This window comes from Macaca mulatta, chromosome 4 (assembly GCF_049350105.2).
Source record: "Macaca mulatta isolate MMU2019108-1 chromosome 4, T2T-MMU8v2.0, whole genome shotgun sequence".
Taxonomy (NCBI): Eukaryota; Metazoa; Chordata; class Mammalia; order Primates; family Cercopithecidae; genus Macaca; species Macaca mulatta.
In genome coordinates this window covers 151,731,792-151,875,609 of record NC_133409.1, presented here as the reverse complement: position 1 = coordinate 151,875,609, position 143,818 = coordinate 151,731,792, and the positions used below count along the sequence as shown (strand labels likewise).

Here is a 143,818-nt window from a genome sequence, read left to right as displayed (position 1 = left end):
TGATTCTCCTGCCTCAGCCTCCTGAGTAGCTGGGATTACAAGCCCCCACTACCACCCTTGGCTAATTTTGTGTTTTTAGCAGAGACAGGGTTTCTCCATGTGGGCCAGGCTGGTCTCAAACTCCTGACCTCAGGTAATCTGCCTGTCTCGGTCTCCCAAAGTGCTGGGATTACAGGTGTGAGCAACCACACCCGGCTACTTTTTATGATTAATATTAAAATATTTTTATTTAATTATTTATTTTCTTTATTATTGTCATTTTTACTTTAAGTCTCAGGATACATGTGCAGAATGTGCAGGTTTGTTACATAGGTATACATGTGCCATGGTGATTTGCTACACCTATCAACCTGCCATCTAGGTTTTAAGCCCCACGTGCATTAGTTATTTGTCCTAATGCTTTCCCTCCCTTTTTCCCCAACCCTATTTTATTTTTTTGAGACAGAGTCTCTCTCTATTGCCCAGGCTGGAGCGCAATGGTGCGATCTCAGCTCACTGCAACTTCCACCTTCCAGGGTCAAGCGATTCTCCTCCCTCAGCCTCTGGTGTAGCTGGGATTATAGGTGCCTGCCACCATGCCTGGCTAATTTTTGTATTCGTTGGCCAGGCTGGTCTCGAACTCCTGACCTTGTAATCCACATGCCTCGGCCTCCCAAAGTGCTGGGATTACAGGCCTAAGCCACCACACCTGACCAAGACAGAGACTTTTAACCTTTTGAACCTTTGAATTTTGAACCAAGTGAAAACATAAAATAAAAGGTAATTCCAAGGAGAAAAAAACAAAACAAAAAAAACTCATAGTGAAAACTTAAGGAAGAAAAACTCACCCTCATAGAATTCTCTTACCTTCATTAAGAGAAAACAAAAGTTGTCTAAAAATTATATCAATCTTTTTTTTTTTTTGAGATGCAGTCTTGCTCTGTTGCCCAGGCTGGAGTGCAGTGGTGCGATTTCAGCTCACCTGCAACCTCTGCCTTAAGGGCTTAAGCGATTATCCTGCCCCAGCTTCCTGAGTAGCTGGGACTACAGTTGCGTGCCATGATGCCCAGCTAATTTTTGTATTTCTAGTAGATATGGGGTTGCACCATGTTGACCAGGCTGGTCTTGAACTGACCTCAAGTGATCCACCTTGGTCCACCCTGGACCTCCCAAATTTCTGGCATTACAGGCGTGAGCCACTGCTCCCAGCCAAAGCCCAACGTTTACAAGGGATTCTTTTTTTTTTTTTTTTTCCAGATGGAGTTTTGCTCTTGTTGCCCAGGCTGGAGTGCAATGACGCAATCTCTGCTCACTGCAGCCTCCGCCTCCCAGGTTCAAGCGATCCTCCTGCCTCAGCCTCCCAGGTTCAAGCGATTCTCCTGCCTCAGCCTCCCCAGTAGCTGAGATTATTGGTGCATGCCACCACACCCAGCTAATTTTTAGTAGAGATGGGGTTTCACCATGTTGGCCAGGCTGGTCTCAAACTCCTGACCTCAGATGATCCACCCTCCTCGGCCTCCCAAAGTGCTGTGATTGCAGGTGTCAGCCACCACGCCTGGCCTTTACACGGGATTCAAATGGTCTAATGCGACAGTTGTGGCTTTAGTGAGCTCAGGATGCCCTCTGGTGTCCATGTGGGCTCAAGGATGTGATATTTTGAAAAACACTTGCAATTCGGGGGGACACGTAATTGAAGCCATTTGCCAACTTTTCAAGATTCTCATTCGTTTTTATTTTGTTTTGTTTTGTTTTTGGAGACAGAGTCTCACTGTGTTGCCCTGGCTGGAGTGCAGTGGTGCGATCTTGACTCAACTCCGCCTCCCTGATTCAAGCAATTCTCTGCCTCAGCCTCTAGAGTAGCTGGGACTACAGGTGCATGCCACCATGCCCGACCAGTTTTTGTATTTTTTGTAGAGGCGGGGTTTTACCATGTTGGCCAAGGTGGTCTGGAACTCCTGGCTTCAAGTGATTCATCAGCCTTCGTCTCCCAAAGTGCGGGGATTACAGGCATGAGCCACCACGCCTGGCCTTTTTATTTTATTTTATTTTTTTTGAAACAGAGTGTCACTCTTTTGCCCAGGCTGGAGTGTTGGTGGCCTGATTTCTGCTCACTGTAACCTCCACCTCCCTGGCTCAAGCGATTCTCCGACCTCAGCCTCCCAAGTGGCTGGGATTACAGGCGTGAGCCACCAAAGATTCTCTTTCTTAGCCCATTCTGTTATCCCTGTGAGTTTGCTAATAGTTGTCATACTAGGTCACCTTGTATTTGGATCAGAAGGTACACAAGGAGATCCGAGGGTCTCCTCTGCCTCATAGTGCTCTCCCAGTCCTCTTCTGATGTTAGAGATCAAACCAGGTTGCCTCAGGTCAGTGGTTCTCAAAATGTAGTTCTGGGACAAACAGCACTGGCATCACCTGGAAACTTGTTAGAAATGCAGTTCTCAGCCAGGCGCAGTGGCTCATGCCTGTAATCCCAGCACTTTGGGAGGCCAAGGTGGGTGTATCACCTGAGGTCAGGAATTTGAGACCAGCCTGGCCAACATGGTGAAACACCCCGTCTCTACTAAAAATACAAAAAGTTAGCTGGGCGTGGTTGCAAGCACCTGTAATCCCAGCTACTTGGGAGGCTGAGGCAGGAGCATCGCTTGAACCCAGGAGGTGGAGGTTGCAGGGAGCCGAGATTGCGTTATTGCACTCCAGCCTGGGGGACAACAGCGAGACTTAACCTCAAAAACAAAACCAAAAACAAACAAAAAAAGAAATGCAATTCTCTGGCCTTGCCCACACATACTATATCAGAAACTGCAGTTTGACCTCCCCCTACCCCTGGAGAATTCTGCTTTTCAAATCAGGCCTTTCTCTTTTTCTGTGTCTCTGTCTTAAGTCTCAATATTGAGTAGCTGTGATTTTGGAATAGTCAGATGTGGGACACCCTTTCTTGCCAGAAAGCACCGGCTCCTCAGTCAGCTGAGTCTGATTCTTGGCCTGGCCCAGGGAAAGAAATTCACATCCTGGATTCTCAGCAATGCTCTCTTGTCCCAGCTGCCTGTTGGGCTCCTACTTATACCTCAAAACATAGCTTGAACATTGTCTCTCTTGTGAACGTTCTGTGACTCCTAGGTCACAGATGATGGTCTACTTGTGAGTTTGCAAAGTATGTGTACACATCCTGCCAACCATTAGTGTTACAGTTTCCTTACTGATCTCTGCCTGAGCAAGACTGGGACAACCCTGAGCGCAAGGGGGGTTTGGTTCCTCTCACCTCAGCCCCAGCTCCTTCAACACAATGCCTGGCACACAGTAGGCATTTGATAAATATTTACTCAATGAAGGAACTGCCTGCAATGGCCTGGTGGACAGGAAAGTGGAATGAAAACAGTCCAAAAGTGGCTGGAAAAAGATTTTCTAAATCCTGGTGCTGGGCACAGGGCCCCCTGAAGTTTGCTTTTGGAACCTTCCTATCTGTCTTGTTCTCCTCTCACCAGGCACATCCCTGCCCTCCAGAGCCCACCTAGTCACACACTACCTTTCAGGACTACCATCCACATCGGCCAGATGCAAACCCACGATGACTTCCCGCCATGGCTCCCAGTGCTCAGCTGCAACGCTGAGGCCCATTTCAGTGGGAGTCAGGAGCTTATCCAATGGAGGTGTCACTAGGAGTGACAATGGCTGGCTTTAAGGTTAGGGAAGTAGTGTTTACATTTCAAAAGATAAGACTGCTCCACAAGGAATGTACAGTTTTGATATGTGCAGGGCTCAGGTCTTCAGAGGATAAATGAGGTTGATAGCTCCAGGAGTACTGGGACCTGCGCTCATTGGCTGACTGTTCCACCCACCTGTCACCCACAGCCTAGGCAGTGAATGGGCTCTCACCTCGGTCTCTTCTCTGCACGCCCTGGATGTGGATGACCTGAGTGTGAACTCGCCTGGGCTCTGACCCTGGGTGCTCTTCCTGATGTTGTAGAGCCTCTGTGGGTGTGACGCATGCATAGGGGAGCTTCACAGGAGACTGTGTGCCCTTTAAGTCTAAAGACCCACATTTTTTGGTAATCTATGTCAGGTGTTCATATCTCAGGGACTCAGATGCTCAAACTGTGAAAATGAGACAATCCATCCCATTTCTCAGGTGTGGTGAGATTAATTTTATGTGACAATCAGTAATCTGTACATTGATCGTATTCTCAGTGTTGCCTTTATCACTCGGCCAATGCCTAAAACCCAAGGATGGGATAGGCCTTGTGGAGGAAGAGCTCCTTTCCTCCTTCTAAAGGCGCCATCAACAGGAATTTCCTTCAGGATAAGTTGGAAAAGAGCATTTGGGCTTTTTAATTAACATTTTAAATGTTTTTAAAATTCACAATAGATATTTTACCCTAAAATAAAGTAAAACTTGCTTAATTACAGAAAATGTGAAAAGTATATAAAAGCAGGGTCTCGCTCTGTTGCCCAAACTGGAGTGCAGTGGTGTGATCATGGCTCACTGCAACATCAAAATGCTGGTCTTACACGATCCTCCTGCCTCGCCTCCGAAAGCGCTAGTTTTACAGGTATGAACCATAGCGCCGGCTCTTTCTGCCTTTCTTCAACACGTCCTCCCAGCCTTCCCTCCTTTCTCCACTCTCTGCATTTGATGCCCAGTGTATTCCAACCTCGAGGCCAACACAGGTGACCGCGTCCGCCTAGGGCAGGTGAGGGAAGGGACGCGAGGCGGCGCTGTCACCGCACTCTGTAAGCCGCAGCGCTCTGGGCCCCGCTGATCTTATATCATTTCAGTGAACGTCACGCCAGATTTTTTTTTTTTTTTTTGAGACGGAATCTCGCTGTTGGCCAGGCTGGAGTGCAGTGGCGCGATCTCAGTTCACTGCAACCTCCGCCTCCCGGGTTCAAGCGATTCTCGTGCCTCAGCTTCCAGAGTAGCTGGGAATACAGTTGCCTACCACCACGCCAGGCTAATTTTTGTATTTTTAGTAGAGAAGGGGCTCCACCATGTTGGCCAAGCTTGTCTCGAACTCCTGACCTCAATCGATCCGCCCGCCATGGCATCCCAAAGTGCTGGGATTACAGGTGTGATCCACCGCGCTCGGCTGTCATTGCAGACTCTGATGGGGACCACACTCGGGTTATAAATTAGGATCCTCACTGAAAGGGTAGGACCATGGGGGGCTTTTTCTTGGCCCCTTGGTTGTGGGTTTTCTTCTGGGCGGCGGAGCCCGTTTCCACCAGAACTGCTCAGAGGCGGCCTCTGCCTTCCTGGGGTGACGCAGCAGCGGGAAGCTTTTGCGGATCCTAGAATCCGTGGGCGGCCTATGGGAGGGGCTGAGGCGCATTTCCCTACTCACCCGGCCCCGAATCCACCGCAGTGCTGTTTCAAGCGAGTCAGATTCCAGATCGCGCTCCAGCCCGGACTCGGAATTCCTGCCCCGCGGGTCTGCATTTTCACAGCGGCAGGTGTGAGTGACCCGCAGCTGGAGACTAGAAGCCTAAAGGCAGCTCCGCCCTCCCCAGCCCACAGCGCCGTTATTCCGTTTCTATATCAGTAAACACTTGTCATTTTTCCTTAGCCCGGGGCGGGGTGACCGGTGATCCCAGTCCTCGCAGTGAACTCCGGGCAGCAGAATTCAAAACGCTTGCGGCCGCCGAGCGCAGCCCCGCCCTGGTTTATGTAAATGACCGCACTGGGCCGTTTCTTTCTTTTCGGGACCCAGCAGTGGCGCCTAAAGTCTGCAAGGAGGAAGTCACCTCTATGCTCGTGAGTCCAGGAATCTAAGGCGAGTGCTGAGGAAGAAAACGTAGTTGATGGGGCAGAGCAGAAAGGGTGGGGTGGAGGGGAGGGCTTTGGGCAGAAGACCTCGGAGGCTTGGAGGGGGAGGGGCACCCAGGCTTGGACCATGGGAAGTGACTCACCCAGAGCCGAAGACCATCTCGGCTTCCCCTAACCCAGAAAGGGTAGGATTGGCTTTATTTGTGTCTGTCACCACCTCAAAGTGCCCTGGAACAAACTTTACGTATTATTATTTTGAGACAGAGTCTTGCTCTGTCACCCAGACTGGAGTGCAGTGGCGCCATCTGGGCTCACTGCAACCTTCGCCTCTCGGGTTCAAGCAGTTCTCCCTGCCTCAGCCTCCTGAGTAGTTGCGATTACAGGCGCCCACCACCACGCCCGGCTAACTTTTGTATTTTTAGCAGAGATGATGTTTCGCCATGTTGTTCAGTCTGGTCTGGAACTTCTGATGTCAGGTCATCCGCCCACCTCAGGCTCCCAAAGTGCTGGGATTACAGGCGTGAGGCACTGGGCTCTGCCAATTTATTTACTTATTTAGAGACGGAGTCTTGCTCTGTCTCCCAGACTGGAGTGCAGTGGCGCAAATCTTGCCTCACTCACTGCAACCTCCACCTCCCAAGTTCAAGCGATTCTCTTGCCTCAGCCTCTTGAGTAGCTGGGACTACAGGCGCGTGCCACCACGCCTGGCTAATTTTTTTGTATTTTTAGTAGCAATGGGGTTTCACCATGTTGGCCAGGCTGGTCTCGAACTCCCGACCTTGTGATCTGCCTGCCTCGGCCTCCCAAAGTGTTGGGATTACAGGTGTGAGCCACCACGCCCGGCCCCAGTTTATTTATTTTTAAATAGAGATGGAGATCTCCTTATGTTGACCAGACTGGTCTTGAACTTCTGACCTCAAGCAATCCTTCCATCTCAGCCTCCTAAAGTGCTGGGATTACAGGTCTGAGCCACTGTGCCTGGCCTGTTATTTGCTATTATTATCGTTATTTTGAAGTATTAAAAGTTTTTTGGGGGTAAGCTGAATGAGAGTTCACTGGAGATGGCACCCAGAGGAAGTCCTGCAGGTGGGGGTAGACACTGTGGAGGGAAGGATTTGGGAACTGGTGTCATGAGAGCTGGGTCCATCTCCTTCTGCCTGTCACTACCTTTGTGACTGGGTCCATCTCCCACTGCCTCTCACTACCTTTGTGACCTTTATTTATTTATTTATTATTATTATTATTTATTATTATTATTATTATTTTGAGACTGAGTCTCGCTCTGCTGCCCAGGCTGGAGTGCAGTGGCGCAATCTCGGCTCACTGCAACCTCCGCCTCCCTGGTTCAAGGGATTCTCCTGCCTCAGCCTCCTGAGTAACTGGGATTACAGGTGCACACCACCATGCTCAGTTAATTTTTGTATTTTTAGTAGGGACGGGGTTTCACCATGTTGGCCAGGCTGGTCTCAAACTCCTGACTTCAGGTGATCCACCCGCCTCGGCCTCCCAAAGTCCTGGGATTACAGGTGTGAGCCACCGTGCCCGGCCAGGAAATATCTCTTACAGAAATAAAGGCAGTTGGCCGGGTGTGGTGACTCACCTGTAATCTTAGAACTTTGGGAGGGTGAGGCAGGCATATCATTTGAGCCCCAGAGTTCAAGACCAGCCTGGGCAAAATGGTGAAGCCCTTTCTCCACCAGAAATACAAAAAATTAGCCAGGTGGGGTGGCTCATGCCTGTAGTCGGAGCTCCTCCGGAGGCTGAGGTGGGAGGATCATCTGAGCCTGGGGATGTCAAGGCTGCAATGAGCCATGATTGATCTACAACTGCCCTCCAGCCTGGGCCACAAAGCAAGACCCTGTGTCAAAAAAAAAAAAAAAAAAAAGAGATTTTTCACCTTGGATTCCTGGGTCAGGGGATGATGGGTATTTTCATTCATAGTCTCAGATTACTTTCACAAACAATGGAAACAGTTTCCAGGCTCCTCCGCTTCTCACCTCCAAAATGCCTTTTTTCCTGTATCATTATCAGTCCTAAATGTTCTGGCTAATCAATTGAGCCACTGTTTATAGATTTGCAGGCCATTGGGATTTACCATTACTCTTTTTAATGAGGCTGAAATGTGAAGTTTATCTCAACCGCAAGTTTATTCAGCAAGGGTCAGTGGTTTCACTTAACAGTCTGGCTCTGAGGCTGGCTGTGGCCCTGTTATCCACGGTGAGCACCGCGGGAATGCAGGCAAGGGCTGTGAGAGGCTTGGAGGAAGGCTCCACCCAGGAGAGATCTGGGTGGGCATTGGTGACCAGTAGAACCTAGGTGTCCTGGGCCAGTGCCCTTGGGGACTAGTCTTCTTCACCCCAGGCATCTTCTTTGTTCTGGAATGAGCCTGCCCATCCCTCAGGAAGACTGAAAGGAATTTGGTCAGAATAATATTACTGACTTTTGTCCAGGCTTGAATTTATCCATAGAGTTCTGAGACCTGTCATATCCTCTGAGTGAGCTCTGTCCAGGTCCCCTTCCCTGAATTACTCCTGTCCTCTCCTCACTAACTGGGATGACACCTAATTTTACAACCTGCTCTAGCATCTTTGCTCCCACCGTGACAGTAAACTCCTTGAGACTGCTGGCATCTTGGGAGGTGATTAGATTCAGAAGAGGTTGAGAGATTGGGGCCCCTATGATGGGATTAGTGTGTCCTTTTAAGAAGAGGAAGAGACTGGAGCTCCCAATCTCTTCACCACCTAAGGATATGGCAAGAAGGCAGCTGACTGCCAGGCGGGAAGAGGGCCCTCACCAGGAACTGAAACTGCTGGTTCCCTAACCTCAGACTTCCAGGGTCCAGAATTGTGAGAAACAAATGTCTGTTGTTTAACCAATCCATCGGTGGTATTTTGTTATGGCACCACAAGCTGACTAAACAAGCACCAAAACCAAACCAGTAACTGCCCCTTTCCGGTCTCGGACCCAGTATTAAGAAATTCTGGTCACAGCGTTTATTCATCCATTTAACAAATATTTAGTAAGTGCTTCTGTGCCAGGCATTTTTCTAGGCCTGGTGATCATTTAATGAAAAGAGACTAACACCTACTCCCTGATGCTTACAATCTGAAAGACAGACAATAAAGAAAAATATAATAACAGTAGTGGATTATATGGATGTGTTTCAGCAATTTATTGCTGGGTAACAAATGATCTTAAGACATAAAAACGCCAGGCATGGTGGCTTATGCCTGTAATCCCAGCACTTGGGGAGGCCGAGGTGGGCAGATCACGAGGTCAGGAGTTCGAGACCAGCCTGGCCAGCATGGTGAAACCCCGTTTCTACTAAAAATACAAAAATTAGCCAGGCGTGGTGGTGGGCGCCTGTAATCCCAGCTCCTTGGGAGGCTGAGGCAGGAGAATCACTTGAAACCAGAATGCAGAGGTTGCAGTGAGCCAAGATCATGCCATTGTACTGCAGCCTGGGTGACAGAATGAGACTCCATCTCAAAAAAAAAAAAAAAATTGTTTGTGTATATATATAAATATATAAACAACCTTTATATTATCTCTCATTCTGTGGGCTGATTGGGCTCAGCTGGGCAGCTCTTCTGCTCCATGTAACAGAGGCTGGGGCTGCCATCATCTGGAACCCAGCTGGTCCAACACATTCAAGAGGCTCCTGCACAGGGCTGCAGTTGGTGCTGGCTATTGACTGGGAACTCACTGAGGCTGTGAACCGGGTGACTTGGATTCTCATCCACCTATTCCTTCATGTGCCCTGGCTGCTTCTGGCTCCACATCTGGGGTCCGGGTATTTCAAGTGGCCAAGTTAGAACCACAAGGCATCTTATGCTGGAACCTCAGAAGTCAGGCAACATCACGTTCCTCATGTTCTAGTCACCAAAGCAAGTCCCAAATCCAAAAAGAAGGGGATTAGGATCAGCTCTTGATAGGGGATGGCAGGGTCACATTGCTAAAGAGCATGTGGGATGGGAGATATTGTTGAGGCCGTCTTTGGAAAAGGACTTTTATAGTTACAAAGTGATATGTGATAAAAAGAAAAAATAGGCCAGGTGCGGTGGCTCACACCTGTAACCCCAGCACTTTGGGAGACCGAGGCAGGTGGATCATGAGGTCAAGAGATCAAGACCATCCTGGCCAACATGGTGAAACTCCGTCTCTACTAAAAATAGAAAAATTAACTGGGCGTCGACCAGGTGCAGTGGCTTACACCTGTAATCCCAGCACTTTGGGAGGCCAAGGTGGGCGGATCATGAGGTCAGCAGATCGAGACCATCCTGACTAACACAGTGAAACCCTGCCTCTACTAAAAATACAAAAAATTAGCTGGGTGTGGTGGCAGGCGCTTGTAGTCCCAGCTACTCGGGAGGCTGAGGCAGGAGAATGGTATGAACCCGGGAGGCAGAGCTTGCAGTGAGCCGAGATCGCGCCACTGCACTCTAGCCTGGGCGACAGAACAAGACTCCGTCTCAAAAAAAAAAAAAAAAAAATTAACTGGGCATGGCGGCGCGCACTTGTAGTCCCAGCTGCTCGGGAGGCTGAGGCAGGAGAATCGTTTGAACCCAGGAAGCAGAGGTTGCAGGGAGCCGAGATAGTGCCACTGCACTCCAGCCTGGCGACCGAGCAAGACTTGGTCTCAAAAAAAAAAAAAAAAGAAAATACAAAGTTGAAAGTTGACAATCAATGCAAGGTAATACAGGTGGCATTTTAAGTAGGGTGGTCACGGTGGGCCTCATGAAGGTGCCATTTGAACAGACTTGAAGAGGAGAGAAACTGAGCCATGCAGATATGTGCAAAGGAAGAACCTTCCAGAATCACCCTCATGTACCCCTATGCTCTGTACATACCCAGCGCTCTGCACTGAGGCAGACCCTAAAGCTGCAGTGGGAATGGAGGTAGATACACTTATGGAAAGAAAGACTTCTTCAAAGAATGGTGGCGACCCAGGTCTCCCCTTCTGCTGTGGCTCTTAGAGGACCTGGAGTTGGAGAGGGGAAGTCACTGGCATGTGGAGGAAGACCAAAGTGTGTCCCACCTTCACTCCACCTCTCTGCTCTCTCTCTCCTATATTGAGTGCCTCCCTCCCAGAGTTGTGGTCACTGATAAGGAGGACCCTGAGGGCAACCACACCTTGCCATGCAGAGCGCCTGGCTTCTCACCTGCCAACCTCACTCTGACCTGGCTGCAGGAAGGGAAGGAGCCAACTCTGGACTCAAGATTCAAGGGGACCAGACCCAGAGAGATGAGACATACCAGGGCTGGGCAGCTGTGGGGGTCCTTCCAGAGAGGAGCTGAGATACACCTACCTGGAGGGGCCCCAGGGCCTGGAGGGGCTCCTCAGTGTGACTGGGTGAGGTGTTTTCAGAGGACCAGGGTTGAGGGTGGGGGCATCTCATCCAGACCCTGCCCCCCTCTCTGCCCCAGGACCCAAGGCCCCCTTCCTCCCTCCTCAATGGAGATGCTGGGGATGTCCTTAGTCACCCTCTGAGTACTCACACATCACCCCTTATTTGGAAGTTTTTCTTGTTCTAACCTCCTTCCTTCCTGCTGCACCTTCTGCCTCAGCCCCAGGCTCTGGCCTCTGTCTCTCCTCTTCTACCCTCTAGCCGGTAATGACTGATTTCCCACTGAGGAGCCAGCTCTAGGTGAGAGTCTGGGCTCTCGGTGAGGTTGGGAGAAGGAAAAGGCTTATGGGCCAGGGGATGGGAGGGAGAATGGGCACAGCCAGAGCAGAAGTGAAAGGGTTGGAGGAGGCGATAAAGACAGATGTTTCCATATCACCATTTTTCTTTCATGGTCCAAGGGAGCTGTCCTTCCTCCAGGCCCAGGGAAGTGAAAAAAGAAGCAGGAACAGTGAAATACGCCACAGGAAAGAAAAATCTTAGTGATCCCTCCTGCTGTCTCTCTCCTTTTGTCTATTCTGGCAAATTTTGTAAGTGAAATTTGTTACCAAGATGTGAAAATCTTATTATAAGAAAGTCTCTAAATATTTGAGAATAAAATGATCAATGTCTCAGCTCTGCAGACTGAAAAAACAGAATCTTTACAAAATAAAATCATGTTTGGAAAACTCCTCCTCTGAGGGATATCAAAGGCTGCACTGAATAAGCTCTAAGGAGGTGCTGAAATGACAGCCATTTATTTGCCTGTGTAAGCTCAGGCAGGTGTTGGAATTGAGGAAGGATAGGTAATGAAAAAAGTAACCATGTGCTTGGGGCACAGTGATGGTGATGACCACAGAATCAACACAATAAGCTGTAGCATTTGCATCGTAGTCCAGTTCATTCAAGCAAAGCTATCTCCAATAGGGAATTTACCCTGTACAGAACATGTGCATTTTGATTTCACCTTTTCTAACTGACCCTTTGCTCATGACAATAGTGAAAAAATACAGCCCTGGGTGGAGATTTAAGATGCTAACGAGTCATGAGATGTATGAACATGCATGTACAGCTACTGCACATGTGCACCCAGAAGACCACCCAGAACATGCTTACTAGTAACCTCTCTTCCCACCCACCTCCTATGAATAATCATGTAAGACTCCCATAAAGGGAGTTTATCCAGCAGTAATCAATGCTGTCTCATCCATAGGAACAGCCTGTCCTGAATCCTCTCTCTCAGGGTATACAGTTTATTTTGCACTTAACTTTCAAAATAGTATTTTTCCTTTGTAATAAATTGCTTTGTACTTCTCCTTTGCTGCATGTTTCTTATTTAAATTCTTTTAAATGAAGAAGTCAAGAACCACAGTATTACAACAGCCGTCAACATTTCTGGTGCCATGACTCAGACAGAGGTTTGTCTGCTTCATTGGTTTCAATTCCCCTTCACTCCTGGTGAGTCCTGTGGCAGCCCCAGACCCCTGATTGACTATCACTGCTTTCCCCAGATCTATTCTATTAAGGTTTTGGGGGAGGACCTTTTAAATCACTCACATTATTTGAGCAACTGATTGTGATTGCTTTCCATTTGGCTGCTGTTTTTGCAATGTTTACAATTACCTTATTTGGATGGAACACCCTGATTATTCAGCCTTTGGACTCTTGCTGCTTCTGTTTCACCTTTTGTTTTACTGTCCCTCCCAGGACTGCACCTGATCAGTACTTATTGGCTACTGTAACTTTTTTTTTTTTTTTTTTGAGACAGAGTCTCACTCTGTCACCCAGGCTGGAGTACAGTGGCTCAATCTCGGCTCACTGCAACCTCCGCCTCACGGGCTCAAGCAATTCTCCTGCCTCAGCCTCCCAAGTAGCTGGGATTACAGGCATGCGCCACCATGCCCAGCTAATTTTTGTATTTTTAGTAGAGACAGGGTTTCACCATGTTGGCCCGGCTGGTCTCGAACTCCTGACCTCGTGATCCGCCTGCCTCGGCCTCCCAAAGTGCTGGGATTACAGGCGTGAGCCACTGCACCCAGCACTTGTTTGTTAATCAACTAATCTCTTCAAAGATTTTTGTTCACCTTGAGGGACACATTAGATCTACTTTTTCCAGCAGTGCCCATCCCTCCAGCTGTGTGTGTTCTGAGACTCCTTCAGGAGACGTTCCAAGAGGCCATCCATGGTGAGTGCAGGATGTGTGGCCACATGGATGTGTCGTCATGGGGACTACAACTAGGCATTCCAAGCATGATGACTGGACATTAAAAATGGCAGATCAGTGAAATAAGGAAGGGCTTGTTGGCGAGACATCCAGGCCCTCCAGCTGGCAGCAAGAACCACTTCAGTTCAGCTTGGAGATGTCCAGCACCAGTGAGACCTAGAATGGTGCATGGCAAATGCCCATGACCTCCTAGGGCCTCAGTTTCATGGGGATTCAAGGGAACACCCTGGATTCCATCGTTGTCCAGCTCAGCTCACGGGGATGCATATGACCTCCTGGATTTTGGTACATGTTTCTGTGGTTGCAGGATTCTCTTGGTACCTAGAGAGCCACCTCCTCTACTCTCACTGAAACACCTCTAGGGTATATACTAAAAATTGTAATATTTTGAAACAGTATAAGTTAAAAGATAACAGGCCGGGTATGGTGGCTAACACCTGTCATCTCAGCACTTTGGGAGGCCGGGGTGGGCAGATCACCTGAGGTTGGGATTTCGAGACCAGCCTGACCAAGATTTCGAGACCAGCCTGACCGCATCTCTATTAAGAATACAAAATTAACCGGGCGTGGTGGCGCAGTCCCGTAATCCCAGCTACTCGGGAGGCTGAGGCAGGAGAATCGCTTGAACCCAGGAGGTGGAGGTTGCAGTAAGCCGAAATTATACCATTGCACTCCAGCCTGGGCAAAAAGAGTGAAACTTCGTCTCAAAAAAAATAAAAGATAATAAACAACGGCCAAAGAATAAAACTCTTGATACGATCGTCACCATTTTAAGGCTTAAGGTTTTCTTTTCCATCACCGAGTCTCTCCCTTTCCTCTCATTCTTCCATTTATAAATCTCCATAACAATTCTCCTCACCCACTGTGACTTTGCTCCCTTCGGCTGATTTATCGGTTCATCCTGATGGCCTAATGGGTGACAAGCAGAGGTGAGGACTTCAAAGTCCACACCAGGTAGATCTAGTTCACTGTGGCTCTCCCTGACAGGAGGTTTGTGAAGTTGGCAGGGCTTCGGTCCAGGCTGTGCAGTATGGGAATCCTCATTTGCAATGTCTGGATATCTTTATTTTTCTAACTAGTAATAACCATCTTGTTATGTTTGCACTTCTTTGCATTTCACCCCCTTTGAATTCTGTCCTCCCATGAAAATTTATTGTCCTTTTTGATCCGTCTGCATTCATAGACTTGCATTTGCTTTCTTTTTGTCTCTAACCCGTAAAACTGATACAAATTATTCTAAAGGTTCTTTCTTTCTGCTGTGTATGTCAGGGCTCCTCTGCCTTTGGTGAGAGCAAAGAGAGTTTTGTCTTTAGCCAGAAAAAAACTTTTTTTTTTTTTTTGAGATGAAATCTTGATCTGTCACCCAGGCTGGAGTGCAGTGGCCCGATCTCGGCTCATTGCAACCTCTACCTCACTGATTCAAGCAATTCCCTGCCTCAGCCTCCCTAGTAGCTTGGATTACAGGTGTGCACCACCACTCCTGGCTAGTTTTTTTGTATTTTTAATAGAGATGGGGTTTCACCACATTGGCCAGACTGGTCTCGAACTCCTGACCTCAGGCAATCTGCCCACCTCAGCCTCCCAAAGTGCTGGATTACAGGTGTGAGCCACTGCTCCTGGTCCTGGAAGAAAACTTTAATTGCTGGGTGAAATATATTTTCTACCAAATTCCCCTTATGAGACCTAGAAAGCCTAATGGACATAGCTACTTACATGTCTTAAGCTGTTATTTTAAGGCCAAAATTAAAACATTAAAGGCACATACAAGGTTGGCCGTTACTAACCTGAAAAAAAAGATAAATGAATGTTCCATGATTAGGTCTTTTCAACAGTGCATAGTCCCAAACAATACTGTTTCACAATTAGAGGTTTGTTTGTTTGTTTTTTAATAGAAAGAAAGGAAGGCTGGGCACGGTAGCTCATGCCTGTAATCCCAGCACTTTGGGAGGCCAAGGCAGGTGGATCACGAGATCAGGAGTTTGAGACCAGCCTGGCCAATATGGTGAAACCCCATCTCTACTACAAATACAAAAATTAGCTGGGCATGGTGGCACGCTCCTATAGTCCCAGCTACTTAGGAGGCCGAGGCAGGAGAATCACTTGAACCTGGGAGGCAGAGGTTGCAGTGAGCCGAGATCGAGCCACTGCACTCTAGGCTGGACAAGAGAGAGACAGAGACTCCATCTCAAAAAAAAAAAAAAAAAAAGGAGGATGATCAGGGATTCCCCAAGGGCCCAGGGGTAACCTGACGTTATTCCCATTACTAACCAGACACCTCTATACTAAGACAAGTCTCTTAAAGACTGATACCGGCTGGGCGCGGTGGCTCAAGCCTGTAATCCCAGCACTTTGGGAGGCCGAGACGGGCGGATCACGAGGTCAGGAGATCGAGACCATCCTGGCTAACATGGTGAAACCCCGTCTCTACTAAAAAAATACAAAAAACTAGCCGGGCGAGGTGGTGGGCGCCTGTAGTCCCAGCTACTCGGGAGACTGAGGCAGGAGAATGGCGTAAACCTGGGAGGCGGAGCTTGCAGTGAGCTGAGATCTGGCCACTGTACTCCAACCTGGGCAGCAGAGCGAGACTCCGTCTCAAAAAAAAAAAAAAAAAAAGACTGATACCAAATATATTATGCTCATGTTATTCAAAATAATTCGGGAAGCCGGGCGCAGTGGCTCACGCCTGTAATCCCAGCACCTTGGGAGGCTGAGGCAGGTGGATCATGAAGTGAGGAGTTTGAGACCATCCTGACCAACACGGTGAAACCCCATCTCTACTAAAAATACAAAAATTGACTGGGCATGGTGGCTTGGACCTGTAATCCCAGCTACTCAGGAGGCTGAGGCAAAAGAATCACTTGAACCCAGGAGGCAGAGGTTATAGTGAGCCAAGATTGCATCACTGCACTCCAGCCTGGGCGACACAGCGAGACTCTGTCTCAAAAAAAAAACTAACATAATTAATGACTCTATAATAAGAAATATACCAGCTGGGTACAGCAGTGGCCCTTTGGGAGGCCAAGGTGGGTGGATCACTTGAGGTCAGGAGTTTGAGACCAGCCTGGCCAACATGGTGAAACCCTGTCTGTACTAAAATTACAAAAATTAGTCGGATGTGGTGGCACGGGCCTGTAATCCCAGCTACTTAGGAGGCTGAGGCAGGAAAATTGCTTGAGTCCAGGAGGCAGAGTTTGCAGTGAGCTGAGATCACACCACTGTACTCCTACCTGGGTGATGAGTGAGACTCTGTCTGAAAAAAAAAAAAAGAAAAGTACCTCCTACCAACAACTTTCCTCCCTTACAATCTAGTCGAGGATCACTCTTCAAACCTCTTAAGCTTGTACTCTTAGTAGTCTTTCCTCACTTGACACACAGTCTTCTGCACCCCACCCATATCAGTTTGTTCACCAAACACTCCCTGAAGAGTCCAGTCCTGCTGGAACAACTCATAGCAGGGTATCCTATTGCCCACCTAAAACAAAAAGCAACCTACGCTCACTGTCTGTATCTCCCTGTCTCAGGTAACATAGAGAAACAACGAAATCCTCTTAGAAACCTACTTCATTAGTCTGTTCTAGATTTCAGGAAAAAGTCACAAAACTAGTCATAAATCCCCAAGTCCCAATAAATTAACTGCTAAACATAACTTTTGGTGTCTTTAGTTACCAAGACAGAGTGGAAAAGGCACATAGAGATCAAAGGGAAGAAAAGAGAGACAAAAGACAGGCCCAATTGTTGGCCTTCACTCACTATGCAAAAACTCCCACCTCCAGGTTAACCTGGGTGGAACCCAAAGGCTATTGCTGCATTTATTTATTTATTTATTTATTTATTTATTTATTTATTTATTTATTTTTTTAGAGATGGAGTCTCGCTCTGTCACCCAGGCTGGAGTGCAGTGGCCAGATCTCAGCTCACTGCAAGCTCCACCTCCCGGGTTCACGCCATTCTCCTGCCTCAGCCTCCCGAGTAGCTGGGACTACAGGTGCCCGCCACCTTGCCCGGCTATTTTTTTGTATTTTTTAGTAGAGACGGGGTTTCACCTTGTAGCCAGGATGGTCTCGATCTCCTGACCTCATGATCTGCCCGTCTCGGCCTCCCAAAGTGCTGAGATTACAGGCTTGAGCCACCGCGCCCGGCCCTATTGCTGCATTTATAAAAAGCATGGACACTGGAGCTAAATAAGTAACAAAGGCCTTCAGGCTTGCAAACGCTCTGGAGCCTGTCATCAATGTGACAAAGAAGGGCAAAGGAAGAAGGACTGTCTCCAACTCTGAAGGGAGGAGGGACTCCTAATTCCTTATTGTCCCTGGCTAAAGACTAAAGAGGCCAAAGGCAAACAACAGCTCCCATGTGGCCATCAGTCCCAGTCACAGCAATGGAGCCTCAGGTGACCCTGGACATGACAGGCAAAAATATCAATATCCTTTTAAAGACAGAGGCTGGCCTGTCAGTTCTCACTTTCTGCCCTGGGCCTCTGTCTACCAAACACGTCACTGTCATTGGTGTTAATAACAAAGTCCAAACTAGGATTTTCACTCTACCACGCAGCTGACCAACTTCTGCTGCAGTAAAACTTAGGGGTGTAGGCCTTTGGTGTGTTTATCAAAAATAAAAAATGATTCCTTTTAAGTCATCAGAGAAACTTGAAACAAAGACTCCAAGCTATTCCTATGAAGCACTGGAGGAGCTAAGGCTCCTGTCCAAAATCAGCCAAGACCCAAAACATTAGGCAATTAATGTCGCCTCAGCATAAGCGTCTGTTCAAGAAAACAACTCACAGTGACATGTGATGTTTTCATTTTTTTCTTATTTGCTTACTGCATTTTAGGCGCTCTTAGTAAAACGACCTTATTTGCTAAAGAAATAATAAACCATACTACTAGCTTATAAAAATTAACTCAGCTTTGCTGGCTTAGCATGACTACCAAAAGTTAAAAATATGCAAAACCTGTGTCTCAGGAAGAATGGGCCAACATTTCCATACACCTCCTGGAACAAACTTTGGACCATAATATGGGAATATCTGGCTAAACAAACAATACAAAGAGAGTTCCTTGGACCTGGCTACTGCCAGTTCAAACTTCCATTTTTATCTGTGAATAGCAGCTTTACTCTGCCATAGGGAAAATTGCTTTCTCAGCTTCCTTTTAACCCAGAGCAATTCCCTTCTGCCTTTACAGCAACCATGCTAGTTTCACTCCTTTTATAGAAAAACTCCACGAGAGAGTCAGTATATCTAAACCTTTCTCACAGAATCATTTATACACCTCATGATAGAACCCTAAAAGGGGAACCTTATTTCAAAAAACTTATTAACACCACACAACTCTACCATCCTCTAATTAGTCCAGTGACTACCAAATTTCCATTACTTTTACCACCTCGATGCAAAATGCTTTTGCAGCACAAATTTCACCATCACATAGAATTTGTTTGTGTTGGCCAGGCGCAGTGGCTCACGCCTGTAATCCCAGCACTTTGAGAGGCTGAGGCGGGTGGATCATGAGGTGAGGAGATTGCGACAATCCTGGCCAACATGGTGAAATCCCGTCTCTACTAAAAATACAAAAATTAGCTGGACATGGTGGCATGTGCCTGTAGTCCCAGCTACTTGGGAGGCTGAGGCAGGAGAATCGCTTGAACCAGGGAGTCGGAAGTTGCAGTGAGCTGAGATCGCACCACTGTGCTCCAGCCTGGCGACAGAGTGAGACTCTGTCTCAAAAAAAAAAAGAATTTGTTTGTATTTGTGGATCTTCAGCACATCTACAACTCCCTCCACAATGAAGGGACAATGTCCCATCGTTTACATTTCCCCTTATCTACCTTTTGCATTGGCTAACGTATCTCTCCCTTTCCCCATGTACCAACATCACAAGAGCCACCTCTGAGCAGGATTCCTTGTTCCCTTGGGGTTAGTGCTATCCTCTCTATTGGGACTAGCAGAGCCAGCCACAGAGACAGAGCCTTGGGAATCCAGCATAAACTGTCTCAGGAGACCACAGTGGCCCTCTGACAAACAGCAGAGAGCCTCACCAGACTTCCGCAACAGCTGGACTTCCTGGCAGTCCTACAAAACCGAAGAGCCTTAGACCTTCTCACAGCCGGACAGTGAGGAACATGTTTGTATCTAAAAGAAGAATGTCATTTTTGCATCAATCAAATTACAAATATATATTTGATAGCATTTTCTTGGAACAAGAAAATCATTACCCAGGCAGACAAAATTGAATATTTAGGAGCGTCTGTGGGAACTTGGAAGCAATGGCTGTTTTCTGCCTTGCTCCCTTTAACAATGCCAGTCATTACCATATGTTTAGCTCTAACTTTTGGTCCAACTTTGTTTAAAGTGCTGATTTCCCAGTCTGGCCAACATGTCGAAACCCTGTCTCTATTTAAAATACAAAAAATTAGCCGGGTGTGGTGGCAGGCATTTGTAATCCCAGCTACTTGGGAGGCTGAGGCAGGAGAATTGCTTGAACCTGGGAGGCGGAAGTTGCAGTGAGCTGAGAGCTGAGATCATGCCATTGCACTCCAGCCTGGGTGTCAGAGCCGGACTGTCTCAAAAAAAAAAAAAAAAAAAAAAAAAAAAAAGTGCTGATTTCTTGCTCTGTCACCTATAGCAAATCCCGGTTCATGTGACGGTTTTGCAAGGCTTCCAACCTTTGGCTGCTAATGAGCTATCTCACATCTTGCCCACCAGTCCCCTGAAAGACATGGCTTACACACTGTTAGATTAGGCAGGAAAAGACTTCAGGGCCCAGGTTAGGCAAGGAACAATGCTGCACTCAGCAGGAAGCAGCTCTGGAAGAAATGACCTAGCCTCTCATCCTCCCATGTGACTGTGGGTCCTAAAATCTTTTAGGGAGGAATTGAGGCAGGATAGGGAGTCAAGGAAGTAACTATGTCCTTGGGATGCAGCAACAGTGATAACCATACAGTCAACACAATAAGCTCCAGCATTCACATTGTAGACCAGCTCATTCAAGCAAAGCTATCTCCAGTAGGGAATTTACCCTGTAAAGAGAGCATGCGCATTTTGATTTTACCTGTCATCAGACTGACCCTTTGCTCATTACAATAGTAAGAAACACACCCCTGGGTAGAGATTTAAGATGCTTATGAGACATGAGATGCATGAACAAGCGTGTATAGCTACTGCACATGTGCATGCGGAGGACCACCCACCCAGAGGACCATGCAGAACGTGCTTACTGATAACACCTCTTCCCACCTCTTTATGAATAATCATGTAAGACCCCCATAAAGGGAGTTTCTGCAGCAATTATCAACGCTGTCTCATCCTTAGGAGCAGCCCACCCTAAATCCTCTCTCTCAGGGTATACTGTCTACTCTGCACTTAACTTTCAAAATATCATTTTTCCTTTGCAACAAATTGCTCTGTACTGCATCTCCTTTGCGTGTGTCTCTTGTTTACATCTTTTAAATGAAGAAGACAAAGACAGAGGTATCACAGGTGGCTTCAACAGAACCTCTCTGTCCTCCTTAGGAAAGTGAAATGAGCACCCAATGCCCAGATTTTGGTTATGATACATCATTCTCCAATAAAAGGAACCAGGACTCCTTAGAAAAATAGCTGGTTCTAGGAGTGAAATAGGAAAAATACAAGATGAGCCCAGAACATCTTGAAATGTTACCAAAGAGCTGGGCAGGGTGGCTCACGCGTATACTCCCAGCAGTTTGGGAAGCTGAGGCAGGCGAATCACAAGGTCAGGAGTTTGAGACCAGCCTGGCCAACATGGTGAAACCCCATCTCTACTAAAAATACAAAAAATTAGCCGGGCATAGTGGTGGGTGCCTGTAATCTCAGCTACTTGGGAGGCTGAGGCAGGAGAATAGCTTGAACCTGGGATGCGGAGGTTGCAGTGAGCCGAAATCACTCCAGTGCACACCAGCCTGGGCAACAGAGCAAGACTCCATCTCAAAAAAAAAAAAAAAAAAAAAAAGAAAAGAAAAGAAAAAAAGAAATGCTGGAAAAGAAGAAGCCTCCACCCACTCCACAACCCACACCACCAAAAAATGAGGGCAGGTCAGAGGGACACAGGAGTCAACCTGCAAGAGCTCCCTATGGACAAAGCTGCAATAATTTGAGCAACAAAGTAACAATAGTATTGGATTATAACCCAAAATATAAAATAAATATCCATTCCATACTAAAATTAATAAATGATTGAGTAAATAAATAAATAGGGAAGAAGGGACAAATCTTCCTTACAGAAGAATTCCAAAAAATATATTAAGAGAAACCCCCTTCCAGGGGGTGGAGCTTTATTTCTCTCAGCTTGATGTGGGTTGGACTTGCCAACTTGCTTCCAAAGACTTGCATATGAAAAGGGAAAAATAGTAACCTTACAGTAGAGAAATGTGGCAGATGCCACCTTAACTAAGCAGTCAACGTCGTGTTAACATCTTGCCCCCCAGAAATGATGTGATGAAGACACTCCCCACTATGGTATTCTTCCCTTAAACCTATAACCCCAATCTAATCATGAGGAAGCATCAGACAAACCCAAAGTGAGGGACATTCTGCAAATTATCTGTCCAGTATTCTTCAAAACTTTCAAGGTCATGAAAATAGATAAAGACTGAGAAACTCACAGATCAGAAGAGACTAAGGAGGCCTAAAAACTAAATGCATTATTGTGCCCTGGATTGGATCCTTGAACAGAAAAAGGACATTAGTGGAAAAACTAGTAAAATTCAAATAAAGTCCATGGTTTAAATAATAGTATTATACCAATGTTAAGTTCTTAGTTTGTTAGTCTTGACATGGTTTTGTTAGATGTTAACATTTTTTTTTTTTTTTGAGGCATAGTTTTTTGCTCTTGTTGCCCAGGCTAGAGTGCAATGGTGCGATCTTGGTTCACCGTAACCTCTGCCTCCCGGGTTCAAGCGATTCTCCTGCCTCAGCCTCCCAAGTAGCTAGGATTACAGGCATGTGAAACCACCCTGACTAATTTTGTATTTTTAGTAGAGACAGGGTTTCTCCATGTTGGTCAGGCTGGTCTTGAACTCCCAACCTCAGGTGATCCGCCCACCTTGGTCTCCCAAAGTGCTGGGATTACAGGCGTGAGCCACTGCTCCTGGCCTAGATGTTAACATTAAGAGAAGCTGGGGTATTTGAAAACTCTATGTTCTAACTTTGTAACTTTTCTCTAAATCTCATATTAATCTGAGATTAATTGATTTAAAAAGTAAGATGAAATAAACATATTTAAGATAAATAGAATCAGTAAATTAATCACATTTCAGCCGGGCGCGGTGGCTCAAGCCTGTAATCCCAGCACTTTGGGAGGCCGAGACGGGCGGATCACGAGGTCAGGAGATCGAGACCATCCTGGCGAACATGGTGAAACCCCGTCTCTACTAAAAAATACAAAAAACTAGCCGGGCGAGGCGGCGGGCGCCTGTAGTCCTAGCTACTCGGGAGGCTGAGGCAGGAGAATGGCGTAAACCCGGGGGGCGGAGCTTGCAGTGAGCTGAGATCCGGCCACTGCACTCTAGCCCGGGCGACAGAGCCAGACTCCGTCTCAAAAAAAAAAAAAAAAAAAAAAAAAAAAATTAATCACATTTCAAAACAGAAAGCATTGGCCTATATGGTTTCACTAATGAATTCTACCAAACATTTAAGGAAAAACATACCAATTTTCCAAAAGATAGGCACAGAGGAAATATTTTCTTTTTTCTTTTTTTTTTTTTGAGACAGAGTCTCGCTCTGTCACCCAGGCTGGAGTGCAGTGGTGTGATCTCAGCTTACTGCAACCTCCGCCTCCTGGGTTCAAGGGATTCTCCTGCCTTAGCCTCCCGAGTAGCTGGGACTACAGGCATGTGCCACCATGCCTGGCTATTTTTTTCTTGTATTTTTAGTAGAGACGGGGTTTCACCATGTTAGCCAGGATGGTCTTGATCTCCTGACCTTGTGATCTGCCTGCCTTGGCTTCCCAAAGTGCTGGAATTACAGCTGCAAGCCACCACGCCCGACCTATATTTTCTAACTCATTTCATGAGGTGAGCATTACCCTAATTCCCAAAGACTTTACATGAAAAGAAAACCACAGACCCATATCTTTCAAGAACATGAAAAATTCTCAACAACATATGAATAAACAAGATTCACAATATATAAAAGCAACTATACATCCTAGGTATACAAAGTTGGGTCAGCATTTGAAACTCAATTGATGTCATCCATTACATCAACAGGCTAGAAAAGAAAAATCACATCATCACATCAATAGATGCAGAGACTAAGGTCAGGACGAGGCAGTGATGACTTTCTCATCACTGCTTTCCAACATTATACTGGAAGTCCTAGCTAATGCAATAAGACAAGAAAATAAAATAAAAGGTATACATAATGGGAAAGAAGAAATAAAACTGTCTCTGTTCACAGATGACATAATTTTCTATGTAGAAAATAAAAAGAAATTCACAAAAAATCTCCTGGAACTAACAAGCAATTATAGTAAGATTGCAGGATAGAAAATTAATATGTAAGCTGGGTGTGGTGGTGCACACCTGTAATCCCAGTGCTTTGGGAGGCTGAGACGGGTGGATCACCCAAGGTCGAGAGTTTGAGACCAGCCTGACCAACATAGAGAAAACCCATCTCTACTAAAAATACAAAAAATTAGCTGGGCATGGTGGCACATGCCTGTAATCCCAGCTACTTGGGAGGCTGAGGTAGGAGAATTGCTTGAACCTGGGAGGCAGAGGTTGCAGTGAGCCAAGATCACACCATTGCACAACAGCCTGGGCAACAAGAGCGAAACTGTCTCAAAAAAAAGAAAGAAAGAGAAACAAAACAAAAGAAAATTAATATGTAAAAGTCAGTCACTGTCCTATGCACCAGCCAGCAGTAAATACATAGAATTTGAAATTTAAAACACAATACAATGTACATTAGCACCCCTCAAAAGTGAAATACTTGGGTACAAATTTAACCAGTTTTGTGCAAGATCTATATGAACAAAATAGTAAAACTTTGATGAAAGAAATCAAAGAAGAACTAAATAAATGGAGAGGTAGGCCAGGTGCGGTGGCTCATGCCTGTAATCCCAGCACTTTGGGAGGCCGAGGTGGGTCGATCACTTGAGGTCAGGAGTTTGAGACCAGCCTGGCCAACATGGCGAAACCCTGTCTCTACTAAAAATACAACACTTATCTAGGCGTCGTGGTACGTGCCTGTAATCCCAGCTACTCAGGAGGCTGAGGCAGGACAATCACTTGAACCCAGGAGACGGGGGTTGCAGTGATCTGAGATCATGCCACTACACTCCAGCCTGGGTGACAGAAGGAGACTCTGTCTCAAAATAAAATAAAATAAAAAAATAAATACATACATACATACATAAATGGAGAGATATGCTAGATTCAAGAGCAGGAAGAGCCAATATTGTTAATATGTCAGTTCTTCCCAACCCTATCTATAGAATCAGTGCAATCCTAGTGAAAACCCCAGAACGTTGTTTTGTGTATAATCACAAGCTGATTTAAAAATTTGTATGGAGAGGCAGGGTGCGGTGGCTCAGGCCTGTAATCCCAGCACTTTGGGAGGCTGAGGTGGGTGGATCACCTGAGGTCAGGAGTTCAACACCAGCCTGGCCAACATGGTGAAACCCCATCTCTACTAAAAATACAAAAATTAGCTGGGTGTGGTGGTGGGCACCTGAAATCCCAGCTACTTGGGAGGCTGAGGCAGGATAATTGCTTGAACCAGGAGGTGGAGGTTGCAGTGAGCTGAGATCATGTCTTTGTACTGCAGCCTGGGCAACAGGAGTGAAACTCTGTCCCCCACAATCCCCCCCAAAAGAAAAGGTTTATATGGAGAGGCAAAAGGCTAGTCAGCACAATATAGAAGGAAAACAAAGTCAAAGTACTGCCACACCTGACTTCAAGACTTTCTATAAAGCTGCAGTAATCCAGACAGATAATTGGTATAGTCATTGTTGGAAACAGTATGAAGGTTCCTCAAAAAATTAAAATATAAAACTACCATATGATCCAGCAATCCTACCACTGAATATATATTCAAAGAGAATAAAATCTGTGTGTCGAAGAGATATCTGCACTTCCACGTTCATTGCAGCATTATTCTTTCTTCTTTCTTTAGAGGTGGGGTGTCATTGCATTGCCCAGCTTGGTCTCAAAATCCTGGCCTTAAGTGATCTTCTTGCCTCAGCTTCCTGAGTAGCTGGATTACATGTGCGACCCACCACACCTGGCTGCAGTTATTCTCAAGAGCCAAGATATGAAATCAACCTAAGTGTCTATCAATGGATTAGTGGATAAAGAAAATGTGGTATATATACACAATGGGATACTAGTCAGTCAACAACATGAATGAATCCAGAAGACATTACGTTAAGTGAAATAAGCCAGGCACAGAAAAACAAACATGATCTCACATATATGTGGAGTGCAAAAAAAGCCAAGCTCATATACATGGAGAGTAAACTGGTAGTTATCAGAGGCTGGGAGGTGGGAACAGTGGGGAGGGGTAAGCAAATGACACAAAATTTCTTTTCTTTTCTTTTTCTTTTTTAAGATAGAGTCTTGACTGGGTGCAGTGGCTCACACTTGTAATCCTAGCACTTTGGGAGGCCGAGGCAGGCAAACTGCCTGAGCTCAGGAGTTCGAGACCAGCCTGGGTAACACAGTGAAACCTCATCTCTACTAAAATACAAAATAAATTAGCCAGGCATGGTGGCATGCGCCTGTAGTCCGAGTTACTTGGAAGGCTGAGGCAGGAGACTTGCTCAAACCCAGGAGGTGGAGGTTGCAGTGAGTTGAGATCATGCCACTGCACTCCAGCCTGGGAAATAGAGTGAGACTCTACAAAAAGATAGTCTCTCTCTGTCACCCAATCTGGAGTGCAGTAGCGTGATCTTGGCTCATTTGCAGTCTCTGCCTCTTGGGTTCAAGTGATTCTGGTGCCTCAACCTCCTGAGTAGTTGGGGCTATAGGCATGTGACACCACACCCAGCTACTTTTTGTATTTTTAGTTTCACCATGTTGACCAGTCTGGTCTTGAACTCCCGACCTCAAGTGATCCACCCGCCTTGGCCTCCCAAAGTGCTGGGATTACAGGCATGAGCCACCACGACTGACCAACACAAAAGTTCAATTAGACAGGAAGAATAAGTTTAAGAGAGCTATTGTATTTTATGGTGACTAAACTTAGTGACCACATATTGTATATATTTAAAATTATAAGAGAAATTATTTGAAGCATTATTACCACAAAAAGTATGTGAGGTAATGTATATATTAATGACTTGCTTTAGCCATTTCACAATGTATACATATATGAAAACAAGATGCTGTACACCCAAATATAACTTTTATCTGTCAACCAAAATAATTTAATTTTGTAAAGACAGTGTGGTATTGGCAAAAGAATAGACAAATAGATCAATGAAACAGAATAGAGAGCCAAGAAATAGACCCACGTAAATACAGACAAAGGAGCAAAGACAATACAATGGAGAAAAGACAGTCTTTTCCATAAATGGCACTGGAAAAACTGGACATCCACATGCAGGAAAAGTGAAATGAAAAGAGCTCTCTCGAAAGGTTGTTGTGAAGGTCATCTGTGACAGGAACAAAAAGTGCCCAGCAGGGTCTCTGACAGTTAGCAAACTCCCATATTACTGTAATGGCTGGACTGCAATATCCCTTAGCCCCATCTCCATAAAACTTTCCTAAGAAGGCTACAATGATTCCTGTCAGTCATGCAGTCCTACTAACCTGCTGGGTAGGATACAATATCGAAGGGGCCAGTGTACTGCCCTCAGGGGGCTCTGTGGCCTCTTGACCTTGTGGATGATGCTGACCATATGTTCTGCTTGTCCCTGGCTGAAGACAGGCCCCTCCTGCAGAGGTCAGGCATGAATGCACATCTGAGTAATGACTCAAGAATAACAAACATAAATAAACAAACATGATAACATAAAACTAGGTTTCATTTTCTGCTGCTATAATGGAATACCACAAATGGGCAATTTATTAAAAAAGGTATTTCTTATAGTTCTGGAGGCTGGGAAGTCCAAGAGCATGGTATCAGCATCTCATGGGGGCCTTCCTGCACCATCATCCCATGGTGAAAGGTAGTAGGGCAAAGGGGCCAAACATACCTTCTATCAGGAGCCCACTCCCACAATAATGACACTAATCTATTCAATCTAATCAACTCTTAAAGGTGTCCCCTCTTAGTACTATCAGAATAGCAATTAAATGTCAACATGAGTTTTGGTGGGTCACTCAAACTGTCAGAGGCATGTGAACCAGAGCAACTCAGTCTTGAATAGGAGCTGGGTAAAATAAGGCTGAACCCTACTGGGCCACATTCCCAGATGGTTAAGGCATTCTAAGTCACAGGATGAGACAGAAGGTCAGCACAAGATACAAGTCATAAAGACCTTGCTGATAAAATGGGTTGTAGTAAAGAAGCTGGTCAAAACCCACCAAAACCAAGATGATGAGAGTGACCTCTGGTCGTCCTCCTGCTACACTCCCACCAGCACCATGACAGTTTACAAATGCCATGGCAGGGGCCGGGTGCGGTGGCTCAAGCCTGTAATCCCAGCACTTTGGGAGGCCGAGACGGGCGGATCACGAGGTCAGGAGATCGAGACCATCCTGGCTAACCCAGTGAAACCCCGTCTCTACTAAAAAATACAAAAAAACTAGCTGGGCGAGGTGGCGGGCGCCTGTAGTCCCAGCTACTCGGGAGGCTGAGGCAGGAGAATGGCGTAAACCTGGGAGGCGGAGCTTGCAGTGAACTGAGATCCGGCCACTGCACTCCAGCCTGGGCGACAGAGCGAGACTCCGTATCAAAAAAAAAAAAAAAACAAATGCCATGGCAATGACAGGAAGTTACCCTACATGGTCTAAAAAGGGGAGGCATAAATAACCCACTCCTTGTTTAGCATTTCATCGAGAAATAACCATAAAGATGGGCAACCAGCAGCCCTCAGGGCTGCTCTGTCGATGGAGTAGCCATTTTTTTGTTCTTTCACTTTCCTAATAAACTTGCTTCACTTTACTCTGTGGACTTGTCCTGAATTCTTTTTTGTGCAAGATCCAAGAGCCCTCTCTTGGGGTCTGAATCGAGACTCCTTTCCTGTAACAAAATCTTAGCATTAGGTAATCTGTGGTTTACGGTTTTTCTTTCTTTGTTTGTTTGTTTTTTGAGACAGAGTTTCTGCTCTTGTTGCCCAGGCTAGAGTACAATGGCATGATCTTGGCTCACTGCAACCTCTGCCTCCTGGGTTCAAGCAATTCTCCAACCTTAGCTTCCTGAGTAACTGGGATTACAGGCACGTGCCACTACACCTGGCTAATTTTGTATTTTTGGTAGAGATGGGGTTTCACCATGTTGGTCAGGCTGGTCTTGAACTCCCTACCTCAGGTGATTCTCCCGCCTTGGCCTCCCATAATGCTGGGATTACAGGTGTCAGCCACTGAACCCAGCCTTGTTTATGTATATTTATCTTTATTCCTACATTTCCATGCTTATGAGATTCACAGCTCATCCAATAGACTTGAACTGACCCAATGCACAGCCAAAATTCACAGATTCTATTCATTTATGGCTTAGGGTTACCTGTTGTAAATTATTGGGGGCCAGTCTATTTTGGAGTTCATAACCTAAAGCAGAAGCTCAGGTAGCTAATATATTACTTTCATGAAGGACTGTTTTAAGTGTATCATTTCAATTGTCTTGCAGAAGCCTCATTTGTTCTGTTAGATACAGTAAGTTCCCCTTCAAAGGTTCAGCTTCTTCAGCTTCCTTGTTCTTTGTTCTCTATTCCTGAAATCCAACTTCCTTGTACTCTCTTGTTCCTAGTTACCCGCTCTGTAAACAACTTCTCCTGCCAGTCCCAATCTGTTACTTGCAGAGGGCCCTTCCTGACTTTGCCACACCCTGACACACCCTGACATGTCTTGCACAGTAAAGGATGGCCTCTCCCTTCTCACTGAAACAGCCCTTCCTGCACTACTTACTCACACCCCTGCTCCATTTGAAATAGCCAGTCGGGATCAGCTTAGATTGTGCGGTCCGACTCTAGTGAATGGGGACCGGACACAGTAGCAGGGGCTGATTGCATTAGGGATAAAACCCCCTTCCCTCCATTGTTCAGTGTGCTCTTGCAGCGGCCAGAAGTGCAAGCAGCACCCTTCTGCAGAAGTAAATTTTCCTTGCTGAGAAATCCTTTTGAGGGCTCATCTTCTTTGTGACTCCCAGCTCTTGTTTCCAACAGTTCTTTTTTTTTTTTTTTTTTTCTAAATAGCTGCTATCTTTATTATTTATTTATTTATTTATTTTTTTGAGATGGAGTCTTCTCCTGTCACCCAGGCTGGAGTGCAGTGGTGTGATCTTGGTTCATTGCAACCTCGGCTTCCTGGGTTCAAGTGATTCTCCTGCCTCAGTCTCCCAAGTAGCTGGGATTACAGGTGTGCACCACCATGCCTGGCTAATTTTTTGTATCTTTAGTAGAGATGGGGTTTCACCATGTTGGTCAGGCTGGTCTCGAACTCTTGACTTTATGATCTGCCTGCCTTGGCCTCCCAAAGTGCTGGGATTACAGGTGTCAGCCACTGAGCCCAGGCTCGTTTATGTATATTTATTTTTATTCCTACATTTCCATGCTTATGAGATTCACAGCTCATCCAATAGACTTGAACTGACCCAATGCACAGCACTTTCTTAAGTTCTTACAGATGAACAAAGCCAAAATTCACAGATTCTATTTATTTATGGCTTAGGGCTACCTGTTGTAAATTATTGGGGGCCAGTCTATTTTGGAGTTCATAACCTAAAGCAGAAGCTCAGGTAGCTAATATGTTACTTTCATGAAGGACTGTTTTAAGTGTATCATTTCAATTGTCTTGCGGAAGCCTCGTTTGTTCTGTTAGACACAGTAAGTTCCCCTTCAAAGGTTCAGCTTCTTCAGCTTCCTTGTTCTTTGTTCTCTATTCCTAAAACCCAACTTCCTTGTACTCTCTTGTTCCTAGTTACCCACTCTATGAATAACTTCTCCTGCCAGTCCCAATCTGTTACTTGTAGAGGGCCCTTCCTGACTTTGCCACACCCTGACACGCCCTGACATGTCTTGCACAGTAAAAGACGGCCTCTCCCTTCTCACTGAAACAGCCCTTCCTGCACTACTTACTCACACCCCTGCTCCATTTGAAATAGCCAGTCGGGATCAGCTTAGATTGTGCGGTCCGACTCTAGTGAATGGGGACAGGACACAGTAGCAGGGGCTGATTGCATTAGGGATAAACCCCCCTTCCCTCCATTGTTCAGTGTGCTCTTGCAGCGGCCAGAAGTGCAAGCAGCATCCTTCTGCAGAAGTAAATTTTCCTTGCTGAGAAATCCTTTTGTTTGAGTGCTCATCTTCTTTGTGACTCCGAGCTCTTCTTTCCAATAGTTCTTTTTTTTTTTTCTAAATAGCTGCTATCTTTATTTTTTATTTTTTATTTTTGAGATGGAGTCTTGTCCTGTCACCCTGGCTGGAGTGCAGTGGTGTGATCTTGGTTCATTGCAGCCTTGGCTTCCTGGGTTCAAGTGATTCTCCTGCCTCAGTCTCCCAAGTAGCTGGGATTACAGGTGTGCACCACCATGCCTGGCTAATTTTTTGTGTCTTTAGTAGAGATGGGGTTTCACCATGTTGGTCAGGCTGCTCTCGAACTCTTGACTTTATGATCTGCCTGCCTTGGCCTCCCAAAGTGCTGGGATTATAGGCATGAGCCAATGCACTCGGCCTTTTTTTTTTTTTTTTTTTTTTTTTGAGACGGAGTTTTACTCTGTTGCGCAGGCTGGAGTGCAGTGGTGTGATCTTGGCTCACTGCAACCACCACCTCTTGGGTTCAAGTGATTCTCCTGCCTCATTCTCTCAAGTAGCTGGGATGACAGGTGCCTGCCACCATGCCTGACTAAATTTTGTATTTTTAGTAGAGACAGGGTTTTGCCATGTTGGCCAGGCTGGTCTCCTGACCTCAGGTGATTCACCTGCTTTGGCCTCCCAAAGTGCTGGGATTACAGGTATAGCAGGATGAGCCACAGATAAAACTCCTCAGACACCTGGTTAAAGAAGGAAAGAGCTTTATTCAGCTGGGAGCTTTGGCAGACTCGCATCTCAAAAGCCGAGCTCCCCAAGAGAGAAATTCCTGCCCCTTTTAAGGGCTTACAACCCTAAGGGGGGTCCACGTGAAAGGGTCATGATTGATTGATTTAGCAAGCATGCGGATATGTAACTGGGGCTGCATGCATCGGTAATCAGGACAGGACAGAACAGTAAGTTTTACAATGCTTTCTTATACAATGTGTGGAATCTATAGATAATATAAGTAGTTAGGTCAGAGGTTGATTTTTAACTACCAGGCCTAGGGTGCGGCGCTGGGCTGTTTGACTGTTGATTTCATTTCTGCCTTTTCTTTAACTTCTACTTCCTCTTTTTTTTTCTTGAGGCAGAAGACAATAAGAGAGGTGGTCTCCTTCCTTATTCCCCCCTTTGAGAATTTCACTTATTAGTAGGAGTTCATCCTCACTACCTAGGTCCTCCTCCAAGACAGATCAAAGTGGTTTGTGTAATACACTTGTGCTGAAGCATTTTGGTGGACCACGATAGCAACAAAGTTTCTTAATATTTGAAGAAGCACAGGTAGCATGCAAGGGAGCAACAAGCAAGTTCTTTTTACTAGCAATATACTTACCATGAGGGTTTTAAATTTTTTTATACCTGGAAACTATTTTTTAAATAAAGGCCTAGGATTAAACCTGTGCTAAACCTGTACAGACACATGGGCTAACTTTGTCATGTCTTTAACTATATTTTCAAACACTTGTTCTTGATCATTTGTTTGCAGACAGCAATTAGTTAAGTTGAATTTTTCAGACTCTTTCTTCAGCTACCAGCAAATAGTTTAAGGCCAGTTTATTTTAATAGATGGCATTTTTTACTTGGATTTCCTGCTGGGCTAAAACAGTTAAAGCTCTGCCATTTTTATTATAATATTGCTGCCCTAAGCAGGTTAGTTCTTTTACCGTGTTTGTTAGAAACCTTTTTCTAGTGAGCAACACAGTATCTCTTAATAATAGAAGTTTTTAAGAGCCAGACACTTGAACTTGTGGGTGTCTGTTTGGGGAAAGAGTCAGTTAAAGTTATTTTGAGGCATTAATTTTTTTGCTTTTTAAGGCCATTGGTCTCCTATGTTACTTATTCCACAAACATAATATGAGGAAATGCCTAGGCTGCTGGCAATGTTGTCAGGCAGCTGAGCAAATAGGTTTTTGGCTAAAGGAGGAGGTTTTGGTAACTTCTGGGATATATGCTTAAAGAATGACTTAAAGACTCGGAATTGCTGCTGGGCTGACTGCTTGGTTCAAGTCCTTTTTAGAATATACAAAGTTATTTTAGCTTTTTGGCCATAGCTTTGTAATGCCATGGAGTAACCTATAGTTTACATAAGTAGATCTGGCTTTAAGATAGTAAGATTTATAGGACTGCAAGTGCTTGTTTTACAATTTGGTTTTGCTGGTACTTTGATAAGCAAGAATGACTTTGGCCTCGGTGATGATCGATCAGTGAACTGTGTTTTGTGCAGTTCCAGCAAGCTATTGCTAGGGCCTTGGAAGGATAAACAGGGGGTGCATACACAATTTTATACTGATAGTTTGTATAGTACTTGTAAGTCAAGAGATTGTGAGATAGGTTGGGTTTATGGATGTTAACTGACAAATATTAAAGCATATGTATATAGCCCCCTCCACTGTGAAGAGAGGCTTGGGTTTGACTTATAAGACTTCTTCCCTTTGACTCAGTATGAATCTTAAACCAAGTCCTAGGTAAAGACTTAGGGTCATAGCATATATAAAGCTGGCCATTTCCTGGGTCACAGATTGAATATGTGGTTTGATTATAAGTACAAGTTCCTAAGTGAGTCCCTGTACACTTATAATAAGTATAGTACAATAGGGTTTTAGTTATACTGTTTTTTGATCAAGTAGTATGTGTACAGTGGGGACACCCTTCTACAGGTGTTTTTTTCTAGCATGGTTAAGGGAGGTAAAAACAACAAAACAATGTACAACATATTTATATCCAGCAAGGACAAAAGAGGTCTTGACCTGGGAAAGGCGGTTGAGCACAGTGACAGAACAATAGGAAAACAGTTAGTATACAGGAAAACCACTGGTCTTAAGATTTGTAACTACATTTACTTGCTTGACGAGTTCTCAAGCTTCATCTGTGCGTAGACTAGTCAGCTTCTGGTGTGTGACTGGAGCAGGGCATGTTGTTTCCTCAAACTTCAGCCGTGCGTAGACTGGTGAGCCTCTAGAGTGACCAGAGTAGGGCTGTTGTCCTCAGCAGCAGCTTGGTCTCGTCTTAGAATCAGTTGGGTTGGATGATCTGGGTCCTGCTGGCTGGTTTACTTGTCCTGAGCTGCCAGTTTTAGCCGACTGTGGTGGATCCAAGACACAACACCTGGAACTTTAACAGCAGTGGGAGTGGACAAGATGACAATATAGGGCCCATCCTATATGGATCTTAGAGAAGTTAGATTCTACTTTTTAACCTAAACAGAGTTACTAGATTTAAAGGGGTGTCAGGCTTACAGGCATTTTTTTCATGTGCCTAATTATGAACACTTTGTATGGCTATTCCTAAAGCCTGCATTTGCTTTCTTTTTTTGTTTTCTTTTTGTTTTTTTTTTTGAGACTGAGTCTTGCTCTTGTTGCCAGGCTGGAGTGCAATGGTGCAATCTCAGCTCCCCACAACCTCCACCTCCCAGGTTCAAGCAATTCTCCTGCCTCAGCCTCCTGAGTAGCTGGGATTACAGGCATACACTACCATGCCCGGCAAATTTTGTATTTTTAGTAAAGACAGGGTTTCTCCATGTTGAGGCTGGTCTCGAACTCCTGACCTCAGGTGACCCGCCCGCCTCAGCCTCCCAAAGTGCTGGAATTATAGGCGTGAGCCACCACACCCAGCCTGCATTTGCTGTCTTAAGGTTAATTCCCTTAGTTCCCGGAGGTCACCTCTAATTTGACCTATGATTTGGGGTGGCCAACAGAACAAAATCTTATAGGGCAGATACCCAGTTTGTTTGGTGGGGGTGCACCTGACTTGGAGGAGGACCATAGGCAAAAACCTGATTTTATCTCAGATGAATTTCTTGGCAATATTTCTTCAGTAACTGCTTGAGTGTCCAGTTCACACATTTTACTTTTTCCTGAACTTTGCAGCTGATAGGCTGTATGTAACTTCCATTTTATTTTTAACAGTCTTGTTAAATCTTGCACTATTTCAGCTATAAACTGCCGGCCCATTATTTGACTTTAAAGTCAGAGGCAGTCCAAACCTGGGGATAATGGATTTTAGCAATACTTTAGTCACTTCTCGTGCTTTTTTGTCCTGGTGGGGAATGCCTTAAGTCACCCTGAAAAGGTGCAAACAAGCACTAGCATGTACTGATAGCCTCTGGAACAGGGCAGTTCTGTAAAGTTTTTAAGAAAGTTTTCACAAGGCATGGCTCCTTCTTCTGTTTACTTTCCTAGAGGAGGGTTTTTCTTTTTCCCCCTTTGTAACTTCAACTAGTGGTTTAGCCATTATAGTGAGAAATTGGACTCCAGATACAGCAGAATTTTGCTGCCTTTAACTTTTAGTGTGACAATGGGTTCCTGGAAGCCTAATGAGAAGGTGCCTGGTCTGTCCTAGTTCTTATAGCTTTCAACTGCTGCCAGCCCAATCAGATTAGTATTTGGTTTTCCCAAGGTTAGGCAGCCCTTGGCTGATGGCCTCTTTGTCTTGCAGCCTTGGCCATTTTCCTCATTGCCTTTTGAACATTTATTCTTTTCCTTTGCTCTTCTCCCAGTGCCGGTCCTTGGCCCCCTTTTTTTCCAGATAGAGCTGGGCTGGGGAGAGGGACTTAACCTTTGGCGTGCCTAGCTGCCACGCTTGTTGCTTTCGTTCTTTCCTGTTTTGTTCCCTGGTTACAGTTTAACATACACCTGGGTGGCCACTTTTATAGACTGGGTAGTATTCATGCCTACAGCTTCCGCTTGATGTTATCCTGGGCTTGCCATACAAATAAGTATTCACCATATGCTGATTTTCAGCAGCCTCAGAGTTAAATGGGGTGTAAAGCCAGAACGCTTCACAGAGTGCCTTGTAAAACTGACTTAAGCTCTCGTCAGCTCCCTGAAGCACTTCTGAAATCTTCCTTATGTTAGTTGCTTTCCTTCTACCAGCGCTTAGCCTCTCAGAAGTGCCTCTCGGTACCTCTGCAAATGCTGAAGCTGGGTTACATCTTCCGGGTCCCACTTGGGATCTTGGTCTGGGAACTGACCCTGAGTGGATGCCTGAGCATTTACTGTTTGGGTGAGGGAGAAAGGACAAGATGGAGGAAGGTGAACAAGAAGGCACAATCCATGTTGCTTCCGGGTTCTTCCTCACCAACTTTCCCGCCGCACGGGAAAATGCAGTCCGTGCCCAGGAAGATGCAGATCAACCGAGCATGAGCCAGGTGACGTCAATCCGAAGAGATCGAAACTTACCCGGCCACGCCTATGGAGACGCCCCTATCACGCCCTTATCCCGCCCACTGCCCTCCCCCTTCCAGTACCAATGCATAAAAGTCCACTGCTGGCAGGAGCCGGTGTGACTTTTTCGGCCCCTCCTACTTGGGGACCACAGAACCTCACCCGAGAGCGCCGGCGCGACTTCCCTGGCCCCATACCTGAGGACTGGAGAACCTCGCCCGAGAGTGTGTGCATATTTGCAATAAAAGACTGCCGCTTTCTTATGTACTTTGGCCTCATGTTTAATTATTTAGCTCTCCTAAATTAAGTATTAAATTAAGTATTAAATTAAGACTATTATTAAATTAAATTAAATTAAGACATTTACTACATCTGCTGGTGCATGGGCTTCTAGCCAGTGGAGAGCTGCCTGTGTTATCCTCTGGCACTCCTCAGTGTTAAACAACATTAGGAAAAGCTGCCTGCAATCTGGCTGGGTTGGATCATGTGTCAGAAAGATGGATGGCATCAGATCTATAAGAGCTTGGGGCTTCTCTGTGTAGGAGGGTGTGTAGTGTTTCCAGTTTAGTAGATCAGGGGTTGAAAAGGGCTGATAGATGAAAGTCCGTAAGCCCACCCTGGATGTGGCCCTGGCCATGATAATAGATAGGTCCTTGCAACTCCCTGAGAGGCATTTGCATAGCCTGAGCACAACCAGATTTGAGACTGCCTGCTTGATTATCTTGGCTTGCTTCCCTGGCCTCTCGAGGCTCCAATCCTCACCTTCGAGGTGAGACCTGGGGCATGTTACCTCTTGAATCTGGTTCCTGGGGGACTGTTTGCCTCAGTAAAGGGGGTAGGCTGGGACATATGAAGGAAGAATTTCTATTACCTCTGGCAGCTCCTGCAAAACTGGCTTCTCTTGCTCTCTTTGGGATTTGTTTTTTTAAACTCTGTACTTGCTGGCGAAGCTGCTCTTACTTTCACTTTTGGATTTTTGCAATAAGCCATTAAACAGGCTGGATTTACGCTGGTCTTGTTTGTGCTATGTTTAACTATGAGTTAATATAAAGGAATTTGATCTGGGTACACTGGCTGTCCTCCAACCTTGTCACCACCTTAAATACATGGTCAATTTTTCCCTGTCTATAGTTCCTTTGGTGGGCCATCCAACACCAAAAGACAGCCATTCTAATTCACAGAGAGTTTTTACCTTCTGGGGCAGGTGGGCAGGGGGAGGGGGGCGGTTAACTTAACTTTATAATCCTTTGCAAAACTTTTCTTAAGTTTCTGTAACATGCACTCCAATACAGTCAGTTGTGTTGTTTTGATGACTTTTCTCCTATTCCTCCCTTTACAACGCAGCACATTTACTCTTGCAGACTTATTTTTCCTCTAGTTTTGGCCAACTACAACACCTCCTATTACGGGAGTTTTCAGACCTGCCTGGCTTTGGAGAGGTCCTTATTCCCCCTACAACTCTGAGCTGTAAGGCAACTCCTATTAGCCATATGCAGATCGCCACTAGTCTTATCCCCACACTTTCTCGGAGCACACAGTCCACGCTAAGAGATCTGTAACTCCCCACTTCCCAGCTGATAAGCTTAATTAGACCCCTCCATTCCCACACTTTCACACTCTTACAGTTTCTGTGTTGGTAATTGGGATGGCAAGGCACTCTCGCCACAAGAAGGGAAAGAAAAAGGCCAAAGGGTAAAAGGTCACTCACTCATCAAGCAATTCATATCACACCAGAATCAAAACCAAAACCAACGTGCCGATAAAGGCACACTCGTTTGTCAAGCAATTTAAACCAAGTCAAAATCAAAACCAAAACCAAAGTGCCAATAAAGGCACGCCATGGGTGATCACGCCACGCTTCCACTCAAATGGAGTGGGAAAGTTCCCAAGACTGGTCTTACCGTGTTCCAGATGTCCGGACTCCAAGTTCCAGTTCCTTCCCGGTGTTCAGCCACTGCGTTGATCCTCCGTGGGGGCCTGCCATGCACTGCTCTGGTGAGGGGTTTCACCCAGGCAATTGCCTACCCTGGAGCACTCTCAGTATCCATGTCGCTAAAGCTGGCCAGAATTCCCCACAGGGATGCTCCACAGGGCAGGCCTAAGCCGCCTAAGGGACTACCTTGACTGCTCGCTAATCACCTTGCTTTCCTAATCACCTGCTTCCTGGTCAGGAAATCAAGAAATGTAGCAGGACGAGCTGCAGACAATACTCCTCAGACACTGGGTTAAAGAAGGAAAGAGCTTTATTCAGCCGGGAGCTTCGGCAGACTTACATCTCAAAAGCTGAGCTTTCCAAGAGAGAAATTCCTGCCCCTTTTAAGGGCTTACAACCCTAAGTGGGGGGGTCCACGTGAAAGGGTCATGATTGATTGATTTAGCAAGCATGTGGATACGTAACTGGGGCTGCATGCATCGGTAATCAGGACAGAACAGAACAGTAAGTTTTACAATGCTTTCTTATACAATGTGTGGAATCTATAGATAATACAAGCAGTTAGGTCAGGGGTTGATTTTTAACTACCAGGCCTGGAGTGTGGCACTGGGCTGTTTGACTATTGATTTCATTTCTGCCTTTTCTTTAACTTCTACTTCCTGTTTCTTTTCTTGAGGCAGAAGACAATAAGAGAGGTGGTCTCCTTCCTTACAGGTATTAGCCACCACACCTGGCCCCTTGTTTTTAATTTACAAATGTAGTTAATTTAGCTTTGTAAACCAAAAAGTAACTGAGGCAGATCTCAATCAATTCAGTGTTCATTTTGTCAAGGTTGAAAATATGCTGGGGGAAAAGAAACATAAGCTGCAATAGGACCTGTGACCTGTGCTTTTTCCAAGGAGGATTTTGGGACCTTCAACACTGAAAGGAGAGAGGGCAAGCAGGAGAGGAAAGGGAAAAAAAGGAAGGACATGTAGGCAATGATACAAATGGTTCCATACTTGTGAGGCTGTGATTGGTCCTCAGCAAATCTACATTTTACATGTGAAAAGAAGGGAGGAGAGGAAGAAGTCAGTTATGTATTCACATCATGTTCAGTAAATCTATATTTTATATAAGCTAAAGTAAGCATGTAAAATTACAGTTACATGTTTGGGAACAAAAGGAAGGCAAATTTTGCATGACTCAGTTTCCAAGCTTAATTTTCTTGCATAGCAGTTTGGGATCCTGAGATTCTATTTTCTTTCACATTTCTCCCTTGTTATTCACAGTCTTTCAGAGAAAGCATGGTAGAAGAAAATGGGTGTCTGCTCATGGGTTTAGTCTAACCTATTCTGCTAGAATGATTTATTCCTAGAAGATGAGATCCCACAGTGCTAGGAAGGCTCGTCCTTAGGGGCTTGTAAAATCTCTTGTCCCATGGAGAAAAATGGAGGCAGGGAGAAAGAAAAAAGGGAAAAAGAGAAACAAAAGGAAGTGACCAAGGCCAGATTATAGAAACAAAAGGAATGCAATCCTGGAAAAGTAATTTAGGATATACTACTGAGAAGTCCATACTTCAGTAGGCAGGCACAAAGCTAGGGTGTGTGAGGCTCTGATTAGTGCTCAGTGAATCTACATTTTATAGGTGAAAAGAAGGAAGTAGAGAAAAAGCCTATTATGCATTTGTCTTGCACTTGGTAAGTCTACATTGTATGTAAGATAAAGTAAGCTTGTGAAAATACAGTTATCTGCAAATGCTACTATTTCTGCTATTAGACTGCACAGTTTAAGTTTTCTAGCTTCAGTTTACAGGGCTGTGAGAAAAGCACAATTTTAATTTTAATTTCTTTCTTTCTTTTTTTTTGAGACGGAGTCTCACTCTGTTGCCCAGGCTAGAGTGCAGTGGTGCAATCTTGGCTCACTGCAAGCTCTGCCTCCCAGGTTCATGCTATTCTCCTGCCTCAGCCTCCCGAGTAGCTGAGACTACAGGCGCCCGCCACCACACACGGGTAATTTTTTGTATTTTTAGTAGAGATGGGGCTTCACCGTGTTAGCCAGGATTGTCTCAATCTCCTGACCTCGTGATCCACCTGCCTTGGTCTCCCAAAGTTTTGGGATTACAGGTGTGAGCCATCGCACCCAACCAGAAAAGCTGTAAATGTTCAAAAGAAAAGTTTTCTTGACTCTGAAAAACAAAGCAAAAAGAATCAGCAATGTTTCCAACAAAAAAAGTTATAAAAGATTATTTCGGCCAGGCGTGGTGGCTCACACCTGTAACTCTAGCACTTTGGGAGGCCAAGGTGGGTGGATCACAAGGTCAGAGGTTTGAGACCAGTTTGGCTAACATGGTTAAACCCCATTTCTACTAAAAATACAAAAAATTAGGTGGATGTGGTGGTGCGTGTCTGTAATCCCAGCTACTCCAGAGGCTGAGGCAGGAGAATCGCTTGAACCTGGGAGGCGGAGGTTGCAGTGAGCCGAGATCGCACCATTGCACTCCAGCCTGAGCAACAGAGCGAGACTCTGCCTCAGAAAAAAAAAAAAAGAAAAAGGTTATTTCAGTTTCTGTTACTTCAGTTCCATGCAATTAACTTGTTTCCTTTGATACTGGGATTAGCAACCCTCATGAACACATCAACTCTCCAATGAGAGTACTGAAAGTTTTCTCTCTAGTCCAATGACACAATCGTCAAAGTTATCAGAAACCCGTATTCTAGAGCACCCATCAGAATCCGTCTCATGAACTTCTCTAGGGAAGCAAGTTTTGGATTGTAACTCATTATATACAGCTTTTTTTTTTTTTTTTTTTTTTTTTTTTTTTTTTTTTGGGACAGAGTCTTGCTCTGTCGCCCAGGCTGGGGTGCAGTGGCCGGATCTCAGCTCACTGCAAGCTCCGCCTCCCGGGTTTAGACCATTCTCCTGCCTCAGCCTCCCGAGTAGCTGGGACTACAGGCGCCCGCCACCTCGCCCGGCTAGTTTTTTGTATTTTTTAGTAGAGACGGGGTTTCACCATGTTAACCAGGATGGTCTCGATCTCCTGACCTCGTGATCCGCCCGTCTCGGCCTCCCAAAGTGCTGGGATTACAGGCTTGAGCCACCGCGCCCGGCCTATATACAGCTTTTTGAGAAGAATAAAAATAAAACAATCATTGTGGATGACAAAAGTCTTATAGTACCATCACTGGTTAAAGACACAATTGACAAGGAAATTTGGTCGTTTCTGTGGCATACAACAATTTAACACAATAATATTAATTATTATTACTGGTTGCATATACTAAGACATGAGAATTATAGGAATCTCATACGATTATGGAATATATACTAGTAATACATTTATATAAATATAACCCAGAGAAAGATAAACATTTTATATTTGGCAATGCTTCCTGTTTGATTTTAACATACCAAGTAAGCTGAATATGTCTCTCTTGGATTTCTAAAAAAGTTATTTTGCGATCCAAAAACTGTATTTAGAACTTGAAATTTTTATTTTAGAAAGTTGGTCAAGTATCAATGGTTTAAAAACTTGATATCACAAAATAAGATCACAGGCACCCATAAAACAAGTCATTCATTTAGTCAAAAGGATAATTCAAAAGCTTCGAAAAGCAAAAATCTTTACTCTGATAGAGGGGAGACTCAGTTTCTCAAACCATAAGACCTAATAAAGATGACATGAGGCCAATGGAATCTTTCTCTCTTTCCTTCCCTTCTTTCTTTTGTAGTTTACTCAAAAGGTAAACAAAAATCTGTTATCATCTCTAATATCATACAAAAATCTTGCTCAAAAGAGAAAATCAAATATTACGTTTGCGTAGTCAATTATTAATGTTAAAGCTAATTTTAATAAAATCTTACAAACAAATCTATCCAATCTCAGTTTGAACATAAAGTAAGATTTCCATAAACCTTTTATAATCTTTTATAATTTTTTTCTACTTTCTTTATCCATTTAGTCCTATGTATCATTCTTTTCATGTTTTTTTTTTTTTTTTTGGAGACAGGGTCTCACTGACTTACCCAGGCTGCAGTGCAGTGGCACAAGCTCAGCTCAAAGCAAACTCCACCTCCCGGGTTCAAGTGAGTCTTCTGCCTCAGCCTCCTAAGTAGCTGTGATTACAGGTGTGGGCCACCACACCTGGCTAATTTTTGTATTTTTTGGTAGAGACAGAGTTTCACCATGTTGACCAGGCTGGTCTTGAACTCTTGACCTCAAGTGATCCACTCACCTCAGCCTCCCAAAGTGCTGGGATTAGAGGCATGAGCCACCATGCCTGGTCTTCCTTAATTAAAAAAAAAAACCCCTCGGCTGGGCGCGGTGGCTTATGCCTGTAATCCCAGCACTTTGGGAGGCCAAGTCAGGCAGATTACAAGGTCAGGAATTTGAGATCAGCCTGGCCAACAGAGTTAAACCCTGTCTGTACTAAAAATACAAAAATCAGCTGGTCATGGTGATGTGAACTTGTAGTTCCAGTTACTTGGGAGGCTGAGGCGGAGAATCGCTTGAACCCGGCAGGTGGAGGTTAATGGTGAGCTGAGATGGCGCCATTGCACTCCAGCCTGGGTAACAGAGCGAGACTCTGTCTCCCACCTCAAAAAATAAAATAAAATAAAATCAACCCCTTTAACTAGGCAGAATTGCTTTTCCTTTAACAAAAGCCCTATTTCCATACCTTCTTACGTTTTTACCAAAAACATATTCTACTTTTCTTTGCATGTTGCATGTAGAATTATTTATCTTATATCTAGTAATTTAAATTACATATATGAATTGTAATGTTAATTCTTAGTAACTCTTATTTTTAGTGAAAAACCTAGAAGGTAAGCAATTTTAGTTATTACCTCCTGCAGAATGCAGGACAAAGAAAAATACCTGAATCTAGGCCTTTTCATGGTCCCTAAAAGGCTGAAATCTAAAAATAGAAATTTACAGACAAGTTAAACAAGTATCAAAAGTATTACAGAAGCAAAGTTTTATACCTTAAAATATCTAGGCTGGGCATGGTGGCTCACGCCTGTAATCCCAGCCCTTTGGGAGGGCGAGGAGGATGGATCACTTGAGGTCAGGAGTTCAAGACCAGCCTGACCAACGTGATGAAATCCCATCTCTACTACAAAAATACAAAATTAGCGGGTGTGATGGTGCACACCTGTAATCCCAGCTACTCGGGAGGCTGAGGCAGGAGAATCGCTTGAATCCGGGAGGCAGATGTTGCAGTGAGCCGGCATCGCACCATTGCACCCCAGCCTGGGCAACAAGAGAGAAACTCTTTTTTGTCTGGCGGCGGGCAGTGGGGGGGTACCTGGCGGAGACAATATCTGACCTAATTCAGACCAAATGTCTAAATTTTGAAGTCATTTCTATTGTATTTCACCAATAATTTAAAAATTATCTTTATATGCTGAAGACTACTAAAGTCACATGAACTAAAAGGCATTTGAGTTGAAGTTTCTATTTTTCTGATAAAATATTTGATTTAAGCACTTTCATTTTCTTTTCTTTTCTTTTTTTTTTTTGAGACAGAGTTTCGCTCTTGTTGCCCAGGTTGGAGTGCAATGGCGCAAACTCAACTCACTGCAACCTCCACCTGGGTTCAAGCAGTTCTCCTGCTTCAGCCTCCAGAGTAGCTAGGATTACAGGCACCCGCCACCACGCCCAGCTAACTTTTTGGATTTTTAGTAGAGACAGGTTTCATCATGTTGGCCAGGCTGGTCTCGAACTCCTGACCTCAGGTGATCCACCTGCCTCAGTCTCCCAAAGTGCTGGGATTACAGGTATGAGCCACTGTGCCTGGCCTGCTTTTTCTTTAAGCCAATTTATTAGAGCTCTTCTGTATATTTCGGTAGTGGAACCATCACATATACAAATGACACATACAAATACTTAGACATACAGGCACACAGAAGCAGATCTTACATAAGACTTTTCATTTGCCAGTTTTATTGTTATTTTTATTCTTATTTTTCTCAAGACAGGGTCATGCTCTGTCACTCATACTGGAGTGCAGTGGCAGGATCCTAGCTCACTGTAACCTTGAACTCCTGGGCTCAAGCGATTTTCCTTCCGCAGCCTCCTGAGTAGCCAGTGTTGCAGAATTCTGTCCTTAGTTCAACTAAAACTGGGTTCTTGTCACATGACCAGGAAAGATAGGCTCATGGACACATTGAGGGGTGAGTAGAGCAGAATTTATTGGGTGAAAAGGAAAAAAGAAAGGAAAAAAAAAACTCTCAGAAAATTGAGAGGGAGTCCTGCCAACAGGCCCTCACCTCACAGATTGAATTCCAGGCCACCACACACACGCTGAAGAGACCAGGCTCCTCCCCGCCTGCCGAAGGTGTGAATTTCTGGAGACTCCACCCTATTCTCCCAGTGTGCAGGCGGGTTGGCGATTCTCTGGCGACCTTTTTTATCTGCATAGATATTTGGCTGTCTCACTAGGACTACAGGTGCACAATGCCATGCCCAGCTAATGTTTTTCTTTTTTCTTTTTCTTTTTCTTTTTTTTTTTTTTGAGACGGAGTCTTGCTGTCTCCCAGGTTGGAGTGCAGTGGCGCGATCTCGGCTCACTGCAAACTCCGCCTCCTGGGTTCACGCCATTCTCCTGCCTCAGCCTCCGGAGTAGCTGGGACTACAGGCGCCCGCCACCGCGCCCGGCTTATTTTTTGTATTTTTAGTAGAGACGGGGTTTCACCGTGTTAGCCAGGATGGTCTCGATCTTCTGACCTTGTGATCCACCCACCTCAGCCTCCCAAAGTGCTGGGATTACAGACGTGAGCCACCGCGCCCGGCTGTTTTTCTTTTTTCTATGTTACCCAGGTTGGTCTCCAATTACTGAAGCCAAGCGATCATCTCACCTTAGCTTCTCAAAGTGCTGAAATTACAGGCATGAGCCACCATGCCTGGCCTCATTTGCCAATTTTAAATAGTTTTTCTTCTTCTTTTCTTTTCTTTCTTTCTTTCTTTTTTTTTTTTTTTTTTTTGAGACAGAGTCTTCCTCTGTCACCCAGGCTGGAGCGCAGTGATGCAATCTGGGCTCATTGCAACCTCCGCCTCCCAGGTTCAAGCGATTCTCCTGCCTCAGCCTCCTGAGTAGCTGGGACTACAGGCGTCTGCCACTACGCCCGGCTAATTTTATTAATTTTTAGCAGAGACGGAGTTTCACTGTGTTATCCAGGACGGTTTCAATCTCTTGACCTTGTGATCCACCTGCCTTGGCCTCGGAAAGTGCTGGGATTACAGGCATGAGCCACTGCGCCTGGTCTATCATAGGATCTGATAAGGAGATCAATTGCATTTAGATGGGAGCTTTTAATTTGGTCTGTATCTTTTAACTGGACCATTCAACTCAGGGTGGAGCCCACACTGATTTTTGGGTCCCCAAAAAGAGAGCAATGATATGGGAACCTGGCCATGCAATATGTTCAGTGTGTTTTGCTACAAAAACATTCTCTCAAGGCTGGTGGGCAACCCAGTGCCAATCAGCCCACTCTCTGTGATCAGCCGTTTCCCAGCCATTATATACGCCAAAGTCAAGTTTTCTCACAATACGAAGTGATTTCTGATCCCCTTCAAAGCCAAAATCAGGTCAGGCAATGCAAAGGAACAGAGTTTTAGATCTGAGAGGATTTTGTTTTCTCTTGGATTCCCTCTTGGGATTCCCTGAGGAAAAAACAGCAATTTTTCACAAAAATGAGTCCGTGGTGCCTTTTGTATTTTTCTTAAGGGATCCTAGGCTATTAGAATTTTATTTTATTTTATTTTTTCCTTGTGCAGCACCAAAGTTGGCAAAAGGAAGGAGGGGCTGATAGAAATAAATAGGGGAGGCCGGGCGTGGTGGCTCATGCCTGTAATCCCAGTACTTTGGGAGGCTGAGGTGGGTGGATCACTAAGTCAGGAGTTCGAGACCATCCTCGCCAATGTAGTGAAACCCCCGTCTCTACTAAAAATACAAAAATTAGCTGGGTGTGGCGGCAGGCGCCTGTAGTCCCAGCAACTTGGGAGGCTGAGGCGGGAGAATTGCTTGAACCTGGGAGGTGGAGGTTGCAGTGAGCTGAGACCACACCATTGTACTCCAGCCTGGGTGACAGAGTGAGACTCTCTCAAAAACAACAACAACAACAACAACAAACCAGAAAGAAATAGGGAAACAGAGGGAGTGCATGTGGCTAGCAGGGCTAGCAGGGGGTTGAAAAAGAGACATTCAGTTGACTGAGAAATGTTTACACAGGGAGAAAAGAGACCTTAAAGCAGTGTGTACACACTGAAGTCTAAAATATCGGTTTTAATTAGTCAAAGTTTGACTATAGAGCTTTAAAAATATCCTTTCAAATCTCTTATTACCAGATTTTAGCCAGGAGGAACAGTTGATATTCCTGGCTTTTCACCTTCTTTACCAAAAGGTATCCTCCCAAGTGCCTTAACCAAAGTTATGACTATTAGGCCACAAGGTGGATGGCCCTTAGTTGTTCCCTGATAAGGTGGCAAACCTGAGCCATGGCAGAAATGTTTAATTTTTTTTTTTTTTTTAGTCTTGCTCTGTTGCCCAGGCTGCAGCGCAGTGGTGTGATCTCGGCTCACTGCAACCTCCGCCTCCCAGGTGCAAGGGATTCTCCTGCCTCAGCCTCCTGAGTAGCTGGGACTACAGGTACCCACCACCACACCTGGCTAATTTTTGTATTTTTGGTAGAGACAGGGTTTCACCATGTTGGCCAGGATGGTCTCAATCTCTTGATCTCGTGATCCACCGGCCTCGGCCTCCCAAAGTGCTGTGATAACAGGCGTGAGCCATCGCGCCCGGCTGAAAAGTGTTTAATTTTAACTACCAGAAGTGTTTGAAGTCAGATTTTTTTGCTGTTAATTTAGTCAAGGGAATTTTGGAAGGCTAGCCATGACACTACTATGTGTCCTTTTAAGACCTGATGTTTTCATTAATTGTTTAGGTTAAGAGATCTCTGAAATCTTTAAAGGAATAGCGCACAGAGAGAGGCTGGGAAGGTGTGCCTGTTATAAAAATGAAACCTCTCAGGTAGTCAAATTTTATCTTTTTTAACCAGCTGGGGGTTTTACAGGTGTAACCTGACTTTCTGCAGCTGTGGGCTTTCCAGTATAGCTCCTGGGCCAGGGATCTCTATCTGCTCCCCAGAGGCTTGTACCTAGACACGGAGCTCCCTGGGCTTCTCAGTACGGGTGGGCCTAAACTAATGGCTAGAAACGGAGAAAGGGAGGTAGACTTTCCCACTTACAGCCAGACCCTGCAGCACAGCTTTCCAGGGCCTCAGCCCCCCTGCCCTGGCTGATGCTCCCTCCCTGATTCCCCTCACCAGGGCCCTGGCCCCACCACACAGCTGAGCTGGCCCAAGCCAAAGAGTTGCTGGAGCAGCAGCTGGAGTGGATCAGGCCCTGCTGGAGGGGTTGGGAGGCCCAGGCCCTGGTGGTCAAGATCCAGAAGCTGAAGGAACAGATGAGGAGGCACCAAGAGAGCCTGGAAGGAGACACCCAAGCTTCCCACCAGTGCCCATGGCACCCTCCATCCTTGGAAATACTGTGCACCACCCCCCGGAACCCTGGGATCAGAAACATCCCAGCTGCTCCCAGGCCATGGGGAAAATGGAAGAGACCACAAAAGGCCAGAAGTTGGCAGTGTGATGGTTAATACTGAGGGTCAACTTGGTTGGATTGAAGGATGCAAAGTGTTGATTCTGGGTGTGTCTGTGAAGGTGTTGCCAAAAGAGATTAACATTTGAGTCAGTGGACTGGGAAAGGCAGACCCACCCTCAATCTGGGTGGGCAGCATCTAATCAGCTGCCAGTGTGGCCAGAATATAAAGCAGGGAGAAAAATATGAAAAGGCTAGACCGGCCTCCCAGCCTACATCTTTCTCCCATGATGCATACTTCCTGCCCTCGAACATCGAACTCCAAGTTCTTCAGCTTTAGGACTCAGACTGGCTTCCCTGCTCCTCAGCTTGCAGGCAACCTATTGTGGGACCAAGTGATCATGTGAGTTAACACTACTTAATAAATCCCCCTTTATATATATGTTTATTCTGTTAGTTCTAGAGAACCCTACTACCTAGTGAGGAGCCAGGGCTCTGCAGTCTCAGTCCCATCCCTCCTTTGACCTCACAGCAGTGTACCTCAGCCTTACAGGAATTTACCCTGGATCGTGTCCTACAATTACCTCTCCCCAAACACAGTAAGAAGATGTAGCATGCAGATACCACAGACACACGTGTGTTCCATTTTTATTTAGGATTTTTTTTTTTTGTGAGATGGAATTTTGCTCTTGTTGCCCAGGCTGGAGTGCAATGGCACAATCTTGGCTCACTGCAACCTCTGCCTCCCGGGTTCAAGCGATTCTTGAGCCTCAGCCTCCTGAGTAGCTGGGATTACAGGCACCTGTCATCACACCTGGTTATTTTTGTATTTGTAGTAGACACGGGGTTTCTCCATATTGGTCAGGCTGGTCTTGAAATCCCAACTTCAGGTGATCCACCTGCCTCGACCTCCCAAAGTGCAAGGATTATAGGCGTGAGTGACTGCGCCCAGCCTAGTTAGGATTTTGAAAATTCTGACAATCAGGAATGGGGGTTCAGGAGTGGTACTGATGCAGAAAAGGGAAGTCATGAAGTGGGGACTGTCAGGGGTAGAGGCAGTAGTGTCTCCTTCATCCCCACCCTGGTGTCTTCTCCTGAAAGACAGATGATCACATCCTAGAATTGATGAGTCCTCTACCGTGTCTGTTCAACTGAAGAGAAAATATGGCACAGTCAGAATAAGGCATTAAAAGGGGAAAGTGAGGCAGGGACACACGGCACACATGCAGATGCTAGTGTACTGGCTGGGTTCAGAGGATGGACTTGGGGGTGGGAGAAGCGATGTAATATGATGAGAGAAGAGAAAGACCCCACATAGAGGCCAGGAAAACATCCCAACACAGTATCAAAGACCAGAGGGCATGAACCCGTTGAGTGTCCATTATGCATCAGGTGCCCATGACCTAAGTGATGGGATTTAGGACAAACACACTAAGGAACAGAGAGGACCTAAAGGGTTTCATGAGATCAGCACTCACAGTGGAGGAGACGTCTGTCTCATCAGGCAGCTCCTAACACTGACCTCAAAGTGATGTTGTCCATCACAGTGGATCCTTGCCTCCTTCTCATCTGACACAAATGTGATGGCCAAGCCCTGTTCCAAACCAGCCTGCTCTGGCCACCTGAAAGGAGACAGAGGGTAGGAACAGAAGACCCCAAAGAGGGAAGACACCCAGGGGAGGGAAGAGGATGTAAGGTGTGAAAAGATACAAAAGATAGGGAATGGGAGAGTGGGCATCCTTCTGGGTGTGGGGCTCACCTGTCACTGATAAAGGCAATGTTAATCCACGGGATGTCTATGATGCGGCCCAATAGGTTGGTAACCATAGAACTGGTCATTGAAAATCTTTTGGGGTCATTCTTGGACATGTGCAGAACAGCAAACAATTTTAGTCACCTGATGTGGTTCCTTGGCTTCCCATTCAGTTTTCCTTATGCCTCAGCTGCTACTATGACTGCCGGCTGCCCTCCACATTCCCCTAAATTCCAGATGAGTGTGAGGAGGTAAGAGCAGGAAGAAATAGTGGATTGTGGATTGAGGTGCAATTTCCCACCACTGGAGGTGGCAAGCGGACAGATTCATACGCTGGCACTGAAGAGGCTCCTGCCCTTTGCACAGTGTGTTTGGTCACCCCAGTGCTCAGGCTGAACCCTGAGAAGAACAAGGAACTTGGACTGTCTGAAGGCCCTTGGGTGGTGTTTAAGTCGCCTGGCCACTGTGTCCTGGCTGAATGTATACATGCAGATGGAATCTTTTTTTTTTTTTTTTTTTGAGACGGAGTCTGACTCTGTCGCCCAGGCTAGAGTGCAGTGGCCACGATCTCAGCTCACTGCAAGCTCCGCCTCCCAGGTTCACAACATTCTCCTGCCTCAGCCTTCCCAGTAGCTGGGACTACAGGCGCCCGCCACGCCTGGCTAATTTTTTGTACTTTTAGTAGAGATGGGGTTTCACCGTGTTAGCCAGGATGGTCTTGATCTCCTGACCTCGTGATTTGCCTGCCTTGGCCTCCCAAAGTGCTGGGATTACAGGCGTGAGCCACACGCCCGGCCCGCAGATGGCATCTCTAAATGACTTATACAAAGTGCTACTGCCACAGCATCCCCAGCAATTTTTTACAGATTGTGGAGCTTTCAGATCTCCATGTGCTGGATACTGACTGTTTAGAATTTTCTTAGGATGTACTCACTGCTTCTGCCTTGTATTTCTCTTCACCTGAATGACACAAAAGGTTTAAGAGTCTCAGTGGTGTGACAGAGAGAACTGTGTCAAGTGGATGATTCCATTTGCCATGGTTACAAGGGAGGCTGGAGCTCAAAACTGAAGCCCTTCACAGAGGTTCCTGCTGAAGGTGCACACAGAGTACAGACCCACAGAAACAGCTTGGATTTGCTGGACCAAGCCCAAAGAGAGACATACTATCTGAACAAAACAGGATTTCTTTCCCCCGTTGAGGTCCACACCCCTCGCCACAGAGCAGTAAAATGCACAGCAGAGGACAGGGAACACTGTGACTGCACCAGCATTCTCCACCAAAGACCGTTGTGTGGAAGGTGCTGCTCGGCTCTTGTGTCTACCGAGTAGCTGGGACTTTTATGAATGTTTTGTAAGTGGTGCTATGTCCATCCGTTTTTAATAAAGTTAATGGCATCTTTGAGACAGCTGGTTTTATAAGCTATGTCTGGCAGCTTAAGTTGGAAGTCAGCTTTCAGCGTGGCCATATCAAGGTCTCTTTTTTGACTTCATTCTCTTTGAAGTCTTTCAAGTCAATACATTTAAAAGAAGACTTTTGACATGAGCTTCAGGTGCAGTCTTGTCTGCCTCCCGAGGCCCCCTGAGCTGGAAGTGAGGATTCCACTTGGCATTTCTCCCACTGGGTGCACATGTGTCTGCTCACGTAGGGCCATTGCCCATCGGTGGCAGGAGTGCTGAAGTCATTTCCACATTTAAGAGGATTCTTAGGTATAATTTCTTTTTCTTTTTATTCTTTTCTTTCTTTTTTTTTATTATTTTTTTTTGAGACAGAGTCTCATCTGTCACCAGGTTCTGGAGTGCAGTGGCATAATCTCGGCTTACTGCAATCTCCACCTCCCAGGTTCAAGTGATTCTCCTGCCTCAGTCTCCCAAGTAGCTGGGGCTACAGGTGTGTGTCCCCACACCCAGCTAATTTTTGTATTTTTAGTAGAGATGGGGTTTCACCATGTTTACCAGGATGGTCTCGATCTGATTTCATGATCTGCCCACCTCAGCCTCCCGAAGTGCTGGGATTACAGGCTTGACCCACCGCACCCAGCCTCAGTATAATTTCTTTCTTAGGCCTAGCTAAAAGTCATAAATAATCTGTAATCAGTGTTATTTAATACTCTTTTCACCCTCACCCAAATCTTGTCATAAAGAACAAATGAATTTTTGTTTGGAGAACTTGTTAATGTAGTAGGCTAAAGCTGTGATTTTAAGAAGAAAACACATAGTAAAGTTCTATGTAGCTGAAGGGCATGGTGTCAATATGTGGTCTGTTCCCTGGCCATTGATGGTGCCACTGAGTGCCTTACTAACGGTCACTGTCCACTTGAAGGCCTAATGTGTACAACTCACATTATTATTATTATTATTATTATTATTTTTTTTTTTTTTTTTTGAGACGGAGTCTCGCTCTGTCACCTGGGCTGGAGTGCAGTGGCCAGATCTCAGCTCACTACAAGCTCCGCCTCCCGGGTTTACGCCATTCTCCTGCCTCAGCCTCCCGAGTAGCTGGGACTACAGGCGCCCGCCAACTCACCCGGCTAGTTTTTTTTTTTTTTTTGTATTTTTTAGTAGAGACAGGGTTTCACCGTGTTACCAGGATGGTCTCGATCTCCTGACCTGATGATCCACCTGTCTCGGCCTCCCAAAGTGCTGGGATTACAGGCTTGAGCCACCGCGCCCGGCCACATTATTATTATTATTATTATTATTTTGAGATGGTGTCTCGCTCTGGTACTCAAGGTAGAGTGCAGTGGTGCAATCTTGGCTCACTGCAACCTCCGCCTCCTGAGTTCGAGCGATTCTCTTGCCTTAGCCTCAGAGTAGCTGGGATTACAAGCATTGCATCATATTTCTTTGGATATTATTGAGGCAGTGGCCTTACTGAGCCTTGTGTTTCATTCTAACAATGCTTCAGCATGTGTGGCTACATACAAGGGAGGTTGAATTGTTGTGGTAAACTGAGGAATGGAGAGACTAATATGGAGTATAGGAGGATTGTTTATTTTAGGTACACACTGGCTCAGTGGATTTGTATGTAAAAAGCTGAGCATTGAACAAAGACAGAGGGTTTTTTTTAATTCTCTAATTTAAAACTTTTAATTAAAAAATAAACTTTAATGTCGAAAATGCAAACTTGGGGAAGACAGAATGATCACACACAAGGCTGTCACTTCACACTTGGAAGGCTGCACAGCGGCCGGGCAGAGGCGCTCCTCACTTCCCAGACAGGGCGGGGGCCGGGCAGAGGTGCTCCTCACTTCCCAGACAGGGCGGGGGGCCGGGAAGAGGTGCTCCTCACTTCCCAGACGATGTGGGGACTGGGAAGAGGTGCTCCTCACTTCCCAGACGATGTGGGGACTGGGAAGAGGTGCTCCTCACTTCCCAGACGGTGGGCAGCTGGGCAGAGGCGCTCCTCACTTTCCAGACAGTGGGGAGGCGGGGCAGAGTTGCACCTCATTTCCCAGATGGGGCAGCAGCCGGGCAGAGGTGCTCCTCACATCTCAGATGGTGTGGTGGCCGGGTAGAGGCGCTCCTCACTTCCCAGACAGGGCAGCGGCTGGGCAGAGGCGCTCCTCACTTCCCAGATGGGATGTCAGCCAGGCAGAGGCACTGCTTACTTCCCAGACAGGGCAGCGGCCAGGCAGAGGTGCTCCTCACTTCCCAGATGGGGTGGCTGCCAGGCAGAGGCACTCCTCACATCCCAGACAGGGCAGCGGCCAGGCAGAGGAGCTCCTCACATCCCAGACAGAGTGGCAGCCGGGCAGAGGGGCTCCTCACTTTCCAGATGGTGAGCAGTTGGGCAGAGGCGCTCATCATTTCCCAGACAGGGTGGTGGCTGAAGAGAGGCGCTCCTCACTTCCCAGACAGGGCGTGGGCTGGGCAGAGGCGCTCCTCACATCCTAGACAGGGCGGCGGCCAGGCAGAGGCGCTCCTCACTTCCCAGATGGGGCAGCCGGGCAGACGGGCTCCTGACATCCCAGACGGCGGGCATCCGGGCAGAGGCGCTCCTCACATCCCAGACAGGGTGATGGCCGGGCAGAGGCGCACCTCACTTCCCAGATGGTGGGGCAGCAGCTAGGCAGAGACGCTCCTTGCCTGCCACAGTGGGCAGCTGGGCAGACGCACTTCTCAGTTGATCATACAGTGACAGGTCATGTAATCTATAGCATAACGTAACTTGTGACCTTGCATAGCTGGTTGCCTTGTAGCTGCATTGAAGGAAAAATAAGAACTGGCTAAATATAGACATTTGTAAAACACAATAATGCTTAAGAAACCTGGGAAAAGAATAACAGTAAAATAATCTGTTTTTCTTTTTTTTTTCCTTTAACTTTGCTCTGGAAGCGGGGGTGTCTGGAGCCTGTTCTTCTGGCCTTGGCTCTTCGGACAGTGTTATCTTGTAACTGTCCTTGAAGTGAGCTTGCTAGGCAGAGGAAAACTTGTTCTTTTCTTTTTCTTTTTAACTTTGGCCTTGCCACATTCTGGGCCTTAACTTTTACTTTTCTTGGAGTGAATAAACGCAGTGCTTATTATTATTATTTTAAATTTCTGCCTCAGTTTCTTTTCTTTGATGCGTTTTATGAAAGAAGTTTTAGAATAGAAGGCATCACTATTACTGCTTGAAGTAATAGTGCTCCACATCGTCTGGGAAGTGAGGAGCACGTCTGCCCGGCCGCCCTGTCTGGGATGTGAGCAGCACCTCTGCCCGGCCGCCCTGTCTGGGATGTGAGCAGCACCTCTGCCCGGCCGCCCTGTCTGGGATGTGAGCAGCACCTCTGCCTGGCCCCCGCCCTGTCTGGGAAGTGAGGAGCGCCTCTTCCTGGTGGCTGTGCAGCCTTCCAAGTGTGGGCATACTTCCCAGCTGCCCACCATCTGGGAAGTGAGGAGTGCCTCTGCCCGGCCGCCCCACCATCTGTAAAGTGAGGAGCACCTCTGCCCAGCCGCTGCCCTGTCTGGGAAGTGAGGAGCGCCTCTGCCCAGCCACCACACCATCTGAGATGTGAGGAGCACCTCTGCCCGGCCACTGCCCTGTCTGGCAAGTTCTGCTTGAAGAGACAAGTTTTCTTCTTTAGACAAAGGCTGATATTTACGCAGAGCCACTAGCTGAGTGGTAGTTTGCCTGGCTACTGTTGCTTCTACAGTTGATTGAATGCTTCTAACAAGGAGAAGTAAGAGACAAGGGAGTATTAGGCAACTTTTTAGTATGGCCAAAACTACTTCTATTAAAGTCTTAAACTTTCTGAAAAATGAAAACTAGCTTCTAAAGAGAGAATCTGGAGACTACTTTTTCTAAGTTTGATCTGGAACATGGGCTAATTTTGGTATTCTTGCAGTTATTTCTATAATGGCCTTTCTGTTGTCATTGATTTCCAGGCAACAATTAGATTGAACTTTCTACATACGTCTTGGGCTAAGAGGTAGTCTAAAGCTAATCTGTTCTGATAGACAGCGTTTCTTATTTTTGTGGTTTGCTGGGCCAGTAAATCTAATGCATTTGCCATTTCGTTAGTGATGATTTCAAGCACTGACCACGACTGTATGATGCGTTAAGCATGTAAACAGGAATGCTGCATTTGCATGACTTATCTTGTGCCTAGGGAGCCGGCCCTATAGTATTGAATTATTCTTTCAGGGGCTAATCTGTGTCTTTCTCATCTTCTATTTTTATGTCTTTTTTTTTTTATGTCTGCATCTCTTTTGTTTCTTCTTTTAACTTAATCATAGACAGGATTCTACATTGTTGCTGCAGTGGGAGTAGGAAGAAAGACGGTCTAATTGTTCTAAGCACACAGGCCTCTGTCTATTTAACTGGCAACTGTTGCTATGCCTGTGGCCTACAGATCTAATAAAGACCAGGGGGTGCTTGCTAAGTATTTGGAGCTTTGAGCTGTTACTAAGTGTGGTTTAGAGAAAAGAAATGGGAGAACGGATTTGGATGAAGTGCTTTGTAGTCATCTTTGCCTTGCCACAAAGTTTTCTTTAATGTTTCATTATAATATTGCCGTCTGAAGCAGGTTAGTTCTCATACTGGGTCTGTAAAAACTTTTCTTCAACAAGCAACAGTGTTTTTTGTTTTTTTTGGTTTTTTTAGACGGAGTCTCTCTCTGTTGCCTAGGCTAGAGTGCAGTGGCGCAATCTCGGCTTACTGCAAGCTCTGCCTCCCAGGTTCATGCCATTCTCCTGCTTCAGCCTCCCGAGTAGCTGGGACAACAGGCGCCCGCCACCATGCCTGGCTAATTTTTTGTGTTTTTAGTAGAGACGGGGTTTCACTGTGTTGGCCAGGATGGTCCTGATCTCCTGACCTCATGATCCGCCCACCTCGGCCTCCCAAAGTGCTGGGATTACAGGCATGAGCCACCGCGCCCGGCCTTGATAATAGAAGTTTTTAAGAGCCAGACGCTTGAACTTGTGGGCATCAGTTTGGGGAAAGAGTCAGTTGGAATAACGTTGTCTTGAGGCATTAACTTTTTTGCTTCTTAAGGCCGTTGATCTTTTATGTTAGTCTTTCTACAAACATAACATGAGGAAACGCCTAGGCTGCCAGCAATGTTTTCAGTCAGCTGAGCAAATAGGTTTTTGGCTAAAGGAGGAGGCTCTGGTGACTTCTAGTTTATATGCCCAAAGAATGACTTAAAGCCTCAGAATTGCTCCTGGGCTGACTGCTTGGTTCGAGTCTTTATAATATACGAAGTTATTTTAGCTTTTTGATCGTAGCTTTGTAATGCCATGGAGTAGCCTGTAGTCCATACAGGTAGATTTGGCCTTAAGATAGTAAGATTTACAGGATTGCAAGTGCTTGTCTTACAATCTGGTTTTGCTGGTGCTTTGATGAGCAAGATTGGCTTTGGCCTCGGTGATGATGGGTCAGTGAACTGCATTGTGCAGTTTCAGCAAGTTATTGCTAGGGCCTTGGAGGGACAAACAGGGGGTGCACATACAATTTTATACTGGCAGTGTGTATAGTACTTTGTAGGACTAGGGATTGTGAGATAGGTTGGGTTTATGGATGTTAACTGACAAATATCAAAGTATATGGATATAGCTCCCGCCCTAGGGAAGAGAGGCTTGGGTTTGACTTATAAGACTTCTGTTTTTTTACTCGTATGAATCTTAAATGAAGTCCTAGGTAAAGACTTAGGGTCATAGCATATGTAAGGCTGGTCATTTCTTGGGTCACAAATTGAATAGGTGGTCTGATTATAAGTACGAGTTCTTAAGGGAGTCTTTGTACACTTTTAAGTATAGTACAATAGGGTTCTAGTTATACTGTTCTTTGACTAAGTAGTATGTGTACAGTGGGGACACTTTTCTGTAGGTGTTTCTTCTAGTATGATTAAGGGGGGTAACAACAGCAAAACAATGTACAGCATATTTAAATCTAGCAAGGACAAAAGAGGTCTTTACTTGGGGGAGGAGGTTGAGCAGTGACAGAACAATAGGAAAACAGTTAGTATTACGGGAAAACTACTAGTCTTAAGTTGTTGTTTTTTTTTTTTTTTTTGCTTTTTGAGACGGAGTCTCGCTCCGTCCCCCAAGCTGGAGTGCAGTGACGTGATCTCAGCTCACTGCAAGCTCCACCTCCCGGGTTCATGCCACTCTCCTGCCTCAGCCTCCCAAGTAGCTCGGACTACAGGCACCTGCCACCACGCCAGGCTAATTTTTTGTATTTTTAGTAGAGACGGGGTTTCACCGTGTTAGCCAGGATGGTCTCGATCTCCTGACCTTGTGATCTGCCTGCTTCGGCCTCCCAAAGTGCTGGGATTACAGGCATGAGCCACCGCGCCTGGCCTAGTCTTAAGATTTCTGACTACATTTACTTGCTTGATGAGTCTTTAAGCTTCAGCTGTGTGTAGACTAGTCAGCTTCCGGAGTGACCAGAGCAGGGCTGTCGTCTTCAGCAGCAGCTTGGTCTTGTCTCAGAATCAGCCGGGTTGGATGATCTGGGTGTTGCTGGCTGGTTCACTTGTCCTGAGCTGCCGATTTTAGCTGACTGTGATGGATCTAAGGCACGATTCTTGCAATTGTAACAGCAGTGGGAGTGGACAAGATTACTGTATGGGGCTTATCTTACATGGGTCTTAGAGCAGTTGGGTTCTACTTTTTAACTTAAACAAAGCTACTAGGTTTAAAGGGTTGTACTGTGTCTGTTAGACTTCTAGGCATTGTTTTATGTACTTAACTATGAACACTTTGCATGGCTATTTCTAAAGCCTGCATTTGCTTTCTTAAGGTTAATTCTTTTAGTTCTTGGAGATCACTTTTAATTTGATGGTGGCTGACTGAACAAAATCTTACAGGGTAAATACTTTATTTGGTGGGGGTGCACTGGACTCAGAGGAAGACTATAGGCAAGACTTGATTCTGTCTCAGATGAATTTCTTGGCAATATTTCTTCAGTAGCTGCTTGAGTGTCTGGTTCATGCGTTCTACAGTAAAAGAATCTATTTTTCTCTTTTTTCCTTTCAACTTTGCTGTAGAAAAAAGAAGTGTCTAAGGTCTATTTTTTTAGCCCTAGCTTATTCAGACAGCGTTGTCTTATAACTGTCCTTGGGCTGGGCAAGGTGGCTCACGCCCGTAATCCCAGCACTTTGGGAGGCTGAGGCAGGTGGATCGCAAGGTCAGGAGATCGAGACCATCCTGGCTAACACAGTAAAACCCTGTCTTTACTAAAAATACCAAAAAATTAGGTGTGGTGGCGGGCGCCTGTAGTCCCAGCTACTCAGGGGGCTGAGGCAGGAGAATGGTGTGAACCCAGGAGGTGGAGCTTGCAGTGAGCTGAGATCGTGCCACTGCTTTCCAGCCTGGGTGACAGAGCAAGACAACATCTCAAAAAAAAAAAAAAAAAAATATATATATATATATATATATGTGTGTGTGTGTGTGTATATATATGTGTGTGTGTATATATATATATATATAAACTATCCTTGAGGTAAGCTTGCTAAGCAGAAAAAAAACTTGTTCTTTCCCTTTTCTTTTTAACTTTTGCCTTGCCATATTCTAAGCCTCAGCTTTAACTTTTCTTAAAGTAAATAAATGCAATACTTATTATTATTATTTTTAAATTTCTGCCTCAGAATGAATAAATAACATGTTTTTTTTTTTTTTTTTTGAAGTCTTGCCTTTGGATTAGGGTAAACTCTAGGATATTTAAGTGAATTCCCTGAGAAATTGTGGACACTGTAAACAGGTGAGGGCATTATTCTCTGCTTCTCTGTCCCCACAGAGTCGTCGTCCACCCTCCTCTCACCTTGTCCCCTGCACTGGGAGGCAACCACGACAGGCATGGCCTGCGCTCCTTCAACATCTGGCTTCTGCTTGGGTTTGGATGATAACAGGCACCTGCAGGAGATGGGGGTGTGGGAAGAGAAATAACTCAGGGTTTTCATTTCCCTCACTCCCTCTGGACAGCTCTGTGGTTCTGTAATCATTGCCGTCCTCTACCTACAGCCACAGGCATGCGGGGCTGCCCCTAGTGAAAGCTACAGATTTCCCTGGGTTCTGGAAACTGCTCCCATCCTTGCTCTTCCAAGCTCAGAGATGAAAACAGTTTCCTGCCAGGAATCATCCCAGGGAGCTTCAGCGCCCTAGTGGCTTTCTTAGTGCTGCCAGCACCTGTGTAAATGGTGCCATCTCAGGCCAGGCGCTGTGGCTCACACTTGTAATCCCAGCACTTTGAGAGGCCGAGGTGGCAGGATCACCTGAGGTTGGGAGTTCGAGACCAGCCTGACCAAGATGGAGAAACCCCGTCTCTACTAAAAATACAAAATTATCTGGGCGTGGTGGCATATGCCTGTAATCCCAGCTACTTGGGAGGCTGAGGCAGGAGAATCGCTTGTACCCAGGATGTGGAGGTTGTGCTGAGCTGAGATCGCGCCATCACACTCCAGCCTGGGCAACGAGAGTGAAGCTCCAACTCAAAAAACAAAAAAAGGTGCCCTCTCTTTCCTGCCAGGTCCCTGACTGACCACAGGGTGCTCCCCCAAAAAGGAGAAGTGACAAGAATGTATTTAAGACATTGCACTAACATGTCTATTCATGATGTTATTTCAAAAAATTGACTTACTACAATAAAATGGAATAATAAGAGTATGTTGGAAACGGAGCAGGAAGAAAGACAAAGATTAAAGCAATCAATCTGGGCATCTGAGAAGCCCCAAGTGCAGAGGCTGCCCTGAGTCTTTAGAGGACAAGAAACAGAACACACCACCCAAAAGTGAGAGACAGAGCCTGGCCAGAGCAGGATGATAACGGCTCTCCTACAGAGTACTATTCCTGTAACTCTCTGACGAGAGGGATGAGATCGACATGTAAAAATACATATACACACAAAGTGGAGCTGAGGGCAGGATGGAGGGCTGCCATTCTCAGCCCTTGACCTCCATGGACTTGGAGAAAGGCTCAGCCTGGAGATGTGTGAAGCCTCCGAACTGGAGCAGCACCCGCCCCTAAAGACCAGGCACAAATCCCAGCACAAGGAGGGATCCAGACAAATACACAAGAAATGACCACAGCAGGAACTTTATTGAGCACAGGACAAGGGTGCACACCACTCAGCACCTGCCCCTCCACCCACCCTTCTCTCCCCACCTGCCCCTGCCCCAGCATAGCAGGTCCTCAGAATCCAAAAAAAGAACCTAACCTCCATGTTCTCTCTCTGTCTCTCTCTCTCTCTTTGTTTTTTGAGACAGTTTATCTCTTGTTGCCAGGCTGGAGTGCAATGGTGTGATTTCGGCTCACTGCAACCTCTGCCTCCTGGTTCAAGCAATTCTCTTGCCTTAGCGTCCCGAGTAGCTGGGATTACAGGCAGCTGCCACCACACCCAGCTAATTTGTGTATTTTTAGAGATGGGGTTCACCATGTTAGCCAGGCTGGTCTCGAACTCCTGACCACAGGTGATCCACCTGTCTTGGCTTCCCAAAGTGCTGGGATTACAGGCATGAGCCACCATGCCTAGCCTCCGTGTTCTCTTAATAGTTTGTAATATCTTAGCACAGTTTCAAAGAAAGGATATGAGAACAATAACTCATAGAGCAAGACATCTATCTAGAGTGAGTGAGTCACAGGGGAGATCGGGGAGGGAAACACTGTAACTCTTTCATTCCCAGAAAAGGAAGTTTGATCCAGGGAAGGGGACCCCAGGCCTGGATATTGGGATTATGTGGAAGGGGTTCTGGGGCATCGGGGAATGGGCCCCTCTCCCTATATCATCCCTGTGCTGTGCTTGGGAGTAGACACAGTTTATCAGCTGTGCAGCTCGGGGAAGAGAAGTCAGAGTCCAGAGACACGGGGAGCTGAGAACAATCTATGTCTTACTCATCTGCACAAGGCAGGTCTCAAACTGTGGAGAACATGGTAATGACCAGATTCAGCTCAGCCACTCTCAGCCTTGACACCCAGAGCATTGCGGACAGCCCATTGCCACCCCCTACCTTCAAATCCAAAGATCCCCTATAGCCTAAAGCTGCTCCCCGGCCTCAACTCCTGCTGGCATTGGGCCCCAAGGATCATACTTCAGGAAGCTGTGAGCACCACATCAGTGTCAGGAGCCCTGTCACCACTTGGAGAATGATACTAAAGAGGACCCATCAGAGGCTGCAGGAAGAGACTGTATTTGAGGTGGGACGATGGGATGGGTGAGGCACAGGACTGTGGCTCCATCCTCTCTATTCTAGGGGTTAGAGTTGAGCTGCCTTTGCTGCCCCTTCCATGCTGGATTTTATAGGGTAGACCCCTCCTGAAGTTCTTATGAGGACAGAAGACCCTGTTAGGTGCCATGGTAGAGAGAGGCCCAAGGGTCATGAATACCTGGTTAATATTGCTCCCAGGTGAGATTAGAAAATTAAAGCATTAAACCCAGGACCCAAGAGAGACGGAAAAGACAATGCAGGACCCTGCAATCAGTCTCTTGGATGTCTGTTTGCAACGAAGGTCTTTCCTTCAGGGAAAGGCACCTGGTATCGTGGTCCTGAGTGTTGCTATCCTGCTGTTCTCATCTGTGAATGGGGCTGGACCTCTACCTTCCTCCAATATAAATAACTGGGAGGATCTGTCCACATACACTTGGTACCTACATATTAGTTAATACTGTACAACAGTTTGGTTTAATATTTCATATCTTGTAAGAAATAAACAAAATAGAAGGGTGATATTTTTATTAAAGGTAATTCAGATTATATGAGAATCAGATTCCTGGGGCCCTGGGTACCTTATCTCCATGTTTGGAATCCTCATGGAGGATCAGGGGAGTACAGAGCCCCCCAAATGGTGATGAGGCCTGAAGCTCCCTTGTGTAAAGGACCCTACCCTGTACTTCGGGGCTCAGGGCGAACAGCACAGCTGATACCCAGGGTCTCCAGCCTCCGGCCTCTGCTGTCAGCCTGAACTTGCTCGGTTTTCCTGGCTGCCAAGCTTCTGGTTCCCAGCAGCCTCCTCTCTCACCCTTCACCTTTTCTGATTGGGGCCATTGGCCACTTGACAGGCAGTGCCCTCCTTGTCAGTCTGCCTGTCTGCTGGGTTCCCTCTCAGGGTTTGTGGCTTGACTGGGTTCACCATCTCCAGCCCCAGCGGGAACAGGGAGAAGTGACTCGGCAAGTCTCCCACTCACAGTGGGATCCCTACAGGCGAGATGGGGCAAAGCCATCTTTCCAGCCTCTTCCATACCTGAGAACTTCTCGCACATCACAGCTCCAAGGACCAGAGCAGGACGTAATGTTAAGCCAGCAATGGTTCCCACGATGGTTAGGATGAGCTTGGAAGGTGGTTCTGAGAAGGGAATGAAAGGGGCCTTGACCTTCAGGTTAAAATCCTGACCCTGTCACAGGGCCTAGAGCAGCTTCCACTGTGCCAGTCCTGTGAAAGGATTTTCACCTCATCCCCCTCTTTACCCACCTCAGTATAAGGGGCCTGAGTAGCCCCTCATGCTCCACACAGCACGGGGATCCCTGCTTCTTCCCAGAAGGCACCACCACAGCCACCCACTTCTAGAAGGTCCCATCCCCCAGGCTTGGGGTCACCATGCTGTGTGTCCTGGGTCTGGTCCTCCCCTTCCCACAGTCAAATCAGCATAATTTCTGCTGGGTAGAAGCCCTGGGCCCAGCATCTCAAGGTGACTTTCCCATTAAATCCTGAGTGAGGGGTCACAAGCGCTGATGGCTGCTCTGAGGAAAGTCAGAGACTGAGCCATATTGAGCCATAGACAGTAGGATTCTCACGGATAGAGAAAATTTAATGGGTGTCTTAGCTATCAGCCTCCTTGTGAGAGGTCCAGCAACAATTTTCAAAGTTAAAAGTAGGTTCAGGATAAGCAATTTTCCTAACCTCTAATGCTCTCTATCTACAAATGTGTCTCATTGTCTGCAAAGTCACTTTTTTTTGCTTCTAATGTTGGTAATGTTATTTTTCACTTTCAAAATTTCTGTTTCCTTTCTAATTTCCACTCAGATTTTATAAACTTCTGATACTATCTGTTACAGTCTGATATTAGGACCTAGAAGTTGTTTGTAGGATTGCTTTCATTTCCTGTGTCTCTGCTGATTCTCTTTTTCTGGTGTTTTATCTTCTGGTTGGGTTAAAGGGCCCCCGGTGAAGGTGGACCCAAGTACATCACTGTTGATGAGGGTAACTGCTGTCCTTTCCTATTTACCTCCTTGCACTCCTTCTCTCTGTCCTCCTTCCACACCCACCCTCAGGACAGCCTCAGGATCCTGGACAGAATCCTCTACCGCAAGAAGAAGAAAGAAGATAGAAAAAAGAAGAAATAAAAGGAGGAAGAAGGAAGAAGAAGAAGAAAGAACAAGGAGGAGGAGGAGGAGCATGGTGCTGGGTTTGGCCCCCTTCCCTCCCACAGGTATGCCTCCAGGGAACATAATTCCAACTCCAGGAGGTCCTGACGTGCGTGCGACCCTGAGGACCCCAATACCTGCCTGCAGCAGCGTCTCCTTGCCAAGCTCTAGGCTTCTGAGCAGCCACCTAGTGCAGTGACCCATCAGGGGTTCCCTTGTGGCCTCCACAATCCAGAACCTCTTCCAGGTACGATTCATCCTCTGAGCTGCGGTTTGTGCCACTGTCCAGGTCTGTAGGTCCTGAATCGGGGACGTGAAATCTCCCCTGTAGTAGGCAGACTGAAAGTGTCCCGGGAGGAAGCTCTAGTCCAGAGCCACGCGCAGCCACACAGTATCCGCAGGTGTGGGCCCTGGACCTGTCCTGGTGTCAACTCAAGGCAGGGCTGGGGAGGGGAGGGAAGTCATCCGGCCCCTCCTGCCTCACCCTGCACACCCCCAGTTCCTCCCTCTCTCTGTGATTGGTCACAGCAGAAGTCAGTCATGATCTAGATTGAAGGAGAAACCTGGAGCAAAATGTTGCTTGCACTTCCCCACCCATGAGGGGTCAGCTGAGGCCCTGCCCCCCATGCCTGGGAGACCCTGGCCCAGCAGGTCAGTGTGGGGTTTGGGGGACACCTGTGCCTAAAGCTTGACGTCACTCACCAGCTGGCCTGGGTGGTGGTGCCTGTAGCAGCAAACTTTGGACAAAGGGAGCTGCAAGACTCATGTCCTGCCAGCTGCCTGGCTGGCTCATAGTGTTTGTGATAGATGGGGCTGGCTAGTGGGGGAATGTAGGAGTCAGAGTGGTGGGAAAAATGATAGGGAAAGGAACAGACCTTCTGAAAGGTCATAAGGCTCTGCAAAGCTCCAGGGGAGAATAGCTGAAGGCAGCTGTTCTATAACCCTAAGGCAGAGGGCAAGGAGTAGGTACAAGGGAGTGTAGGGGAATTTATCTTAAACAGACTTGTTTACTTATGTTGACTGAGAACTGACCTTTGATCATCCACACACCTGAGGTTCCTTGAAAGGGAACAATAAATGTTAATTACCCACAGATTGTGTTTGCTCCAGGCTTTTGGCATTGTGCCTGCACTGAACAAAAACAAGCAGCTCCAGCTTCTCGGTACTGCTACACTTTGGCCACTTGATCTGGGCAGTCCCCTAGCTGCTCTTACACTGCGTACCTGTGTCTGAGTACTCCTTTCATCCATCGGTCGGCCAGGGTTTGCAGGACAGACCTGGCAGGGGAACATGTAGTGCCCTTAGCCTGGGTGCTGCACTGCATAGAACAACATTAGGGTAACACCATGTAAGATAGGTACCCGCCATGACCTGTGCAAACATAACACGTGTCACCACACCAAAGATGTGGTGGAACACATGGTCCCACCAAGGTTGAGCCCTGATGGACTTTGTGCCCTCTGGGAGTTTATGGGTCTGTGGGTACACAGGGTGGCCTCACCTGTCAGTGAACTGGACTGGACGTTGTTCCTGGGGGAGGCCTTATGTATCTGCCACTGTCCTCCCCACGTTATCCAGATGCCTGCATAACTGAGAGGCATTACCCTCCCAGTTTTCACAGGTGCGACGAACTGCCTGGCAGTTCTATCCCTTGTCATTAACTGTCTCTGCAGCACGTGTTATGACTATAGAGGCACAAGTGACGGCTCTTGCAGAGCATACCACTCAGGTTCTGAATTACAGCCGAATAGCCCTCCTCCTGTTAACGGATGAGGTTAATTAGATTAGAAAAGTAGTGTTGCAAGACTGGATGGCCTTAGACATAGTACCTGCTGCCTAAGGAGGCACCTGTGTCCTTGTAGGAACACAGTGCTGTACATTTATCCCTGACAATTGAAAAAACATAACAACATACCTGCAAGGGATCACATGGAGAATAAAGGTGGTCAAGAGCCTTACTGATGACCCCTGCAGAGGTGGTGGGCATCCCTAGGTTCTGGCCTATGCTGGACCCTGATAGTCATAAGTAGCATAGCTGGAATCTTAGTAGTGAGCTGTTGCTCTCTGTATTGCTGTTGGGGGTTATAGGTTCAAGGCTCCACCCTAGGGGCACACGTCCCTACTCAGAAGACACCCTCGGCCTAGGGAGTGGAATGTAAGAAAGATGACTGCACTTCAGTTAGGAGTAAGCTGAGGCAGCCTTCCAATGCAGTATGACACAGTGGATTTGGAGCACAGGCATACAAACCCATGCATTATGTAACGACACCATGTAAGGCACATAATGTAACTACTCACGTGAGCTTGTGCTTGGCTCAGAAGCATTATTGTCTGTAAAAAGTGTAACTGCTCTGCTAATGCTATGCATAGTGCTTGCTCGCTCGCACACCCAGAGAGAAATAAAGCTATGTCCCACCTGCCTACAATTCCTTGAGTGGTCTTTCAGCTACCCGCCACCTGTCCACTGACTCCCCTAGGACCCCAGCTTGGGCTGGAGCCTAACATATACGTACCACAACTAACACTTAAATAAATCCAACAAAGAAAGAGATACTATGAACAGTAGCAAAATATTTCAAGATCTTTGGAATAAATGTACTAAAAAATACACAAGTGTAAACAGCAATGCTTTAAGGGTATTTAATAAAGAAACATTCCGTATTAATTAATTATAAGTCTCGATGTGGCAAAATTTGTCAATGTTCTCCAAATCTGTTTACTGAACATAATCTCTATTAAAAATATAATTTTTAGGGAAATGTGCTTCTCAAACTTGAAAAGTTGCCAATGATAGAAAAAACACTCATGAAGTCAAAATGCAAAATTTATGGATTTACTTCATTTTATAGAGAGACGTATTCTAAAGCCATCATCTTGGGATGATGGAAATCTTCTAAAATTAGATATGGTAAGTTAAAAATCTGAATATGTGAAAAATCAAATTGTATACTTTAAATGGGTGAATGGTATGTGAATTATATCTTAATAAAGTTTAGTGAAAGAAACATATTGAGATGTCGTGACAAATCCACTAGAATTTCTAAATTAAAATCACTGACTATTCCAAATATTGGTGAGAAAATGGACCATCAAGAGCTGCCACACACTGCTGGCCATAGTGCAAACTGATACTGTCACTTTGTCTAGCAGTGTGGCATCATCTCTCTGGGTGGGATATCATACACACACACCAGTAAATCCACTCCTAGGCATATAGTGTTGAGAGATAAGTGCTCATTGTACCAACATACATGTGCGAGAAGGCTTACAACAGCATTGTTTGTAATTTTTAAAATCTGAAAACAAAGTCACCACAAACAGAGAAGGATTAATTTAATGTGTGGTTTATTTGTTCAATGTAATTCGACAAATAGTAAGACATGAACACTTTAGAGACACCTATAACAACTTAGCAAACATACATTTGAGCTAAAATAAGGTCTCATAAGAGTCGCATAGCACGATTCCATTTGCATGAAAATTTCAAAATTTATATGAAGTTTGAGATAAGCTTTATTGTTTTAGAGATGTATGCATCGGGGTAAAACTTTAAAGAAAGGCACCAACAGGATTACTATGAAATCAGAATGAGGGTGAACTCTAAGAACAGCTGGAGCCGTGACTCCAGCTTTTTTACTGGGAAGAGGATTTGCTCCCAGGGAAAAACCTCTCCTGCTTTGCAGGCTTATTTTCTTTATATTTGTAGAACAAAAATGTTGATGTAATAAAAAGAACGTATTTGTCCCAAGTGAAAACCGGGAGGGTAGTGCCTCTCAGTTATGCAGGCATCTGGGTAATATGGGGAGGACAGTGGCAGATACATAAGGCCACCCCCAGGAACAACATCCAGTCCAGTTCACTGACAGGTAAGGCCACCCTGTGTACCCACAGACCCATAGTTTTTCTATTTTTTATCCCTTATATTTTTATATTTTTATATCCTTATCAATACCCCATATTGTGATGAATACAATGGCTTCATTTTGTTGGAAGGGACATGACAATGGACCTTTTCAGCCAGGATTTCTCTGGGCCTTTCCATGGGATTCAGTCCCTGCCATGGTAGGTGAAGGGAGAGCTCTCGGTATAGGGTTTGGTGTTTATAATGAACGATGCTGTTTGGGCAGCAGGTTTATCTCTGGAAGTTCGAAGGTTAGTCAGGAGTGTGATCCTCTTCCCCATTCAAAAGGTCAAGGTAGAGCAGGTTCTTGTTCACAGTGTAGTGAGTGAGAAAAGGGAAAGTGACAGAGAGTATTCTTTCACCTTTTTGTGACCTGCATGCATCCAAGTCTCTGGTATTTTAAATAATTGAAACTGAGACCTAGATCCACTTATCTGTAAAGTAGAACTGTGGAGGAGGAAGCATATCATCCCCGCCACTGGAGAGATCCCTGAAGAGAGATTTGTGAGCCCCCTCTTAATCAAAAATGACATAAAATTTCACCAAAATAAAGTGAAATTGTGGCTGTAGATGGGGATTTATTTAGAGCTTTTACTCCCCACCTGCTTCCTAAGACATGGTCCTTCCCCAGGATACCATAGATTCACAGGACTTACACTGGAGGGGTCAGGCGTGATGCTGTTCTTCCTTTATGGCAGATAGGATGTTTTAGATTGCAGATATTTTCCAAAGACGGCTGCAAAAATATCTTCCATCACACTTGCTTTTCTTTAGTTTGACCCACCACTCCCTCATCAAGAGGTAAGGTCTCTCCACTCCTTAAACATAAGCAGATCTGATATCTGCATTAGCCAATAAAATATGGCAGAAGTATGCTTGTGTCAGTTCTGGGCACTGCCATTAACCATCCTGCCTGCATCTGGTTCCTTCCACTTCAATCCCTGAACCATGTAACACTCCCAGGCCATCATCTGCACCCAACCAACACATAGAATCCTATGAAGAGATCATAAAAAATTCTTAGTTAGTATTTTCATGAATATCCTTTTCTATCCTTCCAATTTCAACTTCTGTGTGTTGTTAGATCCAAAGTGAGAATCTTGTAGCCAGCATATGGTTAGATTTTTTTTATTCTTTTTTTTTTTTTTTTTTTTTTTGAGATGGAGTCTCACTCTGTTGCCCAGGCTGGAGTTCAGTGGTGTGATCGTGGCTCACTGAAACCTCTGCTTCCCTGGTTCCAGCAATTCTCCTGCCTTAGCTTCCCTTGTAACTGAGACTACAGGCACCTGCCACTACACCCGGCTAATTTTTTTGTATTTTTAGTAGAGACAGGGTTTCATCTTGTTGGCCAGGCTGGTCTCGAACTCCTGACCTTGTGATCCGCCCGCCTTGGCCTCCCAAAGTGCTGGGATTACAAGTTCGAGCCACCGTGCCCAGGCAGATTCTTTTTATCCTATCCATTGTGATAATCTCTGAATTCTGATTGGGGAGTTTACATTTAAAGTAATTACTGATAAGGAAGGATTTAGTTTTGTAATTGTGATGTTGGTTTTATGCAAGTCTTATAGCTGTTTTGTCCCTCATCTCCTTCATTCCAACCTTCCTTTGTTTTTAGTCGATTTTTTTCTCGTGATATGTTTTCATTGCCTTCTCATTTTCTTTTGTGTATATTTTGTGTCTATTTCTTTGTGATTACCATGGTATTGCATATAACAATACAGTTATAACAATCTTGAATGGAAGCCAGTATGAAACTCTGCTTCTTTACGTCTTTCCCCCCCCCTCATTTTATGTTATTGATGTCACAAGTTACACCTCGGCAGGCTGGCAGGCTGGAAATCACAATGTTGCAGGCTTCAGTCTGAAATTTGTAGACCAGGCTGGCAGACTGGAAACCTAAACTGTAGTTGCTACTGTCATCTTCAGGCAGAACTTTTTCTCCTCTGGGAAGCCTCATATTTTGCCCAAAGGCCTTCAACTGATTCAAAAAGTCCCACCCAGATTATTGAGGGTAATTTCCTTTTCATAAAATCAGTTGATACCAGATTTTAATCCCAACTGCAAAACACTATCATAGCAACATATAAATTAGTGTTTGATTAAATAACTAGGTACTATGGTTTAGTAAAATTGACACCTAAGACCCACCATCCCAGTCCATGCTGGTGAACTTGGCACCCATTAACATTTTCTTAAACTTTACTTCGTCTCCAAATAAAAACAAGTATAAAGTCATACTTTTGCCAAAGATGATACAATTAGCTTGCATCCAACTAAAAACACACTAACCCTTTCCTCAGAAAAAGATTCAAACTGAATGCATGGTATGCACTCTTCTCTTTGATGTACTGTAACCTAAATACCATGTGTAATAAAAGTTACACCATCATTAATAAAAGGGAACTATTGTTAGCACGTCTTATGTTTTATTACAAAATGATCAGGAAAAGATTAAAAGAAAGGTATTTTCTCAAAACATGTATGGATACATACACACAGACAGAAATATCATTATAAAAACATAAGGAAGTAATGCTGATAATATTTACCGTCCTTTTTTCTGTAAGTGCTCACAAGGTTACACCTGGTTATTTATTTATTTATTTATTTACTTATTTACTTATTTATTTGAGACAGGGTCTTGTTCTGTTGCCCAGGCTGGAGTGCAGTGGCAATACCTCGGCTCACTGCAACCTCCACCTCCTGGGCACAAGTGGTCCTCCTACCTCAATCTCCTAAGTAGCTGGGACTACAAGCACACTACCAAGTCTGACTAATTTTTTGTATTTATTTTCAGTAGAGATGGAGTTTCAGCATTTTGGTCAGGTTGGTCTCACATTCCTGGACTTAAGCAATCCACCTGCCTCAGCCTCCCAAAATGCTGGGATTACAGGCATGAGCCACTGTGCTGGCCACAACTAGTATTTATAAATACTTTTGCTGTTTTTCACTAATCATCCCATATTCCCATTGCTTTCAGCAAGTCTGTCAGCTGATCAGGTTTCTTTTCCTGCTTGAGTGACTCAAACCTTCATTTCTGAAGGGAATGGGTCATTAGAAGTCCTGCCTGACTTGGGTTGTTGTAGTTTTTTATTGACTTTAATTACAGAGCAGAGTATTACTAAGAGATGCTCTAAAAGATCTCCTGTTCCAGACATAGTCCTATTACTGCTATTGTGTAGTAGCAGACCAATTCCCCATGATGACCAGGACTAATCACCCCAGACGGTGCAGTCACTCCTCCCTTTGTTGATTCAGAATCATGAGGAGCTGAAAGGCCCAGGTGGCTGCCTTAGCTTCCAGCTCAATGGTTCATTTCTGTGTCATCTCCTTTTGTAAACATCTAGATCCTGATCCTGTTCCTCCTGACTGGGCAAGACCTCCCAACCAGGGTCTCCAGCATCTCCTAAAGGTGTCTTCAGTCTGGCAACAGGTCTATACTTGCCTGGAACAGACCTCCCAGAGGAAGGGGCAGACCGCCATCTTTGCTGTTACATAGCCTTCACTGGTGATACCTTCAGGTACTGGAAAATCTGAGGCAGCTAGGGACTGTAGCAGGCCCCCAGCAAACTGTACAGCCCTACAGAAAAGTGGTCAGACTGTTAAAAGAGAAAACAAAAGAAGAGAAAAGAAAACCCACTCAAAGGTCAGCAACCTCAAAGATTTAGGGTAGATAAGCCCACAAAGGTGAGAAGAAATCAGCAAAAGAATCTGATAACCAACCTGACAGAGCTGAAAAACACGCTATAAGAATTTCACAGTGCACTCACAAGTATTAATAGCACAATAGAGCAAATGGAGAAAAGAATCTCAGTGCTTGAAGACTGGCTTTCTGAAATAAGACAAGAAGATGATACTAGAGAAAAAGAATGAAAAGGAATGAATAAAACATCTGAAAAACATGGAATTATGTAAAGAAACTGAATGTATGAATGATTGGTGTACCTGAAAGAGATGGGGAGAATGGAACCAATTTGGACAACATTTCAGGATATCATCCATGAGAACTTCCCCAACCTAGCTAGACAGGCCCACATTCAAATTCAGAAATGCAGAGGATCCCAGTAAGTTGCTCCATGAGAAGATCATCCATTATCCCCAAGACAAATAATCATCAGATGCTCCAAGGTTAAAATGAAAGAAAAAAATGTCAAGGGTAGCCAGAGAGAAAGCCCAGATCACCTACAAAGGGAAGCCCATCAGACTAACAGTGGATCTCTCAGTGGAAATCCTACAAGCCAGAAGAGACTGAGGGCCAATACTCAACACTCTTAAAGAAAAGAGTTTCCAACCCAGAATTTCATATTCAACCAAACTAAGCCTCATAAGCAAAGGAGAAATCAGATCCTGTTCAGGCAAACAAATGCCAAGGGAATTCATTACTACCAGACCTGCATTACAGGAACTCCTGAAGGAAGCATTAAACATGGAAAGACAGTTCCCAGCCACTACAAAAACACAGTGAAGTACACAGACTAGTGACACAATAAAGCAACCACATAAGCAAGTCTGCAAAGTAACTAGCTAACATCATGATGATAGGATCAAATTCATACATACCAAGACTAACCTTAAATGTAAATGAGGTAAATGCCCCATTTAAAAGACAGGGAGTGGCAAGCTGGATAAAGAACCAAGGTCTATCAGTATGCTGTCTTCAATACACCCATTTCACATGCAATGACACACATAGTCTCAAAATAAAAAGAAGGAAGAAAATTTACCGAGCAAATGGAAAGCAGAAAAAAAAGCCAGGGTTGCAACCCTTGTTTCTGACAAAACAGGTGTTAAACCAACAAAGATCAAAAAAGACAAAGAAGGGCATTACATAATGGTAAACGGTTCAATTCAACAAGAAGATCTAACTGTCTGAAATATATATGCATCCAACACAGGAACACCCAGATTCATAAAGTAGGTTCCTAGAGACCTTCAAAATAGTGAGAGATTTTAATACTCCACTAACAATATTAGACAGATCATCAAGACAGAAAATTAACAAAGATATTCAGGACCTAAACTCAGCCCTGGATCAAATGGACCTGATAAATATTTACAGAAGTCTTCACCCCAAAGCAACAGAATACACATTTTTTGCATTGCCACATGGCACTTACTCTAAAATTGATCACACGATTGGAAGTAAAACACACCTCAGCAAACGCAAAAGAACTGAAATCACAACAAATAGTCTCTTGGACCACAGTGCAATCAAATTCAAAATAAAGACTAAGAAATTCACTTAAACCATAAAATTACATAGAAATTGAATAATCTGTTCTTGAATGACTTTTGGGTCAATAATGAAATTAAGGCACAAATCAGGAAGTTCTTTGAAGATAATGAGAACAAAGATACAATGTATCAGAATCTCTGGGAAACAGCTAAGGCAGTGTTAAGAGAGAAATTGATAGCATTAAATGCCCACATCAAAAAGTTAGAAAGATTTCAAGTTAACAACCTAAAATCACAACCAAAAGAACTTGAGAACAAAGAGCAAACATATCCCAAAGCTAGCAGAAGACAAGACATAATAAAAAAAATTAACAAAGGCATTGTCTCCTGAAGGAGGCAGAGACATGAAAAACCACTCAAAAGATCAACGAATTCAGGAGTTTTTTTTTTGTTTGATTGTTTGTTTTGAGATGGAGTTTCACTCTTGTTACCCAGGCTGAAGTGCAGTAGTGCGATCTCGGCTCACTGCAACCGCCACCTCCCAGGTTCAAGCGATTCTCCTGCCTCAATCTTTCAAGTAGCTGGGATTATAGGCATATGTCACCATGCCTCGTTAATTTTTTGTATTTTTAAGAGAGATGGGGTTTATCCATGTTGGTCAGGCTGGTCTTGAACTCCTGACCTCAGGTGATCTACCTGCTTCAGCCTCCCAAAGTGCTGGGATTACAGGGGTGAGGCCATCGCTCCTGGCCTAGGTTTTTTTTTTTTTTTTTTTAATTAATAAAATCAATAGACACCTAGCTAGGCTAGTAAAGAAGAAAAGAGAGAAGATGTCAATAAACACAATTAGAAACAGTAAGAGGGACAATACCATTGACCACACAGAAATTCAAGCAACCACCAGAAAATATTATGAACACCTCTATGCGAATAAACTAGAAAATCTAGAAGACAAAGACCAATTTCCTAGACACATACACCTGCCACCTCCAAGACTGAAGCAGGAAGAAATTGAATCACTGAACAGACTAAAAATGAGTTCTGAAATTAAGGCAGTAATAAACAGCCTACCAACCAAAAAAACCCAGGACCAGATGATGACAGACAAATTCTATTAGATGTACAAAGAAGAGCTGGTACTATTACTACTGAAACTATTCCAAAAAAAAAAAAAAAAATGAGGAGGAGAGACTTCTCCCTAACTCATTCTATTAGGCCAGCATCATCCTGATACCAAAATGTGGCAGAGATACAACAACAACAGAAAAGAAAACTTCAAGCCAATATTCTTGATGAACGTCGATGCAAAAATCTTCGACAACATGCTGGCAAGCCGAGTCCTGCAGCACATCAAAAAGCTTATCCACCACAATCAAGTAGACTTCATCCCCAGTATGCAACATTTGCTCAACATATGTAAATTAATAAATGTGCCTCATTATACAAACAGAACTAAAGACAAAAAAAACCACATGATTATCTCAGTAGATGCAGAAAGGGCTTTTGATAAAATTCAACATCTATTCATGTTTAAAACTCTCAGTAATAGTTTAGTGAAGGAATAGACTCCCAAAGTGCTGGGATTACAGGTGTGAGCCACCACGCCCGGCCACTACCACTGACATTCTTCACAGAACTAGAAAAAACTATTTTAAAATTCACCTGGAACCAAAAAAGAGCCTGAATAGCCAAGGCAATCCTAAACACAAGGAACAAAGCTGGAGGCATTACACTACCTAATTTTTTTTTTTTTTTTGAGACGGAGTCTCACCCTGTCATCCAGGCTGGGATGCAATGGTGAGATCTCGGCTCACTGCAACCTCTGCCTCCTGAGTTCAAGTGATTCTCCTTTTCTCAGCCTCCTAAGTAGCTGGGATTACAGGCATGTGCCACCACACCCAGCTAATTTTTTGTATCTTTAGTAGAGATGGGGTTTCACCTTGTTGACCAGACTGGTCTCAAACTCCTGATCTCGTGATCCACCTGCCTCTGCCTCCCAAAGTGCTGGGATTACAGGTGTGAGCCACCATGTCCAGCGTATGCTACCTGATTTCAACTACATTTCAAGTCTACAGTAACCGAAATAGCATGGTACTGGTACAAAAACAGACATAAAGACCAATGGACAGAATACAGAACCCAGAAAGAAGACCACACACCTACAACTATGATCGTTGACAAACCTGACAAAAACAAGCAATGGGGAAAGGATTCTCTATTCATAAATGGTGCTGGGATAACTGGCTAGCCATATGCAGAAGATGAAAACTGAACCCCTTTCTTACACCATATACCAAAATCACCTCAAAATGGATTAAAGACTTAAATTTAAGATCCATAACTGTAAAAACCCTAACACAACCTAGGCAATACCATTTAGGACATTGGCATGGGCAACGATTTCACTACAAAGATGCCAAAAGCAAGTGCAACAAAAGCAAAAATTGTCAAATGGGATCTAATTCAACTAAAGAGCTCTGCACAACAAAAGAAACTATCAACAGAGTAAACAACCTACAGAATGGGGGAAGAGTTTTTGCAAACTATGCATCTGACAAAAGTGTAATAACTATAAGGAAGTTAAACAAATTTACAAGAAAAAACAAAACAACCCCATTAAAAAGTGGGCAAAGCATATGAACAGACACTTCTCAAAAGAAGGCATACATGCAGCCAACAAACATGAAAAAATGCTAAACATCACTGATCATTAGAGAAATGCAAATCAAAACCACAGTGAGATGCCATTTCACACCAGTCAGAATGCCCATTATGAAAAAGTCAAAAAGCAGATGCTGGCAAAGTTGTAGAGGAAAAGGAATACCTATACACTGTTGGTGGGAGTGCAAATTAGGTCAGCCATTGTGGAAGAGAGTGTGATGATTTCTTGAAGACCTACAGACAGAAATAACATTATACCCAAAGGAATATACATCATTCTATTATAAAGACATAGGCACACATATGTTCATTGCAGCACTATTCACAATAGCAAAGACATGGAATCAACTTAAATGTCCATCAGTTTTATAGACTGGATAAAAAAATGTCATACATAGATACCATGGAATACTATGCAGCCAGACAAAGGAACATGATCATGTCCTTTGCAGAGACATGGATGAAGCTGGAAGCCATTATCCTTAGCAAACTAATGCAAAAACAGAAAACCAAATACTGCATGTTCTCACTTCTAAGTGGGAGCTAAATGATGAGAATGCATAGAGACATAGAGGGGAATAGCACACACTGGGGCCTTTCAGAAAGTGGAGGGGGGGAGGAAGAAGAGGATCAGGGAAAATAACTAATGGGTACTAGGCTTAAAACCTGGGTGATTAAATAATCTGTGCACCAAACTCCCACAACGCAAGTTTACCTGTAAAACAGCCTGCACTTGTATCCCTGAACTGAAAATAAAAGTTAAAAAAAGGAACTGATCTGTGGATTTTGCCTGTTGCTGAGTAGGTCTATTTCGATTATGCAAACCAGCAGTGAGGAAATAATCACAGGGTGGTCAGGGGCCCACCGGACCCGCTGTGAGAATGGATCATGGATGTTAGGGCTTCAGGTTTTCTATTCTTCCTAATTTAATCTTGGTAGGTTGTTTGTTTCCAGGAATTTATCCATTTCCTCCAGGTTTTCCAGTTTGTCAGTACAGAATTATTCATAATAGTCTCTGATGGTCTTTTGTATTTTTGCAATATCAGTCGTAATGTTTCTCTTTTCTTTCCTGATTTTGTTTGAGTCTGTTAGAAATAAAGCTCAAAGTCACAAAGAAAATGAGCACTTGAACAAAGGATTTCTCAGCAAGGCAATTTTTACTTCTGCAGAAGGGTGCTACCCGTAAGCCTGATTGCCACGAGAGCACCCAGAACAAGGGAAGGCAGGGGTTTTTATTCCTAATGCAAGTTGTTTCCACTGTTGTGTTCTGTCTCCATTGGCTGGAGCTGGGCCACACAATCTAAACTGATCCCAGTTGGCTAAAAATGTTAACTTTCCTAAATAAGGTAAAGGTGCAATGGGGAACAAAGGAATTGAGGGGGTCACTTATGGGAAACCAGGAAGACAGTAATATTTCCAAATAAGGCAACAGCATAGGCTGCAAGCTGGGACATGTCTGGGCATGTCTGGTCAGATCCAGGCAGACTAGGAGTTAGGCCTTGGTTCAAGTACAAGAACATAGAATGTGTTTGTTTCTTTACTGTATGTAACAACTAGTTGGAGTGTAATAAAGAGTCATTAGTAAATTAGAAGATTTGTTACTATGAAGAGCGAGGGAAACTGAAAGAAAGCTTTTAAGGGGAACTATCTTCTTAACACTGATCATGCTAAACTAAAAAGGAAAACTTTAGAGAGGAACTTTTATTCTTTACAGTTTCCCCCTCTTGATTTTACAGTTCTTCCTCTTCAAATCTCCTTAACATGTCTTGACTTTGTTGCTCTTCTCGGTCAGTTAGAAGGAACAACTTATCTGAGTAAGGGGGAGGAGAATTGAAAGGGGTTTTGGTAAGAGCCTTTTCTATAAGCCTCTACACTAATCCACGAATGCAAGGTATAATACAAAATTCTACAAGGATAAGTACACTGATTATGAGAGCCAGTGAGGTGAGAATTGAGGACATGAGTCCTTTCCACTTACCAAACCACCTTTCCATTAAGCTAGTGAAAGGATCGTTTATTCCAGAGTTTTTAACTAGTTCATTTGATAAAGGAGTAAGACTTTGTAGTGCTTTTGTTATAGTTCCATCAGGGGCAGTATTATTACAGATAAAATACAACATTGAGTTCCAATCATAACACAAACTCTGCCTTTTTCTGCTAGTATCAGGTCTAGTGCTACTCTATTTTCCCAAGTCATCTGACTGGTGGGTCCTAGTTGCACAGCTATTCACTCATAGTATCCCTTGTGCAATTAATGAATCATTGCTGATTGTAGTAAATATAATTTATCCAATCTACTTTTTTTTTTCAAGATGGAGTCTCAGTCTGTCAACCAGGCTGGAGTGCAGTGGTGTGATCTTGGCTCACTGCCACCTCTGCCTCCCAGGTTCAAGCAACTCTTTCCTGAGTAGCTGGGATTACAGGTGCACGCCACCATGCCCAGCTAATTTTTGTATTTTTAGTAGAGATAGGGTTTCACTATGTTGGTCAAGCTGGTCTCAAACTCCTGACCTCGTAATCCATCCGCCTTGGCCTCCTAAAGTGCTGGGATTACAGACATGAGCCACTGTGCCCGCTATCCAATCTGCATTTTTATTGATAGTCACCCACCTGAATAATGACTTAAATCCTGCAGTTATTTGGTTTCAAGCGTTAAATTCATCTGGTGCTCCGGTAGCATATGTATAAATGTTGGGATCAAAAGACTCACAGGAACACTTTTTGTACTATGATGCCTTTTTTTAATTTTAACGAAAATGCCATTTTTGTTAATTTTTTTTGGTGAATGAAATGCCAGGGCGAAAGAGCTAGCCAATTGAATTACAACACTAGTACCACTACTTTTATTTGGCAGAGTATCCCACAAAGGTCCACCACAATGCCACCATACATCTGCTTGGGGATGGATAAGGGCAGACTGATGGGTTAGCTCTTGGAAGTGCTTGACCTCACTGCATCCCGTCAGGTTTCCAAGGAAAGCCACATTTTCTCCCTGTTGTGAGAGACACGAAGTAAATTTGGTCCCAGAAGATGGAGGCTGAATGGCCTTTGGGGGCTGACCTGCAGGGTACTGGACCTCAGGGAATAGCAGAGAAAGTGTTTGACATGATTTATTGCCCCAGGCTGTGGGGTCTTGGAGCAGAGCTACCATGCAGTCCCTTTCTTGTCTATTACAAGACCATTTGAATGGAAAGGGGACAATTTGGGCCTCTGGTCTGCTGTGTGCCCAAGCATAACTATCATTCTTATTTTGACTGTGGATGGAATATTTAATCCATTCCAGCCAGGTATTTGCATCCTGAGACCCTGTTTCAATGGCTAGAGTTTGCCTCAGGTCTTTTACTTCTACTATCGCTACTTTGGTTTTGTCACTGGGTATAGGTGGGGTGATGGTTTGAGGAAGATGTGATAGAGAGGTGGAAGGGGCAATGAAGCAGATTTCAAAAATTCCCCTCGGATCCTTTCCTGTGATGTTGGCCCATATGCCATAAATAAGATTTAATGAAGGGGAAGAGTTTTGGGATGTTGCAATAGTAATAGTAAGCTGAATCGGATTACATTGGTTATATGGACAATGAGAAGAGGCATTCCCTTTTGTAAAATGGATATATGACTTTAAGGACTGGCAAAGACTGGTGGGAGCAGTCCGGCCTGGACCTTTGGTGTTCCACAGGACATGAGACCAAGTATAGCATAGGGACTCTGTTTTAAGGGGACAAGAGTCCCATTCCCACCAGTTAATACAACTACTATTTTTGGGGTTATCATGATCTTTACAAGAATTTACTATATCTTTCCCATCTGAGGAAGTCCAAGAGGGACAAAGATATTTATCTGAGGCAGTAAGCTGTCTTTGGTCCTGTAAATTTCCACAAGACATGACTAGACAAGCATCAAAGGTAATAATTTTGGGCAAACTTGATCTAGTTACATTAATGATGAGATGGGGGTAGTTAAGGGAAAGAAAAGAAAAAGAGACATAGATTACGTTTTTCTTTTTATCGTTACTCTGGTGGGAGTCGACAGAATAACAGTCTATGTCTCCGGAGAAGGTGACGCCTTCTTGACTGGAGTATAATGGGTCCACCCTTTCTCAGTGGTCTGAACTGCTGTTTCAGTTGTTGTGAGCACCAGATAGGATCCTTCCCAGGTATGCTCAAGCTTTCCCTCTTTTCAGCCTTTGATAAGGACATGATCTCTGGGTTGATGCTCATGGGCCAGGAATTCAAGGGGTGGAGTCTGTGCTAGGAGACCTTGAGTCCTGAGGGAAGAAAGAGTGGAAGACAGACCAAATACATAATTTCTAAGGAATTGATCTTTTGTTTTGTTCATAGGAAGGTCAGTAGTAGTGTTTAGATAAGGTTACCCATAAAGCATTTCATAAGGAGACGGGCCAAGATCCCTCTGAGGGGCAGTTTGGATTCTTAGTAAAGCAATGGGGTGACATTTTGTCCATGGTAGCCGAGTTTCTAAAATTAGTTTGGTTAGATGTTTCTTTAAAGTTTGATTCATTCTTTCTACTCTGCCTGATGAAGGTGGAGGCCAGGAAGTATGATATTCCCATTTTATCCCTAATACTTGGATTAGTCCTTTAATAATGTGTGTGGTAAAGTGGGTCCCATTATCTGAATCAATATTCTCTATTATTCCAAACCTGGGTATGATATGTTCTAAGAGGGCTTTGACCACATTACTGGCTGTTGCACTTGGAAAAGGGATGGCTTCTATCCAGTGGGTGGATAGATGGGTGGGTAAGATGATCTACTACTACCAGTAAATACTTGAGGTGGCCTATTGGGGGCATTTCAGTATAGTCCACTTGGACACTTTGAAATGGCCTTAACCCAGGATTTCTCCCTCTGGGAGGTTGTCTTTTTAGGGTCTGCTTATGAGATTTCCTGCACACTATACAACCTTCCACTACTTGCTTGGTGAGTGTGTATATTCCTACTCACCTATAAACCCTAAGGACTACATCACACATGGTTTGAGGACCCCAGTGAGATCCTCGATGAACCTGTGACAATATTTCCCTCATCAGAGGTTTGGATAACATTTTCCTTCCATCTGGTAATAACCACTTTCCTTTTGAGTTTCCTCAGCTCCTAATTTTTTAAAGTTTTTTCTGATCTACTTGAGAGAAGATAGGGAGTGCAGCTGGAGATGGAAGACAAGGGGTTAGTCGAAAAATGGGTTCTGCTGGAGAAGAGGCAGCTTACTTAGCTATTTGGTCAGTGAGATTATTTCCCTGGCCTTCAAATGGAGGATTCCTTTGATGTCCTGGGACATGTACTACAGCTATTGCTTTTGGCAATTGTAAATTTTCCAGTACTTGTATTATTAGGTCCCTTTGGAGTAAATTTTGACCTTTGCTGTTAATGAGGTCCCGCTCAGTCCAAATTTTTCCGAAATATGGACTACTCCAAAGGCATAGTTGGAGTCTGTATAGATTGTTCCTTCTTGATTTACAGAAATTTTAAGGCCTGATTTGTTTTTTTGTTTTTTGTTTTTGTTTTTTTATTGAGATGGAGTTTCGCTCTGTTGTTCAGGCTGGAGTGCAGTGGCACCATCTCGGCTCACTGCAAGCTCCACCTCCCAGGTTCACGCCGTTCTCCTGCCTCAGCCTCCAGAGTAGCTGGGACTACAGGCACCCGATACCATGCCTGGGTAATTTTTTTTTGTATTTTTAGGAGAGACAGGGTTTCACTGTGTTAGCCAGGATGGTCTTGATCTCCTGACCTTGTGATGTGTCCACCTCGGCCTCCCAGAGTCCTGGGATTACAGGCATGAGCCACCGTGCCCGACCTAAGGCCTAATTTAATGTGAACAACTCACATGTTTGTGCAGACCCGTCATTTGGTAACCTTTCAGACTCTTTCTGTGAGGGTATCTCCATCTATCATTGAATACTCGTTATGCCTTTTTCCTTTGATTACTTGGGAGGAACCATCTACAAACGTGTTTCCCAGTCTGAAAGGGCGTTTCATTTAGATCAGTTCTAACTTTTGTTTGATAACGAATTAAATCTAAACATCTGTGTTCTGAGCAAAGCTCAGGGGTCTGTGGGTTGGGGTTTCATGTTAAGAAAGCAGCTGGATTAATTGAGTCATCAGTGGTTAAGGTTAGAACATCTCTTTCTAACAATGTGGCTTCATACTTAAAAATTCTCCAATCAGTAGCCACCTTCCTGCCTTCTGATTGGGAATTGTTCTCACTTGGTGAGGAGAACTAATGATAAGTTTCCCCAAAGGTTAATTTTCTGCTCTCCTCTGTGACCAAGGCTGTTGCTGCCACTGATTGGACACACTCAGGCCATCCATGGGCTACTGGGTCAAGAATTTTTGACAAGAAGGCTATGGGTTGCCAAATGGCCTCCATGTGTTTGAGTAAGTACCCCTAAGGCTACTTAATTACCTACATTAGCAAAAAGATGAAAGGGTAATTCTAAAGAGGGTAAGGCTAGAACATGGGCTGTCACTAGTAACTCTTAATTTTTTTGTCTGCTGTATTTCTGGTAAAAACCATATAAGGGAGTCCGATTCATCCTGTGTAAGTTCTTTTATATAGAGGTTTGGTTACTAAAGCATGAGTCTATCCATAAGCGACAATACCCTACTAACCCTAAAAACTTTCTAAATTCCTTCTTCGTCTCAGGCAGAGGTAAGGATATGATGCCCTCAATCCATTCAAATCCAATTCTCCATTTTCCCTTACTGATTAAGTGCCCTAAATACTTGACTTCAGGTTCTACAAACCAAAGTTTGTTTTGACACTCGTAATCCCTCCAGTTGTAAATTATTTTAAAAACCTATTGAAAATCCTTCTACTTTTTGTCTATCCTCCCTTGAAATAAGGATATTATCCATGTATTGGAGCAGGCATATATATGGCAGTCTGTTAAACTTTTCTATGATCCGTTGTAGTATTTGACCAAACAAATTTGGAGATTCGGTAAATCCCTGGGGGAAAACTGTCAATCATACTGTTATTTTCTACTGGAGTGAGGGTCCTCCCATTCAAAGGCAAACAGGTTTCGGTTATCTTCTGCTAGTGGGCAAGCCCAGAAAGCATCCTATAGATCTATTACTGTGAACCACTCATGGTTGTATGGAATTTTACTAACAATAGTGTAAGGATTAGGAACAGGGTGAGTTGTTTGAACTATTTGGTTAACAGCTCGAAGATCCTGCACTAGCGGATATGACCCATCTGGCTTTTTCACAGGCAGTATCGGAGTATTATAAGGAGACATACAGGGTTCAATGAGTCTCTCACAGAGGCTTTCTATTATGAGCTTTAAATTGATCTTAGCTTCTAAGGGAATTGGATGTTGTTTTCTTTTTACCTCTTCCCCTGGGTTTTTCAATTTAACTTGAATTGGGGAAATTCGTAATTTTCTTCGGTTTCCTTCCTTTGACCATACATCTGGATGGATGTGTCGTCCCTCATTTAGAGTAGCAAGCAAATTTAAGGAGGGGAGGAGTTTTCCTTGATTAACATAAAGGCCGAGGTTTAATTTTAGCATTAAATCTCTTCCTAGTAGGTTTGTTCCTGCCTCTTGGATTAACAGAACTTTAATATTTACTGAGTGGTTCTGATATTTAATTTTTGTTTCTTCTAAGACTTTTGCTTTAAACGCCTCCCCTTTTGCTCCCAAAATAAAAAGTTCTTCTTGTGACCAAGTTATACCAGGGGGAAGATAACAAACTGAGGAATGAGCACCACCTGAGTCAACTAAAAAGGTGATATTCTCAGGTTTGGGTCCCACCTCTACATTTATCAGGGGCTCTTGGTGGGACTCAAGGTAAAAAGAGGAGAGCCCCTGGCCCCCCATTCCTCCTCAAAGTTCGTAAATGGGGTGATTTCTTTTTCTTTTTTCCATTCAGGACGTTCTCTTATAAAGTGACCTTCCCACACTTGAAGCATTTATTTTGCCGTATTCCTCTTTTTTTTCCCTTGTTCCCTGGTTTGATTCCTTTACCTCTGTTATAGGGTCTGGCAGTCGGGTACCTAAAAGATTTACCAGCGACATTTCTTTGAACTGCCTGTTGGGGAGTTCCCTGCTGTAAGGACAGCAGAATGTTTGCTTTGTGCTTTTGGTTTTCTTCATACATTCGTACATACACCATTGGGGCCTCCCTTAAGAGTTCCCCTATGGGATGGTCCTTCCAATTTTCTATCTTTTGTAATTTCTTGGTAATGTTTGGCCAGCTATTTGTGACAAAGTGAAGCTTTAACATTCCTTGTCCAAGTGGGTCTCCTCCACCCAAACCAGCATATTTCCTCATTTGTTCCTTAAGCCTATTAAAACATTACATAGGCCCCTCATCCTTTTCTTGCTGTATATTAAAAGCTTTGGTCATATTCTGGCTGCGGGGTACCGATTCTCTAATTCCTTTTATTATCATTTCTTGCAGGTCTCTCATATTCCTCCTATGAGCTATGTTGTTATTATCCCACTGGGGATCCTGAGCAGGAAATTTCTGTTTGGCTGCAGGGACATTTTGACCGGGAGGATGCTCACACTCCCAAATGGTCATAGCGGCCCTATGCATCCTGCTCCTTTCTTCCCCTGATAAAAGGATGCCTATGATGGACATTAACTCAGCCCCAGTATACAACTAGGGCCCTAAAAATTGATCAATTTAATCTTCCACTCCATAGGGATTGTCTACGAGTGGCTCGAGTTCCCTCTTCAAGCTCTGGACTTCTGAACTGGTCAGGGGAGCATTTACAAAGCCAATGCCCCCTCGTCCTAGAGGCATTTCCCTCAGTGGGAAGAAGTTTGTAGCCAAACCCCTAGAGGAAGGGGGAAAAGGGAAGTTTTGGATATCCTTTTTACATTGTTCTAACTCATGTTGAAGTCTTTCTGAGGGAGGACATTCAAACTGGGGATGACCCCAAGAGTCAAGTGTTATAAGGAGGGAAAAAAATCTGAGTAGGGGAAAGGTGTGGGACTGTTATATCTTCTGGAGGGGGAGATGGGGGATGTTGGTCTACTGGGAGGGGAGAAGAAGGTTTGGTGGCGAAAGATGGTCTAAGGGGTCCCACGTGTTGGTGGGGTTCTTGCAGTAAGGAGTATTAATTTAAAGAGAAGTAGTTTCTGGCTTGTCTCCTTTAGTTTTCGGATGACAAAGGAGGATTGGCCCTTGCCGCCAACACAGAACATAATGTATTTCCTCCTGGGAAACAGGACTCTTATCATTTACATATTCTATTAAAAGCTGGCAAGTCCAATCCTCATTTCACCCGAATTTTGGCCAGAAAACTGAAGGCTTTAGAATAGATTCCTTGGTCCAAATGAAGCAATAATACTTTATCATCTGTTGCTTTTTCTTATGTTTAGTCCTCTTGTATCCTTCCAATATTTTAACATGAGTCCTAAAGGACCATCAGAGGTGATTTCACTGTCTGCCCTTTCCTTTTTACCTTCTATCTTACTCAGGATATTTCCTATGTTGAATACTGGTTAGGCTCAGTCCCCTGAACTAGAGATTTCTCACCTATCCTTCCCTGGAGGTTTAATCCCTACCCTGGAGGTTGTTTGCACTCTTCTCCTTTTGCTTCATCCACTCTGGCTGCTTTCCCAGAGGAAATTAGGCTCCCCTTAGCATCAGTGGGACTGCATAAACCCCGACGTCAGTATCCCTACAAGAGGGCCACCATAAGCCGTATGAGATGACCACAGAACCGCAGATTGGACTCACTCACTCTGCACAGCAGTAGTGCTTGTTACCTTTCACACCCTTTAACCTCCAGAATATCCCCACCACCAAGGAAATACTGTTGTCCTTGCAACTTTTTTACCTTGGTCTCTGCACAGAGTTACCTGGTCATTGTGGTACTTGCAGGCCTTCTCCTTCCACAATGCTGAGAGCCTGGATTTGTTCGTCATGATGGGTAGTCTCAATCTCCCATCCCTGGGGCCACCGCTGTGGGGCAGTGAGGTGTGCCTCCCCTAGATGAGGTGACCAAAGACCCCTTCCCAGAGGAGAATGGGAATCCTGGATGAGCCCCCAGAAAATTGCTTGAAATAAAGCTTGGAGTCACAAAGAAAATGAACACTTGAACAAAGGATTTCTCAGCAAGGCAATTTTTACTTCTGCAGAAAGGTGCTACCCATAAACCTGATTACCAGGAGAGCACCCAGAACAAAGGTAAGCAGGGTTTTTATTCCTAACACAAGTTGTTTCTACTATTGTGTCCTGTCTCCACTGGCTGGAACTGGACCACACAATATAAACTGATCCCAATTGGCTAAAAACTTAAACTTTCCCAAATAAGGTAAAGGTGCAATGGGGAACGAAGGGAAGAAGGGGTTCACTTATGGGAAACTAGGAAGACAATAATATTTCCAAATAAGGAAAGAGCAAAGACTTCAAGCTGGAACATGTCTGGGCATGTCTAGGCAGATCCAGGCAGACTAGAGAACAAAGGAGTTAAACCCTGGTTCAAGTACAAGAACATAAAATGTGTTTATTTCCTTATTGTATGTAACAACTACTTGAGGGCACAGTAAGCAGTCACTGGTAAAATAGAAGATTTGTTAGTATGAAGAGCAAGGGAAACTTAAAGGAAGCTTTTAGGAGGAACTATCTTCTTAATACTTATCATTCTAAACCAAAAAGGAAAACTTTGTAGAGGAACTTTTATTCTTAACAAATTTTCTCTCTTTTTTTCTAGGTTTGTTTAGCTAGTGGTTTTTCAATTTTGTTTATGTTTTTGAAGAACAAACTTTTCACTTTGTTGATCATTTACATGGTTTTTAAAAGTTTTTATTTTGTTCTACTATGATCTTTATTATTTCTTTTCTGCTAATTTTGGATGAGTTTTTTTCTTGCTTTTCTAGTTCCTTGAGGTTCATTATTATATTGTTAATTTGTAACGTTTCTACTTTTCTTAGGTAGGTATTTATTGCTATAAACCTCCCTTTTAGTCCTGTCTAACTGTATCCCACAGGTTTTGGTATGTTGTGTTTCCATTTTCATTTGTTTCAAGAAACTTTTTGATTTACATCTTAATATCTCTGTTTACTCAATGGTAATTCAGGAGCATGTTGTTTAATTTTCATATATCGGTCTAGTTGCCAACATTTCTCATGGTGTATAATTCTAGTTTTATTCCATTGTGGCTGGAGAAGATACTTAATATGATTTCAATTTTTGAAAATGTGTTGAGACTTGTTTTGTCAGTTAACATAGGCTCTCTCCCAGAAAATGATCCATGTGTTCCTGAAAAGAGTGTATATTCTGTACTGTTAGACAGAATGCTGTGTAAATATCTGTTAGCTTTATTTGGTGTAAAATTCAGTTTAAATTCACTATTTCTTTCTTGATTTTCTATGTAGATGATTTGTCTCATGCTGAGGTTGAGATGTTGAAACTCCCCTCTCTTATTGTATTGGAGTCTATCTCTCTTGTTAGATGTAGTAATATTTGTTTTATTAATCTAGATGCTCCAGTATTTAGTGCATATATATTTAGAATTGTTCTATTATCTTTTAAAAAAAGTGTTCTTGACTTACAGTTTATTTTATCTGCTATAAGTATAGCTACTCCTGCTCACTTTTGGTTTTCATTTACATAGATAACCTCTTGCCATTCTTTTACCTTCTGTCTCTATGGATTCTGGTGAGGTGGTGTTACTGGTGAGTTTTTTTGTAAGCAGAATATAGTTAGATCATGTTTTCTACCCATTCAGTCATTCTAAATCTTATAAGTGGAGAATTTAATCTGTTTACATTCCAGATTTTTATTAATATGTGAGGCTTTCTGCCGAGACCAGCTCAGTCGGGGAGACCCTAACCCAGTGGCGCTAGAGGAATTAAAGACACACACAGAGAAATATAGAGGGGTGAAGTGGGAAATCAGGGGTCTCACAGCCTTCAGAGCAGACAGCCTCAAACAGAGATTTACCCACGTATTTATTAACTCAAGCCAGTGATAAGCATTGTTTCCATAGATTATAGATTAACTAAAAGTATTCTGATTTGATTCTGGGTGTAGTACATAGTAGAGTGCTATGGTCTCTGTGTAATTTCTTTGGCTGTAGACAGTGTTAATGGTATCTGTGATTTCTTCTGTGCCTTAGGGTGTGGTTATTAGTGAGGCTGTGGTGAAGATGTGCTGGGGACTGGGATGCCACATGAGACAGTCTTCAGGCTCCAGTGGTGACAGTGGTGTGCTGAGTGTTCCTATCTTTGTGCCCCAAGGTGGTGTATACTGGCATTTGTGTTGGTGGTTACTGGTGGGCTGATTCCTGGGCCTCTAGGTGGTTTGCTTGGATGCCAGTAGTGGCAGTGGTTGACTGGGTGGGTGGGTAGGTGGGGTCTTTGGCTCCTGGGCAGCTAGCTTGGCAGTGGTGATGGTGGGCTGATTCTCTGGGTCCCAAGCAGTGTGCGTTCTTAGCAGCAGCTGTGATAGGCTGGGTGGGATGCCCATAGGTGGTGTTTGTAGGTAGGTCACAGGTAAGGTGATTGCACCCAACCTCAGGTACCCAAGAGGAGTGCGCACGTGCCCAAGGTGGTGGATTGGGTTAAGGAATTCCCAGGCCCTGGGACTGCGTTCTCTGTCTCAGTGAGAGGGGTCAGTGAAGCTGTCTCTTCATCATTAAATGCTGTGCCAACTAGTCCCTTAATTTTGTTTTTGCCTAGAGGACTGAAACATTTATTATAGTTTAGGTCTGCTGGTTATTTTTTCACTCCCTATATGCCTAAAATCCCTTCATTTGTTTGTTTGTTTGTTTTATTTTGAGACAGAGTCTCACTCTGTTGCCCAGGCTGGAGTGCAATGGTGTGATCTTGGCTCTCTGCAACCTCTACCTCCCGTGTTCAAGTGATTCTCCTGCCTCAGCCTCCTGAGTAGCTGGGATTACAGGTGCGTGCCACCATGCCTAGCTAATTTTTGTATTTTTAGTAGAAACGAGGTTTCACCATGTTGAACAGGCTAGTCTTGAACTCCTGACTTCGTGATCTGCCCACCTCAGCCTCCCAAAGTGTTGGAATGACAGGCCTGAGCCACGGTGCCTGGCCTAAAATCCCTTTATTTTTTGATGGCTATATTGAAGGTATGTTAGCTTAATTTAATCATTACACATGGTATACATATATCAATACATCAAGCAATATCTCCCAGATGTATTATAATTTGTCAATTAAAATTATACATATTTATTTGAAAAAGGTATTTTTTTTTGGAAATAGAATCTCGTTTCATAGCATTTTCCTTTTAGGACCTTAAGATGTTGCTCATCTGTCTCCTCATTTGCATTGTTTCCAATGAAATACCTGCTGTCAACTTTATTATTATTATTATTATTATTTTCACTACAGAATGGGAGAAAATTTTTACAATCCACTCATCTGACAAAGGACTAATATCCGGAATCTACAAAGAAACAAATTTACAAGAAAAAATCAAACAAAAAGTGAGCAAAGGATATGAACAGACACTTCTCAAAACAAAACATTTATGTAGCAAACAGACACATGAAAAAATGCTCATCATCACTGGCCATCAGAGAAGTGCAAATCAAAACCACAATGAGATAGCATCTCACACCAGTTAGAATGGCGATCATTAAAGAGTCAGGAAGCAACAGGTGCTGGAGAGGATTTGGAGAAATAGGAACACTTTTACACTGTTGGTGGGACTGTAAACTAGTTAAACCATTGTGGAAGACAGTGTGGCGATTCCTCAAGGATCTAGAACTAGAAATACCATTTGACACAGTGATCCCATTACTGGGGATATAACCAAAGGATTATAAATCATGCTGCTATAAAGACACATGCACATGTATGTTTATTGTGGCAGTATTCACAATAGCAATGACTTGGAAGCAACATAAATGTGCTTTGTAGGGACATGGATGAAGCTGGAAACCATCATTCTGAGCAAACTATCGCAAGGACAGAAAACCAAACATCACATGTTCTCACTCATAGGTGGGAATTGAACAATGAGAACACTTGGACACAGGGTGGGGAACATCACACACCGGGGCCTGTCATGAAGTGGGGGCAGTGGGAAGGGATAGCATTAGGAGATATAACTAATGTAAATGACTAGTTAACGGATGCAGCTAACCAACATGGCACATGTATACATAAGTAACAAACCTGCACTTTGTGCACATGTACTCTAGAACTTAAAGTATAATAATAATAAAAAAAATTGGTCATCTTGGCTAAAGCATGGTGCCTAGAGAGGTGGTCAAGCATTATTCTGGATGATTTGTGAGGATGTTTGTTGGATGAGATTAACATATAAATAGCTAGACTTTGAATAAAGTAGATTGATGTCTATCATGTGGGTGGGCTTCATTCAATTCATTGAAGGTGTAAATTAAACAACACACTGACCTTCCTCGAGCAAAATGGAACTCTGTAGCAGACAGCGCTGGGATTTGAACTGCAGTATCAGTCAACTGACTCACAAACAGCTGGTTGGTTTATGTACAGCATTTGCAAGATGAATGGACAATATCCTGTTTGGAAGTCCACCTCTTTTATCACAGAAGGTAAAAACAGAAGAGCTCTTGTGGACTTAATTGCATGGTGTTTTCTTAGCAGTGGTGGAAGAATTGAACAATGATAAAGCTCCTATGTTTTAGTTTTTACTGACTTGCAGGGAGTGACTAATGGCCTGGCTGTATAATTAATCAGGAGAGCAATGGGAAAGTTACCTATGAAAAGAATGCCCATATGAGGCAAGTCCTGTGGAAATCGCTACGGTAATTTGAGGGGTTCATTAATGTAAGATCTGTTGGTTCCTGATATAGATTGGATGTTGTTCTTGTGCAGATCTCATGTCGAGATGTGATCCCCAGCATTATAGGTGGGGCCTGGAGGGAGGGAGGTGGTTGGATCACGAGGTCAGTTTCTCATGAATCATTTAGCACCGTCCCCTCAGTGCTGTTCAGGGCCCCTCAGAATAACTCCCTTCCAGGTTTGGAAGGTGATTGAAATCAACAAGAATTTATCTCCAAGTGGTTGCCAGGTGCACCTGAAATTCCAGCTATGAGAGTGGCTGAGGCAGAATGATATCTTGAGTCCAGGAGTTAGATTTTAGCCTGAGCAACTTTTGAGACCAGTCAGGGAAACATATCAAGACCACATCTCAAAAGCAACAACAACAAAAAATCCACGTTTGCTTGTGGTGATCACCTGAGTCCATGAGATAAGTAGACATTGGGGCCTTAGCAATGCAGAGATAGGTGGAATCAAGACATATTCCTCTTGCATTCCACACATCACAGGCAGAAACTACACATAAGAAGTGCTTTCTTTAACAAAAAAGAGAGATAGCATATGGCTATGTAGCAGATTCTTTTATGGGAAGGCCTTGAAACTACATAGCTGGCAAGTTAGACTGATACCATTAGCCCCAGGAAGCAGCAAATGGGTCTTGGCAGGAATAGATCCTCACCCTGGAGTGGGCTTTGTTCAGCTGGTGGTAGGTGTGTTACCAAACTAAACTGGGGTCCACTCACCTGGGGCAGTAAAAGCAAACATCCACACTGAGATTATAGTGGGAGAAAGGAGGGCATTTATGTGTAGGTCTCCAAACAAGGAGAATCTGGCAGCTCACGCTTAAGACCCACCCTTTTTGATGGCTCACAAGCAAGGATTATTAAAGGCGGGGGCAAATTTTGGGAAAGCAGAGTTACAGGTAACATCATAAATCAATGCCTAGAAGTGATACACTGCTTCGGCCTTAAAAGGTGGAAAATCCTGATGAGGGAGCTTACAGGTCTTAGGTAGATTTAAAGATTCTCTGATTTGTGATAGATAAGGAAGCAAAGCTTCCTTACGCAGCTTCCTTCACAGCTGGGGGGGCCTAAAGAGGAGTGTTCCGGTCTGGCCTGTGGCCTTGACTCTCTCCAGTCCCCTCAGGTAGAAATTTAGAAGAAAGAACGGTGGTCAGAGTTCAGTCCTCAGTTTCCCCTGTATAAGGTCTCCCTGTCAGTGGATCTATTAGGTGTTTCTGAAAAACAACTCAGGGACATATGTTAAGATGTTATTTTTAGTTTCTGTAGAGAATCAAAGATGTTGTGACTATAACTTCCTTGGCTATTGTTTTAAGCTATCATTACCTTCTTGCTTATAAGGTCACTCGCTTACTTTTTAGGGCTGACCAGGTGCCTGGAATTTCTCTTGAAGGAACTGAAGGCTTTTCTTTATTTCCAGGTTGGGAGGCCCTGGCAGGCTTCTAAGAGAGGTCCCTGCTTTGTCTCAGATGCAAATGCTCGGAGTGCTACATAGAACTTGAATGGGAGGTACTGCAACCATGTGGACCACTGAGTCATATTTCTTTACACCGGAAAATGCACCTGCTCAAAATGTCCAACAATGGTCAGAGAGACATCCTCCTCAAAGGAAGAGTTCCACAGAGAATTAAAATAGCCAATTGAAACATTGGGTGTATAAAGCAAGAGTGGGGAAACAAGCACGAAGGGTGGGCTTATACACCTTCATGAGTGTGCTCACACTTGACATGAGAGTATCCTCTCTTTTCCTGGTGAATCAGGGGAAGGTGCTAATGTGATCTACATATATTCCTTCCCATGGTGGGAGGACACTGGAATGATGACTGTAATTCACCTCAACTTGCTTTTCTCATACCTGATGCAGTGGTCCCAGGACTAAGGATGCAAATAGAGTCCAGAAACAGGAATTATTCCTAAGCAATGAACTGTAAAAATATTTTATGTCCTTTATGTAATAATTCCCAGGGGCCTGTAGAAGAAGGTTGTGCCTTCAGTGCATCTGGCAAAGTTGGGGCTAACACTGAATGCAGCTGTATTTCCTGGGGTCAGATAGCCACCCAGTTCTCTACCTGCATAACCCTCCCCTCTATGAACTGGAATGCATGATGGGAGACACTTACTAGAACAGTATTGGTCCCTGCAGTCTAAGCCAGCACAGTAGCAGAACCTAGTGTTCCTTCCAAAATTATAAATGAAAAGAAGGAGAAATAGTAGCTGAGGGTAAATGAATGAACACCTGGGTTATGTAATGAGGAAAATCCAATGTTACATGAACTACTCGAAAGAGGTGTGAGCAAGAGATGATATTGTCTCTTAGCTCGATTTCACCAGATGCCTGAAAGCGTGCAGCCATATGTTGCTGAGACTATTCCTGTTTTTGGACTGCACTGGGATAATTGTTAATGACCCAAGATGATCCTGGTAATGTGCCAGGATCTTTTCACTATTATGATTCTTCTGGTATAGGAGATCTGTGATTGGCCAGGTACAGTGGCTCACGCTTGTGATTCCATCAGTTTGGGAGGCAATGGTAGGAACATTGTTTAAGGCCAAGAGTTTGAGACCAGCCTGAGCAAAATAGTGAGACCCATTCCTACAAAATATTTAAAAATTAGTTGGGGCTGGGCACGGTGGCTCAAGCCTGTAATCCCAGCACTTTGGGAGGCCGAGACGGGCAGATCACGAGGTCAGGAGATCGAGACCATCCTGGCTAACACGGTGAAACCTCGTCTCTACTAAAAATACAAAAAAACTAGCCGGGCGAGGTGGCGGGCACCTGTAGTCCCAGCTGCTTGGGAGGCTGAGGCAGGAGAATGGCGTAAACCCGGGAGGCGGAGCTTGCAGTGAGCTGAGATCTGGCCATTGCACTCCAGCCTGGGCGGCAGAGCCAGACTCCGTCTCAACAACAACAACAACAACAACAACAACAACAAAAATTAGTTGGGCATGGTGGTGTGCACCTGTAATGCTATCTACTTAGGAGGCCGAAGCAGAAGGATCACTTGAGTCCAGGAATTTGAGGTTACAGTGAGCTATGCTTGTGCCACTGAATTTTACCCTGGGCAACAGAACAAGAGATTATCTCTAAAATAAAATAATAAATATTATAAAAAGAGATAATGTGGTCAAAACCAGGGTGTGATCTGTGGTCCAATAAAAATATTTGGTCTTTGTTCCTGTTTCCTGACAACCATGTTCTAAAACATTTGCAATCTCCTCAGTGATAAACATGACTTCAATATGGCAATGAGATGACTGTGGGGTGAGGGGCTCCTAGATAGCTTCAGAATGGGGGCTGGTTGCCAGAAACACGAAGCTGTGATTAGAGGATTGGAACTTTTAGCCCCATCCGTAAAGTCTGAGAAGGAAAGAGTGGCTTGAGGTTGAGTTCAGTCACACAATGACCGGTGATTTAATTAATCTTGCCTACACAATGAAATTTCCATAGAAACCTCTAGAGATTGGGTTTCGGAGAGCATCCCAATTGGTGAGCACATCCCTCTGTCCACGTGCTGGGAGGGTGGTGAACTCCATCTCCATGGGGACAGAGGCTCCTGTGCTCAGAGCCCTTCCAGACCTTACCTTGTGCACCTCTTCATCTGGCTGCCCATTTGTATCCTTTATAACTGCTATGGTTTGAATGTTTCCCCAAAAAAGCATGTGTTGGATATTTCATCCCGAATGCAACATTTTTAAGAAATGGGACCTTTCAGAGGTGATTGGACCATCAGAGCTCTGCCTTCATTAGTGGATTAAGTCTCATCATAAAAGGACCTTAGGCTGTGAGTTTGACCTCCTTTTCCCCCTACCTCTCACCCTCTCTTGCCCTTTTGTTTTCTACCAGATACAGTAACTTGATCTGGGAATTCCCATCCTCCACACCATGAATGAAACAAATTTCTGTTTGTTATAAGTGATCCAGTCTCAGGTGTTCTGCTATAGTGGCATAATTTAAACCAGGGGTCCCTAACCCCCGGGCTGCGGACTGGTACAAATTTCTGGCCTGGTAGGAATCAGACCGCACAGCAGGAGGTGATTGATGGGCGAGAGAGCAATAGCATGACCACCAGAGTTCCGCCTCCTGTCAGATCAGTGGCCGAATTAGATTCTCATAGAAGCACCAACCCTATTGTGAGCTCTGCATGCGAGAGATCTAGGTTGCATGCTCCTTATGAAAGACTAATGCCTGGTCATCTGAGGTGCAACAGTTTCATCCAAAACCATTTCCCTCTGCCTTCCGCCACCTCCACTGGTCCATGGAAAAACTGTCTTCCATGAAACCGGTCCCAGGTGCCAAAAAGGTGGGGATTTAAGCTACAACAATAAAAAAACTACAACACTGAGTGTGAAAGGAAAGTAAAATTTCAGGACTCCAAATTCACTATACCAGCGGGAAAAGTTAAGTTTGGAGACTGAGTGATGGAAAAACTGCCTTTCTTTTGTTCCTAAACAAATAACTACAAAGACAGAAGACCACCTATCTCCCCAGGTGGCCTCCCTCACAAACTGCTCACAAGATAATTCCTTGTGGGCCCCAACATCTTTACTCTAAAACGGAATTTTGTTGAATTTCCCCCAACAATGTAAATTAACAGCTTATCTTCACAGGTCCAAGACAAAGACAAGACTAGACATCATCCCTTCACCACCCAGTGACTTTTCTACCCGACATTTACTTTATCTTATGTAAAATGCAGATGTACTGAGCATGAGATGAATGCATAATTGACTGTTTTTTTCCTCTTCTGGCTGCTCGTTCCCCTATAAGTATCGAAGTCCTCAAAACCCTGTTAGGAAAAAGCTCGGGGCACAGATGCTACAATGATTTGTGTCTCTGTTTCCAAGGTGCATCTTCAGCTCCGCAAAATAAACTTCTAAACTGACTGAGACCTGTCTCAGATGCTTTTTGGCTTTTTTTTTAATTTTATTTTTTAGCTTTACATGGCTAAAGCAACTTCCTGAGTCCTTTGAGTTAGTTTAAGAATTATCAGTCCTTGGGAGGTGAGAGACCCCTGACTTTGCAGCCATGATAGACAGAAGTGCAGGTGACCTGGGACCCGATACTTGTGACTTGCATCTGAAGTGAGGACAGTCTTGTGGGACTGAGCCCTTAAACCTGTGGAGCCTGAGGTGAACTCCAGGTAGTTAGTGTCAGAATTGAGTCGAATTGTAGGACTCCCAGCTGCTGTTAGAGAATCAGAAAGTTATTTGGTTGGAGAAAAACCCCATCACCATCCCACAGAGAGAAACTTACAGTAAGAGTAAGCAAGTACACCTCTAACTTTTTGGTCCTGGAGGAAAAGATAAACAAAATGTAAGCATTTATTTCATGTCCCTAATCTACTAAACACAGGTTACTACCAGCTGTTCATTGTCCAGACGTGGAGTGGCCCTACCTCTAACTTAGAAGTTAGGATTTTTTAGGCCTTTGAGGGTGTCACATAAAAAATAATAAATGTTAGAAATTTTCTCCCCAGAAATATTTCCACACACAAGAAAATATAGGTATTAATATAAAACACTGGTGTGGACCCAGATCCTCGGAGATCTTACAAACCTGGGTGTTTTACTCCTAGTAAGAGACAAAGTCAAGGGAAGCTGTTTGAATAATCATTTCACTATCACACAATGCCACTCCAATAATCTAGAGTATAAACTGGGATAGATCAAAACTTGATATAATAACCTATCCTCAAGGGAATGGGTAGAAATATGTTATTTATTAGTCACTGGTTCATTCAGACACTCTGCGTGCCTACCAGGTACCAGATAAAGTTCTCGTCCCGGATCACTGCTCCAAGAATTAAAATTTGTCACTTTTCTCCACCCCTCACACTCCAGCACTTGAACCCTCTTACTACACCAGAATTCCACACTATTGGTGAAAAGAGTCAACCTCGGTAACATATTTGAAGAGATTTATTCTGAGCCAAAAATGAGGGACCACAGCCCATGACACAGCCTTCAGGAGAACATGTGCTCAACGTGGTTGTGGCACAGGTTGGTTTACATTTTAGGAACATATGTGACATCAATCAAATACTTTTAAGCTATACATTGGTTCGGTCCACAACATTGGAACAATTTGAAGCAAGCAGGGGTTGCGGGGTAGTGCTTCTGGGTTATAAGTAGATTTTTAATTTTTCTGATTGGCAATTGGTTGAGTTATCAATAGAAAGGAATGTCTGGGTTATGATAAGAGGTGGTGGAGTCCAAAATTTTCTCATGCAGATGACGCCTCCAGGTGCCAAGCTTCAGAGAGAATAGATTGTAAATGTTTCTGATCAGACTTAAGGTCTCTGTTGATGGTAAATCCTGGTCAGTTTTTCCTGAATTCCCAAAGGGAAGAGAGCATAATGAGGCATGTTCAACACCTGCTTTCCATGACAGCTTGAGCCAGTCTTTCAGATTAACTTTTGAGCACACTGGCTGAGGGTGTCCATTAAAATGATTGGGAGGGAGTGGTTTGGATGTTTATTTTTGGTTTACAACATGTAAAATATTGAGAGGAGACAGACACCATCTCCGTCCCTGGATGAGGACAACATTCCAGTCACCCCTGCCATTGATCATGGGCATGAGTCTCAAGCTCCACCAGTCTGATGACCACCTGCTGAAGAGGTGTCATTGTCTCAGGTAAATACTAAGGGTTTGTCATCTCAAGCCAAGAAGATTAAGGACACTGACACACAAGGAGGGAGTTTAGGAGCAAAGCATTTAATAGGCAAAAGAAAGACAAAGGGGAACAGCTATTTTCTTGTGAGAGAGAGGGGCACCCAAAAGGGAATTCTGGCCTGGAATGGCAGTGCATTGGATTTTACAGGCGGACTTGAGGAGATGGTGTCTGATTTATGTAGGGCCCACAGGTTGGTTGGACCAGGTGTGATATTTACACGGTGCGTGTGGAAGGCTGTTCACCCCAACCTCATCCTATTATGCAAATGGGCTTTCCACTTGGCCAGCACCATGTTGTCTGTTCCTTACTGTAAACGTGCCTGGCAAAGAGAAGGGAAGATGGAGTTGCTATTGTGAACATGCCCAGTCCCAGGTGTCTGATACCTATTCGCACAGTTGCCAGTATTCACCCGTGCAAGCTTCCAGCTTACTTGTCTATGTCTGAAGCTTGATATTACAGGCTGCACCTTGTTAGAAAAGAAAATAATTTGGAGCCTGCTTTTCATTAAAAGCCTTCTGTACCCTCACTACCTGTCTAAATAATTTCTTCTTATCTCCTATATCGCTACCAGACTCTGAGCCAGAATGACGTGACAGAGAGGCTGGGACTGTGCAGAAAACATTTTAGTAAAGATGGCTGAGTGGCAGTAGTGATGTCCAGTTTCCAGGTGCAGCAGTGACGTCTCTCCTGGCCTCGGGGTCCAGTATCCAGCACCAGGTGTCAGAGGTGTGAGCAGTGGCGTCTGTGCTCAGCAGCAGGGGCAGTTGTTCCTAGGAGGGACCTGATCCAGGGGGGGCTGTGGATTCTGTTCCTGGATGTGTAGGTTCCAGCCTGGTTCTGTGGCCTTCGCCACAATAAAACTAGCCCCCGATACCAGATATATGACTTTATGTGTACATTACAGATATTTGTTTTCCATAGTTTGCTCCAAGAAGTGAGTGGGAAATGAGTCTGTGGGCGGGTGTCAGAGAGCGGCATTCACAGGTGTTCCTTGTGCGAGAGCCACATCCTGAATTCTCTACCTGGCCTCTACCCCATGGTGGAGAGAACAACAGGGAATGTCACATCTCCTAACTGATGATACACAGCCTCCCTTTTCTTTCTGTGAGGAAAATCCTCTTTTAAACAGGGTTTGAAAACCCACCCCATCCACCCACCCTGGGCACTCTCTGATCTCTGATCTCAGTGGTTCCCAATCTGGCTGAGCAACAGGATTGCTGGCGGGAGCTTAGAAAATACTCAGGCCACTCCCCAGAAACCCTGTCTCAGAGTATTACACACAAGACCAAGGAATTGTTTATATAACAAGCCCTAGATGTGAGGCTGATGCTCAGACATGTGGGATCCTGGTGTTCTTGATACTCCAAGTGTAATCTGGAGAACAGCAACATGAACTCCAGCCTTGTCATAAATACAGAATCTGTAGCTCCACTCCAGACTTCCTGGATCTCAGCACCACGTCCGGGTGATGCCTATACACACGGAAGTTCCTTGTCTAAGTGTCCTCTAGACTTGGGATCAGAACTGTGCAGTCTGCTCTGGGTGTGGTCTGATCACATCCCTTACAACTGGAGGTCCAGGGTTCAGTCCTTGCACTCATTCTTTTCCACAGTCAACCACTCCCTTGGTGCCCTCATCCATGCTTGAGGTTTTAAGTATCGTTTATACAGTGTGACCTCCTAAATCTATTTCTCCTGCCCAGTCTATATCTCCTTTCCTCTAAAGTCTGGAGTTGTCTGTCCAAATTCCACCCCAGCTCCCTCACCTGCATTCCTAGTAGACATCTCCACTGAGTGCCTGTGATGCCCCCTCCTCAGTATGCTCCTGCCAGAGTCTCCCCATCTCCACTGACAGCAGCTCCACCCTTCCTTCTACTCACTCATTTTACAACCATGGGTGTCCTTGATTCATCTTTCTCACACCACAGATACAATCCATTGGTAAATGCTGTGAGTTCATCTTCAAATGCATCCAGAATCCCCTCATGTCCCACTATTTCCCCTGCTCACACCCCAGTCAAGGTGACTGACATCTCCAGCCTGGAATACTGCACTTGCTTCCTACTGTTTTCCCTTCTGCCTCCCTCGTCCCTCATCTCTCAATTCTGTTCTCAGCACAGCAGAGATCCTTTTAAAAGAGAAGTTATATCATGGCCCTCTTCTGCTCAAAACTGTCCTCTGACTCTTCATCCCACTCAGAACAAAGGTCAGATCCAACCCCATTCCCCTCAAGCCCACCTGCTCTGGCCGCACCTCTGACCTCACCTCAGTTTCTCTCTGTCCAGCCTTCCTGGCCTCCTTATTCTTCTGGAAACACAGACACCTTCCTGCTATAGTGGATTTGGACTGGAAGATCCTCTGCCTAGAAAGAACTTCCCCAGACATCCTCAAGTCCCTCAAATCCTTCCTCAAGTCACCTTTGCAACAAGGCACACACTGACCACCCAGCACAACAGCCACCCTCCCTGTCCCCACTGCCCACATCCTGGATCACCTGCCTCACAGCACTTACCACCTTCTAGCACTTTCCTTCCTTACTCTGGTTATAGCGTATCTAACGTCTGCCTCTTTTCACTGGAACATGTGCCACAAAAGGCCAGAGATTTTTCTGATTTTACTTCAATGGTGTTCCCCAGATCAGAACCATTCTGTCCTATGTCTGGCCAATGACAAAGGTCAGTTGAATGAATGATCACTGTAGAGCACCTCCCTATTCTAAAGGCAATATCTTTATTAACATAGCCTCAGGCCAAATGCTGTTTTGTGGCAGGTACAGCACAAGGTCCCCTCACACTGAGATAGAGGCCGCCTATGTTTTTCTCAGCAGTGCTGCTTGTGTGCCCTTCCTCCCCAATCCCTCTTACTACAGCAACGCCCCCCATGCCCCCTACCGCAGCACACTGCAGGACACAACCAGGTTCTCTCTTCAGGAAAGAACAGTCCTTGAAGATGGGTCCAATTTCACAGACAAACATAAGTCTAAATTAGACTCTGCTTTATAGATTCATGATTTGGGATTGGATTCAGCACCAAGATCACTAGAACCAGGGCAGGGAGAGAGGGCAGGAGAGCAGAGCAGAACAGAAGCTCTAGAAGCAGGGCAGGAGGTTAATGGCTCTGAAAATTTGTCTCAGAATGCACAGAGACCCCCGTGTGCAGGGGCCGCCCTGGGCGATGTCTGAGCCTCTGTGGTCACAGCTCCCGGTGGACAAGTTTCCACTGAAGGGACAAGGATGACGGAGCAGTGAAGGTGACCCAGCTGAGGACTGACCACATAAAGCCCAAGAAGAACTGAACAGCAACTAGGCACAGGCCCTGTCCACACTGGGCTCCTCACAGCCTTCTCCACCCCCACCTGCAACAGATGCAGCAAAGCGAACATGCGGATTCTGGAAGGTTCTCAGGTCTTTATTTGCTCTCTCAAATTCTAGGAATTGACTTATTTAATTAATCCATCAACCTCTCATAGCAGATATTTGAGAAAACAAATTTATATTCAGATTCTTATTTTCAGTAGGGAAGTAAGAAGTTGCAGCTCAGTGCACATAAAGTTGAGACTGAGATGGAGACATCCAGCCCCACCTCTCTGGAACAGGAAAGATGACTGGGGAGAAACACAGGTCAGCGTGGGAACAGGGGTCACGGTGGACACGGGGGTGGGCTGTCTCTCCACCTCCTCACATTATGCTGACAGGGACGCAGACACGTTCAGATGCCTTTGCAGAAAGAGATGCCAGAGTCTCCTGAAGTCACAAAAGGAGAGGCGTGAAGAAATCTTGCATCTCAGCCCCACACAAGACAGTTGTCTCAGGCTACAGAAAACAACAGTCATGAACAAATTCAAGTCAGTCATGGTAAGTGATGACACTCTGAACAGCCCATCACACACTCGAAACGTTACAATCAAAGAATCTCCATTACCCAGGCCTTTCCCCTCTGCCCCCCCGCCCCCCACTCTAGACCTTTTCAAGCCGTGAGAGACACATCAGAGCCCTGGGCACTGTCGCTGTCTGGAGCAGAACAAAAACAGGAGCTGGTCAGAGCCCACAGGAGAGGTGGGACAGGAGGAATTACGGGATGGGTGAGTTCCTCCACACTCCCACCCCCACCACTTACACGCTGCCTGAGAGTAGCTCCCTCCTTTTCCACCTGTGGGAAGAAAATATCCTGTGAGGGGACTGGGAGGATGGAGGGCCATAAGATCTTAGCGGAACCTCCTAGTCTTGGACCCAAGAGAAATTTCCAGAACTATGACTGCAGACCCAGAGCAGGATCAGCAAACAGGAGGAAAGCAGCTGTGTGTCCTGGACCAACTGTCCTCCTAAGGTCTGTCCTTAGCAGGAACCTTACCCTGACCCATGAATGCTGGAATCAGGACCCCAATACCATAATCATCAAGGTGATACATCCGTCCTTCATTGTCACATGTGCTACACAAAAGAGTAAGTGCTGGCACACAGGGTCCCAGGCTGGGTTAGCCCCTGTGTGGATGCTGCTTCCCAGTAATGAGGTAGCGAACATTTCTACCTGGGGCTTGAAACCCCCAGAGGGACAAGAAAAACCAGACCCCACTTCTCACCCCTTCCCTACCTGAGCTCTTCCTCCTCCACATCACAGCAGCAACCACAGCTCCAGTGACCACAACTGCTAGGACAGCCAGGCCAGCAACAATGCCCACGATGGGGATGGTGGACTGGGAAGATGGCTCTGGGAAAGGAGGGGAAGATGAGGGGCCCTGACTCTGCTGAAGGGCTCCAGAAGGGCTCCTGCTTTCCCTGAGAAGAGACATGACCCCTCATCCCCCTTCTTACCCCATCTCAGGGTGAGGGGCTCCGGCAGCCCCTCATGCTGCACATGGCACGTGTATCTCTGCTCTTCTCCAGAAGGCACCACCACAGCTCCCCACTTCTGGAAGGTTCCATCTCCTCCTGGCCTGGTCTCCACAAGCTCGGTGTCCTGAGTTTGGTCCTCCCCATCCCGCTGCCAGGTCAGTGTGATCTCCGCAGGGTAGAAGCCCAGGGCCCAGCACCTCAGGGTGGCCTCATGGTCAGAGACGGGGTGGTGGGTCACGTGTGTCTTTGGGGGTTCTGATGGGAAGAGTCAGAAAATTCAGGCGCTTTGCATCTCTCATGGGACACCCCAGCAGCACTCATGTGACCATCCTGAGAATGAACAGGACACCTGGGGTGGGGGAGGGAGCAGAGAACCCAGACACCAGCCTGGACACAGGCATCTGGGATAATCTCCTATTCCTTGGAGAGTTCTAGTCTCTGAGGGAGGAACAGGGACTTCTGGTCCTGACCTGAGTGGAGGCCGAGGGACTCAGAAAAGCTGGAATCAGACCTCAGACACATTGAGTGTGAGGCAGAGGACAAGGCCTGAGAGAAAAATTCACGGTGCCCAAGGCTGCTGCAGGGGTCAAAGGGGACCCCTGATCTGTATTCCAGGGACTGTCTTCCCCTCCATTTCCTCAGAGACGTCATCCCTTAATTGTCCTAGAGAGTAGAGTGGGCCCTCAGAGGAAATTAGGGAAACTCATGCCATTCTCCATTCAACGGAGGGCGACATTCTAGCGCTGATCTCATTTTCCTCCCCTCCTCGTGGGAGGCCATCCCGGGCGATCTAGAAGTGATGGGGAAAGCTCCCCATTGCCCCTGGTACCCGCGCGCTGCAGAGTCTCCTTCCCGTTCTCCAGGTATCTGCGGAGACACTCCAGGCACTCTCCCTCCAGGTAGGCTCTCCACTGCTCTGCCACACCGGCCGCCTCCCACTTGCGCTGGGTGTTCTGAGCCGCCTCATCCGCAGCGGTCCAGGAGCGCAGGTCCTCGTTCAGGGCGATGTAATCCCTGCCGTCGTAGGCTTGCTGGTAATACCCGCGGAGGAGGCGCCCGTCGGGCCCCAGGTCGCAGCCAGACATTGTCTGGAGGGTGTGAGACCCTGGCCCCGCCCCCGCGGTCAGACCCGTCCCCCGAGCCCCGCCCCGCCCCGCCCCGACCACCCCGCGGGCATTTCGGTCTCAACTGAAAATGAAACCGGGCAAAGGTGCCTGGGGCTCTCCCCGGTCGAGGGTCTGGGCGGGTCTCGCAGCCTCGGGGCGGATCTCGGACCCGGAGACTCGGGGAGACCCGGGCCGTCCGTGGGGGGTGGGGAGGGGTCGTGACCTGCGCCCCGGGCCGGGGCCACTCACCGGCCTCGCTCTGGTTGTAGTAGCCGCGCAGGTTCCCCAGGCTCACTCGGAAAGTCTGTGCGGCGTCCTTGACTCTCCGTGTCTGCTCTTCCCAATACTCCGGCCCCTCCTGCTCCATCCACGGCGCCCGCGGCTCCATCTTCGGACTCGCGGCGTCGCTGTCGAACCGCACGAACTGCGTGTCGTCCACGTAGCCCACGACGATGAAGCGGGGCTCCCCGCGGCCGGGCCGGGACACGGTAGTGCTGAAATACCTCATGGAGTGCGAGCCTGGGGGCGAGGAGAGGCTGAGACCCGCCCGACCCTCCTCCCCGCGCGGCTCCCCGGGTCCTGCGCCCCCGCCTGCGGTCCCCTCGCTCCTCCCCGCAGAGGCCCTTTCCCTCCCGACCCCGCACTCACCGGCCCAGGTCTCGGTCAGGGCCAGGGCCCCCGAGAGCAGCAGGAGGAGGGTTCGGGGCGCCATGACCCGCATCTCGGCGTCTGAGGAGACTCTGAGCCCGGGTGGGCGCGTGAGGACTTTAGAACTGAGACCGCGGCGACGCTGATTGGCTTCTCTAGACATCCGACACCCAATGAGAGTGGGAACTGGGAGCGCCACGAGTATCCTGGAAGAAGGACCAGACTCCGTTGGGAGAAGAAGTGAAACTAGGGGAGTGGGGAATCCCCAACTCTGCGCCTCCCCAATGCAGATAAGGCCCGAGACCCTGAGAGCCACGCCTGGGACCTGGGACTTCGTCCTGATCCCTCTCCGACACCAAGCCTCTTTGTCACCCTGTCTGCCTGAGTCCTGGACACGTATCTGTCTGTGGAAACCAGGGAGAGACCCCCAGGCTGCACCCAGCCCCTTCCCCTTCACTACTCGTCCTGGAATCCCCGACTCTGAACTGGACTCCCTGCCTCCCTCTCCTACCTCTCCCCTTGGACCTTTGTGCAGGGAAACTGACCACAGGGAACTTCATGCCAGAGAATGAGCTCGCCCTGGGAATGGAGGTGTAGAGACAGGGGTTTTCTCTCTAAACCTGGTGAAGTTCTGTCTGAAGCCACCACATAGAGATTCTCATAGAGGCGAAGTTTCCTTTTGTTTATTAATACCGTAGGTAGCACAATATTGGTAATCCCTGAATGATTAGAATTCCAATTTGTAACAGACCTGTGTCAAAACAGCATTACAAAGCTCCTAAGTTTTACTTTCCCAGACTATGGATCTGTGCCTCTGGGTTGTTGCCTTTAAAATTATCTTCATTCCCTAGCCCGAGTTTCCCTGTGTGAGTCCAGAACATCTCCTGAATACAAAGAAGCAGAGTTTGTTACTGTCTATTGCAACCGGGAGCCTGTAGTCATCACCTCAAAGTTGCGAGTGCTGCATGCAGTCCCAATGCTCTTCACCGACGCTCAAGCACTGTTTGTTTTCCTGAACTATGAGCATCTAAGCAGCGTGCATATTTTATCTGGACACTTGGCATTTTTGTAACTCTTTTTTTTAATCATAAGGAGCCAATTAGCTTTTAGGAAGTCCAACAAAATGTATTGAATACCGAATGCAAAGAACCCCCTGCTAGGCTCTTCCACTGCTTTAGAATTCTTTCCTCTCTCCTTTTCCTCACCTCCTGCTTCTCCAGCCCTTCTCTCTGCCCCTCTCATCCTCACACCTCCCCCCACTTAGTCCTGGCCAGCCTGTCACTCCTGAATTGTGGCACTAACACTGTCCCTCACCTCCTGCCTATGTGTATTCTCCACACAGTGCTCAGCAGTTCAGCTAATGTGAGCAAAGTCCTGTCATTTCTTTCCTTACTATGGCGGGATTTTGGTCTACAATTTGCTATATGTTTTCAATTTGTCTCATATCTTTTGGTTTCTGTTCCTCCTTTGCTACTTTCTTATGTGTCAAATAAACAGTTTTTAGTTATGGTTTTAATTCTCCTAGTGGCTTTTAGCTATATTTCTTTACACTAGTTTTTTATTGTTGTAAGAATGGAAACCCGATTCCTTGACTTTTCACAGTGAAGTTCAGGTTCTATTAAACTACATCCGGCAAAATAAAGGATACTTGCAAGAGTATAGTTTCCTTTAACCTACCATTATGCTCTTATTGTTTTATATATGACATCAATCTATACTATAAACTCAAAGATACAGAGTAATACTTTTTGTTTTAGACAAGCAGCCATATGTCTTCAGGAAATTAAGAAAATGAGTGTGAATGTGACACGTGTGTGTGCATCATTTCTGTTGTTAATTATTCCTTTCTGTGTATCTGGGTCACCATCTAGTATCATTTCCCTTCACCCTGAAGAATTTCCTTTAAAATTAAATGTAGTACAGGATCCCTAGGAAATGAATTTTATGGTTTTGATGATCTAAAAATGTCTTTATTTTTGCCTCCCCCCGCCTTTTTTTTTTTTTTTTTTTTTGCTTATTAGGGCATTTATGTGTAATAAAATTCACCAGTTTTAGCTGCGCTTTTTGGTGAATTTTGGTAATTATTTATAGTCGTGTAACTACCACACTGCCCAGTAGAGAAACACCGAAAGCAGAGAACCCCCTGCTAGGCTCCTCCACTGCTTTGGAGTCCTTTCCCCTGCTCCTTGTCCTCACCTCCTGCTTCCCCAGCCCTTCCCTCTGCCCTCATCCCTCACACCTTCCTCTCCCCTTAATTCCCACCACCCAGTTACTCCTGAACTGTGGCACTGTAGAGAACAGTTTCTTTTCCCTAAAAACCTTCTTTATGCCCCTTTCTGTTTAATCCTTGCCTCCCTCCCTCACCCCTTCCCTTCACTTAACCACCGCTCTGTGTTCTGTCACTGCAATAGTGAAATTTCTAGAATTTAATGGAATTGTATGTTGTGTAGTCCTTTGTTTGGTCTCTCCCTTAGCATAACGATGTTTGAGATGATGCCATTCACTCATTTTTGTTGCTGAGCAGCTGCTGAGTATTGCTGGAATCCCAGTTTATTCATTGGTTTCTCTATTCTCCGGTTGATTGACATGTGGATTCCCCCAGCTAGGGTTTGTTATTAATGAAGCCACTAGAAATAACTGCTTACAAGTGTGGGCTTACATTTTTATTTCTTTTGGATAAATACATATTTGTGGAATTGCTGGGTCATGTGGTAATGGATGGGTAGCTGTTTAAGAAATTGCCATACAGCTTTACAACTTGGCTGCCACATTTTTTGCATTCCTACCAGCAGTATCAGACATTCTTATTTTTTCCATATTCTTGACAGTATTTAGACTTATCATATGTCTTTTTAACTTGACCTATTCTAGGTGATGGGTGATGGTTTCTCGTTGTGGTTTTAATTTGCACTTCTTAGATGACTAGTATTGTTTGCTCTCTTTTCATGTTCATCGAAGTGACTTATTACATATATTTTATGAATTATTTTGCAAATTCAATGATTAATTCCAGAGACTTTTTCAGAATCTCTTAGTGTTTTCTACATATGCAATGAAGTTGGTGACAAAGAAAGACTATTGTTTCTTCCTTTCCTATCTATTGATCTTTTTTCTTTTAAAATTATTTTTATTTGGTAGACATGAGGTCTCACTATCAGGCTGGTCTCAAACTCCTGAACTCAAGAGATAATCCCATTCAGCCTCCCAAAATGCAGGGATTACAGGCATGAGCCACCATGCCCGGTCCTTCTATTGGTCTCATTTCATTTCATTTCATTTCATGTAAAAGAGTTCAACCATTGTGGAGGATGGTGTGACCATTCCTCAAAGATCTACAACCAGAAATACTGTTTGACCTAGCAATCCCATTACTGGGTATACACCCAAAGGAATATGATTCATTCTACTATAAAGACACATGCACATGTATGTTTATTGAAGCACTATATTCAATAGCAAAGACATGAAACCAACCCACATGCCCATCAATGATAGTCTAGGTAAAGAAAATGTGGTAGATATACACCATGGAATACTACACAGCCATAAAAAGGAATGGGTTCATGTCCTTTGCAGAACCATGGATGAAGCTGGAAGTCATCATCCTCAGCAAACTAACATGGGAACAGAAAACCTAACGCCGCATTTTCTCACTCCTAAGTGGGAGCTGAACAATGAGAACACATGGACACAGTGAGAGGAACAACACACACCAAGGCCTGTTGGGGAGTCAGGGGTGAGGGGAGGGAACTTAGAGGACGGGTGAATGGGTGCAGCAAACCACCACGGCAGACTACACGTATGTAACAAACCTGCACATTCTGCACATGTATCCTGGAACTTAAAGTACAATAAAATAAATTAAATTTTAAAAAGTGCATATCTTATATGTACATATATGTTTATTGAAGCACTATTCACAATAGCAAAGACTTGGAATCAACCTAAATGCCCATAATGGTAGACTGGATAAAGAAAATGTGGCACATATACACCGTAGAATACTATACAGCCATAAAAAGAATGAGATTATGTTCTTTGCAGGAACATGGATGGAGTTGGAGGCCATTATTCTTAGCAAACTAACGCACGAAGAGAAAACTATATGTCACATGTTCTCACTTATAAATGGGAGCTAAATGATGAGAATACATGGGCGCATAGAGGGGAACAACACACACTGGGGTCCACTTGAGGGTGGAGGGTGGGAGGAGGGAGAGGATCAGGAAAAATAGCTAATGGGTACTAAGGCTTAATACTTGGGTGAGTACTAATGGGTATAGAAATAATCTGTACAACAAAACCCCATGACACAAGTTTACCTATATAACAAACCTGCACATGTGCCCCTTAACTAAAAATAAAAGTTAAATTAAAACAGACAAACAAACAAAGTGCATGTCTGGAAAGAGCATATGGTTGGGTTCCGTATTTTTTTAAACCAAGTCACACAATCTTTGCCCTTCATTAGAGTGTTGATTCATAGAGGTTTTTGTCATTATTGATATGACAAGTTTTAGGTCTACCATGTTATTTTCCCAGTTCTGGTTTCTCTGTTCCTCTTGTCCTGACCCATGTCTTCTTATTAGAAACCATAGAAACAAAAGAAAGTAGAATAACATCTTTAAAGTGCTGGAGGACAAAAAGGTTAACTAAGAATTCTATATCCAGCATAGATGTCCTTCAAGGATAGGCAAATTAGGAGATATTTCAGGTAAAAGAAAATTAAGAGAATTTCTCGCCAGCAGATCTGTACAGTAACAACTGGTAAAGAAAATTCTTCAGACTAGAGACAAATGATACCAGGTGGAAAATGAGATTATCAGAAAAGATGAAGATGATCAAAAATGGTAAATACTGAGCTAAGTGCAAAAGGCTATCTTGCTCCCCTCATTTATTCTTACTTTACATGCATAGAACTGTTTAAAGATAAGAAAAAGTTTTTTATCGTGGGACTTACAACCTATACAGATATATTCCATATAATATCTATACCATAAAAGATGGACATTTTGCAGAGGATAAATTATTGCAATATTTCTATATTTATGGGTACCAGTACATTATTAACTGAAAGTAGACTGTGAAATGTTAAGAATGAGTTAAGTTCTGAAGGAAATTGCAACACTAAAAACCATTCAAAAGATCAACAAATCTTGGAGATGGTTTTTCGAAAACAAATCCCAGCCAGTCTTGAGTCTCATCATCCTACAACTTCAGAACTATTGTGAATACAAAAGTAATCACAGAACAGTCCTGCCCAGAAAGAGGAGTTATCCCTAAATATGGTGGCCCTGGGACAGTTGGCCCTTCCTGCTGGACCTCTTCCGCATGGGCACTTTCTGCAGTGACTTTGTTGTCCTGCTATTCCACTCTACCCAGTGTCCTGACCCAAGAGACAAGGGGCGTCTGCTGCTGCGTCCACACTTGGAGAAGGAAACCTTGATGGTGTTAGTCAATTACAAGCCAGGCATGACAGCTCACCCCTGTAATCCCAGCAGTTCAGGATGCTAAGGCAAGAAGATTGCTTGAGATCAGAAGTTGGAGACCAGCTTGAACAACATTGTGACACGCTCATCTCTAAAAGATATAAAAATAAGTAAACTTAGCTGGGCCTAGTGGTGGGTGTATTCACAGGTATTGGGAAGGCTGAGATGGGAGGATTCCTTGAGCTTATGGGTTCAAGGCTGCAGTTAGCTGTGATCTCACCACCAGACTCCAGCCCAGGCCACTGAGTGAGCTCTTGACTCAAAAATATACATTGTAAACCTTTGCTCACTATGGGTTATTTTATTTATTATTTATTCAATATGTATTTTGATTTTATTTTACTGGCAGCACAATAAACCAGGACATGCAGAAACTAGAAATCACATCCACTTTCCAGTGTTAAAAAGTCCAGTCCAGGGAGGTGAGAAGGAGACAGTCCTCATTAGCGCTGAGGATTCAGGGAGAAGGAGATGGGCTGGGCAGGAAGGGTTTTTGTTTGTTTGTTTGTTTTCTATGAATGAAAGTAACTTTTTATTATGATAGAGTTGTTTTATTAAAGAAATAGATGAAAATGGTTAAGTAAAATCAAATGGCTCTAAAAGTCTTACAGTGAAAGCAACAGTCCTGCCATTTGTTCTTTCCAGAGACAAGCACTTTTCATTCTCTCAGTTTTTCCTTCTGGTAGTTGCCTTCATGGGTTTTTCCAAATTATTAGTTTTTCAGTTTTTCAAGTGGGTGCATATATTAATACATGTAATTTTAAAAAGCCTCTTCACTTTATAATGCATCCTAACCGTCCCCTGCCCCATCCCTCTGAATTCTCCAGAGCAATGACTTTTAACTGTTTTAGCAATGTCTTCTATTTTTTTCTCACGTAACTACTTAGTCATTTCTTGATTATTTTATACATTCTATAGTGATTTCTTGATATGACAGATGAGGATTTAGCTCTTACACCATCACTATCTTCACTTTTCCTCCCATATTGTCCCAAAGTAGTTACCGGAGTTAGGGGCTAAGCAGTCACCACATCATTATGACTAAGTATGTATTGCTCATTGTTGAGAAGACAGAGTATTATGCTCTCACTTCCTATCCTGTACTTCCTTCTGCCCTAGAATTAATGATTGCCTAACCACCCTTCCCCCTTGTTTTTTTCACTTTTGCTTTATCTTCAACGAACTTCTTTCCAAATGCCCCAAATCTGGTAATAACTTATTATTATTTTCAAGAGAAGGGACCTCAGTATGGTGGCCAGGCTGGTCTGGAACTCTTGGACTCAAGCCAACTTCTTGCTTTTAGCCTCCTGAGTAGTTGGGACTGTAGGCATGAGCCATTCCACCCAGCTAACCTACTAATATTTCTATTCTTTTTTTTTTTTTTTTTTTTTTTTAAAGCCAGCTCCTTAAGAGCTGGAATATTTCCTGTGTTGGATCCTATTTGCTGGATCCATGTCATTCTCTGGTTTGTCTCCTCCTTCATTTTGCTGGAGTATTTTCTCCAATAGTTTCCCAAGAAAGGATACATGGAGGTAACCCCTGATTCTTTGCTTGTCTAAAAATGTATTATTTTACCTTCACCCTTGATTATCTGGCTGAATATAGACTTACCTGTTGAAAATAGCTTTCTTTCTAGAATTCTGAAGTCATGCTTCCATTGTATCCAGCTTCTTTTTCGAGGCAGGGTCTCTTCTGTCACCCAGGCTGGAGTGCAGTGGCGCAACCACAACTCCCTGCAGCGGTGACCGCGCGGGCTCAGTTCATCCACCTCAGCCCCTGAGGAGATGGGACTACAGGTGGGCGCCACAGGGCCCAGCCAACTTTTGTATTTTTTGTAGAGATGGGATGTCACCATGTTGCTCAAGCTGGTCTCAAGGGATCTGTCTGTCTCTGCCTCCCAAAATGCTGAGCCAATGTGTTACAGGCGTGAGTCACTGAGCCTGCCAGTTTTTCTTTTATTCTCTCTCTTCTTCCTTCATTTCTCAAAGGCATCTCAAACTCAGTGGGCCCCAAACCAAAGTCAAACTCCATCAGAATATCCTGCTACTTCCAACCTTAAAATATATCTTAAATCACAGTTTCTTACTACATGCAACCTTCTGGTTCAAACTACCACGATCCCTCACTTGAATTTAGAATTGGTTTTCCTGCTTCTGTATTTTTTAAAATCATAAAATATTTCAAATAAACCATGTGTGGCTTTATACTTTTTACTACATAAAAAGAATAAAGATCTGCCAGGTGTGGTGGCTCACGCCTGTAATCCCAGCACTTTGGGAGGCCGAGGCAGGCATATCACTTGAGGTCAGGAGTTTGAGACCAGCCTGACCAACATGGTGAAACCTTGTCTGCACCAAAAACACAAAATTAGCCAGGTGTCGTTGTGCGCACCTGTAGTCCCAGCTACTTGGGAGCCTGAGGCAGGAGAATCGCTTGAACCCGGGAAGTCGGAGGTTGCAGTGAGCTGAGGTCGCGCCATTGCACTCCATCTGGGTAACAAGAAAGAAACTCTGTTGAAAAAAACAAAAAAAGGATATGAAGAGATTATATACTTAAACATGGAATTGCTTTAGGTGTTTGCCATTCACGGTTCCCATGCATGCAGGCAGCTTCTTACTGCAAACACCTGGGACTTGCTATAGAGCAGCTGGAGTAAGTTCCACCCACACACAGGACAGGGAGCTGACAACCAAGGAGTGGAGGATCAATACTCCAGCTTTCTCCCCTCCGTTTCCCTGTATCTCAGCAGTATGGAGCTTGATACCGATGAGAACCTGCTCACTGACTTTAAACTGGTTTCCTTACCTTCTCAGTTCCATTTCTCCATACCTCAATTGATGATTTCTGGTAAGATCTAGCAAATAAACTGCTTTCACTGAAATTTCAGTCTTGGAACCTGCTTTGGGTTCCCCAAAAGACCGAAATATATTCATTTTCCCATCACTGGACTTCCAGGTTGCTTTCAATTTTTCACTGTTACAAACAAGGCTGCAACATTGGTCTGCAAACCTCTAGATATACACGTAGGAAGATTTCGGTATTTCCCACTAGTGAAACTGCTCAGTTGGAAGGTATGTGCATCTTCATCTTAATAAATACTACTGACATTTGAAAAGCCCGACAATGTCAAGGACTGGCCAGAGTGCCACATGTGATGGGTGTGGAATGGCAGGTCACTGTAGCAGGTGCAGGGACTCAGTTGGGGTCTTGGAGAGGCACTTAGTTATAGCAAGAATGTTTCATAAGTGGTATCTGATATATTCAAGACTAGTGCGGAATAAAAACATGTTGCTTAGAAATAATTATTCATGGATCCAAAGTCAACAAAAGTCTTTTTCTTCTCATGTAAAAATATATCATTTTTTCCAGAGGGAGGGAGAACTTAAAATAAACCAGAAAACACCTTCATATTAATCATTCTTCTCATATACTTCAAATTTGAACTTAATGTCTTTCTCCTCCTGGACATCAGAGAGAACACCTGGGTATTCTGGCAGAAGTTTATATTTTTCCAAATCAATTTCTGGAAAAAACGTGTCACTTTCAAAGTCCCGCATGATCCTTGTCACAAATAGTTTAAGATGGTTTGGGTGATTCATGGCTTCCTTATAAACAGAACTGCCACCAACTATCCAAATCATCTCTACTTTATTTGCTAATTCTGGTTGTTCAGTAAGTTTTAAGATATCGTCCAGACTTCTGGCAAGAGAATGAGCTCCCTGTGGAGGTTCCTTGAGTTCTCTGCTGAGAACTAAATTAATTCTATCCTTTAAAGATCGATTCTTCTCAGGAATGGAGAACCAGATCTTCCTACACGTAACACCAGATTCTGTTTACCTTCTAGTGAAGAGTTTGTGTCATTTTCTGGAAATACCTAAATTCACTCCTGAGCGGCGGCCAGGGCAGGTCCCGGTTCTTGCCAATGCCCATGTTCTGGGACACAGCGACGATGCAGTTTAGCAAACGAACCATGACAGCAGCGGTGAGCACCTCCGAGCCCGCTCACTACACCAGAATGCGCGGCCAAGATTGGCCGGAAGGTTTTTACTCTGAACCTGGAGGATGAGCAATGACATCCCTCTCTCCACCTCAAAGCCCTTCCTGAGCATTCACCTCCTGGGAGCAGGAGCAGCGCAGCAGCGCCACCTGGTGGTCCATGCGCTTCCTTTTGCAGATCACTCACAGCCCTGAGACCCTTCTCTCCTTTCCATGCACCTGGCATTTCTTCACTGGACACCAGCCTGAGTCAAGTTTCCTGTAAAGCAAAAGACGCGCACAGGGCTTGCTCATGGAGTCCCTGCACAAAGGGGGCTGCGATGGACACTGCATGGGTATTTTCGGCAGGCTGTGATTGGTGTGCTTTGAGATGGATGTTTTTTACCCAAGTGTTCACTTTGTGAAACTACACTGCCCACTTGTGGATTGTCCTCTTATCCCCACGCATGCTGTCCTTCCCTCAAATATACATTGCTGGTGTTTTGAAGCAATTCTATCTACACCAAGAAGAATCACTCCTACTGCATATCCTTGGAGATGCTGAATTGAAAAATTTAGTGCAATTGTTTTTAATTCCAGGAAATAAATACATAAAAAGAGGAAAATCTACAACAACAGCAGTAGGCTTGGGAGCTGACACCAGAACAGCTTTGGAAATGGCTCTCAAGCCAGGAACTAGGAATCAAACCCAAACAAGCCCACGGGAGGTGGGGGGTGTGAAATGATGCCCAGTAGTGCATGAATGAATGAGTCATGGGCAGTGACTCCTGCCTTGGCTGGCCAGTCATGAACTTGGGGAAAATAGAGTTGGAAAATTGGGAGGTAGAGGAGAGAGGTACGCATAGACCTCTTGCTATAGGCCGAGTGTATGAAGATAGTGGTCGTGTGTGGATGCCTACCAGAGGGTCTTTAAGGTACTGGGGCTCCCTGTGATCAGGTGAGTGAGATGACTTGACAGACAATGCCACTCAGCCGCACAGGGCTTGCTCATGGAGTCCCTGCACAAAGTGGCCGTGGTGGCTGTGATGGACACTGCATGGGCACAGCAGTTGAGTCTCCAGTCACCAGGGCTGACCTGGCAGCTGCCACTGCTGAGGGCCCAGCCCACCAAAAGCAGCTGCTGTTTTTGGCGGGAGAAATAAAACAGGCAATGGTAATTAAGAATAAAATAACATTATGATAGATAAATATACCACTAAAAATATAGTAGAGGTTTAAATAATTTTGAGACTATGAACAAGATTATGTCAATGGGGAGAACTTATTCCAAGTACATAAGTTAAAACGGTTGTAAAACTTTATTTCCCTTCAGGCATACCCAGACTGTTTTACAGATAAGTTCTACACAGTTACTTTTAGCTGTGTACTTCTTTGCTTCATATGGCTTCAAGTTGCTATCTAATGTCCTTTTATTTCAGTGTGAAGCATTCCTTTTAGCATTAATTGTAGAATAGGTTTACCAGAGACAAGTGCCATCAGCTTTTATTTACCTGTGCATGTCTGAATTTCTCCATTGTATGTGACAGAGAGTTTTGCCAAACATGCAACTGTCAGTTGAGACAGGTTGTTTTTTTCTTTCTGAACTTTAAGTTTGTTTGAGTGTTGTCTGGCAGGACCCCAGGCTCTGGGAGCCGATCCTCCCTCACTCAAGGCCTGCTGCAACCTCCCGGTGAGGTCTTGAAACCAGTAGGAACAGATGTTCTTTGGCATCAGGGATACCACAGGGCTCAGTTGCTCCCTGCCTGGAGGTGGTCCCATGGGGCCCACTGTCTGGGTCAAGGATGGTGCAGAGCTGGTGTCCTCAAAATGCATCCTGGTGGAGTCCCAGCAGCTGCAGGTGCTGACTGCCTCTCACGACGACCCTGGGGGCCTGCAGCAGCAGCGACTCACCCAGCAGGAGTGGTGCCGCTCAGTGTGCACATGACAGATGCTCCAGCCTCAGGAGATGACAAAGACGGGGAGGACAAGGCTGAAGACACAGGTGCATAATCTCCTACTCACCTCATCTGGCACATTAGAAACCTGTCTTCGGCTCATGCACAAATCCATCTTTGGGTGGCCACAGGCTCCAGCTTACTACAAAGGCCATGTGTACTCCATGTAACCAACACACCCCAGCTTCTTCCCACCTCCAGTCATCTCACTGTATGTGACATGGTGCCAGCAGTGGGGGCCTGAGCCCTTGAGCAGACTGTCTCAGTTCAAATTCCAGCTCCACTACTTACTGCTGTGTGACCTTGACCAAGTCACTTAACCTCTCTGTGCTTCATGAGCTTCCATTGTAAATGTGTGTGTTCACATATGCCAAGTACCCGGAAAGATGCCTGGCACATGGCAGCACCCACCACAGAAGTGGTAGCTGCGATTATTGCCTTATTAAAACAGTGGAGATGTCACCCATCAGGGCTAGAGACAATTTGGGAAATCCTGATCTGCTTCGGTTTCAGGCGGCGAATCCTGTAGGACCAGCAGGCACACGGCTGCCTCAGTGCAGCTGGCACAGGCACCGCCAGCCCAGAGCAACTCAGAGCTCAGAGCACTCTGGGGTCCGAAGTCCAAGCTGCTGGGGCTCAACTGTGGCGTCAGTCATAGAGTGTGGACCCCTCCCTATGGAGTCTCCCAGGCTCAAATTCTTCCCTCAACTCTGGAAATGTAAATCCAACACGGACGTCACAGAGAGGTTCTAAAGGTTAAGGAAGAGACACGTGAAAAGTGCCTGGTGGACACCAGGGATGCCAGTGTGGCTGGGGGACAATGGTGAGGCAGAGTGGAGGGGCAGGTGCCCCCTCAGTATGTCTCCCCCAGGCCCTGTGAGGACAGGTGGAGGCTCTCTCCAGGCTCTCACCCGGCCCCGCCCCAGCGTGTCTCCAGGTTCCTCTCAGCCCTGGTTACCACCAGCCCTGCAGTCAATCCCTGAGCTGGGAAGGGGCCCTTGAATCCACCCTGTCCTGCATCACAGTGTCGTCCACTCGGGCTCACATTGCCACTAGGCTGCTTGGCAGTCACTTGGCAGCCAAGGGATGGGGCCACGTTTTGTACTTTCTGAAACACGGCTTCCCCTTCAAGTGCGGGTGATGACAGTGCCACACAGAACCAATGTTACCGCCTATCCTCATCGAGCGTAATTTTCCAGTTTTCCAACCCTCAATGAGCAAGAGAGCATGGCTTCCACCAGAGGGCGTGAGGTCACCAGTCACAGGGGCAACCAACAGGCAAAGACACCAGAAAACGACCCAGCAGGGAAGTGCAGGTCTTCACTGAGGGTGGAACCCCACAGATCTGACCGTCTTCAAGCACATTAGAGAGATGCCATGAGTAGTGGCTGAGCCAGAGAGTTATTTGCCTCCTCAAACAACGTAAAATTATGTTACATAACACTTTAAAATTTTCTATCAACACAAAACTAATCTGGGTGCTGTGACTTCTGGTGAGTCACTGGGACAGACAGCACTGTCAGGAAAGCCGGCTCTGTGGTGCCCCAACCTGCCAGAACCCAGGATGGTGGTGGCCTCCCCAGAAGCACCTGGCAACTCACCTGCACAAGGCCAGAGTCTCAGCTCCCCACACCCCAGCCACCACACCTTCTCCTGCTTTTTTCTGGTGTAGGTGTCCTTCCTGTTTGATAGTTTTCCTTCTAACAGTCAGGACCCTCAGCTGTCGGTCTGTTGGAGATTGCTTGAGGTCCACTCCAGATCCTGTTTACCTGGGTGTCAGCAGCAGAGGCTGCAGAAGATAGAATATTGCTGAACAGCGAGTGTACCTGTCTGATTCTTGCTTTGGAGGCTTCCTCTCAGGGGTGTACTCCACCGTGTGAGGTGTGGGGTGTCAGACTGCCCCTAGTGGGGGATGTCTCCCAGTTAGGCTACTCAGGGGTCAGGGACCCACTTGAGCAGGCAGTCTGTCCCTTCTCAGATCTCAACCTCCGTGTTGGGAGATCCACTGCTCTCTTCAAAGCTGTCAGACAGAGTCGTTTGCGTCTGCAGAGGTTTCTGCTGCTTTTGTTGTTATCTGTGCCCTGACCCCAGAGGTGGAGTCTACAGAGACAGGCAGGTTTCCTTGAGCTGCTGTGAGCTCCACCCAGTTCGAGCTTCCCAGCAGCTTTGATTACCTACTTAAGCCTCAGCAATGGCAGGCGCCCCTCCCCCAGCCTCGCTGCTGCCTTGCGGTTAGATCACAGACTGCTGTGCTAGCAATGAGGGAGGCTCCGTGGGCGTGAGACCCTCCTGGCCAGGTGTGGGATATAATCTCCTGGTGTGCCTGTTTGCTTAAAGCGCAGTATTGGGGTGGGAGTTACCCGATTTTCCAGGTGTTGTGTGTCTCAGTTCCCCTGGCTAGGAAAAGGGATTCCCTTTCCCCTTGCGCTTCCCAGGTGAGGCGATGCCTTGCCCTGCTTCAGCTCTCGCTGGTCGGGCTGCAGCAGCTGACCAGCACCGATTGTCCGGCACTCCCTAGTGAGATGAACCCAGTACCTCAGTTGAAAACGCAGAAATCACCGGTCTTCTGTGTTGCTCGCGCTGGGAGTTGGAGACTGGAGCTGTTCCTATTCGGCCATCTTGCTCCGCCCCCCGAAGGTCTTCCTTCTTTCTTTCTTTCCTTTCTTTCCTTTCTTTCCTTTCTTTCCTTTCTTTCCTTCCTTCCTTCCTTCCTTCCTTCCTTCCTTCCTTCCTTCCTTCCTTCCTTCCTTCCTTTCTTTCTTTCTTCTTTCTTTCTTTCTTTCCTTCCTTCCTTCCTTTCTTTCTTTTTCTTTCTTTCTTTTTCTTTCTTCCTTCCTTCCTTCCTTTCTTTCTTCCTTTCTTCCTTCCTTCCTTTCTTTCTTCTATCCTTCCTTCCTTCCTTCCTTTCTTTCTCTCTCTCTCTCTTTCTTTCTTTCTTTCTTTCTTTCTTTCTTTCTTTCTTTCTTTCTCTCTTTCTCTCTTTCTTCTCTCTTTCTCTCTCTCTCTCTCTTTCTTTCGCTCTCTCTCTCTCTCTCTCTTCTTTTTTTTGGTCACATCTCAAGGAGAAATACACAGTTGCCACAGGGTGGAAGGTCCTGTTAATTCACATTGAAAAGCTCAGGTATTTCTATTAGAATCACATGTTTTACTTTAGGATGCTGACTCCTGTGTCCATCTCAGCCTGGGCATTGTGCTGCCACCTTCCAGAAGAGAAAAACTAGGTAGTGCTTGTGAAGGGGCAGCGTTTCTCATTTCTGACAATGTCGGCCCCATAGCCATCCAGATGAGAGATGGGGGACACAGGTGAGGACCCAGACCTGGTCTCCTCCCACAAGACTCAAGAATGTCTTGAGTCTTGGAAAGAGTTGTGAAAATGCCACAGGTACAAACACCTGCGGGCCACTCTCACAGGGACAGCTCCGTGAGGCACTGCCACTCATTCCCAGAACCTCCTGCCATGGGCAGCACTTAGGCAGTGACCCACCGACCAGGGAGGATGCCAGCCAGGATGTGTCATCCTCAGCTCTTCAGGACATGATGCCAGCAGGGGCAAAGTTATCCCCAGCAACAAGACAGAGGAAGAGAGGAAAACGGAAGAAAGGACAATGTCACAGTAGCCACCATGACCAAGAGTGACAGTTCCAGAAGTGCAGGACGGCTTCACATGCAGATGCTGTGGCTGTGCGATTACACTCCGAGAGGGGAGTCCAGGCCACTCTCAGGGTGCTCGCTGCCCTCAGCTGGGGGCCTGCAGGGCTTCAAGTCCTGAGAACACCGTGTTCTAGTGGAGTAGAATGAACTGACAGATACACAGCAAAGCTCCACATACTTTTCCTTTTCTTTGTGCCTACAAAGTTCTTCTTCAGTGTCCTCTCTCTTTTCAGCTACTACCGCTGTGTTGGTTTAAAAACACAGGACAATAGTAAAAATTGGAGACAAGTGTTTGTCCATGAAGAGAAATACTGGCTATCTCCCGTATTTACAAGCGCAGGTGATGGTTGCAGTTTTCCAGCTCACCTTGCAGGTGATGAATGCAGAAAAAGCTTCTGTTACAAATCAAAATGGACATGCCAGAAGTATTAGCTCAAATCAACCTTGTCCTGTCAAACCACCTAGTGACTCAAAAGACCACCTGGACTGTTCATTTCAGTGGCCAGAGAGTGGAGCTGGAGAAGGAGCTGTTAGATCAGGGACAAATAATCATGTTCTAGTGGCAACAGAAAATGGAACAAATGGTTGTTTGTTCATAACCATTTGAATCACAGCGAGGTGTATAAACACATTATTGAGTGATAGTTTCAGTTCTACGCCCAAGAAAATGATCAATGGAGTGAAGTGACTGAGGTATCACAGAAGATATGTTTGTATTTTTTCTTTTTTCAACTTTCAGTTTCAGGGGGTGTGTATATGTATAATATTTGTGTATATAAAATAAATATATATATAATTAAAGGAAGCCTTTGCACCATTTGCTGGAGCCACAGAAGCACCGCTCCAGAGCAGAACAATGCCTTACATCTTCAGTGTTCATTTGTACAACATTCACTAGCAGCTACAAAAGTGACTTAATTTTCCTCTGGAAATAATGCTTGCCTGTTGTGAGATGTTGGAATATATATGAACAATCATCACGTGTTAACACATCATAAGGCGTTTTTGATACCTGATTCACATTATGAGAGTTGCCTCTTAGTATCCATGTGAATTTTCACTCGAAAATCACAAGCCAGAAACAAGTGAAGGACACCTAGGGCAAATGGTGGCTGAAAGTGAGGGAGATCCAAATTACTATTGCTTGTCCTGTATAAGGAAAAGAAAACAATTCTTTTCTTATTTGCCAATTTAATTCTCAATTTGCTAATTATAATTATGGTTATATACATTTCAACATTTTAATAAAGTATTTTTTATGGTTAGCTCTAAAATTTTTAAAAGGATTCTGTTCCTCTAGAACCACTCTTCATACCACAGTCTCTATCAGTCTGGATTCTTCAGAGAAGCAGAACCCATAGGGTGTGTGTGTGTGTGTGTGTGTGTATTTGTATTCATATGATGCTATTTATTCATGTGATTATTAGGGAGGGAAGTCTGAAAATCTGCAGGATAAGCTAGCAGGCTGAAAACGCAGAAAGAAGATGTTCTAATCCTGAGGCAGAATTTCTTCTTCTCTGGGAAACCTCAGTTTCTGGCTTCCAGAGTCTTCTACTAATTGGATGAGGCCCATTCACATTATTGATGGTCATGTTCTTTTTGTAAAGTCAACTAATTCAGCATGGGGAAGGGGGTCATGGTGGACACGGGGGAGGGCTGGTCTCCCCACCTCCTCACATTATGCTAACAGGGACGCAGACACATTCAGATGCCTTTGCAGAAAGAGAAGCCAGAGGCTCTTGAAGTCACAAAGGGGAAGTGTGAAGAAATCCTGCATCTCAGTCCCTCACAAGACAGCTGTCTCACAAGAAAATTCCTCAGTGTTTCCTCCAAGCTAGTTCTGAGTTGTGCCTATTGAAGGCCTGTCCATGGTTCTGTGTGGCCTGCAGCCCCTGCATGGTGCAGATGGTGACAGGATCAGTGGATCCCCTGGTCACGGCCCATGCTGCACCTACTTCCATTTCCCTGCCAGGTGGGTCCCCCAAGAAGACACTGTGCTGAGAGTAATTCCAAACCTGTGGATCAGGAATGTCAGCAGCTCCTGGATAGTGGTGCTGGCGGAGAGTCTGGGAATAGGGGAAAACAAGCCTACCCATGGAGGAAGTGTCTATCCCTGTGAGGATGAACCCCTGGCCCTTCCATGATGAGGCTCAATGTGGTCACTGTGTCACTTAGTGGCTATTTGATCACCTAAAGAAATAGCACCCTAGCAGGGCTCATCAGGGCCTATCATGGCCCTCTAATCCTGACAAGCTACATATTCAGAGGCAGCAGCAGTTAGATCAGTCTTGGATGGTGGGAGTCAGTGCTGTGCTGGGCCCATTGTAGCCTCCAAATATGAGGCTACCTATGGGTCCAGCAGCACTGACTTGCACCTGCCAAAGCAGTCGAATGACCTGGCAGGATGGGCACATGAAGGGAGCTAGTGTGGTTCCTGCATGCACGCACCCACCCTGCCAGGTCTGAGCAACCCACAGTGAAGGCTGGCTAACTTGCATTTGTCTACTTGGTTGTTCACTGACACCTTATGGACAGGTATTTTCTGCGTGGATGGGATGTTAACTTGGGGTTCAGGGTCAATCCACATGGACCATTTCCATCTCATGATGGACACTGTTGGGCCCATCCAATCTACGACTCTGTAGATCACACAGAAGCCAATTCATATAAGCAGTTGGAATCACATGGTTCTCGGTGTCCCATGGTCAAGAATTCTATCTGATCAGGGCCAGTAACACTAATGTTGCTTCTGGAAGGTGGCACATGTCTCTGCTGTGGATGACATGATCTTACTCCAGAATCCAGGGCCCTCCACTGTGACTTTCCCCCGATGCTTGGTTCAGCTCCATCCTGCATCTTTCCCCACCCCTGCCACCTCCAGCACCAGGGGGACTGAGGGACGGTGGCTGCCTGCACCACAGCCTGGATCTGCTGCAGGGTCCTCTCCTGTGTGGGCCCTACTTGAAGCTGGCATCCTCGTATGTCACCAAAAATGTGGCCAAAATGATATACCTTTATATGGAATGTAGTGTTGTCAGAACCTGAAGAGATTCACCAGGCAGTGTGCTTCTCTCTCTCTCTTTTTTTTTTTTCAGTGAAGATGAAAGATGCTACAGGTTGTTGTTGTTGTTGTTGTTGTTTTCTATTTTGTTTTGTTTTCACTTGGAAGAAATATCCCTGCAAGAAATTTCCCTGCATGCCCCTAGCCACCACACCCATAAAATTTCACTGTAGTGGCCACTCCTGAAGTTCTGTAAGATTTGTCCTCCTCTTTCTGGGGTGCATGTGTTTTACCAAGGCCTCCAGCATCCTTTCCACCTTCTTTTTCATCCATCCCAATCTATGATGTTGCCAATGAAATGAACAGATTGAATATTCTGTAGAATGTTCGGAATCTCTTAAGACTCTGTTATAGATAGCGGGAGAGTTCTAATAGCACTCAGGGAAACTGTAAATAACTATGATATGAATGTGAATAACTCCATACCCACTTTCTAACTGGAAAGGAATGCACTCAGCAAATCCCCAGCTGCACACCATTGGCCTGCAGCCTTGTTAACCTCCGCTAGCAGTGATATGCGGCCAGCATGGCAGCTGCAATCAAGACTGCCACTAGGTCAAGTCTGAAGTAATCCTGTTCATTCTTTAGACCCCATCAGACTTCAGCAAGGACAGAATACACGGAGATAACAGGCAACCCCAACACCACCCCACTTCCTACAGCTCTCTAATGGTGGTGCTACCCCCACAATACCTGCAGCAACCTCCACAAGACCTGCCCTGGGATGTGACATCACTTCCGATTCAGTTGAGAAGGGGGCAGTTTCAGAGGCTTCCCTTTGGCCTTCAGCCCAATAAGAGTCCTCACTCCACAGGCGAGGGATCCAGTGTGGGGGTGACTCCAGCTGCCAGTGCATCAAGACCAATTATGCACTCAGGAAACAAGGAAATAAACAGGGCTGGGACTACGGGATTATGAGCTATAATGTGTCCTGGCCTCTGGAAGCCCCTCTGTGGTGGGACATGATGGTGCTGTGGGAATCTGGGCATCAATGTCAGCTCACACCCAATGTCAATCCTCCCCCAAATTCGGCCTATTTCCCTTGCCCAGTGTACAGTCTCCTGAGTAAATGGCTGTAGGTTCCTTTGCAGAAGAGCTCAGGGAGTTAAGCCAGCATACACTTCCATGCTGTTCCAGGGTCTTCCTCCTATGGATATGGACTCCTCCTCTGTCACTGGGATCTGAATCTGAAAGTTGGCTGAGGTCTGGGCATTGAGAATGGATTATGATTTTGTATTGTGTCAACCACCCTCAGCCTCCTGCTCCTCAACTCTTGCTTTCTTTCCATAGATATCAAGCAGCGCCCTTCCTGGCTGTCCTTCTGTTCTGAACCTGAGACACTGCCCTCTATTAACCTTCCCCACACTCCCTGCAGGTCAAGCACAACCTTGGCTGCTCTGTTGGGGTTGTCATGGTAACTGTGCCCTCTGACTTTTGCAGGTCACTGCCACCACTTGATCTCTATCTTTTCAGGGCCACATCCTCAAACAGATAGTAACTAGCCCAACTCTGGGACCACGTTTCCTATCATCATCCCCATCCTACAGAGGACAGATCCCCGACATTTCTTAGTGATGCAGGTCTCTCTCACCAGCATGTTCATGAGGGATCTGGTACAAGGTGTGCCCTCTGGGCCTTCTGGTGGGACATGACCCTGATGGGCCTCTGGCCTCACATAATGGCTTCATCCACACCTCGACTTTCCTCAGGCTTCTTATTTCATCCTCTGCATGTTCCAGGGCAACTAAGTCATGGCTAACTTGTTGAGAGTTGGGCATTATTTTTTCCCCATCTACATAGAGCCACCCAGCAGTGAGTGTGCCTCATGCCCTGGAGTCCCTGATAAACCCATGTCCTGAGAAACTGCCCTCAAGCCAAAGGATTTTTATTCATCCAGCCTGACATTCTGATGCTTTGATCAAACACCCTCACATTCCAATCCCGGAAGTGCTCCGTGGGCTCCTACAAGGCCATGCCGGCTGGTTCCTGCAAAGCTCCTGAGAGGGGTTCCCGCTGCATCACAGGGGGGAGGCTTCTGCAGCATCTTCCAGTACAGGAAGCGGGAACCACTACCAGAGAAAGGGGAGCCTCCCCTGCATGCCAGAGGGTCCTGGAGGGCACCCATCGGATAACTCTGTTCCAGTTTGCAGGATCTCAGGTTTCCCCAGCAGGGCCCTGATTTCCCACAACAGGCGTGCCTTGGCTGAGTGTCAAACATCTCTGGAGTGCTGTGACCCTCACAATGATATCTTCAGCTGCTCTTCCATGCTACCTGCCCTTCCTCTAGAGGAGATAAAGGACTGTCCATGAGACACTGCAGAGGCTCTCACACATAGCTACCGACTGCTGTTAACAATCCTCAGCTTCTCATTCTCCTTTTATAGGACACTAACACGGCCAAGTAGTATTCAGCCAACTTCACTGTCTTTGTAGGTTTCCCTCTCACTCTGTCGTTATTGTACAGAGGCTTCTATCATCACACCCGCCAGAGCTTCCCCTAACCAGGGCATCTTCTCAGGTCAGCACTGGGCAGATTCACAGTTGCTCGGCAGCACCTTGTGCTATGCACTTTCTGTGTCCTCCATCAACCCAGATGGCATCCTCTTGGCCAGCCAGGCAGTGGGTGAGCTCATCCCAAATCCCCATGCTTTGGCTTGTGTTCTTGGAACACTCCTGATACCACTCTTGTTTTAGGATCTCAGATGCCAGGGAGTGAGGGCGTCCTCTCGGCTGTATGGGTGTCTATTGCTGTCATAAAATTACCACAAGCCGAGTGGCTTTAAGCAGGCCTCTTTGTCACGTCACAGATGTGTGGGTTGCAAGTCCAGTCTCATAGGGCTAAAATCAAGGTATGGGCAGGTCTGTGTTCCTTCCTGGAGACTCTGGGGAAAAATCCACTCCCAAGTTTATTCAGGCTGTTATCTGAATTCAGTTCCTTGCAGATAGGACTGAGGTCACTGTTTCTTTTCTGACTGTCATTTGAGAGCAACACTTAGCTCTTAGCGCCTTGTCTTGTGTCCTTACACGTGGCCCCTGTGGCACATCCAATGCCCCTGCTTGGAACCTGTGGCTTCCTCTCCTATGTCTCCTCTTCCTCCCTCTTCTGCAACATCTCTGACTCCAGCCAGAGCAGATTCTGTGCTTTTAATGGCTCATGTGATTTGATTGGGCCCATGCAAATAGTCCAGGAGAATCTCCCTATTTTAAGGTCCTTAATCTTCATTACACGAGTAATGTCCCCTTTGCCATGTAATGCAACCTGTTCACAGGTTCTAAGGATTGAGGCTGGACTACTTTGGGGACCATTACCCAGCCCACCGCATCTGCATATGTTGAAGTCATCAAGATCAAGTAGACAGCACTGCTGGAGAGGGAGCCAGGGAACCAGGAGCTACAAGTCAGGATTGAGAGGAACGGCCTGGAGCCCACAGGGAATGGCTCCAATGAAGGGAGTGGGGCCCTAATCTGATGACAGGTGAGGGAGGTTTGGGAGGTGGGAGGCAGAAAGGTCTCAAAACCACAATAAGAAATGGGTCCAAAGGTACAGGGTGGGGTCAGAGGGGATGGGAGATGCCACATGAAGTGGGCAGTGCAGGGACGGGTTGTGGTGGGAATGAGGAGAATGTCAGGGTGGAAGGGAGCCCTGGAGATGAGCTTCCAGGCAGGGGAGCAGCTGTGCAGAGGTTCTGAGGTGTGGACACCTGGGCGTGCTGGATGAACGACGCCGTGGAGGGCCTCAATCTGGCCCCATTGCACAGCCACATCTGGGTAAACTGGGCGGTCACTGGACAGGGCCTTGCCAAGGAGAGGGATTTTTCAGGTAACATGTTTTGAAAAGATTCTTCAAAATATTCCAAAGGTATTACAGGGGGCATTTTCCTCTATTCCCAGATCCCAGGTCCTCTGCCAGAAACGAGCACGTGACCAAGTCTCATGCATCCTTCCTGGAAAGCAGCTGTGCACGTGTTATTATTGTTACATGAAGAAGGAGCACCGAAAAGAAAGAAGCAGAGGAAGAAAATGCTGCTTCTTTTCGGTTTTCCAAAGTGTTGTCATGAAGGGCTGGAGAGAGGGTTTGCAGGGAGGAGACAGAAACCTCAGGGACGGCACAAGGCTCCAGAGCTTCCCTCTCCTCTCATCGTTGCGGAGTCCCTTGCTGCCCAGAGGCTCCTTCACCCCCCTGATGCTCAGCCCCGGGTCAGCCATCTCTGCCTGACTTACAGCCCACTCCTCTCTTCTGTTCAGAGAATCTGAGAGCAGCGCGGCGGCGTCCCCCGTGTGGCCACAGGGCTAAGGATAGTAGCCCTGAGGTCCTACCTCCCCTGCTCAGCCAAGACCTCCTCTGGGTCTCCCTGGGCTCCAGGCAGCAGGACAGGGGTCTGAACACAAGAGGGCGCGCCTACCCTAGGTCAGGGTTGGGATCAGCCGGGGTCTGTGTGGTTCTATTCATGTAGGCTTTATTGTATTCCATTGATTTATGCCTATTTTATGCCAATATCACACTGCTTTTTATTACTAGAATTTAGAGTAAATATTGAAATCACCCACTATGCATCCTCCAAATTTCTTCATTTTAAAAATGATTTTGGCTATTCAAAGTTATTTTTATTTCCGTTGAAATGGTAGCTTCAGCTTGCCAATTTCTTTAAACATTTCTTTTAAAGATCACCAGTGTTTTAATTCAAATTGCACTTAATTTAATAGCTCAATCTTGGAGAATTAATAACATTGGAGATCCCAGTTCTGGAATACACTACTTCTCTGTTTATTTCGATCATCTTTACTTTCTGTCGGTGCTGCCATATAGATCTTAGTGTACAAATCACAAACACTATTAAAAAATTAATGTCTGAACATGGTATTACTTTAATAAATGTTTTATAAGTGGATTTTTAAATTTTTCGTTATTCTGATTTTACATTACTTACAGAGACTTTACTTTTGTATAGGAGTTGTACTCTACAATTTTGATAAATTCACTTATTACTTCTAGAAGTTTTATTTGCCTTAATATTTTCCACTTGCATAATATTGTCACCTGCAAACTAGGACATTTTACTTCTCTTTCATTTATAAGTCTTTCATTTCTTTTTCTTGGCTTAATGCTCTGGCCAGGACCTCCAGGACAATAGCTTTGCCATTTTCTTGATCTTAGGTAGAGAGTAATCACTTTTCATCATAAAATATGATGCGAGTTGTAGGTTTTACATAGAAGCCCTTTATCAAATTGAAGAACTTGACTACAATTCCTATTTGCTGACAAATTTTGTCACAAATGAGTGTTACATTCTATTTTTCATTATTTTTTTTAACTTTTAGGTTCTGTGGTACATGTGCAGGCCTGTTATATATTTAAATTGCATGTCATGGGGGTTTGGTGTACAGATTATTTCACAATGCAGGTTATAAGCATGGGACTTGATTGGAAGTTTTTAAATCTTCACTCTTCTCCCATCCTCCACCCTCCAGTAGGCCCTGGTGTCTACTGTTCCTTTCTTTGAGTCCATGTGTACTCACTGTTGAGCTCTCCCTTATCAGCGAGAACTCCTGGTGTTTGGTTTTCTGTTCCTGTGGTAGTTCTCAGGATAACGGCCTCTAGCTCCATCCATGTTGCTGCAAAGGACATGACCTTGTTCTTTTTTATGGATGTGTAGTATTCCATGGTGTATATGTACCACATTTTCCTTATCCAGTCTACCATTGATGGGCATTTAGGTTGATTCCATGTCTTTGCTGTTCTGAATAGCCCTGCAATGAACATACACATGCATGTGTCCTTATGATAGAATGATTTATATTCCTTTGGGGATATACCCAGTAAAGGGATTGCTGGGTCAAATGGTCATTCTAAGCTCTTTGAAAAATCGCCAAACTGCTTTCCATACTGGCCGAACTAATTAATTTACATTCCCACTGGCAGTGTATAAGCGTTCCCTGTTCCCTGCAACCTTGCCAGCATCTGTAACTTTTTGGCTTTGTGATAATATCCATTCTGACCGTGTGAGATGGTATCTCACTGTGGTTTGGGTTCATATTTCTGTAGTGATTAGTGATGTCGATCATCTTGTCATATGCTTGCTGGCCCTGTGTATGTCTTCTTTTGAAAAGTGTTTGTCCCTGTTTTTTGCCTACTTTTTTAACGCGATTGCTTGTTTTCTGCTTGTTAATGTCTTTACATTCCTCATAGGTTCTGGATATTAGACCTTCGTCAGATGCATAGTTTGTGATATTTTCTCCCATTCTGTAGGCTGACTGTTTATTCTGTTGATAGTTTATTTTGCTGTGCAGAAGCTCTTTAATTAGGTCCCATTTGTCAATTTTTGCTTTTGCTGCACTTGACTTTTGGCATCTTTGATACCTTTAAAAAAAAGTTTTAAATGGTATTTAGTTTTTTTACTGTTTATTTTAGTTTCAGGTGTTAACACGTCAGCAGCTGAGGCAGCATAGTGGAGTGCAGGCACATCGGCTGGTGTGGGGTACCGTCGGATGTGGGGCTGTGGTGTTCCTGTGCAATGCTTGTGCTAGCAGTGGAGGTGGCGTGGCAGAGGCGGAGCTGCTGGTGTCTGCTCTGGCACTCGTGCAGATAGCTGTGACAGCCAGGAAGATTGCTTGAATCTGAGAGTTCGAGGCTGCAGTTAGCTATGATCGTGCCATTGCACTCAGCCTTGGTAACAGAGTGAGACCTTGTCTCAAAACAAAAAAGGTTTTTTTTGAGACAGGGTCTCAGTGTGTCACCCAGGTTGTAGTGCAGTGGCGTGATGTTGGCTCACTGCAACCTCCGCCTCCTGGGTTCAAGAGATTCTCCTGCCTCACCCTTCTGAGAAGCTAGGACTATAGGCATCCACCACCATGTTGGGCTAATTTTGTATTTTTAGTAGACACAGAATTTCGCCATGTTGGCCAGGCTGGTCTGGAACTCCTGACCTCAAGTAACCTGCTGACCTCGGCCTCCCAAAGTGCTGGGATTACAGGCATGAGCCACTGCACCCAGCCTGTTTTTTATTGTATTAATTGAGTGAGTTGTGTTATTTAATTTGCAGGTGTTGAACCAAACACTTCCCCATAAAAAAAAAACAATCTGGCATGACACTTTGTTCTTTTTATGTTTATTTGAATTTAATAACTTTTTGCAAAGAATTTGGGGTCTGTGCTCAAGAGAAATAGTTGTTCTTGATTCTTTTTTCTTGCGATTTTGTTGTCTGAGTTTTCTTCTTCTTTTTTAAATCTGAGTAATGTTTCCCTCATAAATTCACTTGAAAATGGTTGCCTCCTCTGATTTCTAAAAGGGTGTTTGAAAAATTGATGTTATTTCTCAACTATATGTTCCATATAATTCATCATTGAAGACTTCTGGACCTGGAATTTCCTCTATGGGAAGGATTTCTATTACAAATTCAATTTCTGATATTTATATATAGCTGGTCACATTTTGTATTTCTTCTTGGGTCAATTTTCCTGAGTTTTCTCTCTCAAGGAAATTGTTCACTTGGTTGTCAAACGTATTGGCATGAAATTATTAATATTTCTTTTCAGGACCTGAAGACTGTGCACTGATGTTCTTTTCTTCTTGATTTTGTTAATTTGTGTCTTTTTGCCTTGATCAATCTAGCTAGGGGTTTATAAAATTTACTGATTATTTTCCCATACAACCAACTTTTGGATTTATTAATTTTTTTTAATCTTTCTGATTCATTGACTTCTGTTTCATTACTATTTCCTTCCTCTGCATGCTTTGGTTTAATTTGTTCTTTTTTGGTTTTTTATGGCAGAAGCTAAGTTGCTAATTTGAGACCTTCTTTTTTAATAGAGGCACTTAAAAATACCAATTTTTCTCTAGTACTGCAGCTACATGCCACAGATTTTGATTTATTGTACTTTCATATCCTTCAGTTTAGAAGACGTCCTAATTTCTCTTGTGATTTCTTCGTTGACAAAATCGTCGATCAGAATTTTGATGTTTAATTTCCAGATACTTGGTATGTTTATGATCACGTATCTTAGTCCATTTGGGCTGTTGAAACAGAACACCGTAGTCTGTGTGGCTTATAAACAACAGAAATCCGTTTCTCACAATTCTCACAATTCCAGAGCCTGGGAAGTCCAAGGTCAAGACAATGGCAGAGAGAGTGTGTGATGAAGGGTGCGTCCTGATTCACAGATGGTGTCTTTTCTTGGTGTCCTTACATGGTGGAAGGAGCAAAGGAGCTCAATGAGGTCCCTTTTATAAGGGGACTAATCTCACTAATAAGGGCTCTGCCCTCGGGACTTAATCACCTCCTAAAGGCCCATCTCCAAACACCATCACATTAGGGATTAGGTTTCAATACGTGAATTTAGGGAATGACAAAAACATTCAGTCCACAGGAACATGTTATTATTACTGATTTCTAATGTGTTTCCATACGGTCAGAAAATACATCTTGTATGATTTCAATATTTTCAAATGTATTGTTTTATGGCCTGAAATACAGTTTCTCTTGGTAAATGTATCATTTGCACTTGAGACAATATATATTTCTTCACTGATGTTCCTATGTGTATAAATCAATAAAGACTGTGTGGCTAATGCTTTTTGGTTTTCTAGGTCTTTGCTGAAATTTTCTGTAGTTTTAAAATTTATTGCTAAAGAGAAAGTTTTAACATGTCTAATGTTTAACATGTTTAACATGTCTAACCCCTGCCTCCCTGGTTCCAGCAATTCTCCTGCCTTAGCCTTCCTTGTAACTGAGATTACGGGCACCTGCCACTACACCCAGCTAATTTTTTTGTATTTTTAGTAGAGACAGGGTTTCATCTTGTTGGCCAGGCTGGTCTTGAATTCCTGACCTTGTGATCCGCCAGCCTTAGCCTCCCAAAGTGCTGGGATTACAAGTTCAAGACACCGTGCCCAGCCAGATTCTTTTTATTCTATCCGTTGTGATAATCTCTGAATTCTGATTGGAGAGTTTAATCCATTTACATTTAAAGTAATTACTGATAAGGATTTAGTTCTGTAATTGTGATGTTGGTTTTATGCAAGTCTTATAGCTGTTTTGTCCCTCATCTCCTTCATTCCAACTTTCCTTTGTTTTTAGTCGATTTTTTTCTAGTGATATGTTTTCATTGCCTTCTCATTTTCTTTTGTGTATATTTTGTGTCTATTTCTTTGTGATTACTATGGTATGCACATAACAATACAGTTATAACAATCTTGAATTGAAGCCAATATAAAACTCTGCTTCTTTACATCTTTTCCCACCCCTCATTTTACATTATTGATCTCACAAGTTACACCTCCGCAGGCTGGCAGGCTGGAAATCGCAATGTTGCAGGCTCAGTCTAAACTTTGTAGACCAGGCTGGCAGACTGGAAACCTAAACTGTAGTTGCTACTGTCATCTTCAGGCAGAACGTTTTCTTCTCTGGGAAGCCTCATATTTTGCCCAAAGGCCTTCAAGTGATTCAAAAAGTCCCACCTAGATTATTGAGGGTAATTTCCTTTTCATAAAATCAATTGATACCAGATTTTAATCACAACTGCAAAACACTATCATAGCAACATATAAATTAGTGTTTGATTAAATAACTAGGTACTATGGTTTAGTAAAATTGACACGTAAGACCCACCATCCCAGTCCATGCTGGTGAACTTGGCACCCCTTAACATTTTCTTAAACCTTACTTCATCTCCAAATAAAAACAAGTATAAGGCCGGGCGCGGTGGTTCAAGCCTGTAATCCCAGCACTTTGGGAGGCCGAGATGGGTGGATCACGAGGTCAGGAGATCGAGACCATCCTGGCTAACACGGTGAAACCCCATCTCTACTAAAAAATACAAAAAACTAGCCGGGCAAGGTGGCGGGCGCCTGTAGTGCCAGCTACTCGGGAGGCTGAGACAGGAGAATGGTGTGAACCTGGGAGGCGGAGCCTGCAGTGAGCTAAGATCCGGCCACTGCACTCCAGCCTGGCAACAGAGCGAGACTCCGTCTCAAAAAAACAAAAACAAAAACAAAAACAAAAAACAAGTTAAAGTCATACTTTTGCCAAAGATGATACAATTAGCTTGCATCCAACTAAAAACACACTAACCCTTTCCTCAGAAAAAGATTCAAACTGAATGCATGATGTGTACTCTTCTCTTTGATGTACCGTAACCTAAATACCATGTGTAATAAAAGTTACACCATCATTAATAAAAGGGAACTATTGTTAGCACGTCTTATGTTTTATTACAAGATGATCAGGAAAAGATGAAAAGAAAGGTATTTGCTCAAAACATGTATGGATACATACACACAGACAGAAATATCATTATAAAAACATAAGGAAGTAATGCTGATAACATTTACTGTGCTTATTTCTGTAAGTGCTCACATGGTTACAGCTGGTTATTTATTTATTTATTTATTTATTTATTTATTTATTTGAGACAGGGTCTTGTTCTGTTGCCCAGGCTGGAGTGCAGTGGCATTACCTCGGCTCACTACAACCTCCACCTCCTGGGCACAAGTGGTCCTCCTACCTCAATCTCCTAAGTAGCTGGGACTACAAGCACACCTTCAAGTCTGACTCATTTTTTGTATTTATTTTCAGTAGACATGGAGTTTCAGCATTTTGCTCAGGTTGGTCTCACATTCCTAGACTTAAGCTATCCACCTACCTCAGCCTCCCAAAGTGCTGAGATTACAGGCATGAGCCACTGTGCCGGCCACAACTAGTATTTATAAATACTTTTGCTGTTTTTCACTCATCACCCCATATTCCCATTGCTTTCAGCAAGTCCATCAGCTGATCAGGTTTCTTTTCCTGCTTGGGTGACTCAAACCTTCATTTCTGATGGGAATGGGTCATTAAAAGTCCTACCTGACTTGGGTTGTTGTAGTTTTTATTGACTTTAATTATAGGGCAGAGTATTACTAAGAGATGCTCTAAAAGATCTCTTGTGTTTCAGACATAGTCCTGTTACTGCCATTGTGAAGTAGCAGACCAATTCCCCGTGATGACCAGGACCAATCACCCCAGACGGTGCAGTCACTCCTTCCTTTGTTGATTCAGAATCATGAGGAGCTGAAGGCCCGGGTGTCTGTCTTAGCTTCCAGCTCAGTGGTTCATTTCTGTGACTCCTGAGGGAGCTCAATGGTTCATTTCTGTGTCTCCTCCTTTTGTAAACCTCTAGATCCTGATCCTGTTCCTCCTGACTGGGCAAGACCTCACAGCCAGTGTCTCCACCATCTCCTAAAGGTTTCAGTCTGGCAACAGGTCTATACTTTCCTGGAACAGACCTCCCAGAGGAAGGGGCAGACTGCCATCTTTGCTGTTACATAACCTTCACTGGTGATACCTTCAGGTACTGGAAAATCTGAGGCAACTAGGGACTGTGGCAGACCCCAGCAAACTGTACAGCCCAAAAGAAAAGTGGCCAGACTGTTAAAAGAGAAAACAAAAGAAGAGAAAAGAAAACCCACTCAAAGGTCAACAACCTCAAAGATTTAGGGTAGATAAGCCCACAAAGGTGAGAAGAAATCAGCAAAAGAATCTGATAACCAACCTGACAGAGCTGAAAAACACACTAGAAGAATTTCACAGTGCACTCACAAGTATTAATAGCAGAATAGAGCAAATGGAGAAAAGAATCTCAGTGTTTGAAGACTGGCTTTCTGAAATAAGACAAGAAGACGAGACTAAAGAAAAAAGAATGAAAAGGAATGAACAAAACATCTGAAAAACATGGGATTATGTAAAGAAACTGAATGTATGAATGATTGGTGTACCTGAAAGAGATGGGGAGAATGGAACCAATTTGGAAAACATTTCAGGATATCATCCATGAAAACTTCCCCAACCTAGCTACACAGGCCAACATTCAAATTCAGAAATGCAGAGGATCCCAGTAATTTGCTCCATGAGAAGATCATCCATCATCCCCAAGACAAATAATCATCAGATGCTCCAAGGTTAAAATGAAAGAAAAAGATGTCAAGGGTAGCCAGAGAGAAAGGCCAGATCACCTACAAAGGAAAGCCCATCAGACTAATAGTGGATCTCTCAGTGGAAATCCTACAAGCCAGAAGAGATTGAGGGCCAATACTCAACACTCTCAAAGAAAAGAGTTTCCAACCCAGAATTTCATATCCAACCAAACTAAGCTTCATAAGCAAAGGAGAAATCAGATTCTTCTCAGGCAAACAAATGCCAAGGGAATTCATTACTACTAGATCTGCATTACAAGAACTCTTGAAGGAAGCACTAAACATGGAAAGACAGTTACCAGCCACTACAAAAACACAGTGAAGTACACAGACTAGTGACACAATAAAGCAACCACATAAGCAAGTCTGCAAAGTAACTAGCTAACATCATGATGATAGGATCAAATCCACACATATCAATACTAACCTTAAATGTAAACGGGGTAAATGCCCCATTTAAAAGACAAAGCGTGGCAAGCTGGATAAAGAACCAAGGTCTATCAGTATGCTGTCTTCTATACACCCATTTCACACGCAATGACACACATAGTCTCAAAATAAAAAGAAGGAAGAAAATTTACTGAGCAAATGGAAAGCAGAAAAAAAGCCAGGGTTGCAACCCTTGTTTCTGACAAAACAGGTGTTAAACCAACAAAGATCAAAAAAGACAAAGAAGGGCATTACGTAATGGTAAATGGTTTAATTCAACAAGGAGATCTGTCTGAAATATATATGCATCCAACACAGGAACACCCAGATTCATAAAGTAGGTTCCTAGAGACCTTCAAAGAGACTTAGAATCTCACACAATAATAGGAAGAGATTTTAATACTCCACTAACAATATTAGACAGATCATCAGGATAGAAAATTAACAAAGATATCCAGGACCTGAACTCAGTCCTGGATCAAATGGACCTGATAAATATCTACAGAAGTCTTCACCCCAAAGCAAAAGAATACACATTTTTCGCATTGCCACATGGCGCTTACTCTAAAATCGATCACACAATTGGAAGTAAAACACTCCTCAGCAAATGCAAAAGAACTGAAATCACAACAAATAGTCTCTTGGACCACAGTGTAATCAAATTCAAAATAAAGACTAAGAAATTCACTTAAACCAGACAATTACATAGAAATTGAATAATCTGTTCTTGAACGACTTTTGGGTCAATAATGAAATTAAGGCACAAATAGGAAGTTCTTTGAAGATAATGAGAACAAAGATACAATGTATCAGAATCTCTGGGAAACAGCTAAGGCAGTGTTCAGAGAGAAATTGATAGCATTAAATGCCCACATCAAAAAGTTAGAAAGATTTCAAGTTAACAACCTAAAATCACAACCAAAAGAACTTGAGAACAAAGAGCAAACATATCCCAAAGCTAGCAGAAGACAAGACATAATAAAAAAAAATTAACAAAGGCATTGTCTCCCGAAGGAGGCAGAGACATGAAAAACGACTCAAAAGATCAACGAATTCAGGAGTTTTTTGTTTTTTGTTTTTTTGAGATGGAGTTTCACTCTTGTTATCCAGGCTGAAGTGCGGTAGCATGATCTTGACTCACTGTAACCGCCGCCTCCCGGGTTCAAGCGATTCTCCTGCCTCAGTCTTTCAAGTAGCTGGGATTATAGGCATATGTCACCATGCCTCGTTAATTTTTTGTATTTTTAAGAGAGATGGGGTTTATCTATGTTGGTCAGGCTGGTCTTGAACTCCTGACTTCAGGTGATCTACCTGCTTCAGCCTCCCAAAGTGCTGGGATTACAGGGGTTAGGACATCGCTCCTGGCCTAGGTTTTTTTTTTTTAAATTAATAAAATCAATAGACCCCTAGCTAGGCTAGTAAAGAAGAAAAGAGAGAAGATTCCAATAAACACAATTAGAAACAATAAGAGGGATAATACCATTGACCACACAGAAATTCAAGCAACCACCAGAAAATATTATGAACACCTCTATGCAAATAAACTGGAAAATCTAGAAGACAAGGATCAATTTCCTAGACACATACACCTGCCCCCTCCAAGACTGAAGCAGGAAGAAATTGAATCACTGAACAGACTAAAAATGAGTTCTGAAATTAAGGCAGTAATAAACAGCCTACCAACCAAAAAAACCCAGGACCAGATGATTGACAGGCAAATTCTATTAGATGTACAAAGAAGAGCTGGTACTATTACTATTGAAACTATTCCAAAAAAAAAAAAAAAAAAAGAGGAGGAGAGACTTCTCCCTAACTCATTCTATTAGGCCAGCATCATCCTGATACCAAAATGTGGCAGAGATACAACAACAACAGAAAAGAAAACTTCAAGCCAATATTCCTGATGAACATTGATGCAAAAATCTTCGACAACATGCTGGCAAGCTGAATCCTGCAGCACATTAAAAAGCTTATCCACCACAATCAAGTAGACTTCATCCCCAGTATGCAACATTTACTCAACATACGTAAATTAATAAATGTGCCTCATTATATAAATAGAACTAAAGACAAAAAACCACATGATTATCTCAGTAGATGCAGAAAGGGCTTTTGATAAAATTCAACATCTATTCATGTTTAAAACTCTCAATAATAGTTTAGTGAAGGAATAGACTCCCAAAGTGCTGGGATTACAGGTGTGAGCCACCACGCCCGGCCACTACCACTGACATCTTCACAGAACTAGAAAAAACTATTTTAAAATTCACCTGGAACCAAAAAAGAGCCTGAATAGCCAAAGCAATCCTAAACACAAGGAACAAAGCTGGAGGCATTACACTACCAGATTTTTTTTTTTTTTTTGATTGAGACAGAGTCTCATCCTGTCATCCAGGCTGGGTGCAATGGTGAGATCTCGGCTCACTGCAACCTCTGCCTTTTGAGTTCAAGTGATTCTCCTTTTCTCAGCCTCCTAAGTAGCTGGGATTACAGGCACGTGCCACCACACCCAGCTAATTTTTTGTATCTTTAGTAGAGATGGGGTTTCACCTTGTTGACCAGACTGGTCTCAAACTCCTGACCTCGTGATCCATCTGCCTCTGCCTCCCCAAGTGCTGGGATTACACGTGTGAGCCACCATGTCCAGCGTATGCTACCTGATTTCAACTACATTTTGAGTCTACAGTAACCTAAACAGCATGGTACTGGTACAAAAACAGACAAAAAGACCAAAGGGACAGAATAGAGAACCTAGAAATAAGACCACACACCTACAACTATGATTGTTGACAAGCCTGACAAAAACAAGCATTGGGGAAAGGACTCCCTACTCATAAATGCTGCTGGGATAATTGGCTAGCCATATGCAGAAGATTAAAACTGAACCCCTTTCTTACACCATATACCAAAATCACCTCAAAATGGATTAAAGACTTACATTTAAGATCCAAAACTGTAAAAACCCTAACACAATCTAGGCAATACCATTTAGGACATTGGCATGGGCAACGATTTCACGACAAAGATGCCAAAAGCAAGTGCAACAAAAGCAAAAATGGTCAAATGGGATCTAATTCAACTAAAGAGCTCTGCACAGGAAAAGAAACTATCAACAGAGTAAACAACCTACAGAATGGGGGAAGAATTTTTGCAAACTATGCATCTGACAAAAGTGTAATATCTATAAGGAAGTTAAACAAATTTACAAGAAAAAACAAAACAACCGCGTTAAAAAGTGGGCAAAACATATGAACAGACACTTCTCAAAAGAAGGCATACATGCAGCCAACAAACATGAAAAAATGCTCAACATCATTGATTATTAGAGAAATGCAAATCGAAACCACAGTGAGATGCCATTTCACACCAGTCAGAATGGCCATTATGAAAAAGTCAAAAAACAGATGCTGGCAAAGTTGTAGAGAAAAAGGAATATTTATACACTGTTGGTGGGAGTGCAAATTAGGTCAGCCATTGTGGAAGAGAGTGTGATGATTTCTCAAAGACCTACAGACAGAAATATCATTATACCCAAAGGAATACACATCATTCTATTATAAAGACATAGGCACACATATGTTCATTGCAGCACTATTCACAATAGCAAAGACATGGAATCAACTTAAATGCCCATCAATTATAGACTGGATAAAAAAATGTCATACATAGATACCATGGAATACTGTGCAGCCAGACAAAGGAACACGATCATGTCCTTTGCAGAGACATGGATGGAGCTGGAAGCCATTATCCTTAGCAAACTAATGCAAAAACAGAAAACCAAATACTGCGTGATCTCACTTCTAAGTGGGAGCTAAATGATGAGAATGCATAGAGACATAGAGGGGAATAGCACACACTGGTGCCTTTCAGAAAGTGGAGGGAGGGAGGAAGAAGAGGATCAGGGAAAATAATGAACGCATACTAGGCTTAAAACCTGGGTGATTACATAGTCTGTGCACCAAACTCCCACAACGCAAGTTTACCTGTAAAACAGCCTGCACTTGTATCCCTGAACTGAAAATAAAAGTTAAAAAAAGGAACTGATCTGTGGATTTTGCCTGTTGCTGAGTAGGTCTATTTCAATTATGCAAACCAGCACTGAGGAAATAATCACAGGGTGGTCAGGGACCCACTGTGAGAATGGTTCATGGATGTTAGGGCTTCAGGTTTTCTATTCTTCCTAATTTAATCTTGGTAGGTTGTTTGTTTCCAGGAATTTATCCATTTCCTCCAGGTTTTCCAGTTTGTCAGTACAGAATTGTTCCTAATAGTCTCTGATGGTCTTTTGTATTTTTGCAATATCAGTTGTAATGTTTCTCTTTTCTTTCCTGATTTTGTTTGAGTCTGTTAGAAATAAAGCTCAAAGTCACAAAGAAAATGAATACTTGAACAAAGGATTTCTCAGCAAGGCAATTTTTACTTCTGCAGAAGGGTGCTACCCGTAAGCCTGATTGCCACGAGAGCACCCAGAACAAGGGAAGGCAGGGGTTTTTATTCCTAATGCAAGTTGTTTCTACTGTTGTGTCCTGTCTCCATTGGCTGGAGCTGGGCCACACAATCTAAACTGATCCCAGTTGGCTAAAAATGTTAACTTTCCTAAATAAGGTAAAGGTGCAATGGGGAACAAAGGAATTGAGGGGGTCACTTATGGGAAACCAGGAAGACAATAATATTTCCAAATAAGGCAACAGCATAGGCTGCAAGTTGGGACATGTCTGGGCATGTCTGGTCAGATCCAGGCAGACTGGGAGTGAGGCCTTGGTTCAAGTACAAGAACATAGAATGTGTTTGTTTCTTTACTGTTGTAACAACTACTTGAAGCATAATAAAGAGTCATTTGTAAATTAGAAGATTTGTTAGTATGAAGAGCAAGGGAAACTTAAAGAAAGCTTTTAAGGGGAACTATCTTCTTAACACTGATCATGCTAAACTAAAAAGGAAAACTTTGGAGAGGAACTTTTATTCTTTACAGTTTCCCCCTCTTGATTTTACAATTTTTCCTCTTCAAATCTCCTTACCATATCTTGACTTTGTTGCTCTTCTTGATCAGTTAGAAGGAACAACTTATCTGAGGAAGGGGGAGGAGAATTCAAAGGGGTTTTGGTAAGAGCCTTTTCTATAAGCCTTTGCACTAATCCACGAATGCAAGGTATAACACAACTTTCTACAAGGATAAGTACACTGATTATGAGAGTCAGTGAGGTGAGAATTGAGGACACAAGTCCTTTCCACTTACCAAACCACCTTTCCATTAAGCTAGTGAAAGGATCATTTATTCCAGAGTTTTTAACTAGTTCATTTGATAAAGCAGTAAGACCTTGTAGTGCTTTTGTTATAGCTCCATCAGGGGCAGTATTATTATAGATAAAAGTACAACATTGAGTTCCAATCATAACACAAACCCTGCCTTTTTCTACTAGTATCATGTCTAGTGCTATTCTATTTTCCCAAGTCATCTGACTGGTGGGTCCTAGTTGCACAGCTATTCACTCATAGTATCCCTTGTACAATTAATGAATCATTGCTGATTGTAGTAAATATAATTTATCCAATCTACATTTTTTTTTCAAGATGGAGTCTCAGTCTGTCACCCACGCTGGAGTGCAGTGGTGTGATCTTGGCTCACTGCCACCTCTGCCTCCCAGGTTCAAGCAACTCTCTCCTGAGTAGCTGGGATTACAGGTGCATGCCACCATGCCCAGCTAATTTTTGTATATTTAGTAGAGACAGGGTTTCACTGTGTTGGTCAGGCTGGTATCAAACTCCTGACCTCGTGATCCACTGACCTTGTCCTCCTAAAGTGCTGGGATTACAGACGTGAGCCGCTGCGCCCGGCTATCCAATCTACATTTTTATTGATAAGCACCCACCTGAATAATGACTTAAATCCTGCAGTTATTCGGTTTCAAGCTTTAAATTCATCTGGTACTCCAGTAGCATATGTATAAATGTTGGGATCAAAAGACTCACAGGAACACTTTTTGTACTACGATGCCTTTTTTAAATTTTAACAAAAATGCCATTTAAAAAATTTTTTTTGGTGAATGAAATGCCAGGGTGAAAGAGCTAGCCAATTGAATTACAGCACAAGTACTACTCCTTTTATTTGGCAGAGTATCCCACAAAGGTCCACCACAATGCCACCATACATCTGCTTGGGGAAGGATAAGGGCAGACTGATGCGTTAGCTCTTGGAAGTGCTTGACCTCACCGCATCCCGTCAGGTTTCCAAGGAAAGCCAAATTTTCTCCCTGTTGTGAGAGACACAAAGCAAATTTGGTCCCGGAAGATGGAGGCTGAATGGCCTTTGGGGGCTGACCTGCAGGGTGCTAGACCTCAGGGAATAGCAGAGAAACTGTTTGACATGATTTATTGCCCCAGGCTGTGGGGTCTTGGAGCAGAGCTGCCATGGAGTCCATATCTGGTCTATTACAAGACCATTTGAATGGAAAGGGGACAATTTGGGCCTCTGGTCTGCCGTGCGCCCAAGTATAACTATCATTCTTATTTTGACTGTGGATGGAATATTTAATCCATTCCAGCCAGGCATTTGCATCCTTAGACCCTATTTCAATGGCTAGAGTTTGCCTCAGGTCTTTTACTTCTACTATCACTACTTTGATTTTGTCCCTGGGTACAGGTGGGGTGATGGTTTGAGGAAGATGTGATAGAGAGGTGGAAGGGGCAATAAAGCAGATTTCAAAAATTCCCCTAGGATCCTTTCCTGAGATGTTGGTCCATATGCCATAAATACGACTTAATGAAGGGGAAGAGTTTTGGGATGTTGCAATAGTAATAGTAAGCTGAATAGGATTACATTGGTTATATGGACAATGAGAAGAGGCATTCCCTTTTGTAAAAAGGATGTATGGCTTTAAGGACTGGCAGACTGGTGGGAGAAGTCCAGCCTGGGGCTTTGGTGTTCCACAGGACATCAGACCAAGTATAGCATAGGGACTCTGTTTTAAGGGGACAAGAGTCCCATTCCCACCAGTTAATACAACTACTATTTTATCATGATCTTTACAGGAATTTGCTATATCTTTCCAATCTGAGGAAGTCCAAGAGGGACAAAGATATTTATCTGAGGCAGTAAGCTGTCTTTGGTCCTGTAAATTTCCACAGGACATGACTAGACACACATGAAAGGTAATAATTTTGGGCAAACTTGATCTAGTTACATCAATGATGAGGTGGGGGCAGTTAAGGGAAAGAAAAGAAGAAAGAGAGATATACAGATTACGTTTTTCTTTTTATTGTCACTCTGGTGGGAGTCGACGGAGTAACAGTTCATGTCTCTGGAGACGGTGATGCCTTCTTGACTCGAGTATAATGGGTCCACCCTTTCTCAGTGGTCTGAACTGCTGTTTCAGTTGTTGTGAGCACCAGATAGGGTCCTTCCCAGGTATGCTCGAACTTTCCCTCTTTTCAGCCTTTGATAAGGACATGATCTCTGGGTTGACACTGGTGGGCCAGGAATTCAAGGGGTGGAGTCTGTGCAAGGAAACCTTGAGTCCTGAGGGAAGAAAGAGTAGAAGACAGACCAAATACATAATTTCTAAGGAACTAATGTTTTGTTTTGTTCATAGGAAGGTCAGTAGTAGTGTTTAGATAAGGTAACCCATAAAGCATTTCATAAGGCGACAGGCCAAGATCCCTCTAAGGGGCAGTTTAGATTCTTAGTAAAGCAATGGGATGACATTTTGTCCATGGCATCCGAGTTTCTAAAATTAATTTGGTTAGATGATTCTTTAAAGTTTGATAGATTCTTTCTACTCTCCCTGATGAAGGCAGAGGCCAAGTAGTATGATATTCCCATTTTATCCCTAATACTTGGATTAGTCCTTTAATAATGTGTGTGGTAAAGTGGGTCCCATTATCTGAATCAATATTCTCTATTATTCCAAACCCGGGTATGCTATGTTCTGGCAGGGCTTTGACCACATTGCTGGCTGTTGCACTTGGAAAAGGGATGGCTTCTATCCAGTGGGTGGATAGATGGGTGGGTAAGATGATCTACTATTACCAGTAAATACTTAAGGTGGCCTATTGGGCGCATTTCAATATAGTTGATTTGGACACTTTGAAATGGCCTTAACCCAGGATTTCTCCCTCTGGGAGGTTGTCTTTTTAGGGTCTGCTTATGAGATTTTCTGCACACTATACAAGTTTCCACTATTTGCTTGGTGAGGGTGTATATTCCTATGCACCCATAAACCCTAAGGACTACATCACACATGGTTTGAGGACCCCAGTGAGATCATTGATGAAGCTATGACAGTATTTCCCTCATAAGAGGTTTGGATAACATTTCCCTTCCATCTGGTAATAACCACTTTCTTTTTGAGTTTCCTCAGTTCCTAATTTTTTAAATTTTTTTCTGATCTACTTGAGAGAAGATAGGGAGTGCAGCTGGAGATGGAGGACAAGGGGTTAGTCGAAAAATGGGTTCTGCTGGAGAAGAGGCAGCTTACTTAGCTATTTGGTCAGTGAGATCATTTCCCTGGCCTTCAAATGAAGGATTCCTTTGATGTCCCGGGACATGTACAACAGCTATTGTTTTTGATAACTGTAAATTTTCCAGTACTTGTATTATTAGGTCACTATGGAGTAAATTTTGACCTTAGCTGTTAATGAGGTCCCACTCAGTCCAAATTTTTCCAAAACTATGGGCTACTGCAAATGCATAGTTGGAGTCTGTATAGATTGTTCCTTGTTGATTTGCAGAAATTTTAGGGCCTGATTTTTTTTTTTTTTTTTTTTTTAATTGGGATGGAGTTTCACTCTGTTATCCAGGCTGGAGTGCAGTGACACCATTTCGGTTCACTGCAAGCTCCACCTCCCAGGTTCACGCCATTCCCCTGCCTCAGCCTCCGGAGTAGCTGGGACTACAGGCGCCCGACACAATGCCCGGCTAATTTTTTTTTTGTATTTTTAGGAGAGATGGGGTTTCACTGTGTTAGCCAGGATGGTCTTGATCTCCTGACCTCGTGATCTGCCCACCTCGACCTCCCAAAGTGCTGGGATTACAGGCATGAGCCACCGTGCCCAACCTAAGGCCTGATTTAATGTGAACACTCACATGTTTGTGCAGACCAATCATTTGGTAACCTTTCAGACTCTGTTTCTGTGAGGGTATCTCCATCTATCATTGAATACTCGTTATGCCTTTTTCCTTTGATTATTTGGGAGGAACCATCTACAAACAGGTGTTTCCCAGTCTGAAAGAGTGTTTCATTTCGATCAGGTCTAACTTTTCTTTGATAACTAATTAAATCTAAACATCTGTGTTCTGGGCAAAGATCAGGGGTCTGTGGGTTGGGGTTTAATTTTTGTTTCTTCTAAGACTTCTGCTTTAAACCCCTCTCCTTTTGCTCCCAAAATAAAAAGTTCTTCTTGTGACCAAGTTACACTAGGGGGAAGATAACAAACTGAGGAATGAGCACCTCCTGAGTCAATTAAAAAGGTGATATTCTCAGGTTTGGGTCCCACCTCTACATTTATCAGGGGCTTTTGGTGAGACCAGAGGTAAAAAGAGTAGAGTCCCTGGCCCCCCATTCCTCCTCAAAGATCATAAGTGGGGTGATTTCTTTTTCTTTCTTCCATTCAGGTCATTCTCTTACGAAGTGACCTTCCTTCCCACATTTGAAGCATTTCTTCTGCACTATTCCTCTTTTTATTCCCTTGTTCCCTGGTTTGATTCCTTTACCTCTGTTACAGGGTCTGGCAGTCGGGTACGTAAAGATTTACCAGCAACATTTCTTTGAACTGCCTATTGGGGAGTTCCCTGCTGTAAGGACAGCAGAATCTTTGCTTTGTGCTTTTGCTTTTCTTCATCCATCTGTACATACACCATTTGGGCCTCCCTTAAGAGTTCCCCTATGGGATGGTCCTTCTAGTTTTCTATCTTTTGTAATTTCTTGGTAATGTCTGGCCAGCTATTTGTGACAAAGTGAAGCTTTAACATTCCATGTCCAAGTGGGTCTCCTCCACCCAAACCAGCATATTTCCTCATTTGTTCCTTGAGCCTATCAAAACATTCCATAGGCCCCTCATCCTTTTCTTGCTGTATATTAAAAGCTTCGGTCATATTCTGCCTGCGGGGTACCGATTCTCTAATTCCTTTTATTATCATTTCTTGCAGGTCTCTCATATTCCTCCTATGAGCTATGTTGTTATTATCCCACTGGGGATCTTGAGCAGAAAATTTCTGTTTGGCTGCAGGGACGTTTTGACCTGGAGGATGCTCATGCTCCCAAATGGTCATAGCGGCCCTATGCATCCTGCTCCTTTCTTCCCCTGAGAAAAGGATGCCTATGATGGACATTAACTCAGCCCCAGTATACCACTGGGGTCTTAAAAATTGATCAATTTGATCTGCCACTCCATAAGGATCGTCTAAGAGTGGCTTGAGTTCCCTCTTCAAGCTCTGGACTTCTGAACTGGTTGGGAAGCATTTACAAAGCCAATGCTCCCTCCTCCTAGAGGCATTTCCCTCAATGGGAAGAAGTTTGTAGCCAAACCCCTAGAGGAAGAGGGAAAAGGGAAGTTTTGGATATCCTTTTTACATTGTTCT

At 44.6% G+C, this 143,818-nt stretch overlaps 2 protein-coding genes, 3 long non-coding RNA genes and 1 pseudogene across 57 annotated transcripts; 3 read left to right on the top strand and 3 right to left on the bottom strand.

Annotated features, from left to right (window-relative positions):
• Positions 1–5,338: 5,338 nt before the first annotated feature.
• LOC144340500 (uncharacterized) lies at positions 5,339–12,443 on the top strand. Its single transcript, XR_013416683.1, has 2 exons — positions 5,339–6,339; positions 7,049–12,443. It is a non-coding gene; the product is annotated as an uncharacterized LOC144340500 (long non-coding RNA).
• A 40,809-nt stretch (positions 12,444–53,252) lies between these two features.
• On the bottom strand, positions 53,253–63,237 carry LOC144340485 (uncharacterized). Of its 2 annotated transcripts, XM_078000570.1 has the most exons (4): positions 63,103–63,237; positions 61,845–61,946; positions 58,432–58,523; positions 53,253–53,389 (listed from the first exon to the last, which is right to left on the bottom strand). In XM_078000570.1, the coding sequence occupies exons 1-4, from the start codon at positions 63,221–63,223 to the stop codon at positions 53,342–53,344; spliced, it is 363 nt and encodes a 120-aa protein (XP_077856696.1). In that variant the 5' UTR covers positions 63,224–63,237; the 3' UTR covers positions 53,253–53,341. The 2 variants fall into 2 exon arrangements, with proteins under 2 accessions (XP_077856696.1, XP_077856695.1); XM_078000569.1 differs by lacking the exon at positions 53,253–53,389 and having other exon boundaries at positions 58,065–58,523.
• LOC114675365 (uncharacterized) lies at positions 53,582–65,388 on the top strand. Of its 2 annotated transcripts, XR_013416671.1 has the most exons (4): positions 53,582–53,843; positions 53,915–54,067; positions 54,106–54,349; positions 62,873–65,388. It is a non-coding gene; the product is annotated as an uncharacterized LOC114675365 (long non-coding RNA). The 2 variants fall into 2 exon arrangements; XR_013416670.1 differs by having other exon boundaries at positions 53,589–53,876; positions 53,952–54,349.
• Positions 65,389–67,825: 2,437 nt separating this feature from the next.
• On the top strand, positions 67,826–133,374 carry LOC144340499 (uncharacterized). The gene is made up of 2 exons (XR_013416682.1): positions 67,826–73,630; positions 131,531–133,374. It is a non-coding gene; the product is annotated as an uncharacterized LOC144340499 (long non-coding RNA).
• Positions 99,537–102,826, bottom strand: LOC719702 (HLA class I histocompatibility antigen, B-46 alpha chain-like). Of its 51 annotated transcripts, none has more exons than XM_077999161.1 (8): positions 102,729–102,826; positions 102,334–102,603; positions 101,808–102,083; positions 100,958–101,233; positions 100,737–100,853; positions 100,259–100,295; positions 100,102–100,152; positions 99,537–99,952 (listed from the first exon to the last, which is right to left on the bottom strand). In XM_077999161.1, exons 2-7 carry the CDS (start codon positions 102,590–102,592, stop codon positions 100,113–100,115), a joined length of 1,005 nt encoding a protein of 334 aa, XP_077855287.1. In that variant the 5' UTR covers positions 102,593–102,603; positions 102,729–102,826; the 3' UTR covers positions 99,537–99,952; positions 100,102–100,112.
• On the bottom strand, positions 111,614–112,193 carry LOC100428108 (dihydrofolate reductase pseudogene; annotated as a pseudogene).
• Positions 133,375–143,818: the final 10,444 nt, after the last annotated feature.

Coding starts and splice junctions, on each gene's coding strand:
- LOC144340485 (XM_078000569.1), bottom strand. CDS start 63,223: ATGAATCGTACCTGGAAGAGGTTCTGGATTGTGGAGGCCACAAGGGAA. Junction 61,947..63,102: donor GGAGACGCTGCTGCAGGCAG/GTATTGGGGTCC, acceptor TTCCCTTCTCAG/AACCACCTTCCAAGCTCATC. Junction 58,524..61,844: donor GATGTGCGAGAAGTTCTCAG/GTATGGAAGAGG, acceptor CATCTCCTGCAG/GTGCCTGTTATCATCCAAAC.
- LOC719702 (XM_077999116.1), bottom strand. CDS start 102,805: ATGCGGGTCATGGCGCCCCGAACCCTCCTCCTGCTGCTCTCGGGGGCC. Junction 102,084..102,333: donor CTACAACCAGAGCGAGGCCG/GTGAGTGGCCCC, acceptor GGGCGGGGCCAG/GGTCTCACACCCTCCAGACA. Junction 101,234..101,807: donor GGAGACTCTGCAGCGCGCGG/GTACCAGGGGCA, acceptor TCTTCCCATCAG/AACCCCCAAAGACACACGTG.